Consider the following 121,896-nt stretch of genomic DNA (forward strand, 5'->3'; position numbering starts at 1 on the left):
CATTTTGGAATTGGTTTTAGCTCCCTTAGCAATGTTCATTTCTATTTCTCTCTTGGCCTTTCTAACTTCCTTTTTGACTTGCGTTTGCAGTTCTGTGTACTCTTTCTGCGTACTTTCTTTTTGGTCCTTTTTTAATGCTCTGTAAAGTGCTTTTTTTCGCTGAATATTTTTTTTTAATTGATCTATTAAAACCATTTTGGCAATTTAGTTTTACATTTAGATTTGTCTACTTTAGGGATATAATTGTTTTGCGCCTCTAGTACTACATTTTTGAAGAACAACCATCCTTCTTCTGTGGGTGTTTTCTCTATTTTACTCCAATCTACTTCTGTTAGTCTCTGTTTCATACCTTCATAGTTTGCTTTTCTAAAATTGTAAACCTTAGCTTTAGTCTTTACTTTTGGGGATTTAAAAAACACTTCAAATGAGACCATGTTGTGGTCTGAGTTTGCCAGTGGTTCTCTGACCTCTGTTTTAGTTATTCTATCTTCGTTATTTGAAAAGACTAAATCAAGGCATGCCTCCCCTCTAGTGGGTGCCTTGACAAATTGTGTTAGGAAGCAGTCATTTGTCATTTCCACCATTTCTATTTCATCCTTCGCGCTACCCACCGGGTTTTCCCATTTTATTTGGGGGAAGTTGAAATCCCCCATTAGTATGGCTTCTCCTTTGCTACACACATTTCTAATGTCATTGTATAACAGATTATTGTGCTCACCGTCTGAATCTGGCGGTCTATAGCATGCTCCTATTATTATGCCTTTTGAATTTTTGTCTGTTATTCTGACCCATATTGATTCGGTTTTATTTTCTTTGTCCAGGTTTAACACCTGGGCTTCAAGACTGTTTCTTATGTATAGCGCTACCCCTCCTCCTCGTCTGTCCTGCCTGTCTTTCCTATACTGTGTATACCCACAAATATTATATTCGTCCCCATCACTCTCAGATAACCACGTTTCTGTAACACCTATCACATCATAGTTACCTGTTAGTGCAGTAGCTTCAAGTTCTAGAATTTTGTTTCTGATACTTCTAGCATTTAGATAAATACATTTAATGGTTGTCTTACCTGAGTTGTTGTTCTTGTTTTGATGCGGTCTCCCTTCTGTTTTTTTGTTGATTTCTCCCCCCTTCCTTTCTATTTTAAATGCTTCCGAACCTGCTCGAGGATCTTTTCTCCAAGTAGGTCATTGCCATTGGTCAGTCCAGTTGTGAGGGGGGTTTGTGGGAGCCGGAGCCCCTCAGGGGAGGTCTCCCTTGAACTTGGGAGGGTGTGGGTCTGTCTTATGCCCTGGCCTTGGTCTCCAGCCAGAGAGCAGGTTACCTCTGGCCGGCGGTGGTCCCTTGCCACCAGCTCTGCCTCTACCTGCTTGTGTGTTTTAGGGTGGCGGGCATTGTGCAGGCCCTGTTGCCCCAGCAGACTGTGAATGCCACCTTGGGTGCTGGTGGTAGACAAGGCGGCGCGAGAACTTCGAAGCAAACTTTGTGGCATTTTAGGACCTTTCAGGGCTCACATCGAAGGTCGCTGGAACGTCTGCCCCGGTGTAATGGGGGCATCTAGTAGTGCTACCTTCTCCATTCGGCCCATCTTGCTCATTTGGTTGTTAGTAGCTTATTGATCCCAGAATCTCATCAAGCAGCTTCTTGAAGGATCCCAGGGTGTCAGCTTCAACAACATTACTGGGGAGTTGATTCCAGACCCTCACGATTCTCTGTGTAAAAAAGTGCCTCCTACTTTCTGTTCTGAATGCCCCTTTGTCTAATCTCCATTTGTGACCCCTGGTCCTTGTTTCTTTTTTCAGATCGAAAAAGTCCCTTGCGTCGACATTGTCAATACCTTTTAGAATTTTGAATGCTTGAATTAGGTCGCCGCGTAGTCTTCTTTGTTCAAGACTGAGCAGATTAAATTCTTTTAGCCTGTCTGCATATGACATGCCTTTTAAGCCCGGAATAATTCTGGTCGCTCTTCTTTGCACTCTTTCTAGAGCAGCAATATCTTTTTTATAGCGAGATGACCAGAACTGAACACAGTATTCAAGATGAGGTCTTACTAATGCATTGTACAGTTTTAACATGACTTCCCTTGATTTAAATTCAACACTTTTCACAATGTATCCGAATATCTTGTTAGACTTTTTTATAGCTTCCCCACATTGTCTAGATGAAGACATTTCTGAGTCAACAAAAACTCCTAGGTCTTTTTCGTAGATTCCTTCTCCAATTTCAGAATCTCCCATATGATATTTATAATGCACATTATTTCCTGCGTGCAGTACCTTACACTTTTCTCTATTAAATGTCATTTGCCATGTGTCTGCCCAATTCTGAATCTTGTCTAGATCATTTTGAATGACCTTTGCTGCTGCAACAGTGTTTGCCACTCCTCCTACTTTTATGTCGTCTGTAAATTTAACAAGTTTGCTTACTATACCAGAATCTAAATCATTAATGTAGATTAGGAATAGCAGAGGACCTAATACTGATCCCTGTGGTACAACACTGGTTACCACACTCCATTCTGAGGTTTCTCCTCTAATCAGTACTTTCTGTTTTCTACATGTTAACCACTCCCTAATCCATGTACATGTGTTTCCTTGAATCCCTACTGCGTTCAGTTTGAGAATTAATCTTTTGTGTGGGACTTTGTCAAAAGCTTTCTGGAAATCTAAATAAACCATGTCATATGCTTTGCAATTATCCATTATGGATGTTGCATCCTCAAAAAAATCAAGCAAGTTAGTTAGGCACGATCTCCCTTTCCTAAAACCATGTTGACTGTCTCCCAGGACCCTGTTACCATATAGGTAATTTTCCATTTTGGATCTTATTATAGTTTCCATAAGTTTGCATATAATAGAAGTCAGGCTTACTGGTCTGTAGTTACCTGGTTCAGTTTTGTTTCCCTTTTTGTGGATCGGTATTACATTTGCAATTTTTCAGTCTATTGGTACAACCCCTGTATCAAGAGACTGTTGCATGATCTTGGTTAGCGGTTTGTTAATAACTTCTTTCATTTCTTTGAGTACTAATGGGAGGATCTCATCCGGCCCAGGGGATTTGTTTATTTTAAGAGTCTCACCCACTCCTTTACCAGCCTCAGTACACACATTTGGGATTTTAAAATGCAAAAAAGAATGAGATCTGAGGCTATGGTTACTATGGGAAGCTATAAGGTATTCATTTAAATAAGTATATTCATTTAATTTACGTTGAATAGCCTTATATACCAGCATATACCAGTGCTTCAACCTGCGTAAAGCCAAAGAATTCCAGGCTACCAAATCGTATAATATATGATGATGAGTATTAAATCTTGTATTTGTATTGTACCTCAATGCTGCTTGATATAGCGAGTCCAGTTTACCTAAAGTTGATGGTGATGCAAACCTATATACTGCATCACCATAGTCAATTTACGACAAAAACAAACAAGCAATAAGCCTGTTTTTTTTGTTTCCATAACATATATAACATGTGTATATCATAGTGACGTTTATAACGTATTCCCATGCCCAAGAGACGAGTGTGGAAACATGCACACACCTCTGTCCTGCACACTGCCTTCCTTCTGTAAAGCTGTTGAAGCTGACACCCTGGGATCCTTCAAGAAGCTGCTTGATGAGATTCTGGGATCAATAAGCTACTAACAACCAAACAAACAAGATGGGCTGAATGGCCTCCTCTCGTTTGTAAACTTTCTTATGTTCTTATGTTCATTTAATACAGTCCTTTTAGCATATGGTAATGCATCGGTAATTAGAAACGTGATGCAAATGTATTCTAGGTGGACATTCAATATGCACATAGCGCAATCGAATATGAATTGGGCAAAAGCCCTAATTCGTCTGAATATACCAATATCTGCGCAATAATTGCGATGTGCTAGTTCCAATAACTGTGCACCGCTGGCTCAAATAGTGTCAGAGTAACAGTCCACTCTGGAGTTGGGTAGAATAGTACAAACGTACAATAGTACAGAACCACCCCCCCATCCGCACACACCGGATGGGAGGATTAGTTATGTGTTTTATCACTGTATTGATATGATGGCCAGCGGTAGTGTGTTTACATATACAGTTATATGTGTTCTCCACTGCTCAGCAGGCATATTAGCATTCAATGTGTACCATCAAAGTATGGAAATGAAGATTGAGAGAAGGATGAAGAGGGGAGGGGAGTGTTGCCTGTCTTTGCTGTGTGTTGTCACACATCTGTAAATTAATTGTATAAATATGTCATACATCCATCTTGTGGCCCAAAACTTTATTTGGCTATTCCTTAGGTTGCTGTGCATTACGGGTGAGGGGTGGGCAGCTGCAGTTCGGGGAGCCAAACACTGACAGGGCACTCTTGCTGTGAGAGGCATGATAACATTTTGCTAAAGCCAGACCGGTGATACAATCAACCAATCAAAGACCTGTATTTTCTCTGCAGCAGTCCAATTATAAGTTAGCTGAAGCGGGACAAACAGTTCTGTTAACTGTAATTTCTGGCCGTTTTTATGCAGCTGTCCAGTCTGCTGAATATTGATGTTGCTTTGTACAGAGACTGTTCATTTATTGAGAAATCGTAGTAGGCTACAATTAACATTTTAGGAGCTTATTTACAATTTTTGTTCCTGGGTAATAAGTGTTATTTCCTAATTGCTTATGCCTCAAAAGTATAGAAAATGACTATTATTCCCCACAAACTTTGCTTTTGTGACCAGGACAGTGATATTTTGAAATTTACCTATTTCCAATGAGAAAACTGTCTTTTTGTTCACATAAAGTAAAAAAACAACAACATATGAGTCCAAATTAACATGTATTTATACTAAAGTAATACAAAAATGACTACAAAAGATTTAGAAGTGAGTAGTTTTTCGGGATTACGATTATACTGTAAATCACTTTCACGAATCAGCCCCCAAATGTAGTCTCCCATCATGTTCTCGTTATACTGTCTTTGGTAGCGGCGTTCAAAGTCCAGTATATCCTGGTGGAAGCGCTCGCCTTGCTCCTCTGAGTACGCTCCCATGTTCTGAATTTATCAAGATGAGCATCAAGGATATGGACTTTGAGGGACATCCTACAGCCCATTGTGCCGTAGTTCTTCACCAGAGTCTCAACCAGCTCCACATAGTTTTCGGCCTTGTGATTGCCCAGAAAGCACCGAACCACTGCGACAAAGCTGTTCCAAGCCGCTTTCTCCTTACTAGTGAGCTTCTTGGGGAATTCATTGTACTCCAAGATCTTCTTTATCTGTGGTCCGACGAAGACACCGGCTTTGACCTTTGCCTCAAACAGCTTAGGGCAGAAGTCTTGAAGGTACTTGAAGACTGCCGACTCCTTATCTAGAGCTCTGACAAATTGTTTCATAAGGCCCAATTTGATGTGCAGTGGTGGCATCAGCACCTTGGGGGTCCACCAGTGGCTCCCACTTGACGTTGTTCCTCCCCACAGAGAACTCGGTCCGCTGTGGCCAGTCCCACCTGTGATAGTGCGCCAAAGGCAAAGATAGCAAGGAAACTTGGTAAAACCGCCTTGGAGACCCACCAGGAATGCCACCATTGCAGCCTTTTGATGCCATCTCAGAAAAATGCAGATATTTATCCACTTAGGCAGCTGGAACTAAACTGAACTGGTGGGTTTAAGGCTTATATTACTGGAAAGTTCTAGAAAGTTCTAGAAGTTACTCCAAGTTTACTCAGCACTGAATCTGTAATGTTCTGGAAAATAGGTAAATTTCAAAATATCACTGTCCTGGTCACAAAAGCAAAGTTTGTGGGGAATAATAGCCATTTTCTATACTTTTGAGGCATAAGCAATTAGGAAATCCAGGAACCAAAAAAAAAAAAAATTTGTTACACGGTGTTATTCTTTCAAAAAAAATGGCATAACGAAAAAAATCCATTCTGGTGACACTCAAAACCTTACAAATTGGGTTTAATCATGATGTTCAAATGGGTGAGTAGAATGAATACCATAACGCATTTCTGTATATTGTGTATATAAAAATGCTTGATTGATGTTTACTTTACAGGTGAATGAACTTGTTACATTTACAAATCAGAGAGTACTACCACAGTAGGCTTTGTTATATATAAAAAAAAAATCAGAAAAAAAGACAGTATCCAAAGCCTTTTTTTAATTTTACTTCAAAAACATACAGCTATGTCAGATCAGCTGTCCTTTAAAGAAACCTATATAGTATTTCCTTGTGATACAATACTGTCCGTATTCAACAAAACAGTGGTGTTATCAGTTCATTCATTTGAAAACGCCTAGCTATGGAGCCAATTGTGTGTTGAATGGTCCGTATGTATGTGTGCACGATATATTGTGTGGTCTCGTCTGCTGTCATATCGGTACATACTGTGGCAACACCAATGATAGCAGCTTGTCGGGGTAATTCCATTACTAATGGTGACTGTCCATCATTCTGCATGCTCGCTTAGCTGTTGTGTGCAGTTGCTATATTGGTAGTGAATGGGCAGACGGTTTTGCAAGGCACAAACAGATTTGCGAATTGCTCAAAAAACTGCTATATTCCAATGCCTCGCAACTGCTTTGTGCCGTTTTGGAATTTCTCTCATTTTGTGCCAAAGCACTACTTTTTTGCTAGGCACAAATTTATCAAGAGGAATGCGCGAAGATCGATCAGGCCCTAGAACCACCAGCGGGTCATTGTTATCAATTTTGCACTTAAAATGTTCATTTCTCTTCCATTGTAAATCATATGTGTATGTATATTTTTGACTTTTCCTAAATATATTAATTAAATATCCTGACGGCGTTTGATAGCCAGAATCCCAAAAATTATAAAGTTATAAACAGTTCTACCTAGGACTGTTATGTGGTTCAACGTGACCCATGCATTACAATACATGCCTTTTTTTAATATAACGTAAGAGTATTATTTTTGTAAATGCAACAAACAAGACATGCCCCCTCCTGCTAGCACACAAGTTTTTTTTTTATTTCAAGCCTTTGTTTGTAGACTGACTACAAGACAGAGATTGCTGTGATAGTGGATTTCTCAAGATGCCAACTCAGTGAAAGTCCAGTTCCTTATTTTTCAATGTACCTGAGAGACAACAATCCTTTGTTTTGTTCCACAAATGCAACTGGGAATATATCAGAAGGAAATATTGTATCTTGAAAGTAGTCATTTTGATTGGAATATGGCTTGCTGCACTCAGATGCATACAGCAAACCAAAATGACAGGTAGGATAACAACCTATGTGCCTAATATGAAATGTATTTTATACCATTTTGGTTTTGCAGATTCGTATATACCAGTTTACACGTGTTTACATAATAGTGCTCAATGGAACTGCGTCTGTGTTTACAACACAGCTCCTGGATGCAGGCACAGTCAGCTGGCAGACGCGTACACTCCTCCATAGAGTACAATGCAGCCGTCAACTGGAAGGAGTGTTATATTTTATTTTTATCTAGTATTAGAAGCAATGATTTTGGTTTTATAGTTTTGTGTTTACATACCCGTTTACACCTGTACACAGGTATATGTACATACCTGTTTCTTTTGAAATGTGTATTTTATTATATTTTTTCTCTGTTCGTATTTGTACTGTATATGCACTCATTATAAAAACAAAGCATTTTATGTTTAATTTTCCATTTGTATACAGTGTTTCTGCGATGCAAATGTTAGATACAATGTTCATGAATACAACTTTTCAGTTGTATCCAATAGTATGTCTTTCATTTCTAGGTGGTTCGAAAATCCGGCGGTTCTAATGTTAATAAATTTATGGGATAAATTTATTTTCATTATCAGGCTGTCTAATTTCATAATTCACCTTTCCTATAGCCTGAATCACTTCACATGTCCCCTACCTTTTAGCACATACTTTTGATTCTGAGGAGGAAAGCAGCAGCATTATTTTGTCTCCTGGTGGAAAGGTTTGTAATGCTGCTGTTGCCGCTACTGAGCCGATTTGAGATTGTCATAGGCCAAACGACCAACATTTTTGGACGAGCCTTTGTGCTCCTCTCACCAGATCAAGGATGTCGCAAGGCTGTCGGCCATACAAGAGCTCAAAGGGGGAGAACCTTGTCAAACTCTGAACCACCCCTTTTGCTCTTGATTCACAAATCGTCTCAGCATCTGCTTCAAAGTCTGATTAAAGCCCTCCACCAAACCATCTGTCTGTGGATGATAAACGGATGTCCTGATGGGAAGTATTTTTAGTATTTTGTAAACTTGCTGTAATGTATTAGACAGGAAGTTAGTTCTGTGATCAGTCAGGATTTCCTTGGGGATCCCTACTTTAGCCATAATCTGCAATAATTATTTGACTATCGCTAACAATTGACTACACCGTGTAACAAATTTTTTTTTTTTTTTTTGGTTCCTGGATAGTAAGTGTTATTTCCTAATTGCTTATGCCTCAAAAGTATAGAAAATGGCTATTATTCCCCACAAACTTTGCTTTTGTGACCAGGACAGTGATATTTTGAAATTTACCTATTTTCCAGAACATTACAGATTCAGTGCTGAGTAAACTTGAAGTAACTTCTAGAACTTTCCAGTAATATAAGCCTTAAACCCACCAGTTCAGTTTAGTTCCAGCTGCCTAAGTGGATAAATATCTGCATTTTTCTGAGATGGCATCAAAAGGCTGCAATGATGGCATTCCTGGTGGGTCTCCAAGGCGGTTTTACCAAGTTTTCCTGCTATCTTTGCCTTTGGGACACAAGGCGCACTACCACAGGCGGGACTGGCCACAGCAGACCGAGTTATCTGTGGGGAGGAACAACGTCAAGTGGGAGCCACTGGTGGACCCCCGAAGGTGCTGATGCCACCACTGCACATCAAATTGGGCCTTATGAAACAATTTGTCAGAGCTCTAGATAAGGAGTCGGCAGTCTTCAAGTACCTTCAAGACTTCTGCCCTAAGCTGTTTGAGGCAAAGGTCAAAGCCGGTGTCTTCGTCGGACCACAGATAAAGAATATCTTGGAGTACAATGAATTCCCCAAGAAGCTCACTAGTAAGGAGAAAGCGGCTTGGAACAGCTTTGTCTCAGTGGTTCGGTGCTTCCTGGGCAATCACAAGGCCGAAAACTATGTGGAGCTGGTTGAGACTCTGGTGAAGAACTACGGCACAATGGGCTGTAGGATGTCCCTCAAAGTCCATATCCTTGATGCTCATCTTGATAAATTCAAGGAGAACATGGGAGCGTACTCGGAGGAGCAAGGCAAGTGCTTCCATCAGGATATACTGGACTTTGAACGCCGCTACCACGTTTGGGGGCTGATTCGTGAAAGTGATTTACAGTATAATCGTAAATCTCAAAAAACTACTCACTTCTAAATCTTTTGTAGTCATTTTTGTAATACTTTAGTATAAATACATTTTAATTTGGAATCATATTTTGTTTTTATCTGACTTTATGTGAACGAAAAGACCATTTTCTCATTGGAAATAGGTAAATTTCAAAATATCACTGTCCTGGTCACAAAAGCAAAGTTTGTGGGGAATAATAGTCATTTTCTATACTTTTGAGGCATAAGCAATTAGGAAATAACACTTACTACCCAGGAACAAAAATTGTGTTACATAGTGCTATTGTTATCTGATGTCAATATTGTTATCTGATGTCCATGGAGGGGAGGCAAGGTTGCCCATTGGGACCGGTGGTCTAGGAGATCATTGACCTGGACCCACTGGTGGTGATGGAGCAGAGAAAGAAGGTGGCGCTTGGTTGCTCCACTGTACTGGAGCGATGAGTAGACCGGTCTGGGATGATACCAGTGAGTCCTCGAAGTCCTCGGCGAGCTTCACTGCCTGGTCCAGGGTGTCAGGGTGGGGCACCATATCCATGCTTTGGTTTCGGTGCCGACCACATGGCAAAACTTCTCAATTACTATAGCCTCTCCCATCTGTATGCTGGTTTTCTGAGCAGAGTTGAGCCAATATACCATGTGGTCACATACTTTTTGCCCAAGCAGCCTGGGACGTGTATCTGGGGACCTATTATACTCCCGGAACCTTACGCAGTGATGTTAAGACGGCAGAGAATGGCTAGCGACTAACCACTAAGTCACTCAAACCACATACAGCTGCATTTCGACACCAGATAAAAATGTGATTTTTGTTTTAGATTTTTAACAGGTATTCTGAGAGCACAGAAACCACATACTGGTTCAGAAAAATTAGAGGTGCATTTTGACAAGTTTTGACAACCAATCAAATATATATGATATATATATCTATATATATATATATATATATATTATATATATAATATTTTATGGATATATTTTTTTTTTCCATATATTTTACAGTACTTATCTAATGTCACAGAAACCGCGTACTGGTTCAGAAATATTAGAGCTGCATTTTTACACCAGAAAAAAAAATATATATTTTTTGAAATTTTCAACAGGTACACTAATGTCACAGAAACCATATACTCTTTCAGAAAGATTAGAGCTGCATTTTGACACCAGAATTTTATTTTAGATTTTCAACAGGCATATTAATGTCACCCAAACCACATGCTGGTTCAGAAAGATTAGAGCTGCACTTTGACATCAGATAGCAATATGATTTTTTGAGATTTTTAACAGGTACACTAAGATCACTCAAACCACATACTGGTTCAGAAAAATTAAAGCTGCATTTTGACACCAGAAAAAAATATGATTTTTTAAAATATATTTTACAGGAATACTAACATCACATGAACCACAAACTGGGTCAGAAAGATTAGAGCTGCATTTTGACATTAGTAAAAAATATATAATATTTTATCAGATTTTAACAGGTATATAACATTACTCAAACCACATACTTGTTCAGAAAGATTGAGATGCATTTCGCAAAATGTTTTAAAACATTTTCAACAAGTATACTAACGTCACTCAAACCACTTACTGGTTCACAAAGATCAGAGATGCGTTTTGACACCAGATTTTTTAAAATTTTTTAACAGGTATACTAATTTCAATGGAACAACATACTGGTTGAGAAAGATTAGAGATACGTATTGACACTAGAAAAAAACATGATATTTTATCAGATTTTTAACAGGTATATAACATCACTCAAACCATATACTAGTTCAAAAGATTAGAGCTGCATTTTGACACCAGAAAAAAAAAAACATTTTTTTTTTTTTATAATTTTAACAGGTTTACTAACATCAGTCAAACCACATACTGGTTCAGAAAGATTAGAACAGCTTTTTTGACAGCAGATTTTTTTATATTTTAATTTTTTAACAGGTATACTAAAATCAATCAAACCATGTACTGATTCAGAAAAATTAGAGCTGCATTTTGACACCAGAAAAAAGGTATGATATTTTATCAGATTTATAACAGGTATATAACATCACTCAAACCAGTTACTGGTTCAGAAAGATTAAAGCTGCATTTGGACAACAGAAAACATTTTATTTTAACAGGCATACTAGCATCACTCAAACCACATACTGGTTCAGAAGGATTAGAGCTGCAGTTTGACATCAGATAACAATATACTTTTTTGAGATTTTTTAAAAGGTACACTAATGTCACAGAAAACACATACTCTTTCAGAAAGTTTAGACTGCATTTTGACACTAGAATTTTATTTTAGATTTTAAACAGGCATATTAATGTCACCCAAACCACATACTGGTTCAGGAAGATTAGAGCTGCATTTTGACATCAGATAACAATATGTTCCCTTTCAATGGAAGGACAACCATTACTGAATGGGAAGAGCCTACTGGGAAGAGCCTACTAGTAGAACTAGTCGAACTAGTACCAACTGCTCGGCACTGATTGCGATTCCTCTCTGTACCGAGTGCAGCAGCCCTGCCTATGCATGCGCCATGTCAGTGTGTTCCACAGGGTCCTCCTCTGGTTTTCACCAGTGTGACCAGTGCGTGGTGAAGCTGCCTAGACATGATGAGCACTTGTCCTGCGCCAGATGCTTGGGGCCAGACCATGCAGCCAAAGCACTGGCAGGCGAGATGGACTGCTCTCCATGCAGAAAGTTCTCCAAAAGAACTAAGCTCAAGAGAGCAGCCCTATCCCCAATGGAGTCTCCTTCCTCGAGCCAGGGAAAAATGAGGTCCGTGCTTCAAGGTCCTCCACAGAGGGCCGTTTCCTCTAACCCCCGCCCCCACCCCCAGCCGCCACAGTCTCTAACACCAGTGTAGAGGCGTGCAGGCACCTCTCAAGGGAAGCGAGATGGTCACCACCGAGGCGTTACTGCTTGAGGGGGCGTTCACCAGGGGACAGGCAGTCATTGCAGGGGTACCTTCCCCGCGCAGACGCTCCCCGTTGGAGTGGCCTCAAAGACACCCAACCTCGGTTGAGCTGCGTTTTCAGGAGCTGGCAGAGACTGTGAGAGCTCAGCATACAATGCTGGAGACCCTGCTTAAATCTCAGGTCAGATTGGCCCTTTCCACTGGGCAGCCCCAACTTCCCCACTCGCTCCCTATCCCCAATGCATAGACCTCCTAGCCCAGGTGAGTTGTCTTTTACAGTGTCGAGGTCAGACATGTCTGACCCAGCCACATCCATCGGGCAAGCCACAGTGGGGGGCTCCTTACTGCCCCTGCCGCATGTGTCGCAAAGGGAAGCATTCCGGGCACTCATGCAGCGTGCAGCTGCAGCCACAGATGTTCCCTGGCCGACAGAACAAGAGGGAAAGGGGAACCCACAGCATGCCCTCCCCTTGTGCCAGGATTTTCTCGAGCTGGTTCTCTCATCCTGGAGCAACCCAGCGTCCGTCCCCTCAGCCTCTAGAACACCAGAGGTCCTGCTGCTCACTGCAGGAGCCCAAAAAGTGAGCCTAGGCATGTTCCCCACCATCAGGGACATGGTCACAGTACTGGTGCAGGGATCTACTTTCACCAGAGGGGACAAAGACCTGATCCACCCATTTAAGCTGTGCAGAACGAATGATGCCATGCTGAAAAAAGTGTATGCATCAGCGGCACTATCAGCCACAGAGGCCAATGCAATGGCTTTACTGGTCCTGTACCAGACATAGCTGGCTGAGAGGCTGCAGGAGTGGGCAACGGAGGCAGACACAGGGGAGTTACTGGTGGTAACAAGAGCGATGACCTACCTAATGGGAGAGTTAGGTTAGGCATCAGGCAGGTCTCTAGCGGCGCTGGTAGTCACATGCACACCTCTGGCTAACTCAGGCCAAGGTCGTCGAGACCGAGAAGGTAGCACTATTAAATGCCTCCATTACACACAGGCAGACGTGCAGAGCGACCATTGATGTGAGCCTTGAGAGGTCCCACAAGGCCAAGGAGGTCGCTTCGAAGTTCTCACGCCTTCCTGCCTACCGCCAGTGCCCAAGGTGCCCATCACAGCCTACAGGGGCAACAGGGCCTGAACACCGCCCGCCACCCCAAAACAGACAAGCAGGCAGAGGAAGAGCCGGCGGCAAGGGACCACTGCCGGCCAGGGGTAACCGGTTCTCTGGCTGGAGACAGAGGCCAGGGCCTAAGAAAGACCCGCCCCCGCCCAAGCCCAAGGGAGACCGTCATTTAGGTTCCCCAGCTGCCACCAACCCCCCTCACAACCGGACTGACCCAAGGCCCAAGGCACCCAGGACTCCTGGGTGCTATCGACAATGAGACACGGATACACTCTACAATTCCGCTTAGGTCCGCCACCCTTCAAGGCACCCAGATGGCAGAGGCGCCCCTGGTTTGTTCTCCTCTCTGACATGTTGTCAGGTCAACCGTGGCATCTCCCGCTGTGCAAGGACCTCCTGAGCCAATCGGAGGGGCTACTATGGCACCCGAACCCAGCCCAGCAACTCTGGGTCTGGCCGTTGAACGGAGCCGTCTATTCAGATGAGGTTTGCCAAATGCAGTGGTAGAAACACTACAGTCTGCTAGGACGCCGAGCACTAGAGCCCAGTACTCGTATAAATGGAAAGTTTTCCAAGACTGGTGCATTGCTGAAGGTCATGATCCTGTGACCTGCTCTGTTGAGATGATATTAACCTTCTTACAACACTTGTTTACAACAAGCAGGAAAATCAGCGTCCACTTTGAAGGTATACCTGGCAGCAATATCAGTGTGCCATGATAAAAGTTTCTTAAACTTTTCTTAAAAGTTTCTGGCAGTGCAGTTTCTTAAAGGGGCTCGGAGGCTTCATCCTCCCTTGAAAAGTATGGTCCCCAAGTGGGATCTAGAACTGATACTGCAGGTCCTTAAGGGTCCCCCATTCGAACCCATGGCGTCAGCAGAACTGTGCCCTGTTTCCTTGGAGCTTCATACACTGTCCATCGAAGACACATGTATGGCTTTCACTGGAAAGGACTCGCAGGTAACGTTAAGAACAAATCCAGCCTTTTTGCCAAAGGTGGTATCTTCATTCCATATTAACTAACCAGTGGTTTTGGAAACTTTCAGACCTCCCCTGCACGAGTCAGAGGAGGACCGTAGACAGCACACCCTTTGCCCAGTTCGGGCTCTGCCCTGTTACCTGGATAGAACGGTGTCCCGGAGACAGTCCAACTAGTTGTTTGTCTGCTATGGGTCCCGCTCTAGAGGTCAGGCCCTATCGAAGCAATGTCTAGCGCACTGAATGGTAGATGCTATATGCTTGGCGTATGAACAGACAAACTCCCCCTTACCAGGGGACATTACGGCCCATTGTACCAGGGGCCAGGAAACTTTGTGGGCTTTCCTTCATGGCGCCTCCTTAGATGAACTATGCAATGCTGCTACATGGACAGATAGTGAGACTTTTGCACGTTTTTACCGCTTTTGCAGGAGGCTCTAGGGTGTGGAAGCAACAGCGTGGGAGAAGTACAAGCGTGGAAAAGTGCAGAGCAGTTTAGAAGCAGTTTGAAAGCAGGTTGATGGCTGCAGAAGAAACTAAACTTCAAAAAAAAAAAAAAAAAAAACATCAACATGGTCTTCAAGCCAGTAATCTGTGACACCTGCATGATGTGGGAAATCCGAGAAAATCCAGCAGCTAAACCAAGTATGCACAAAGTGCTGCGATATCCAGGACTTGCATAAACTAGTAAGTATGCTAGAAATGAAGCTGGAATAAATGAGACATTAACAGGATCTTGAGGAGCTGGCACACCCACAATTCATGGAAGTCTGCACCACTCCTAACAGACTGAAATCCAACAGGGAGATAGAAGGTCAGAACAGCTGGGTTAAGGTAGGCAGAAGCAGGGAAACAAAGAAACTTCGTCAAACACAACCACCAGAAATCAAAACAACCAGCAAATTTGAGTCACTTCAAAATTTTGATGAGCAAAACCAACAACAAGAGAACGAAAGGAACAACATCCAGGACCCTATTGACAGTGGTGACCAGACAGCAAAAGGAAGGGAGGTCATGATTGTTGGGGACTCCATATTGAGAAACACAGTAAGTTCAATTCACAGCTTGGACCCCCTTACTACAACAGTGTGCTGCCTTCCGGGAGACTCTGTCAAGCACGTCACTGAGAACGTGGACAGCCTCCTAGAACGAACAGGTGACGACCCGGTATTAGTCGTCCACATCAGTACAAACAACATTGGAAGAGACAGACCAAAATCCCTGCAAAACAAATTCAGAGAGCTAGTAATGAAATTAAAAAACAAGACCAAAACTCTGGTATTTTCTGGTATACTACCAGACAGCTATATGGACAGCTGGAAATAATTAATCTAAATGCATGGCTGAAGACGTCGTGCACAAGGGAAGGCTTCACCTATCTTGATCATTGGACCACATTCTACAACGAGGACTATCTGTATAGACGGGACGGACTGCACTTAAATAACAAGGGAACCAGTCTACTTGGAGAAAAGATCCTCGAGCAGGTTCAGAAGCATTTAAACTAGAAAGGAAGGGGGAAGAAATCAACAAAAAAACAGAAGGGAGACCGCGTCAAAACAAGAAAAACTCAGATAAGACAACCATTAGATGTATTTGTCTAACGCTAGAAGTATCAGAAACAAATTTTTAAGCTACTGGCACTAGCAAGTAACTATGATGTGATAGGTGTTACAGAAACTTGGTTGTCTGAGAGTGATGGGGACGAATATAATATTTGTGGGTATACACTGTATAGGAAAGACAGGCAGGACAGAAGAGGAGGAGGGGTAGCGCTATACATAAGAAACAGTCTTGAAGCCCAGGTGTTAAACCTGGACAAAGAAAATAAAACCGAATCAATATGGGTCAGAATAACGGACAAAAATTGAAAGGGCATAATAATAGGAGCATGCTATAGACCGCCAGATTCAGACAGTGAGCAAAAAAGAATCTGTTATACAATGACATTAGAAATGCGTGTAGCAAAGGAGAAGCCATACTAATGGGGGGTTTCAACTTCCCCCAAATAAAATGGGAAAACCTGGTGGGGTAGCACGAAGGACGAAATAGAAATGGTGGAAATGACAAATGACTGCTTCCTAACAATTTGTGAAGGCACCCACTAGAGGGGAGGCATGCCTTGATTTAGTCTTTTCAAATAACGAAGATAGAATAACTAAAACAGAGGTCAGAGAACCACTGGCAAACTCAGACCACAACATGGTCTCATTTGAAGTGCTTTTTAAAACCCCAAAAGTAATGATAAAGCTAAGGTTTACAATTTTAGAAAAGCAATCTATGAAGGTATGAAACAGACTAACAGAAGTAGATTGGAGTAAAATAGAGAAAACACCCACAGAAGAAGGATGGTTGTTCTTCAAAAATGTAGTACTAGAGGCGCAAAACAATTACATACCTAAAGTAGACAAATCTAAATGTAAAACTAAATTGCCAAAATGGTTTAATAGATCAATTAAACAAAATATTCTGCGAAAAAAGGCACTTTACAGAGCATTAAAAAAGGACCAAAAAGAAAGTACGCAGAAAGAGTACACAGAACTGAAAAAGCAAGTCAAAAAGGAAGTTAGAAAGGCCAAGAGAGAAATAGAAATGAACATTGTTAAGGGAGCTAAAACCAATTCCAAAATGTTTTTCCAATATTACAACAGCAAGAGAACATTCAAAGAGGAAGTTAAATGTCTAAGAGATACAAATGGCAAAATCATAGATGAAGAAAATAATATATTAAATGATTACTTTTCACAAGTTTTTATACCACCACACTGTCATCCCCAGGTTTCCTATCCCATTTAAAATAACACTTTAGCATAAACCGAAGCAGCAGAAGAGGGAGGGGTGAGGGACATCCTCCTCACAGCTTTCCTCCTCACAGCAGGGCCATAGGGCAGCTTTTTTTAAATATGCTCAGTGATTGGCGGTCAGAGGGGGCTCTTCCCATTCAGTAATGGTTGTCATTCTTTTTCAGGGAACCAGGGTTATGGTAATAACCTAACGATTTTTTAAAATATATTTTACAGGTATACTAAGGTCACATGAACCACAGACTGATTCAGAAAGATTAGAGCTGCATTTTGACACCAGATAAAAGTAAGATTTTTCTTTTATATTTTTAACAGGTATGCTAATGTCACAGAAACCAGAAACTGGTTCAGAAAGATTAGAGCTGCATTTTGACACCAGAAAAAAAGATGTGATATTTTATCAGATTTTTAACAGGCATATAATATCACTCAAACCCGTTACTGGTTCAGAAAGATTAAAGCTGCATTTGGACAACAGAAAAAAAAAATTTTAACAGGCATACTAGCATCACTCAAACCATATACTGGTTCAGAAGGATTAGAGCTCCATTTTGACACCAATTTTTTTTTGTGATATTCAACAGGTATACTAATGTAACTCAAACCTCATACTAGGTATTTTTCAATAGAGCATATATGGATTCCAAGATTCACATCCTACCATAAGCGGCTTTGGAGAAGATTTTTTTAAAATTGTGAAAATTCGTGAAAAATCCAATATGGCTGCCAAACCATGTGACCTATTGTGGCTGCCAAACCATGTGACCTTTGACCTTTGTTTTTGCTCTGCCAGAACTTCCCATAGGCCTCTACCACCATAACAAGATTCATGGCTTTTCGTGGAATGGGGTTGATTTTACAGACATTAAATATTAAAAATAATAATAATAATCCTAACAATTACAATAGGGTTCCAGCAACTTCTTTGCTTGGACCCCTAAATATAGCTGCAAGCAGCAATGACCAGGATCCAAGCACAAGACCATGTGACCTATGACCGTATTTCACATGTGGCATAGTAGCTCGTTGGCCTCTACTAATCTTTGTAGTGTACTGTACAATAGCAGCATATATTGGTTACTATGTGTTCCATAGTAACCATTATCCTATCAGCGCTCTCTAAGGAGTGTGACAGAGATCAAATGACGTTTGATGTTAGATCTCTCTCCCGACCTGAGAGGGTACTAGATCAAGGGAGCAGAATACCCTGGACTAAAAGACATGACACTTTATTTCCATGGGTAGGTGGAAGTTGGCCGGCTAGAAAAGGGAGTGAGCTACGGTACCCGAATGGGAAACAATGTGGCACCGCGGATTGGAGAAGGGGATGCGCTCATCAACCAAGGGGTCATGAGTGATGTATGAAACAGGGGTGTAGCAAAGTAATCTTTTCCTTTGTAAGTGGTTTCAAAAACAACCTAAAGGAGTCCCTGCATTTAAAAGAAACCATAATTGTTCTGTTAGTCTGTCTTGTAAACGTTGTTTCTTTGTTTTGTCTGTTTTCAAGATTACTAGCATGATCTGGAGCTGCAGCTGCAGGCCAGCATTAAACCCGAACACGAGCACTTCACTTTCCACTAGGAACTGTCTTTTCACCACAAGCACTAAATTCATGCACCGTATGAACTGTGTCTGTGTCTTTGTGTTTTGTGTGGGTGATAAAACTGGACTTTTGGTTCTGGGTCAAACCGTTGGGATTATACAAATTGAAGTATACATGCCGCTGTATCGCTTCCATTATTATTATTTACAGGTATTTGCCATAAGGCTCTGGACATTGTAAACCATTTCAATAAACACCCTTGCACCTGTTCGTAAGTGTCTGTGATTTGTACTTGCACTGCACTCATCTGTATTTACTCAACACTTTGCAACAGGAGTTAAGCTGGTTTTGCATTTGACCTTAAGGAGAGGTCAAAGGTCACGGTCAAGGCAAATTTTGAATAGGGCATATATGGGTTGTTATATGTGTTCCATAGTAACCATTACCCTATTTGCACTCTGTAAAGTGGGGACATCTCCACAATGCCATTTTTGCAGGAGTTATCTTTGCAGGGACATTTTCTGAAATTTTGTCCACACATTGCTAGTAATACCTGCCCCCCCCCCCCCACACACACACATTTACATTAATCAATATTATTCAGTGGCTTATAGGAATGCTTCATTTTATTTTCCTCTAGTAATTAAAAGTAAAGTGTTGCTAATGGAGATTTCAATGCAGGCGAGAAAATGGGCTTTATACAAGCCTGGTTTAGAACTTATTTTTAACTTAATAAGTCTTGTGTTTTAAAGAAATCTTGCCCTGTAAAGTGATGTCAAGTATGTATCCTTGATTGTTCAAGTAAAATACAAATTAATACAACCATCTTTTAACTGCTGTTTCATGATCTTCCAGATGTGCTGCTGTTCATTCCATTGACTCCTAGCCTGATTCTATACTGAGAGGGGGGGGGGTCGGAATAATTATGACGCTCCACACTCTCTACACCCCTGTTGACTGTCTGTGCATCTGCCTGAGAGGAAATAAAACAGCCACTTGGATGTCTACAGCTCATTGTGTTCATGCAGTCCATTCTCTTTCTCCCTTCTCACTTTTTCTCTCTCCTCTCCTCCACCTGTTTTCTGCTCTTCCTCTCCTCCATTCTTTCTCCTCCACTCTTTCACTTCCTCACCTCTCCTCTCCTCTCTTTCTACCCTCCTCCACTCATCCAGTTTATTATGAGTTTAATTTGTCTAAATAGACAGATCAGATTTTCCATTTCTGAGATTTTTCCTACTTAATTAGTTCTGAACCTAGAAAAGTCATTAGTGTTAATGAACTGTCTCCCTCCCTCCTCAGCTCTAACCACTAGAGCCACATTGCCTCCCTCCCAGTCCCTCCTCAGCTCTAACCACTAGAGCCACACTGCCTCCCTCCCTCCTAGTCCCTTCTCAGCTCTAACCACTAGAGCCACACTGCCTCCATCCCAGTCCCTCTTCAGCTCTAACCACTAGAGCCACACTGCCTCCCTCCCAGTCCCTGCTCAGCTCTAACCACTAGAGCCACACTGCCTCCCTCCCCCCCAGTCCCTCCCCCCCAGTCCCTCCTCAGTGGTTAATTTATATCTTATTTTGGAATTTTTTAAGATTTGAATGGTAACATATCAATATTTATATAATAAAACTTTTTTTTTTGGACATTTTACTAAAACCAACACCTTTATTTTATTTTATTTCTTTACAAAATTAATTTAAAAATGAAATGCTGTTCTGACAGCGTGGAGATTTCTGTGAAAGCTCCTGACTGCCGAAGGTCATGTTGAAGAGTGAAGAGATGAAGCTGTGAGGATTGAGGTTCCACTCCCTCCTACTTTCTATATTTCAGTGAAACTGGAAACAGTTCCCTGACCACCCCCCAACACCCATGGGCCACACATCCACTCTGACCTGTCAATCACAGAAAGAGTGCTGTTCGAGTTTCGTCAAGAATCAGGAGCAGTGGGACAACGAAACTCAGCTCTGCGAGCCTGAGGAGAGAACGAACCAGGAAAGAATCAAACCCTTGGTTTATATATCTAATATTATATATATATATATATATATATATATATATATATATATATATAATATATATATATATATATATATATGATATATGTATATTATATATATATATATATATATATATATATATATATATATATATATTCAAACTACTACATTCCCATAAGGGGTACAAAATTGATACAAAAAAACTAATATAAGCGAAAGGGATTATGCAAATTGTCGTTTTTGATTCAGGGTTGTTCAATTACCAGGAAAATACAGCATTTGTATTCACTATAGCTCCTGGGTGCAGCTGTACAGTAATCCCGGGTGCAGTGGCTCTTTAGGCTTGAGATTCAGTGAATTAGAGCAATAGTTTCCTGTGCTGAGACAGAAATGAACTAGGTCCAGAAACTAGGCGAGGTTACAGGGAAGATATTCCACCTCCAAGACAAACACAAAACATCCACAAAAACGACATCCCCCAGACCTCGTGGGAGTGTAGTGTAGTGTAGTTTTATTTTGCTGCTAGTTTTGAGTCAGACTCACCTGCTGTAGCTGGGCTGTGGGAGACAAGGAGGACAGGGATGGGGTGGGTTCAAGGGGGGCTGGCGAGGGATGGGGGTGGGTTCTCCCCGACCGCTCCCTCCCCCACCCCAAGTTCAAGAGGGAGGGGGAGAGAGTTTGGGGTAGTCCTGCAGTAGAGGTCAGAGCATGATGACTCTCTTCTGAAACGATGGAACGCGAAAGAGAGAGCGAGAGAGAGCCAGGAGCAGCTACAGAGCGATGTAAGAGAGGAGGAGGAGATCTACTGTGATCATAACTGAAAGAGAAGAGAGAAGAGAGCGTGAGGGGAGAGATGAGAGGGGACAAAGGAGATAAGAGGAGGGAGTGAGAGGGAGAGAGAAGAGAGAGATTATGTAACCAAATTATAAAACACCTCCAACTCTCCTATGTGGACCATTGGGATAAAAACACTTCAAACACAAAAAAGCTGGAGTGCTATCGGGCCCCAAACAGAAAGTACACCCTGGTAGAATACCTGGTCAGGGTGAGAGACACGAAGCAGGTCCTGACCAAATACAGACTCAGTGACCACCAATTGGGCATAGAAACAGGATGGCAGAGACAGTCCTGGCTGCCCAGACAGAAGGCTATGTATCACTGTGAACTGGGAGTAATAGCAAGTGACATTTTCTTCCCTAAATACAGAGTCAGTCCTGCTGGGGGAGGACATACACACAGGCATAGTGGTTGGCCAGTACGTAAGACCTGTCACTGCCTGAGGGACACACAGTGAATAAATACATCACACCACAAACCCATCACAGGGCTACAACTGAGAGTGAGGGAGAGAGGGAGAAAGGAAGGTGAAAGAGGGAAGGAGAGGGAAAGAGAAAAGGAAAGGAGAGAAAAAGGGAAGAGGGTGAGGGAAGAAGAGAGGGAGAATGGAAGGTGAAAGAAGTTAGAGATGGAAATGTTTTAATAATGTTTAGTAATGGTTAATGTTTGTGAAGTTATACATTGTTTTGGCAAAATTTGTTTTTTTTCTCATAAAAACTTATTGAATTGAATTGAGAGGGGAGAGGGGAGAGAGAGGGGGAGAGTTGAGGGGAGAGATGAGAGAGTGGGGGACAGAGGAGAGAGGGGAGAGGGAAAGGGGAGAGGAAGCGAGAGGGAGAGAGGAATAAGGAGTAGAGAGAGAGGGAGAGAACACGTTGCTTATATTGAACAAATACACACACACACACACGCACTCACTGCACACAGGGAGACACACTCGGGGGGGTTTGTTTGTGACACACCTGTGTGAGTGACTTTGGATATGTGTGAACACTACGTGACACAAGGCAAAAAAAAATCACACACACACACACACATACACACACAATCTGTTCTCACCACAGTTTGGCTGTGATTGCAGCTGCGATGAGGATCAGCAGTGTTGAGATTGTCACAGTGACATAGAACTGGGGATCCACAGCTGGAAGAGAAAGAGACAGTGCTGAGCACAGCCCTGAGAGCCACATCACAGCTCTGAGAGCCACAGTACAGCCCTGAGGGCCACAGCACAGCCCTGAGAGCCACAGTACAGCCCTAAGAGCCACAGCACAGCCCTGAGAGCCACAGTACAGCCCTGAGGGCCACAGCACAGCACTGAGAGCCACAGTACAGCCCTGAGGGCCACAGCACAGCACTGAGAGACACAGCACAGCCCTGAGAGCCACAGCACAGCACTAAGGCCAAAGCACAGCCCTAAGAGCCACAGTACAGCCCTGAGGGCCACAGCATAGCCCTGAGGCCACAACACAGCCATGAGAGCCACAATACAGCCCTGAGGGCCACAGCACAGCCCTGAGAGCCACAGAACAGCACTGAGAGCCACACTGCAGCCTGTTCACAGCCAGCTCTGCTGAGCAAGTGCTCTGTAATAGACCGGGATGCATAGGCAAGTCATGTAGAACTATAACAAACTCGCTTGACCAATCGGGCTCCAGTTCCAGAGCCTTCTCAGATAGAGGTCACTGTCAGGAAACTTGTTTCTGTTCTCACAAGTTTCTCAAGCCATTTTTTACTTAGTCTTAGGAAACTATAGCTCTGTGACAGCCATCTTGGCTTTAAATGTTCTCTTATTTATATAGGGGGCTGATCCTGTGGTGGAGCCACAATGGTGCCAGTTTCAAACATGCTCTAGTGTTCTATATCAATATAACTTGAAATTACCTTCCGGCTCCGTCTCATATAGATCAGTCTCCAGAGTGGCCACGTCTCCCTCTCTCTGTCTCTCACTCCCTTGCTCCTCTCCTCTCTCACTCTCTACCAGCCGCTGGGTGGGAGTGGCCTGCTCGGGTCTCTGGCGATGTCGCTGCTGCTGGCTGTGGCCCTCTTCCGGTGTGGACAGGAAGTCATTTGTCTCTTCAGGAATTAGGGTGGGACCCCAGTCGATGGCCCAAGGGTATGTGGGTGGGGCCTGTGAGGTCAGTGGGGGGAGCTGGACTGCCTGGCGACGCCCCCTCACTCGCAGCATCTGTTTCTGAGATGCAGGAATCAGAGAACCTCTATAACTCAGTCTCTCCTCCGCCACCCTCCTCTCTCCCGTTCTGTCCATTACCCCCTGCCGCCGTTGCGGATTGTAGGTAGCGAGCCCAGCCGCAGAGTCACGTGACTGGACGGTCCTTGTTACCACAGCGATCAGCAGCAGGAGTCCAAAGAGGGAAAAGATAAAAAAGAGACAGCGTATTGCCATCCCTCTCACATGGAAAGAGAGAGAGGGAGAGGTGGAGGGGAGGGGAGGAGAGAGGGAAATATTAGAATCTAAAAATGCTTGTCAATTTATTATATACAGGCAGTAGAGAAAAAGACAGGAAGTGTGAGAGATGGGGCTAGAGAAGAACGGAGAGTGAGGAGAGAAGGAGACAGACTGGGTAGTATCATGAAGCTTTAGCAATACTTGATTCGTTGTCATGACGATACAGCATTACTGAACCGAGAAAGAGGAGAAGAGAGCGAGAGGCGAGAGAGGTAGGGGGAGAGGGGGAGTGAAAGAGAGAAAGGAAGTGAGAGAGATCATTTCCAACACAATGGTTTTTTATAGAAACAATTAGAAAATAAAGTGAGTCAGAGGCCAGCAGCTGCCAGTGATCTAAGCACCTGCATATCACACAGTGCAGTCCCACCCCCTTCCCCCTCCTTCACATTCATCCCTTCTCCATCCATCTCTCTCGCTCTCTCCTTCCAACTCTCAATTAAAATTCAATACAATGTTATATTGGCATGACAAAGTTAACATACACCAACAGACACAGACACTCACAGACATACACACAAACAGACAGACACAGACACAAACACACACATACACACAAACAGACAGGCACTCACACACACAGACACAGACAGACAGATGCACAGATATTGGTTTGAATATCTGATGAGTCTCTCACTATCATCCATTTAAATTTAATTTTTCAACAGGGCAAAATACTGCTTTCTGCTCTCTCTCTCCTCTCTCTCTCTCTCTCTCTCTCTCTCTCTCTCTAACCCTTGCCTCTGTAGTCAGATAGACAGACACATAGATACAGATGGAGAAACCAATACATACATACAGACAGATATACTGACAGGTATAGAACCTGTACAGAAACAGATGAGATGAGCAGCCAGCAGTTGTGCGGATTGATAGATGGATAGTTCAACACTGACACACGTACAGACAGCATTCCCCAGGAAACAGCTGACATTCAGGTTGTGATTCACCTCAGAGCTGCACGATCTGGAAACAGCAAGAAACCCACAGACTCAGAGGAAAAAGAAATAGAACTGAGAATTAATTGCAATGCGAGATCTGAGCTGGTTCCACTGTGAGGGAGAGGGAGGAGAGAGGGGAGGGGGGAGAAGGAGGGAGATAGAAAGTGAGAGAGGGGGAGAGGAGAGGGGGAGCAGTAGTAGAGAGAAAGAGGGAGAAAGAAGAGAGATGGAGAGGGAGGAGAGAGGGAGGGAGAGAGTGGGAGAGAGAAGGTGTGAGTAAGGAGAGAGAAAGCAAGGGGGAGAGGAAAGGGTGAGCAGAGAGAGAGGGAGAGGAGAGAGGGGTGAATGAGAAAGATTATAAGTCCAGAATGAGTCCAGATTATAAAGATTATAAATAGGGGTTTAAAACCTTAACAAGTTAATAAGAAATAAAACATGATTTACTAAACAAAAACTAATTGTTTTTCTCTTTATGTGTATGTCATATTTGTTTTTTTATTTAAAAAAATGTTTGGGACTATTTTCTTACACTCAGCAGAAAGGTACCCAACAAATCAATACAAGGTAAAGCTAGGTTTTAAGGTGTTTTTTTTTTTTAAATAACGATAGTGCCCTCTCGATGATGGCTCTACCATGTGATACTTGCATAACTCATGTCGCGATCAACTATAACACAGTAGAGCCATCATCGACAGGCACTATTGCAAATACATCAATTTAAATTGTATAATCAGCTTTGGCTAAATGAATGGTTTATATGACTAAAGCTAAGGTTTACAAATTTAAAAAAGCAAACTATGAAGGTATGAAACAGAGACTAACAGAAGTAGATTGGAGTAAAATAGAGAAAACATCCACAGAAAAAGGATGGCTGTTCTTCAGAAATGTAGTACTAGAGGTGCAAAACAATTACATCCCTAAAGTAGACAAATCTAAATGTAAAACTAAATTGCCAAAATGGTTTAATAGATCAATTAAAAAATATATTCAGCAAAAAAGGCACTTTACAGAGCGTTAAAAGGGGACCAAAAACAAAGTACACAGAAAGAGTACACAGAACTACAAAGGCAAGTCAAAATGGAAGTTAGAAAAGCCAAGAGAGAAATAGAAATAAACATTGCTAAGGGGACTAAAACCAATACCAAAATGTTTTTCCAATATTACAACAGCAAGAGAACATTCAAAGAGGAGGTCAAGTGTCTAAGAGATACAAATGGTAAAATCATAGATGAAGAAAAAAAAAATAGCAAATATATTAAATGATTACTTTTCACAAGTTTTTACAAAGGAAGATACAGACAACATGCCCTACATGTCAACATGTTCCTATCCAGTTTTAAATAACTTTAGCATAACCGATGCAGAAGTGTTAAAGGGACTAGGAGCTCTTAAAATAAACAAATCCCCTAGGCTGAATGAGATTCTCCCAATAGTACTCAAAGAAATGAAAAAAGTTATTTACAAACCGCTAACCGAGATCATGCAACGTTCTCTTGACACATGGGTTGTACTGACAGACTGGAAAATTGCAAACGTAATACCGATCCACAAAAAGGGAAACAAAACTGAACCAGGTAACTACAGACCAGTAAGCCTGACTTCGATTATATGCAAACTTATGGAAACTATAATAAGATCCAAAATGGAAAATTATCTATATGGTAACAGTATCCTGGGAGACAGTCAACATGGTTTTAGGAAAGGGAGATCGTGTCTAACTAACTTGCTTGATTTTTTTGAGGGTGCAACATCGACAATGGATAATTCCAAAGTATATGACATGGTTTGTTTAGATTTCCAGAAGACTTTTGACAAAGTCTCGCATAAAAGATTAATTCTCAAACTGAACGCAGTAGGGATTCTGGGAAACACATGTACATGGATTAAAGAGTGGTTAACATGTAGAAAACAGAAAGTACTGATTAGAGGAGAAACCTCACAATGGAGTGTGGTAACCAGTGGTGTACCACAGGGATCAGTATTAGGTCCTCTGCTATTCCTAATCTACATTAATGATTTAGATTCTGGTATAATAAGCAAACTTGTTAAATCTGCAGACGACACAAAAATAGGAGGAGTGGCAAACACTGTTGCAGCAGCAAAGGTCATTCAAAACGATCTAGACAAGATTCAGAACTGGGCAGACACATGGCAAATGGCATTTAATAGAGAAAAGTGTAAGGTACTGCACGCAGGAAATAAAAATGAGCATTATAAATATCATATGGGAGATACTGAAATTGGAGAAGGAATCTATGAAAAAGACCTAGGAGTTTTTGTTGACTCAGAAATGTCTTCATCTAGACAATGTGGGGAAGCTATAAAAAAATGGCAACAAGATGGATATATTGTGAAAAAAATGTTGAATTTAAATCAAGGGAAGTAATGTTAAAACTGTACAATGCATTAGTAAGACCTCATCTTGAATATTGTGTTCAGTTGTGGTCACCTCACTACAAAAACAACATTGCTGCTCTAGAAAGAGTGTAAAGAACTTCGACCAGAATTATTCTGGGTTTAGAAAGCATGTCATATGCAGACAGGCTAAAAGAATTGAATCTATTCAGTCTTGAACAAAGAAGACTACGTGGTGACCTAATTCAAACATTCCAAATTCTAAAAGGTATTGACAATGTCGACCCAAGGAACTTTTTCGACCTGAAAAAAGAAACAAGGACCAGGGTCACAAATGGAGATTAGACAAAGGGGCATTCAGTACAGAGAAGAAAATAGGAGGCACTTTTTTATACAGAGAATCATGAGAATCTGGAATCAACTCCCCAGTAATGTTGTTGAAGCTTACACTCTGGGATCCTTAAGAACATAAGAAAGTTTACAAACGAGAGGAGGCCATTCGGCCCATCTTGCTCGTTTGGTTGTTAGTAGCTATTGATCCCAGAATCTCACCAAGCAGCTTCTTGAAGGATCCCAGGGTGTCAGCTTCAACAACATTACTGGGGAGTTGGTTCCAGACACTCACAATTCTCTGTGTAAAAAAGTGCCTCCTATTTTCTGTTCTGAATGCCCCTTTGTCTAATCTCCATTTGTGACCCCTGGTCCTTGCTTCTTTTTTCAGGTCAAAAAAGTCCCTTGGGTCAACACTGTCAATACCTTTTAAAATTCTGAATGCTTGAATTTGGTCGCCATGTAGTCTTCTTTGTTCAAGGCCGAATAGATTCAATGTTTTTAGCCTGTCTGCATATGACATGCCTTTTAAACACGGAATAATTCTGGTCCCTCTTCTTTGCACTCTTTCTAGAGCAGCAATATCTTTTTTATAGCGAGTTGACCAGAACTGCACACAATATTCAAGATGCGGTCTTACTAGTGCATTGCACAGTTTTAATGTTACTTCCCTTGATTTAAATTCAACACTTTTCACAATGTATCCGAGCATCTTGTTAGCCTTTTTTATAGCTTCCCCACATTGTCTAGATGAAGACATTTCTGAGTCAACAAAAACTCCTAGGTCTTTTTCATAGATTCCTTCTCCAATTTCAATATCTCCCATATGATATTTATAATGTACATTTTTATTTCCTGCGTGCAGTACCTTACACTTTTCTCTATTAAATGTCATTTGCCATGTGTCTGCCCAGTTCTGAATCTTGTCTAGATCATTTGGAATGACCTTTGCTGCTGCAACAGTGTTTGCCACTCCTCCTACTTTTGTGTCGTCTGCAAATTTAACAAGTTTGCTTACTATACCAGAATCTAAATCATTAATGTAGATTAGGAATAGCAGAGGACCTAACACTGATCCCTGTGGTACACCGCTGGTTACCACACTCCATTCTGAGGTTTTTCCTCTAATCAGTACTTTCTGTTTTCTACATGTTAACCACTCCCTAATCCATGTACATGTGTTTCCTTGAATCCCAACTGCGTTCAGTTTGAGAATTAATCTTTTGTGCGGGACTTTGTCAAAAGCTTTCTGGAAATCTAAATAAACCATGTCATATGCTTTGCAATTATCCATTATCAATGTTGCATCCTCAAAAAAATCAAGCAAGTTAGTCAGACAAGATTTCCCTTTCCTTAAACCATGTTGACTGTCTCCCAGGATACTGTTACCATATAGGTAATTTTCCATTTTGGGCCTTATTATAGTTTCCATAAGTTTGCATATAATAGAAGTCAGGCTTACTGGTCTGTAGTTACCTGGTTCAGTTTTGTTTCCCTTTTTGTGGATCGGTATTACGTTTGCAATTTTCCAGTCTGTTGGTACCACCCCTGTGTCAAGAGACTGCTGCATGATCTTGGTTAGAGGTTTGTAAATTACTTCTTTCATTTCTTTGAATACTACTGGGAGGATCTCATCCGGCCCAGGGGATTTGTTTATTTTAAGAGCTCCTAGTCCCTTTAACACTTCTGCCTCAGTTATGCTAAAGTTATTTAAAACTGGATAGGAACTGGATGACATGTGGGGCATGTTGTCAGTATCTTCCTTTGTAAAAACTTGTGAAAAGCAATCATTTAATATATTTGCTATTTTTTTTTCTTCATCTATGATTTTGCCATTTGTATCTCTTAAACATTTAATCTCCTCTTTGAATGTTCTCTTGCTGTTGTAATATTGGAAAAACATTTTGGAATTGGTTTTAGCTCCCTTAACAATGTTCATTTCTATTTCTCTCTTGGCCTTTCTAACTTCCTTTTTGACTTGCTTTTTCAGTTCTGTGTACTCTTTCTGTGTACTTTCTTTTTGGTCCTTTTTTAATGCTCTGTAAAGTGCCTTTTTTCGCAGAATATTTTGTTTAATTGATCTATTAAACCATTTTGGCAATTTAGTTTTACATTTAGATTTGTCTACTTTAGGGATGTAATTGTTTTGCGCCTCTAGTACTACATTTTTGAAGAACAACCATCCTTCTTCTGTGGGTGTTTTCTCTATTTTACTCCAGTCTACTTCTGTTAGTCTCTGTTTCATACCTTCATAGTTTGCTTTTCTAAAATTGTAAACCTTAGCTTTAGTCTTTACTTTTGGGGATTTAAAAAACACTTCAAAAGAGACCATGTTGTGGTCTGAGTTTGCCAGTGGTTCTCTGACCTCTGTTTTAGTTATTCTATCTTCGTTATTTGAAAAGACTAAATCGAGGCATGCCTCCCCTCTAGTCGGTGCCTTGACAAATTGTGTTAGGAAGCAGTCATTTGTCATTTCCACCATTTCTATTTCATCCTTCGTGCTACCCACCGGGTTTTCCCATTTTATTTGGGGGAATTTGAAATCCCCCATTAGTATGGCTTCTCCTTTGCTACACGCATTTCTAATGTCATTGTATAACAGATTATTGTGCTCACTGTCTGAATCTGGCATTCTCCCATTATTATGCACTTTGAATTTTTGTCCGACCCATATTGATTTGGTTTTATTTTCTTTGTCCAGGTTTAACACCTGTGCTTCAAGATTGTTTCTTATGTATAGCGCTACCCCTCCTCTTCTTCTGTCCTGCCTGTCTTTCCTATACAGTGTATACCCACAAATATTATATTCGTCCCCATCACTCTCAGACAACCACGTCTCTGTAACACCTATCACATCATAGTTACCTGTTAGTGCAGTAGCTTCAAGTTCTAGAATTTTGTTTCTGATACTTCTAGCATTTAGATAAATACATTTAATGGTTGTCTTACCTGAGTTGTTGTTCTTGTTTTGATGCAGTCTCCCTTCTGTTTTTTTGTTGATTTCTCCCCCCTTCCTTTCTAGTTTAAATGCTTCTGAACCTGCTCGAGGATCTTTTCTCCAAGTAGATTGGTTCCCTTGTTATTTAAGTGCAGTCCATCCCATCTATACAGATAGTCCTCGTCAGTAGCAGACAGACAGTCAGTAGCTTAAAAACAAATAAGCTACATGCTCCATGTCTATCTGTGCAGTTTGAAATTTGAATGTGCCACCTGATTGCTCTGCGACGGCACTCAGCCAATAGACAGGGTAGGGCTAGCATAAGATTGTTTAATCTAGCACAAATTGTTTAATTTAGTCCATGCTTTTTTATTAGCCAACCGTTATAAGTTTGACTTTACAGGGACGGCGGGGCCCTGGGCTTCACCCCATGTAGCCCATTGGCTTAACACGGCCCTGATTACATGCACCAGCTTCCAAGTTGCTAAGTACGCATGTACAATGTTCCAGCATCTATTGTAGTTGAATAGACGCACATTACATATTGTGACGATATCAATATGACGGCTTCAGTTCTGTTACTTGTAAAAAGAGTGTGAATCCACAGCATCCAGAGAGAAGAGCAGAGAGAGTGAAAATCCTTGAGTTTAAATAACACGATGTATAGACGTTCCCTTGTACTGTAAACAAATCCTTGTCGGTCCTTCCATTGGTTCACAGTATTTGATAGACAGTTGTGTGTCACACAAAAAGGGTGTGTTAGAAATCCACCTATTTCGTTATCAAAGGATTTTACATTTATCATTTAAACCCCGTATTCAATATAACTTTAGTTACATTCATTGGAGAAGCATACGAATTTCAGTTTCATTCTCTATACAAAATTATGAATAAAAGCATATAAAACCTATCATAATACAATCAAAGGATAATATGTAAAAATAGTTATAATAGTCATTTAGACAGAGAAGGAGATGTGATACCTTTTATTGGACTAACGAAATCATTATTTACAAGCTTTCAAGACCTCAAAGGTCCTTCAGGTGAAAGTAGGAAAGAGAGATTGATGTTTATATTCAAAAGTTGCATCAGAACTTTAACAAAAAGAACCCATTTTCAATCACTACAATGCTAATGTAAGGAAAAAAGCTGCATGTCATACACACACATATACACTATATATATATATATATATATATATATATATATATATATATATATATATATATATATACACACACACACAGTATACACTATATACAGAAGAATTGATGCTATTTTGAAGGCAAAGGGTGGTCACACCAAATATAGATTTGATTTAGATTTTTCTTCTGTTCACTCACTTTGCATTTAGTTAATTGATAAATATAATCTATTAACATGTCTATTTTTGAAAGCATTCTTACTTTACAGCATTTTTTCACACCTGCCTAAAACTTTTGCACAGTAGTATACACACACAAACACCTACATACACATTTATGCTACGTATATAAAAAGTAGAAAACCAGCATCCCGATTGAGTCCTTTGTTTTTTGAGTCCAGGAATTGTATAAATCTAAGTTTCTAAGTTCTCCTGTCTTGTGTGTTTTTGAAATTGCCATTTAAAACAAGAACCGTCAGATCATGCAAAGAATGGTTAGGCATGTTAGAATGGTTACTGTGGCAAAGTGCCCACCCCTGTGTGTATTTTGTGTTGTGTGTTAATGTTGGTGTATAGTCAATGGTACACGGGATATAAACAGGTCTGTGTAACACAAGTGTTTAAAATGTATATTTGTATTTAGGCACGATGATTGCACAGCACTTCACGTGCAAGTAAAAATGTAATAATATGTCAGCACGGGGAATTGCACTTTATTAATTCACGTGCAGTTGTACCGCGACTCCAACTTCATGATTGATTAGCAGTCGAGTCACGGTACAGCTGCATAAAAGCTGCATGTTTTCACCCACTCGGTATTGTGTGTTCAGTGAGTACAGAACGGGATTGGAGACGGAGGTAATAAATAATAAAATAATAACGTAAAGTTAAAATATCTGCTCACCTTGTTTTGTGTAGTGTTAGTCCGTTTTGTTTGTCTTTTGTTTTGGCGAATGTGCCGTGTCCTGTGTTTTTGTGTTTGTTACAACCGTTTATTTTCTGGCTGTCTGTTCATATATTTAATGCTGAGCGAAACCATTCGCTCAACTCCACCAAACTCCACCTCTCTCTGTCATTTATTTCCTGTTTCTAGTCTGAAGTCACCCACTGCAGCCGGCTTTGTGACAGTTCCCAGTAGGCGTGCTGGTAATTTTGTTGCGGATGGTGCGTCAGAACAGATTTATCCTTGTCCGAAGATGTTGTTTGGTTTCTCCTATGTAAGTACCATCGGAACATTTGCTACATTTAATCATGTAGATTACATTTTTGGATCTGCAGGTAAATGATCCTTTTATATGTAATGTTGTTTTGTTTTTTATACTTGTGTTTGAAGGTGAGTTTCAAAGAGTTTAAAACAGTTTGTGGTCTGTGCCTTATCAACAACCTTTGTATTCGTTCTGGAATCGGTGTTAACAACAAAATCCCCACAGCATGACAATGGACAACAAAATTAAATATCTGAGAAATGCTTATATTAAAATTAATTTAACCTTGAATTTCCTTGACAGTACCATATGTAAAAATGTTGGTTAAATGTTCATATGGCTAGTTAAAACAAGGTGTAAATGTTGTACTTATTTGTATTGCTCATTTCCCCCTTTACTTATAAAATACATCGTTATCCCTGAATAGATAATTCTCTTTCTTAAAAATATGAAAAAGGTTAACGAGCCAGATAGTTCCTGCACCCATTATTTTGTCCGGTAGTTAAGCGGGTGCAGCGCTTCAGTGATGGATTAAGTTTGCCGCCAGAACTGTAAATGCACTCTATTAATGCAATGTATTATTAATATTAGAAACAGAACTGTCATCTAACCTGGCTTCATGTTTTAATTGTTTCCTAATTTATGTAAATTAACACCATTATATTATGGATAAATCATTGTATCTCTGTTTATTATTATGGTTACTAAAACCACTGTGGTAGCAAGGTACACAACCGTGGTTGAAACATGGTAGCACAGTAACCAACACCATGGTAGTACCATGGTAATGTTATGATATGTGACCATAGTAGAATCACAGCATTAAAAAGGTTGTACCATGGTAGTAGCATGGTAACACGACTGTGGGAGTACCATTCTAGTATACCAAAGTAGTGTCAGAAATACCACAGATTATGTATCATGGTTTTACCACTGTAATTTTCCCTAAGGGTCTTTACCCTGTAGTGTAATAGTACTCAGGCTTTCCCCTGCAGTTTAATAGTCTCTGTCTTTACTGAGTACTATTAAACTGTCTTCAGTCCCATGTTGGATCTGACAACAAGGATTCAATTTTTGATAAAATCAACAAACAGCTGCAACAAAGTCTCCAGTCTTCGGTACAGGATCCACAACAGCGCATGTCCACTCTGTCCTCTTCGCTGAATCTTAGCTATGCAGGTAGCAGAGCACAGTTTCTTTTGGATACTGTGGTTTTAGGTGTACAGCAGACCTAGACTGGTTTGTCTGATAAGTTTTACGGCAGTCTTCTCTTTGAGCCTCACTCTCGTTGCTTGTAGCAGTTGACTCGCTTGTAGCTTTCTTCCTCGTCTTGGGTCCGTTTATAGGCAGAGTCACAGAGTTGCAGCTTTATTTAGCAGAGTGACAGCACATTGTTCAACATTCTATGTGGAGCGCAAAATGTTCAATTCCGCTTTGATTTTTGTAGTCTTTTTTGTGAGGTCAGTTGTGTACCTTGCCTCTTTAAACTCCAAGTAGTTTCTTTTAATGTCCTTTTCTACCGGGACATCGCTAGTAAACGATTTTTGTTGCACGTATGAATTCTTTACATAATTCAGCTGTCCTCTCAGCCTAATCCAGTTCAAGCGCCAGTCCTCTAATCGTAGGTCATAGTTCAGTATGTCTGCAAACCAGAGGCCCCTTTCAAGACGCAGCAATTTGCCTTGTTTCTTAAGAAACACAGTTTCATTAATGAATCCAGTTACATTTCTAATACACGTTCACGAATTATTATATTCAGGGAATATGTTCTACAGGATACAAGCTTCTGTTCCCAGTCTTAACCACAGCATAACTGTGTCTGCCGTTGAGGCGAATCATTCAAGTAAAGAAGGAAACACACAGAACGTGTGGGGAAACCCCCACTTGGGTTTTGAAAATAAAGGTACACACAGGATATGTGTAAAACCCTGTGGCAAAGTGGCTGCTGATTGTAAACAGGTATAGAGGTGATGCAGTGCAATAACAAACACGGACAGGAGACTGCAATTCATTTGGAAGAGTTTTTTTTTTTTTTTTTTTATTTATACTCCAATAAATCTCTGTCAATACACATCAATGTGTAATGGACAGAGGGTAAAAGACAAGGGATTGCAGCCAAAATAATAAATACGCTCTATCCGCCCCACAATAATACCTGACACGGTCACCAGTCTGGGTGCGTGCAGTAGTGCTCCTGGTGGATGATAACAATTTATTTCAGTGTCTATAGTGTAGTGCTGTTCCGGCTTTGTGCTGGCCCAGGGCGACGGCTCTGGAAATAGCCGTCTGGTAATTCACAACAAACACAATGACTAACAAGCACAAACAAAACACTCACAAATATGCTGCTCTCTATTAACAGTGGTTACTGCATCTCTCACTGTCCTTCAAATGTAAAGCAAGTGAAAGAATGATTGCGCACGACCCCTTGGTAAACGAGTAAAGCTGCAGCTGCTACATCGTTTCCCCTAGATTAGCGCTTCGGACTGATATAGTTTATGAATTTTTATTGTCAGTGTTAAGGAAAGAAACTCTCAACGTCCCTGATCCTAGTAACATAATAAGGAACCCAAGTGACAGTAGTCTAGCCCAAGAAAATAACTTACAGTAAGCTCAAAATAAAACTATTAAATCCATGAGTGCAGTTGCCATGATAGAATGCATGTATGTTAGACGGTTGGATTGTATTTATTATGAGAACGACAAGCTTAATCAGGAATACTACAAAGTAATGGAGTTAAGCGAAACTAGGGAAGCTGTACACACAGTAAATTTCTAAATGGCGGGATACATTTGTTGTATTTTACTCTGCAGGTGCGAGAGTTCGCATGCACGAAATTGTTACAGTGTATATCTGCACGTGTTGGCTAGCGTGCATCTCAACGCGTGCAATGCCACGAGTTAGCTAGGGCATAAAAGCAAAGGCGCATGTGCGTTTCTGTGTTCTTAGTGTTCTGTGTGTAACGGTAACTGAATAAAGTTAAAATTAGACCTCTCCCAAACTTACCAGTAGGTGGAGCAGAATAAAAACTCAAAGAAATACTTAACAATAAACACACCACTGGGATTGTTCAAGTATAACCTACTACCATATGGAGTAGCTAGCGCACCCACTGTTTTTCAGGACCAGATCTTCCATGGACTGGAAGGGGTCATCTGTTATTTGGATGACATACTGGTAACAGGAAAAAATGACAAGGAACACCTGGTAAACCTGGAAATGGTGCTATCTAGGTTAGAAAGTCACGGCATACAGCTTAAAGAAGCCAAATGTAGTTTCTTCCAGGATTTAGTAAAATATCTTGGGCACAAAATAAATGTGCAGAGAATTAGTCCCATCACTGAGAAAACACAAGCTATTGTTGGAGCACCTGTTCCCAAGAATGTGCCAGAACTTAGATCGTTGGGCCTTCTAAGTTACTACGAGAAGTGTATTCTGAATTTGTCCACACTGATTAGCCCTGTGACTGAGCTGCTGCAGAAAAATGTAAAATAGAAATTGTCTGAGGGTTGTGATTGGGCATTCTGTGAAGCTAAAACCAAACTAACTTCTTCTAAAGTGTTAGTGCAGTATGATCTGAAGCTGTCACTAGTGCTAGTATGCGATGCATCTCCTGTAGGAACTGGAGCAGTTACTTCACGTGTGGGGATGGCTCAGGTTATGTGTTCAGGGCGAAAGAACAGGAGAGAGTAAGGAGATTAAGCTTTAAAATGATAATAAGCGATTGCTACATAGTGCTTGTTTGTTTAAGCTTCGTACCCTGTTTGTTAGTGTCTGTTTGTTTTGTTTGTCTATTTTTGGCTCGAGTGCCGTGTTCTGTTTTGTTCAGCATCTTTATTTTCTGTTTGTTCATTTATTAAATGCTGAGTGCAAGTAAGCGCTCGGCTTCACCAAAACTCCAAGTCTCTGTCCTGTGTGTTATTGTTCTGGGTCTGACTCACCACTCAGCCAGCCATGTGACAGGGGGTTTTCTGCTAAGGGGGGAGGAGATGTTGTGTTTTACTCTGCAGGTACAGAGCATTGTTCACGTGCACAGCACGCACGAAATTGTTAGTGTATATAAGAACATAAAGTTTACAAACGGAGGCCATTCGGCCCATCTTACATGTATAAGGCCGAGTGGTAGCTACTGTGCATCTCAACATGTGCAAGGCCGCATGTTAGCAAGGGTATAAAAATAAAGGCGTGTGTGAGCTTCTGTGTTATTGGTGTTCTGTGTGTAACGGTGACTGAATAAACAATGTTGATTTTGTACAGTTCTCCTTGTCTGGACTCACTTATTTCCTTACCCACAAAACATGACAACCTTGAAAATAATGGAAACGGTCAGGAAGAAATAAGGATACCCAAGGAAATAAAAGGATTTGCGACAATAAGCTAGAGATGCAGCCGAAGACGGGGACAAAGAATTGAGGAGACTAAAAGAGCTAAACTGGGAGTTGTTAGTACAGGCGACAGATGCTGCCAGGGAAGTTTTAGCCAGAGATCAAAGAAAGGAGGCACAGTGCAGCAAGCGCAAATCTGAATTGATAGCAGACCTGGCAAAACAAGCGGCAAGTGTCCAGCAGAGGTTTAATGAACTAGAGAATGAACAAATGATAACATGGAATAAAACCAATGAAAGGGAGGCAGACTCAGCCAGCCTGTCAGCTACTGGAACATGACGAGCACACCCAGGGCTCAGAATATGGGTATCAAAAGTATATAGCCTGAGAAGTAGGGAGAAAAAGGATCCAAATGATTTTTACACCAATTGTACAGAGCAGGAATGCCAGGACAAGATCCTGATCATCTCAAATGTTTAAATAAATAATATGCAGCCAGATATCCAGAGAATAATTTGCATGATGGTTTCCTCTGCATCACCAATTGCCCGGATATTTGAGAAAGCTCATATAGCCTGGGAGAATGATTCTCATAGAAAAGGGTTCAGTGACACAAATCAAGTGCATGCAGTCAGGGTAGACTTCCAGCCTCTGTTGTAGAAGGCAGTGAACTGCTAGAGGGTAAGCAGAGCAGGAAGGGGCATCAGGAACCATTGAATGAAGCAGACCCCGTGCAAAACTATGGGAATTATGATAATAGGAGAAATAATCATAGGGGTAGATATCACGGTAGACGGAATCACCACTTTCATCAACAAGAGCAGGACAGGTCCTTCCAAGAGCAAGACCGTGACTTCCAGGAGGAAATGAAACAAATGAAGGAGCAAGTGAAGAGGCTAGAAGCCAGGTAGCATCTAGCACAGCCAATAATCCAACCCCCAATCTAAATGAGGAACCGAAACAGCTGAAGGAGGTTAAGCTGCTAGAAAATCAGGCTGCAACCAGCCTAGCTAGTAGCCTTGACCAGAATCCAAGTTGGTCTGATACCTCTTCCCAAAATAACACTGCATGACTAAGTCAGGAAGGTAACACTTCATTCCAGGTATATGCAGTAAAACCAGCTGAGACTGCCATCCCAGAGATGGTACAGGTGATGGAGAGTACGGAAGTGCAGGAGCCAGAAAGTGTTACATTAACAGGAATCGAACTAGGGGATATCACAAAGTGAAAATGGACGTACTTTTCAGTAGTAGTGCAAGGGGTGATTACTTGTGAGGCTCTGTTAGATTGGGGTTCAGACACGACATTCAGGACTAAAGATGTTTTTGAAGAGTTAAATTGGACCCTGGGTCGTTCGAGCCAGCAGCTAAAACTTTCACCCAGTGGGAGGGAAATTAGCAGCTACACTGACAATTAGTTGGATAAGTTTTGATTTTGGTACAATTAAGATTAGTCACCCATTGCACCCTTTGATTGATTTAGTGGAAAACAGTTATGGGCAGGTGTAAAAGAACCAATTTCCTATAGAAACAGAGTTCAGCAAATAATGCAGGAAGTTTGAAACAGAGCCGCAAGTTGGAGCTTATATGTAAACTTATGGAAACTATAATAAGATCAAAAATGGAACATTACCTATATGGTAACAGGGTCCTGTGAAAGGGAGATCTTGTCTAACTAACCTTATCAATTTTTTTGAGGATGCAACATTGATAATGGATCACTGCAAAGCAAACGACAGGTTTTATTTAGATTTCCAGAAATATTTTGATAAAGCCCCGCATAAAATTCTCAGCTGAAAGCGATTGGTATTCAAGGAAATACATGTACATCGATTAGGGAGTGGTTAATATGTAGAAAACAGAAAGTACTGATTAGAGGAGAAACCTCAATTGCACTACATTAATTATTTAGATTCTGGTATAGTAAGCAAACTTGTTAAATTTGCAGACGACACAAAAACAGGAGGAGTAGCAAACACTGTTGCAGCAGCAAAGGTCATTCAAAATGACTAGACAAGATTCAGAACTGGGCAGGAAAATGGCATTTAATAGAGAAGTGTAAGATACTGCAAGCAGGAAATAAAAACTGTGCATTATAAATATCATATGGGAGATACTGAAATTGAAGAAGGAATTTATGAAAAAGACCTAGGAGATTTTGTCAGAAATTTCTTCATCTAGACAATGTGGGGAAGTTATAAAAAAGAGCAACAAGATGCTTGGATATATTGTGAAAAAAGTGTTGAATTTAAATCAAGGGAAGTAATGTTAAAACTGTACAATGCACTAGTAAGACCTCATCTTGAATATTGTGTTCAGTTCTGGTCATTGCTGCTCTAGAAAGAGTGCAAAGAAGAGGGACGAGAATTATTCCAGGTTTAAAAGGCATGTCATACGCAGACAGGCTAAAAACATTGAATCCGGTCTTGAACAAAGAAGACTACACGGTGACCAAATTCAAGCATTCAAAATTCTAAAAGGTATTGACAGTGTCGACCCAATGGACTTTTTTGACCTGAAAAAAGAAACAAGGACCAGGGGTCACAAATGGAGATTAGATAAAGGGGCATTCAGAACAGAAAATAGGAGGCACATTTTTTACACAGAGAATTGTGAGGGTCTGGAATCAACTCCCCAGTAATGTTGTTGAAGCTGACACCCTGGGATCCTTCAAGAAGCTGCTTGATGAGATTCTGGGATCAATAAGCTACTAACAACCAAACGAGCAAGATGGGCCGAATGGTCTCTTATCGTTTGTAAACTTTATGTTCTTATGATCTTGTGTTAGAATGAAATGCTGACCCTATACTGAATGTTAGGAAAGCAATAGGATTCTACGTGTACTGCAGTTTAATTGCATTATTAAGAAACAACATATATAGAAACATATTATTCAAGGAATAAGGGTTGACTTGTGCTACATTGATATGTATGTGAATTGTTACCTCATGATGATGTTCTAAGTGTTTTCTTTCTGTACCATTAGTATTATTATCTAATAAACTGCTATGATATTTTAACCTACCTTGTTGTGGTTGAAGGTGTTTTGTATGTTTTTTATACTTCTTTGATCTTATATACATCATTAAATTAAATTATTATGATGAGGTCTTAATTAACCTGAATGAACTTTCAGATTATTTAACAGATAATTAATAAATTGTCAATGTTTAGTCTATGATCTGATATGGTAATGGTCATATAGTATTCATTCAAGTTGATTAACACACATTCATTTGAACTATTGTAATTATTCAAATTAATTAATTGTACTCAGTCTTTACCCTTGTGTGTAAGAGTTGTACTCAATATTTACCCTGGAGTGTAATGGTATTCAGTTTTTCCCTGGAGAGTAAGAATAGTACTCAGCCATTATCCTGGATTGTAATAGTACCCAGCTTTACCATGGAGTGCAATTGTACTTAGTCTTTACCCTGGAGTGTAAGAACAGTACTCAGTATTTACACTGGAGTGTAAGAATAGTACTCAGCTGTTATGCTGGAGTGCAGCTGTACTCAGTATTTACCCTACAGTGTGAGAATAGTACTCAATATTTACCCTGGAGTGTAATAGTAATTAGTATTTACCCTGGAGTGTAAGAATAGTACTCAGTATTTACTCTAGAGTGTAAGAATAGTACTCAGTCTTCACACTGGAGTGTAACAGTACTCCATCTTTACCCTGGAGAGTAAGAATACCACTCAGTTTTTTCCCTGCATTATAACAGTAATCAGTATCTACCCTGGAGTGTAATAGTAATCAGTCTTTGCCCTGGAGTGTAAGAATAGTACTCAGTCTTCACACTGGAGTGTAACAGTACTCCATCTTTACCCTGGAGAGTAAGAATACCACTCAGTTTTTTCCCTGCATTATAACAGTAATCAGTATCTACCCTGGAGTGTAATAGTAATCAGTCTTTGCCCTGGAGTGTAAGAATAGTACTCAGTATTTACCCTGGAGTAAGAATAGTACTCATTATTTACCCTGGAGTGTAATAGTACTCAGGCTTTACACTGGAGTGTAAGAATAGTTACTGATTGCTTTTCACAAGTTTTTACATAGGAAGATACTGACAACATGCCCCACATGTCATCCAGTTCCTATCCAGTTTTAAATAACTTTAGTATAACTGAGGCAGAAGTGTTAAAGGGACTAGGAGCTCTTAAAATAAACAAATCCCCTGGGCCGGATGAGATCCTCCCAGTAGTACTCAAAGAAATGAAAGAAGTAATTTACAAACCGCTAACCAAGATCATGCAGCAGTCTCTTGACACAGGGGTGGTACCGACAGACTGGAAAATTGCAAACGTAATACCGATCCACAAAAAGGGAAACAAAACTGAACCAGGTAACTACAGACCAGTAAGCCTGACTTCTATTATATGCAAACTTATGGAAACTATAATAAGATCCAAAATGGAAAATTACCTATATGGTAACAGGGTCCTGGGAGACAGTCAACATTGTTTTAGGAAAGGGAGATCGTGCCTAACTAACTTGCTTGATTTTTTTGAGGATGCAACATCCATAATGGATAATTGCAAAGCATATGACATGGTTTATTTAGATTTCCAGAAAGCTTTTGACAAAGTCCCGCACAAAAGATTAATTCTCAAACTGAACGCAGTTGGGATTCAAGGAAACACATGTACATGGATTAGGGAGTGGTTAACATGTAGAAAACAGAAAGTACTGATTAGAGGAAAAACCTCAGAATGGAGTGTGGTAACCAGCGGTGTACCACAGGGATCAGTATTAGGTCCTCTGCTATTCCTAATCTACATTAATGATTTAGATTCTGATATAGTAAGAAAACTTGTTAAATTTGCAGACGACACAAAAGTAGGAGGAGTGGCAAACACTGTTGCAGCAGCAAAGGTCATTCAAAATGATCTAGACAAGATTCAGAACTGGGCAGACACATGGCAAATGACATTTAATAGAGAAAAGTGTAAGGTACTGCATGCAGGAAATAAAAATGTACATTATAAATATCATATGGGAGATATTGAAATTGGAGAAGGAATCTATGAAAAAGACCTAGGAGTTTTTGTTGACTCAGAAATGTCTTCATCTAGACAATGTGGGGAAGCTATAAAAAAGGCTAACAAGATGCTCAGATACATTGTGAAAAGTGTTGAATTTAAATCAAGGGAAGTAATGTTAAAACTGTACAATCCACTAGTAAGACCTCATCTTGAATATTGTGTTCAGTTCTGGTCACCTCGCTATAAAAAAGATATTGCTGCTCTAGAAAGAGTGCAAAGAAGAGCGACCAGAATTATTCCGGGCTTAAAAGGCATGTCATATGCAGACAGGCTAAAAGAATTGAATCTGTTCAGTCTTGAACAAAGAAGACTACGTGGCGACCTAATTCAAGCATTCAAAATTCTAAAAGGTATTGACAGGGTCGACCCAAGGGACTTTTTCAGCCTGAAAAAAGAAGCAAGGACCAGGGGTCACAAATGGAGATTAGAAAAAGGGGCATTCAGAACAGAAAATAGGAGACATTTTTTTACACAGAGAATTGTGAGGGTCTGGAATCAACTCCCCAGTAATGTTGTTGAAGCTGACACCCTGGGATCCTTCAAGAAGCTGCTTGATGAGATTTTGGGATCAATAAGCTGCTAACAACCAAACGAGCAAGATGGGCCGAATGGCCTCCTCTCGTTTGTAAACTTTCTTATGTTCTAATAGTACTCTGCATTACACTGTAGTGTAATAGTACCCAGGCTTTACCCTGTAGTGCAATGGTACTATATATTACTAAATATTTACCCTGCAGGGTAAGAGTAGTATTCAGTCTTTACCCTGGCATGCAAGAATAGTACTCAATATTTACTCTGGGGTGTAATAGTACTCAGTTTTTTCCCTGCAGTATAATAGTACTCAGTCTTTACCCTACGGGGTAATAGTAATCTGCCTTTACCCTGGAGTGTAAGAATAGTACTCAGACCTTACTCTCGAGTGTAATACTACTCAATATTTACCCTAGAGGGTAAGATTAGTACTCAATCTATATCCTGGAGTGTAGTAGTATTCAGTATTTACCCTGGAGTGTAATAGTACTCTGACATTATGCGACAGTCTAATAGTACTCAGTCTTTACCCTGAAGTTTATGAATAGTACTCAGTCTTTATTCTATAGTATAGCAGTACTTAATATTTACCCTGGAGTAAGAAATGTACTCAGTCTTTACCCTGGAGTAAGGATAGTACTCACTACTTACCATGGAGTAAATAGTACTCAATCTTTACATTGGATTGTAATAGTATTCAGTAGTTACCCTGGCATGTAAGACTCATTTTCAGTCTCTACTGTGCAGTGTAATAGTACTCAGTCTTTATTCTGGGGTTCAATAGTACTCAGTCTTTACCCTGGAGTGTGAGAATAACACTCAGTCTTTACCCTAGAGTGCAATAGTAATCAGTCTTTTACCTGGAGTGAAATAGTACTGAGTATTTACCCTGTAGTAAGAATAGTGCTCAGTCTTTACTCTGGAGTGTAATAGTACTCAGTCCTTACTCGAGTTTAATAGTACTCAGTCTTTTCCTTGCAGTGTATTAGTACTCTATTTACACCGGAGTGTAAGAATAGTACAGTCTTTACCAAGGGATATAAGAATAGTATTCAGTTTTTACCCTGGTGTCTAAGAATAGTACCCAGACTCTGCCCTGGAGTGTAATACTACCCAGTCTTTACCCTGCAGTGCAATGGTACTCACTCCATACCCTGGACTGTAAGAATAGTATTCAGTATTTACCCTGGAGTGTAAATGTATTCAGTCATTACCCTGGAGCATAAGAATAGTACTCAGTCTTTACACTAGACTGTAATAATACTGTATTTACCACAGAATGTAATAATATTTACCATGGAGTGTAATAGTACTCAATATTTACCATGGAGTGTAATAGTAAGTCTTTACCTTGAAGTGTAATAGTACTATGTCTTCATCCTGGAGTCTAAAGTTAATACTCAGCTGTTATCCTGGAGTGTAAGCATAGTACTCAGTCTTTCCCTTGGAGTGTAATAGTAATCAGTTGTTACCATGGACTGTAATAATATTCAGTTGTTACCCTGGAGTGTAGTAGAACTCAACATTTGCCCTCAAGTGTAAGAGTACTCTCTATTTGTCCTGTTGTGTAATAGTAAGTCTTTACCAGGACATGTAATTGTACTCAGTCTTTACCCTGTAGTGTAAGAATAGTCATCAGTACATATCCTGGAGATTCAGAATAGTAGTTAATCTCTACCCTGGAGTATAATTATACTCGGCATTTACCCTGGCATGTAAGAATATGACTCAATCTTTACCCTGGAGTGTAATAATACTCAGTTTTTTATCCTGGAGCGTAATAATACTCAGTCTTTACCCTGCAGTGTAATAGTACTAAAATATTTACTGTAAAGTTTAAGAACAGCATTCAGCCTTTACTATGCAGTGTAATAATAGTTCTAACTCTTTACCCTCCATCTTTACCCTGCAGTGTAATAGTACTCCATTTTTACCCTAGAGTGTAAGAACAGCATTCAGTATTTACCATGAAGTGTAAGAATAGTACCCAGTCTTTACTCTACAGTGTAATGTTACTCAGTAATGTAAGAATAGTACTTAGTACATACCCTGGAGTTTGATAATAGTACTCAGGCTTTACCCTGCAGTGTAATAGTACTCAGTCTTTACCGTGGAGTGTAAGAATAGTATGCATTATATACCCTGGAGTGTAACAGTACTCAGCCTTTACCCTGGAGTGTAATAGTAGATCTTTACCCTGAAGTGTACGAATAGTACTCAGTCTTTACCCTGTAGTGTAAGAATAGTAGTTAATGTCTACCTGTGACAAACCCAATCCTTAAGCAATGTCCAATAACTAGTATTTTGTGATGGAAATACAAATAAACTACCCTGAACAATATAACTCTTCAAAGCAGTAGGATTGCACGACAGAACCAAGAAAAATTGCTGGGCAAGTCAGGATTGTTTATAACAAATAGAAAATAGGAAGACAATTAAACCAGAAGGCAACACCAGAATTCAAATAGCAGATGTTATTGAATATGCATGGAATATTATACTTGTAGACAGATGTATCAAACATTTGGTGTACATGAGTTTTAATCAGACAGCATTTGAACCATTAAAAATGGTTTACCAGAACATGCATTAATACAAGTCATTTAGGACAGATCAAAGCTTTCTGTAATGTACAGCCTAACATAGCCAATGTTGAGTAAAGTGTTTACCACTGAGACCATCAGGCAGTCCTTATAGCAAAAAAAAAATGTCCACGAGACAACCACAACCACCAATACTTTAAAAGTCCGAAGATGTTCTATCCGAAAAATGAAACTTCTGTGCTGGGTGCTCATTAATCCCCAATAAATAAACAAAAATAATAATAATCCACAACAGTCAGAACAGCCCAGATAATCCCGCAGCAAAAATTAAGATTCCTCCCCCTTAGGGGATCTCACCCAGTTCTTCCTTGGTCCTATAGAGCTTGGAATTTCCAACCAGGTAAGAAAACAAAAGGTGATGATTTGGATAATAAATGGATGATTCACTGTTATTGTTCTTAGGATCCAAATAAACAATTTGAATGATGTGGATAGTTTCAATTTGGCAGGAGATTAGATAACTGGTTACTTTAAACTGGAAAAATGGCAGATTAGAGAAAATACACTGTTTCTAACAAGCAAAAGATTATTGCTTCCTGATTTCTCCTTTACAGACCAGCAAACTCCCTCTTCAAACACTCTGCATCCACAAAAAACACACCCAAAAAAAGGAACCACCCCCTTCACCAGGAAGTAATAGTCCTATTTAAAGAGCCACCAATTAAGAAACTTAGACTTAATAATAAATCAAGCCCAATAAGACTTTTGCCAAGGCAATTAGCAAAACACCTGAATCTAATTAGAATTTCCATGTGGAAATTAAGGAAAAGATCATTCAGTTAAAACAAGAGAGAAAGTCCAGTGCAGAGATAAACCCCTTACCAAAATTTAACAGTAAATTGAAATAGCTTCACCTAATTTTACCTTATGGAATCTGAAAGGCCCACTTTAAAATGAGAATAAAAATGTAGCAATTGAACAAAGAATTAAAATAACCTGGCCAGGTATTCTGATACTCAATTAAGACCTTTGTCTAGTCTCCATTTGTGACCCTTTTCAGGTCTAGTCTCCATTTGTGACCCTTTTCAGGTCGAAAAAGTCCCTTGGATCGACAATGTCAATACCTTTTGGAATTTTGAATTTTGAATGTTCGCTGCGTAGTCTTCTTTGTTCAATACTGAATAAATTCAATTTGTTTCGTCTGTCTGCATATGACATGCCTTTTAAACACAGAATAATTCTGGTCGCTCTTCTTTGCACTCTTTCTAGAGCAGCAATGTCATTTTTGTAGCGAGGTGACCACAACCGAACACAATATTCAAGATGAGGTCTTACAATGCATTGTACAGTTTTAACATTACTTCCTTTGATTTAAGTTCAATGGCCTTGTTTGCCTTTTTATAGATTCCCCAAATTGTCTAGATGAAGACATTTCTGAGTCAACATAAACTCCTAGGTCTTTTAAATAGATTCCAGCTTCTTCAACTTACTGATTGTTAACTGAAAAAAAAAAATATATATATATATATACACACACACACACACACACACACACACAGTGGCTTGCAAAAGTATTCAGACCCCTGACCAATTCTCTCATATTACTGAATTACAAATGGTACATTGAAATCTTGTTCTGTTTGATATTTTATTTTTAAACACTGAAACTCAGAATCAATTATTGTAAGGTGACATTGGTTTTATGTTGGGAAATATTTTTAAGAAAAATAAAAAACTGAAATATCTTGCTTGCGTAAGTATTCAACCCCTTTGCTGTGGAAGCTCCCAGTTTGCACCGATGAAAGAAATTGCCCAAACGAGGACACAATTACCTTACCATTGGCCTCCACCTGTGAACCATTAAAGTTGCTGTCACATTTTCTGGATATAAACCCCACTGTTGAAGGATCATTGGTAAAGCTGTGAATCTGAAGGAAAATGAAGACCAAAGAGCATTCTACAGAAATTACAGATAAAGTAATGCAAATGCATAGATTAGGGAAAGGGTACAAAATAATATCCAAGTGTTTGGATATCCCAGTGAGCACAGCTGGATCAATAATCAGGAAATGGAAGCTGCATCACACCACCCAGACACTGCCAAGAAAAGGCTGTCCCTCAAAACTCAGCGCTCAAACAAAAAGCAGACTTGTGAGAGAAGCCACAGAGAGGCCAACAATCACTTTGAAGGAGCTATAGAGTTCAGTGGCTGGGAGTGGAGTAATGGTGCACCAGTCAACCATATCAAGAGCTCTGCATAACACTGGCCTGTATGGGAGGGTGGCAAGAAAGAAGCCGTTACTCAAAAAGTACCATCTGAAAGCACGTCTGGAGTTTGCCAGAAAGCATGAGAGTGACCCAGCTGCGATGTGGGAAAAGGTTTTGTGGTCAGATAAGACCAAGATAGAGCTTTTTGGCCAAAACTCAAAGCGCTATGTGTGATGCAAACCTAACACTGCCTATGCCTCAAGACACACCATCCCTACAGTGAAATATGGTGGTGGCAGCATCATGCTGTGGGGATGCGTCTCATCAGCAGGGACTGGGCATCTTGTTGCAATTGAAGGAAGAATGGATGGAGCAAAACACAAGAAAATACTGCAAGAGAATCTGCTTCAGTCTGCTAAAAAACTTAAGCTTGGGGGGAAATTCACCTTTCAGCAGGACAATGATCCCAAGCACAAGGCCAAAACAACATTGGAGTGGCTCAAGAACAAAAAGGTGAATGTCATACAGTGACCAGTCAAAGTCCTGTATGACTCCCATTGAGAATCTGTGGCACTATTTGAAAATTGCGGTCCACAAGCGTCGTCCAACCAACCTGAACAACCTGGAGCAAATCTGCCAAGAAGAATGGGTCAAAATCACTCCGACACTGTGTGCAAAGCTGGTACATACTTACCCCAAAAGACTTAAAGCTTTTATTGCAGCGAAAGGTGACTCTACCAAATATTAATGTGTGGGGGTTGAATACTTATGCAAGCAAGATATTTCATTTTTTTTTAATTATTTCCCAACGTAAATTTCAATGTACCATTTGTAATTCAGTAATATGAGAGAATTGGTCAGCGGTCTGAATACTTTTGCAAGCCACTATATATGCTTACCTACCAATGTGATGGATGTGTCTGCTTTTTATCACAGATTTTAGTAAAACTAGACCCTGAACAATGCAGCCCCTAGACAAGGGTATGCGTCACAAAGACCAGAAGAAACACACAGTACAGAGAGGAAATGATAAATGGATGCGCTGCTGCGCAGTTTATTATTACAAAATAAAACAGGACAAAAACAGGACAAGGCACTGGCAGCCAAAAACAGAGACAAACAAAACGGACTAATACTAAACAAAAACACAGTGAGCAGATATTTTACTTCTGTTATTATGATCACAATTATTACCTCCGTCTCCTATCCCATTCTCCACTCACCGAACACCCAACCCCGAGTGGGTGAAAACATGCAGCTTTTATGCGGCTGTACCGTGACTCAATTGCTAATCAATCATTCAATTGGAGTCGCAGTACAACTGCACATGAATTAATAAAGTGCAATTCCCCGTGCTCACGTAGTATTACTTTTTACTTGCACCAGAAGTGCTGTGCAATCCTCGACCCTAAATACAAATATATATTTTTGAACACACGTCAGACACAGACCCGTTTATATCCCGTGTACCAATGCCTATACATCAGCATTTCACACACCACACGCAACATATACAGAAAATACACTCAGGGGCGGGCACTTTGTCACAGTATGATATTCTGTATTTTAAAATGAACGAATAGGACTTCAAGTTACAAAAAATTTAAGTGAGTCATTAATTAAAAAAATAAACTGACCTGATTTGCTGTATCAGAAGGCACAGGGAAGGAGGAGGGGCTGGAGTCCAACCAATTACTGTTCATGGAAAACTGCAGTTAAACTAATTTAAATAAAATACAATTAAAATTAAAAATGCTATGTAAAATTGTTTCAAAATCAAGACCAATAAGTGGCCAAACAAGTCCAAAAACAGGTTATGCTTTTGAAAACAAAACTAGGGTTCTAATTTCAAACAAAATCAGAAAGTAATTCTCAACAAAAGTAGTGCATTTCTTCCAACAAATGGCAAAGTGTAGAGAGAAAACAGGTGGGGCATTTTTGCATAAAAACTATTTAAAATTTACAAATACAGGCATATTCAGAAAATCTGGTACATTAAATATGTGTGTTTTTTTACATTTTTTAAATTGAACTCGAGTGTTAAAATGGTTTAACACTTGAGCTGGACATTTAAAATGCTGTGTGTGTCTTGTGCAGTATCGAATCCAGCCAGAATAAGCACATTGTTTTGACGTGAATAGTTCCAAAAACTAAATTTGATTAGAGTAGAAAGGTGACATTTATATCATTCAGTTAAAAATGATTAGTGTTTAGTGCAGTCGTCTGTTCATGTTAATCAGCAGCCAGACATTTTGTTGATGGGCACTCGCTATATTATATGAACACGCTCAATAGGTCTGGAGTAGGGAATCCAATTTCAGACACTTCCCAATCCAGGAGTTATTCCAGAATATATATATATATATAATATTATATATATATATATATATATATATATATAGTAAGGTAGCAGGGAGAGAAACAGATTCCTCCCTGCCTAAAAGCAAGTGCAAATGCATGTTTTGTTTGAGGTTAGGTCTATTCATTTCTTAATTGTTTAAATGGTAATTGTTTAATTGTTAATTATCCCCTGCACCTGGCTATCATTGTAAATTAGAACCAGGTGAAGGGTATTTAAAGAAAGCAGCCAGTCTGTTCAGGGCTGCTGCAGAGTAAAGAGCCTGGTTGATGGTGCTTTCAACCGTAAGAAAAGGTATCGTGTAAAGCCTTGTTGGTGTGGTTTGTTTTTGTTAATTTGGGTTACAGGTAAACAGCTTAGCTGTCCTGTTCTATAGTTTAGGTTCCTGTTTATGTTTAGTTAGGGAGTAAAGAGCGAGGTGTTTATTTTGTGTTTTGTTTATTTTGTTATTAAAATAGCACGCCAGTGCTTAAACTGCAACTCTGTGTCATGGGGCTACATCTTAAAGGGGCAACAAACCGTGTGAGTTGCAGAATCTTTCACTCTATCTATCTATCTATATCTATATATATATATATATATATATATATATATATATATAAATAAAATCTGCGATTCAATCTTTGTAATAATAATACCGTGCTTTTGCTTTTATTAGCCTATTAATTAGCGGCCTACATGTGTAGGCTAATACAATTATTTGACAAAGGTGTTATTCAACAAATTAGTCAAAAAACATATAAAGATAAGTGGTGTACGCTCCAGCACTGTGATTTCGTGTCTAAATAGGGTGGCACCGCTGCCTGCTAAACACAATAATACTGTTATCTAAAAACATAAACTTAGATAAAAACACACTGAATGGATTAAACTACAAACACTGAATATTTAAACTCCATAAAGCAAATGTGCCTAGTAAATATTACACATTTTTAAGAGATGCAACATTGTACAATGATTTTTTTTTTCTTCTTTTTAGCATACAGACTGCAGACCACCGCCATGCTATTTAAATATGTAATTTAGCCATGTGTGTGCAACACTCACTCACTGTCAGCAGCTGGTTGGGTGTTTATAGTTAACCTCACCCAACAGAAAGAAAACATACCCCAGTTTGAAAACTGCTGCTGGTGTGTAATAGTGATCTGCCTTTACCGTGGCATGTATGATTTAGTACTCTGGCTTTATCCTGGAGTCTAAAGCTAGTAATCAGCCTTTACCCTGGAATATAAGAATAGTACTAGGTGGTTAACCTGGAGTCTAAGAACAGTATTCAGTCTTTACCACGGAGTGTAAAAATAGTACTTAGTCTTTACTCTGCAGTGCAGTAGTATCCAGTATTTAACAGTACACAGTAGATACCCTGGCATTTAAGAATAGTACTCCGTATTTCCATTGGCGTATAAGCATAGTACTCCAGTATTTACCATGGAGTGTAAGAATAGTACTCAATACATGCCCTGGAGTTTACAAGTAGTAGTCTTTACCCTGGATTATAATAGTACTCAGTATTTACCCTGAAGTGTAAGAATACTACTCAGTATATACCCTGGAGTGTAACGGTATTCAATCTTCACCCTGGAGTGTAAGAACATTACTCAGTATTTACCTTGCGGTGTAATAGTACTCAGTCGTTACCATGGAGTGTAAGAATAGTACTCGGTAGTGTAATAGTACTCAGTATTTACACTGGAGTGTAAGAATAATAGTCTCTACCCTGGAGTATAATAGTGTTCACTATTTAGTGGTGTGTAATAATACTACTCAGTCTTTACCCTGGAGTTTAATGGTACTGTCTTTATCCTACAGTGTAATAGATAGTGCTCAGTATTCACCCTGAACTGTAATAGTACTTGGTATTTACTCTGGTATGTAAGGTGGGCAAGAAGCAATGTGGGTGGAATAAAATAAATGTCATTCTTGCTATTTAAATGATGAATGACAAATGACATCTCCCAGAATGCAACAGCTATCCAGAGCAGGGACTGACTGGCAATCAATCAAACTAATACACCAGTTCATAATTTAACAAGCCAGGCAGGTATAAAAGGACAGCTTTCAAAGACAGCAGCTGTCAGTTGGAAAGTATCTCTGTATATATGTGAATGGGATGTGCATTAAAACAAAGTACTCAATCTGGGGTTCATTTGTTTTGTATTGTTTGTAAAAAAAGCCGTGTTCTCTCTGAAAAAGGGACATCACAGAAAAATACACACATGTACCACCCTCTTTAAACACATCCTTTGTTGTCGAGAGTGCTTTATCCACCAAAGAACTGTTGTTAAAGTTATGCTGTAAATAAAGACTTTTGTCACAAGTTGTATTTATGAAAACATTTAGCAAACGATGTGAAATTGCTGTGGATTCGTTAATCAACAATATATCTGCCCCAATTCGTAGAATGAACGAAATCATGAGATCAAAGGGTTGATGGCACAGAAGTGTTTTTAGTTTGTCCAATTATTATTTGACACCCCTGACATTCATTCCCCCCCCCCTGCCCCTTTTAACTTCTAGCGAGGAGACCATAAGAGACAGGGAAAGGGGGTCAACTAGACAGGTTCACTTCTATTAGTTTATATTAGTGAGGAGACAGATAGTAGTCTTGTATAACAGACAGGGAAAGGACGTCAACTGGACAGATTCTGATCTCTCGATTTCAATTCAAAAATATTATTTTATCTCATTTATTGTGTTATAAACCACATCATTTTTTTTATTTTTTCACAATGTTTAAATGGACACATTGCATTACAAAACATTGAAATAGGTTGAAGAGTGTTAACACCTTAAAATGGATTTGCACTACAGTAGCATTAATACTGTCTGCTTTAAAAGGAGCACAAACCAAGAATGTCAAACCATCTTTAACCTCTTATTAGCACTCCCCACCCCATCTGAAAATACTGTTTAAAAAAAAAAAATAGAATGAATTATACATAAAAAACAGGCACTTTGCTTGGTCAACCTCCCTCAGGTGGGGTCCTTCAAAGCAGAATGCAGTGAATCCATGAGATTCCAGAACCTCTGGGTCCCTCTGAATCCTGGGAAATATCTGAACAGAACAAAAAAGAAATGAACAGGCCCACGATGCAGACTGAACAGAAGCACAGTAGTTATTGATAATGCCACGATCGACAGACAGCTTTCCCTATATGGCAAAATAATGTCATGGATTAAAATGATCCCTCTCAGTTGTGAAAACTCAATGATATCTTTTAGAAGGCAGGTGTTTGTATGGCTATCTAATCCTGATAATGCACCGAATGCTGCCTGGCGTTTTTAATGTAAAGAATTATTTTGTCTTTGCAAGCAGAGACACAATGAACTCTGGACAAGTGGTCACCGTAGCGACAGGGAGTGGGGGTTGCTCGGAGACACAAGCTTCTGCCCGACAGCGAGACCACAGCTGAACCAGAGCCTGCAGCATCAGGAAGTGAACCGACCAGGAGGGAACATTTAGGCAGTCATAAAGACACATTCCTGCTATGTACCGTACCGTACAGTGCTTTGTGATACTTTTGTACATAAAGTCCTATATAAATACAATAAATACATTAATTCACAAATAACAGAACAGCGGCTGAAGAAGTGAAGGTCACTGCTGCTGGCCCGCGGGCAGGGAGGGGTTGATTCGGGGACCTGTGCTGGTCTCTCAGGGAGACATGTCTGTGTAGGAGGAGAGGGAGACATGTCTGTGTATGAAGAGGACGTCTTTTAAGAGGAGAGGGGGACATGTCTGTATACGAGGGGCACATGTCTGAGTATGAGGGGGGGTGGCGAGGAAGACGGGCAATACTCTGATATCTCGCAGCTCTCTGTCATCCCAGATCAGTCAAAAAAAAAAAACGTTACACTGTTCAGGAGATCAGTAAGTTTCTTGAAGAAACTAAAGGTAAGAGGCAGGTAAATATTACATAACATTTCGCAGAACAGAAACTGTTCCTATACTCTACAATGTAGCCGGGTTTATCAAAAGAAAAGATTCAGACTAAGACAATATGAGAGTTCTGTGAGGAAAGTGTTTGTCACATCCAAACATGTTTAATGGATAATTGTAAATTAATGTTTTTATTTTAGTTTAAAAAACATAAGAAAGTTTACAAAAATAGAAGAGGCCACTTGGCCCGTCTTGCTTGTTTGGTTGTTAGCAGCTTATTCATCCCAGAATCTCATCAAGTTGCTTTTTGAAGTATCTCAGGGTGTCAGCTTCAACAACATTGCTGGGGAGTTGGTTCCAGACTATCACGATTCGCTGTGTAAAATGCTGCCTCCCATTTTCTGTTCAGATTGCCCCTTTATCTAATCTCCATGTGACCCCTGGTCCTTGTTTCTTTTTACAGGTTTAAAAAAGTCCCCTGGGTCGACATTGTCAATACCTTTTAGAATTTTGAATGCTTGAATCGGGTCACCGCATAGTCTTCTTTGTTCAAGAAATAGACTCAATTCTTTTAGCCTGTCTGCATATGACATGCCTTTTAAACCTGGAATAATTCTGGTCGCTCTTCTTTGCACTCTTTCTAGAGCAGCAATATCCTTTTTGTAGCAAGGTCACCAGAACTGGACACGATATTCAAGATGAGGTCTTACTAATGCACTGTACAGTTTTAACATCACTTCCCTTGATTTAAATTCAACACTTTTCACTATATAGCTGAGCATTGTTTGGCATGTTTGATAGCTTCCCCACATTGTCTAGATGAAGACATTTCTGAGTCAAAATAAACTCCTAGGTCTTTTTCATAGATTCATTCTTCAATTTCAGTATGCATTATCCTTGTATTTTTGTGTTGTCTGCAAATTTAACAAGTTTGCTTACTATACCAGAATCTAAATCATTAATGTAGATTAGGAATAGCAGATGACCTAATACTGGTCCCTGTGGTACTCCACTGGTTACCTCACTCCATTTGGAGGTTTCACCTGCAATAAGTACTTTCTGTTTTCTACATGTTAACCACTCCCTAATCCATGTGCATGTGTTTCCTTTAATCCCTACTGCATTCAGTTTTTGAATTAATCTTTTATGCTGGACTTTGTCAAAAACTTTCTAGAAATCTAAATAAACCATGTCATATGCTTTGCAATTATCCATTGTCGATGCTGCATCCTCAAAAAAATCAAGCATGTTAGACACAATCTCCCTTTCCTAAAACCATGCTGACTGACTCCTAGGATACTGTTACCATATAGGTCATTTTCCATTTTGGATCTTATTATAGTTTCCATAAGTTTACATATAATAGAAGTCAGGCTTATTGGTCTGTAGTTACCTGATTTGGTTTCGTCTCCCTTTTTGTGGACCAGTACTATGGTTTGCAATTCTCCAGTCTGTCGGTACAAACAGTGTCAAGAGCCTGTTCCATGATCTTGGTTGGCCGCTTGTAAATAACATCTTTCATTTCTTTGAGTACTACTTGTTTATTTTAAGAGCTCCTAGTCAATTTAACAATTCTGCCTGTTATGCTAAAGTTATTTAAGACTGGAAAGTAACAGGTCCACATGTGAAAAATAATTTAGTGTATTTGCTATTTTCTTCTCTTTGTCTATGACTTTGCCATTTGTATCTCTTAGCGCTTTGCGGTCCTATGTCAGACCAGGTCCGACACTACAATTTTTCCTTTCCAGTCCAATGTCGGACTCTGTCCAACATCATCAAAAAGGTGTCACACAGGTCCCTAGTAGTTTCTCCAGAAAAAGCCAAGAAAAGCCTTCAATGACCGAGTGAGGCCAATAGAAGCCAAAAAAACAACAGAGGTAGATCTGAGCAATAGTCCCTTCACCACAGACATAACACAGGCATGAACAAACAAGATAGCTGCTTCCACATCCAGCACTCAAAGAAAATCACTGACATTTGCCAAGCTTTTTGAGATGTTATAGTATAAAATAATGACATGGATAGCTTATTGAAGAGTTTGGCGATTAACAGTATGCACTACTATGAAGAGAAGTGATAAATACAGCAAACAAGGAGTGAGGCAGGGCTGGAGGTGCAATACTGAATGTCCTTTTGATATACAGTGCCTTTTAAACCTGTTTTACTTGAATAAAATTACTTTTAAACAGTGCATGTAAAATAAACAACTTGTGTGAAAATAAATTAGACCTGACGCAACTGACAGATGCTGAATAAATGGACCGCAAAGGGTTAAACATTTTACCTCCTCTTTGAATGTTCTCTTGCTGTCCTAATATTGTAAAACTTTTTGGAATTGGTTTTAGTCCCCTTAGCAAAGCTCATTTCTATCTCTCTCTTGGCTTTTACAACTTCCTTTTTGGTTTGAGTTTGCAGTTCCAAGTACGCTTTCTGTGTACTTTGTTCTTGGTCCCTTTAAACACTGTAACCTTTTTTTTTAAATTGATTTATTAAACCATTTTGATTTGCCTACTTTTGGGATTTAATTGTTTTGCGCCTCTAGTACTACATTTTTGAAAAAGAGCCATCCTTTTTCTGTGGATGTTTTCTCTATTTTATTCCAATCTACTTATGTTAGTCTCTGCGTCATTCCTTCATAGTTTGTCTTTTTAAAATTGTAAGTCTTAGATTTGGTCATTACTTTTTGGGTTTTAAAAATCACTTCAAATGAGACCATGTTGTGACCCGAGTTTGCCAATGGTTCTCTGACCACTGTTGTTGTTACTCTGTCTTTGTTATTTGAAAAGTTACTTGTCGGTGCCTTGACAAATTGCGATAGGAAGCAGTCATTTGTCTTTTCTACCACTTCAATTTTGTCTGTCGTGCTCCCTACTGGGTTTTCCCCATTTCTTATGGGGGAAGTTGAAATCCCCCATTCATATGGCTTCTCCTTTGCTGCACACGTTTCTAATGTCATTGTATAACAGATTATTTTGCTCAGTGTCTGAATTTGGTGGTCTATAGCATGCCCCTATTATTATGCCCTTTGAATTTGTGTTCATTATTGTGGCTCACATTGATTCTTCATTGTTTATTTCTTCTAGATTTAACACCTGGGCTTCAAGACTATTTTTGCTGTATAGCGCTACCCTTCCATCCTGCATGTCTTTTCTATACAGTGTGTACCCACTAATATTATATTTGTCTCCATCACTCTCAGATAGCCAAGTTTCTATAACACCTAAAACATTGTAGTTACTTCAAGTACTAACATTTTCTTTTTGAGACTTCTAGCATTTAAATAAATACATTTAATGGCTGTCTTACCCGAGTTGTTGCCCTTGTTTTGATGTCGTCTCCCTTCTGTTTTTTTTGTTGATTCTCTTGTTGTTGAGCAATCTCTTTTTACTAATGAATAAAACCCGTTTAGGCTCCTTTAACGTGAACGGGTGCAGGGATTTCAATAAGAAAGAGCAGCGAGTGAATGTAATTGTATTACAGGAGACTCAGACTGCAATAACCAGCCTCACCGGCAATCTGAGAAGAGGAAGCTGGGAGAGTGTGATTCAAGGGATTAAATTTGCATATCTCCCTTTAAATCAAGGGAAGAAATGTTAAAACTGTACAAGGCATCAGTAAGACCTCATCTTGAATATTGTGTTTAGTTCTGGTCACCACGCTACAAAAAAGATATTGCTGCTCTAGAAAGAGTGCAAAGAAGAGCGACCAGAATTATTCTGGGCTTAAAAGGCATGTCATATGCAGACAGGCTAAAAGAATTGAATCTGTTCAGTCTTGAACAAAGAAGACTACGTGGCGACCTAATTCAAGCATTCAAAATTCTAAAAGGTATTGACAATGTCGACCCAAGGGACTTTTTCAACCTGAAAAAAGAAACAAGGACCAGGGGTCACAAATGGAGATTAGACAAAGGGGCATTCAGAACAGAAAATAGGAGGCACTTTTTTACACAGAGAATCGTGAGGGTCTGGAATCAACTCCCCAGTAATGTTGTTGAAGCTGACACCCTGGGATCCTTCAAGAAGCTGCTTGATGAGATTCTGGGATCAATAAGCTACTAACAACCAAATGAGCAAGATGGGCCGAATGGCCTTGTCTCGTTTGTAAACTTTCTTATGTTCTTATGTGTGTGTGTGAGGAGGGGGAGTTGTTGTGTATTCGGGAGGGTGTGTGTGTGTGAGTGAGGAGGGGAAGTGGTGGTGTATTGGGGAGGGTGTGTGTGTGAGTGAGGAGGGGGAGTCGTGGTGTATTGGGGAGGGTGTGTGTGTGCGTGAGGAGGGGGAGTCGTGGTGTACTGGGGAGGATGTGTGTGTGTGTGAGTGAAGAGGGAGTCGTGGTGTACTGGGGAGGATGTGTGTGTGTGTGAGTGAAGAGGGAGTCGTGGTGTATTGGGGAGGATGTGTGTGTTTGTGTGAGGGGGAGGAGTCGTGGTGTATTGGGGAGGATGTGTGTGTGAGTGATGAGGGGGGGTCATGGTGTATTCGTGTGAGTGAGGAGGGGGGTTCATGGTGTATTCGTGTGTGTGTGAGTGAGGAGGGGGGAGTCGTGGTGTATTGGGGAGGGGGAGGGTGTGTGTGTGTGTGTTATATGAAAGGTTTATATGCACTGTGTTTCTATGAAAGTTATGGGACCTGAATGAACCGATAAAATGCTGATTTTATAGTGGGGTTGTTTCAATTGCTCCATAATGGTTTTGTTTTTGTTCCTGTATATTTAATTGTTAGTCTTAAAATATTTATTGTGGCTCAATTTTATTCATAAACATTTTATATTAGAGATGTTAAATCTCAAAACTATTTCTCCTCCCTTCTCTCTCTCACCTTCATCCTCCTCCTCCTGCTTTTCCTCACTCTCCTCCTCAGACCCCGACTCTGTTGGCCCGCTCTCCAGACTGGTGATGCGTCTGATGGTGATTTCACTCCTGAGTGGCGAAGACACACATTGTGAAACCGACGTCCTTGTGGCTCCAGCATAGAGCCGTGTCCCTGTAAAGCTGGAGTCAAGATGGCAGACACAGGGCGTGGTGTCCCGTTCTCTCACCTCTCTCTGCTATTGGCTGGCAGCTGCTCCCATACGGTCAGGCTCCGCCCCCCTGTGACCCAGCGGTGACCCCCACTGCCCGTGAGCCAGGAGGAGAGGCAGAGAAATCTGGGAGCATCAGGCCAGGATAGCGTTGCTAGGTAACCATCGTCAGGGAGACTGCGTACTGGGGAGAGGGGGAGAGATTTGTTTTTATTTCTTATTGTACTCAGGGGTGTAACAGACGAGATCTGTACTGGCTAGCTAATGATCTATGAAAACTGTGCTTTGTTATTCCTCAGCCCTGTCTATCTAGGAAGAACAACTGTGACAGCCCTGGTCATGACGGACTGGAGAAACAAACAGGGCCAGGCAAAGGAAGACAGTCGAAACAGAGAAAAGAAACAAAAAAAGAACTGTAATTACTTCCCTGAATCGGGACATGTAGCTAGTGGGGAAACGCCATAGAGTATAGAGGGGAATAGCAAAGCACAATCTGAAGACCTGAGCTGTGCAGGCAGCGACGGTGGGGGAACGCTGCAAGAGCAGAAACTTTTTTGTAGTTTTGTTATTGTGTTTTATTTTACTTTTTACTTTTGCCCTTTTGTTTGTAGCATTATTTGACGCACCTGTGTGTGCAAGAAGTCTACTGCTCCCCATTTACCAATGAGACCAGAGACCACCTCACACAGAGATTCCCTCACAGATACACCCTCACACAGCGACTCCCTCACACAGAAAGGCAATGATTCTTTGTGGTAAATCTCCCTCCTGACCTGTGAGGGCGCTAAGTAATGGGAACAGAGTACTCTGGACTACTTGGCCAGATCCTTTTAACCCTCGGAATGAAGTAAGTTGGTCATGTAGAAAAGAGACAGAGCTTGGGTACACAAACTCATTGATAAGGAATGGGACAGCCACGGCTCTCCCCACACAGCCTCACCCTCACACCCCACTCACCCTCAAACCCCCTCACAGTTCAGGCTGCTCTCTCCCCACACCCTCACACCCCTAACACAGAGACTCCATTCCTCTGACACCCCCCTCAGAGTTCACACACCCCCCTCACCAACCCCTCACAGTTCTGGCTGCTCTCTCCCCTCACACCCCTCACTGTGGGTTACGTCAACATCTAAGTTAGACTTCTCTAAGAGGTTGGGTGCCTCTCTCTGTCGTCTGCTTCAGCTTCCCCTTTTTTCACAGTTTGGGAGTTAGGCTCTCTCCCCTCCCCACCCCTCCACACAACCCTACGGTAGTGCCCTGCCCCACAACCCCCCCCCCCCTCACAGTTCAGGCTGCTCTCTCCCCTCACCCTCACCCTCACACCCCCCTCACAGTTTTGGCTGCTCTCTCCCCTCACCCTCATACCCCACTCACAGTTCAGGCTGCTCTCTCCAGTGTCCAGGTCGAAGGAGCTCGTCAGCAGCAGCCCATCACCCGTCTGCCACACACAGTCTGTGACTCCTGACCCCGAGCTGTGATTGGCCAACTTCGATACTGCACCTGAGAGAGAAAGGGGTGGGGGAGGAGTTTAAGGGGCTCAGGTCGGTGTAGTACAGTGACTGGACTCCCTGTGATTCTGCTCAGAGACAGACAGGCAGGCAGGTACATGCACTCACCAGTCTTCCAGTCCAGTTTGTGTATGTTGGAGTGGTCTGTTCCAATATAGACCACCTTTCCCCTGGGAGTGAGGCTGCGAATGAGAGCGAGGCTGGATGGATTGGAGTCACATGATTTAAGGAGGCGGATGGGAGAGAAGCCTCGGGGCACACAGTCTCCTCCCCCTGCCTTCCTCTCTCTCTCCACCTCCCACACCTTCACTGAACCATCCGCAGAGCCAGAGAACAGCAGGGGGCCATGGGGCTGAAAGCAAAGAGAAAACAAGAGAGAGAGAATTGTAGTCCTGCTTATAGTTATTTAAGGGGGCAATGATAATATTAATAAAGCTAATAAGAGATCAGAGAATGGGTTTAAAAGGGGTTTCTCTGGGGTAGCGCTCCTTCCTCTGGGGTTTTGGATATTTTTTTTACCTGCAGTGATGTCACAGCGTCCTCATGAGCACGAACAGACTGGCAGTTCTGTCCCGTCAGAGGATCCCATAACTCCACCTTCCCCCCCTCTGAGAGAGAGACAGAGTGAGAGAGGAGGATACAGGGCGTGAAACGAGGAGGGGGGGGGGGAGAGGGAGAGAGAGGCTTTAACATTGAGGTCATAGAGAAAACAGCCTGGCTTTAACATTGGGGTCTATGGAAGGGGAAATAGCCTGCTGTGGAGATGAAGTGGAGTGCTGTCACCAATTTTAACAGACCCCCCTGTGTTACCCCAGACTCACCTGATCCAGTGACGATGCGCCCCCCACCTCTCGCTGTGGAGATGAAGTGGAGTGCAGTCACCGAGCTGTAGGTGTAAATGTTCCTGACGGAGCAGCCTGGAATCAGATTCACAATCATGTTGTTGGGTTATATGTGAACCAAGAAAGGGATCTTATTATTGATGGAAACTGAATTTACCAGAATAAGCTGTCAAATAGAAAAGGAGAGTTGCGCTTTGACATGCAAGGTGAATGTGAAATCAGAGAGGGGCACTTTGGGTAAACTCAAGAACGTGTGCCCTGTTTACTAATGGGAATACTGCTGATCACTACGATTAACAAGTTCATAAAAACCAGCTGGCAACATGTCAAGCTTCGAGCACTCAGCTTCATGAAGGCATGTTAATGAGGCACAGGAGAGACATCGAGACGCGCTCCAAGTCCTCCTGGTGAGGTCATTGAGCTCTGCCTTTACTGCTGAATAACTATAGTGCTGCACTACTATGCATATAATGTTTACTATGTCTATATGTTTAATAATCTGTGTGTAACTCCCGACAGCATTTCAGCTGGGAAAAGGTGCAACAGTGACTGGTCACTAAATGTTTTACCCGTCACTCAAAGCGTCACTATTACATTAAGAACATAAGGAAGTTTACAAACGAGAGGCGGCCATTCGACCCATCTTGCTCGTTTGGTTGTTAGCAGCTTATTGATCCCAGAATCTCATCAAGCAGCTTCTTGAAGGATCCCAGGGTGTCAGCTTCAACAACATTACTGGGGAGTTGATTCCAGACCCTCACGATTCTCTATGTAAAAAAGTGCCTCCTATTTTCTGTTCTGAATGCCCCTTTGTCTAATCTCCATTTGTGACCCCTGGTCCTTGTTTCTTTTTTCAGGTCGAAAAAGTCCCTTGGGTCGACATTGTCAATACCTTTTAGAATTCTGAATGCTTGAATTCGTCTTTGTTCAAGACTGAACAGATTCAATTCTTTTAGCCTGTCTGCATAGGACATGCCTTTTAAACACGGAATAATTCTGGTCGTTCTTCTTTGTACTCTTTCTGAGCAGCAATGTCATTTTTATAGCGAGGTGACCAGAACTGAACACAATATTCAAGATTAGGTCTTACTAATGCATTGTACAGTTTTAACATTACTTCCCTTGATTTAACAACACTTTTCACAAGTAGCCGAGCATCTTGTTGGCCTTTTTATAGCTTCCCCACATTGTCTAGATGAAGATATTTCTGAGTCAACAAAAACTCGTAGGTCTTTTTCAAAAATACCTTCTCCAATTTCAGTATCTCCCATATGATATTTATAATGTACATTTTTATTTCCTGCGTGCAGTACCTTACACTTTTCTCTATTAAATGTCATTTGCCATGTGTCTGCCCAGTTCTGAATCTTGTCTAGATCATTTTGAATGACCTTTTTGTGTCGTCCGCAAATTTAACAAGTTTGCTTACTATACCAGAATCTAAATCATTAATGTAGATTAGGAATAGCAGAGGACCTAATACTGATCCCTGTGGTACTCCACTGGTTACCACACTCCATTCTGAGGTTTCTCCTCTAATCAGTACTTTCTGTTTTCTACATGTTAACCACTCCCTAATCCATGTACATGTGTTTCCTTGAATCCCTACTGTGTTCAGTTTGAGAATTAATCTTTTATGCAGGACTTTGTCCAAAGCTTTCTGGAATTCTAAATAAACCATGTCATATGCTTTGCAATTATCTATTACCGAAGTTACCTCAAAAAAATCAAGCAAATTAGTTAGACACGATCTCCCTTTCCTAAAACCATGTTGACTGTCTCCCAGGATCCTGTTACCATATAGGTAATGTTCCATTTTTGATCTTATTATAGTTTCCATAAGTTTGCATATAATAGAAGTCAGGCTTACTGGTCTGTAGTTACCTGGTTCAGTTTTGTTGAACTTTTTGTGGATCGGTATTACGTTTGCATTTTTTTTTTTCTTCATCTACGATTTTGCCATTTGTATCTCTTACACATTTAACCTCCTCTTTGAATGTTCTCTTGCTGTTGTAATATTGGAAAAACATTTTGGAATTGGTTTTAGCCCCCTTAGCAATGTTCATTTCTATTTCTTGCTTGGCCTTTCTAACTTCCTTTTTGACTTGTGCTTGCAGTTCCGTGTACTCCTTCTGTGTACTTTCTTTTTGGTCCTTTTTTAATGCTCTGTAAAGTGCCTTTTTTCGCTGAATATTTTTTTTAATTGATCTATTAAACCATTTTGCCAATTTAGTTTTACATTTAGATTTGTCTACTTTAGGGATGTAATTGTTTTGCACCTCTAGTACTACAGTTTTGAAGAACAACCATCCTTTTTCTGTGGATATTTTTTACTCCAATCTACTTCTGTTAGTCTCTGTTTCATACCTTCATAGTTTGCTTTTCTAAAATTGTAAACCTTAGCTTTAGTCATTACTTTTGGGGTTTTAAAAAGCACTTCAAATGAGACTATGTTGTGGTCTGAGTTTGCTAGTGGTTCTCTGACCTCTGTTTTAGTTATTCTGTCTTCGTTATTTGAAAAGACTAAATCAAGGCATGCCTCCCCTCTAGTCAGTGCCTTGACAAATTCTGTTAGGAAGCAGTCATTTGTCATTTCCACCATTTCAATTTCATCCGTCGTGCTCCCCACCAGGTTTTACCATTTTATATGGGGGAAGTTGGAAACGCAGTTGGGATTCAAGGAACGCAGTTGGGATTCAAGGAAACGCATGTACATGGATTAGGGAGTGGTTAACATGTAGAAAACAGAAAGTACTGATTAGAGGAAAAACCTCAGAATGGAGTGTGGTAACCAGCGGTGTACCACAGGGATAAGTATTAGGTCCTCTGCTATTCCTAATCTACATTAATGATTTAGATTCTGGTATAGTAAGCAAACTTGTTAAATTTGCAGACGACACAAAAGTAGGAGGAGTGGCAAACATTGTTGCAGCAGCAAAGGTCATTCAAAATGATCTAGACAAGATTCAGAACTGGGCAGACACATGGCAAATGACATCTAATAGAGAAAAGTGTACTGCACGCAGGCAATAAAAATGTGCATTATAAATATCATATGGGTGATACTTATGTTCTTATGGGCAGGTTCAGTCTCTGCTAGTCACACTGATGGGCAGGTTCAGTCTCTGATGGAATTTACCAGTTAACGGAAACAACGTCTTGAATAATGGAATCAAATAAAGGACATCTATTAACCCTAACTCCCTGTTACATTCTTAATTATTGTTCGGTTATGAATCATTATCAATTCTATTTTTTTAACTTTTTTTTACCCTGGTTCTCTCCAATTTAGTATGCCCAATTATTATCTGTATCCCCGGCTCACAGCTCGCAACCCCCCTGTCGACTCGGGAGCACGTGTCCTCCGAAACCTGCTCCTGTCAATCCGAAATTTTTTGCACTGCAGATCCACAGCGATGCCACCAGACCTATAGTGCCGGTGAACAACACAGATCTGGCAGCTCCACTGCAGAACCACAGGCCCCTTATCAACCACCCAGTGCACCACCCCCTAGGAACTCCTGGTCACGATCGGCAGTGACATAGCCTCGGACTTGCGATGCGATCTCCAGGCTATAGGGCACATCCTGCACTCCACGCGGAGTGCCTTAACTGGATGCGCCACTCGGAAGCCCCTAATCATTATCAATTGTAAGGAAAAACAAATCTATTGTTTCTATTTAGAACGATCACAATAACTCAATTCCAGGTATTCATTCACATGCCGTGTGAAAGTCCGGTCCCCATGTCCCTGTCCTGGTCCCCATGTCCCACTCACCTCGATTTAGAGCCCAGATGATGATGGCACTGTCAACTGATCCACTCAGAACAAAACGCTCAGCCCCGTCCAAACTGACAGACTCAGCTGAGAAGAAAGAGGAGAGAGAGAGAGAGATGCTCTATAACATAAGAGAATGTGATTGGGATTAACCCTTTTGGGAGAAGACATTAGTTTGACGGAGGGAGAGGAGCCTCCCTGTGACCGCGAGTTCGACAAACCTGGTGCAACCGTGTGGGGAAGAGACAAACACCCAAGAACTGCTTGTTTGTGTTCTTGACGGCCCCCCTTCTATATATTTTATATATAGATATATATATACTATATATATATTAATATATATATAATATATATATAGATAAATATATTTGAAAATTTTTTTTATTTGAAACAATAAAATTCAGTGTCTAGAGATCTCATAAGGTCAAGAGTTCTCAAACTAGAATTTTGACAAAAAAAAAAAAAAAAAAAAAAAATTGATTGAATTTTAATTTAAAAAAAAAATCTATTTATTTATAAAACACTTTGTGTGTCCACATGCTCTCCACATAAAATCTCATAAACCACATCCGAAGATGAATGTTTATCTTTTTTGAAAAATATTTGTGCTAAACTTATGAGTACCACTTGGCACACTGCTGTAGTGCATAACAAACACCCAATGACAAAATGAAACTGAAATATTAAAGGAATATTGACATATAGTAGATGCTTGTTGGTAGCAACACCTGGTAAGAGCAACCGCCGCTTACGAGCAAAATCTCCCTGGGAACACTTTCCTTACCATTAAAAACCCACTCGGTGACAGCAACACAGCCGCCGCTTAACAGCAACATGTATGTCGTTATGACATCACATCCTCAGCAGTCGCTCTTATCCAGAAACTTCCATGAATCCTCCACGAAAGCAGCCACAAGTCTGTACAGTGCGCTTATCAGTTTGTTTTACAAAGCAGATTCGTTCTGTACTTGATCATTCCAGCGTTTATTTCCCACAATGTGTAAAAAAAATGTTAAAAAAAAAAACCTGTTTGCTTTGACATGATCACAACTAGAAGAAAATATGTCTGTATAAGGATCATACAAAAGAAAAGAACAGACATAAAAAAGAGCAAGGGAAGTGAATGTAAGTACTGTACAAAGCTTGTTGATTGTATGCTATTATATAGTGTCTATTTGTGTAGTTGGGCATTATTTCCTTCATAATGACAATAATATTTTATCGATAAACATGTAACCTACATTTAAAAAAGTAAAGCAAATAAATGTACCTGTAGAGGACGAGTTTGTTTATTTTTTTTTTAGAAATGTTTTAGAAAGTGTCTCAGCTAGAAATATATACTTGAAAAGAATGCAGCAAGTACTGGAGCTGAATATCAGAAAAAGCAGACTGCCTTTGTTCACACGTCACTCCCCATAACAGCAGCCGTCACTTAAGAGCAACACAGCAAAGGGCACCTAACAAGCTTCTACTGTATGTAACAAAGAATGAACTTGATTCTCGCTGCTAATTTAGTTTGTCAAGAACAAAAATGGCTGCCATGTTTGTTAAAATGGACAAAAAACTGGAATTTCTCATAAACGACACCTAGCGATTTCTCTCATAACCGACATTTCAGCAAACAGAAAATAGGCTGGTTATGAGAATTTGGTGTTTGATGATTTTTTAATGATTTTATTGTTTAAATTATTTTATTTATTTCAATCCTTAGTTCAATTGTTTGGCATGCAATGTTTTATTTTGATTGTGGTTTCTAAAACCAATTTTAATGTTAATTACATTATTGAATCAAAGTGAAATTTAGTAATAAAATCTGATCATTTGTATTATAGAATGGTAGAGGCTAGGGGTAATTCAAAAGGCTGAATGTTGTTATTGGGTAGATACATAGGTACAACCCATTTTTCCTATTTTACATGTCATGAAAACTAAAGCTAGTAATGCAGAGAAGTGTAGAAGATACAGAGAGAAACACAGTGCATACTTAGCAAAAGAAAGAGATAGAAGTAAAAGGAAGTATGTGCCAGTGAGTGAAGTGTCAGATAGAGACGTCAAAGAAAGAACTGGAAAAAGGCTTCTGCCAAAAAACAAAAGAAAGATCAGCTAAAGAAATCGGCAACAGTCATCACCACCAGAGCCTGCAAGACAGAATTATGGTAGTGTAGAAAGGCCATCGGTATCTAAAAAAAGAAAAAAGTCTTAATATCTGCAAAATAAACAGAATTGCTAAAAGAAAAGAAAGGGAGGTATCTTCATACAAAAAAGATTATACAGGATAAATGCAAAAACAAACAAACACAAATTCCCCTGGCAAATCTACGGAGAAACTCCTGAAAAAGAGCAGTTAGCAAAAATGTGAGGAAGACACTTTCAACAAAGCACAAAAGCAAAAAAATTGGGAAATTTAAATCATGCCATTTTCAAGAAATACAAACTGCTATATTATGCAGTGTATTACTTTCAGAAAGTTCACAGGTCTCTCACTAGTCCCAACACAAAAAAACAGAAGTTATCTGCTAGCTCAAAACAGAAATTGGTCATCAGATTTCTTTCCTTTTTTCAGGTGTTGCCTGGCAAGATAAGAAAGAACATAAGAACATAAGAACATAAGAAAGTTTACAAACGAGAGGAGGCCATTCGGCCCATCTTGCTCGTTTGGTTGTTAGTAGCTTATTAATCCCAAAATCTCATCAAGCAGCTTCTTGAAGGATCCCAGGGTGTCAGCTTCAACAACATTACTGGGGAGTTGATTCCAGACCCTCACAATTCTCTGTGTAAAAAAGTGTCTCCTATTTTCTGTTCTGAATGCCCCTTTTTCTAAACTCCATTTGTGACCCCTGGTCCTTGTTTCTTTTTTCAGGCTGAAAAAGTCCCTTGCGTCCACACTGTCAATACCTTTTAGAATTTTGAATGCTTGAATTAGGTCGCCACGTAGTCTTCTTTGTTCAAGACTGAACAGATTCAATTCTTTTAGCCTGTCTGCATATGACATGCCTTTTAAGCCCGGAATAATTCTGGTCGCTCTTCTTTGCACTCTTTCTAGAGCAGCAATATCTTTTTTATAGCGAGGTGACCAGAACTGCACACAATATTCAAGATGAGGTCTTACAAGTGCATTGTACAGTTTTAACATTACTTCCCTTGATTTAAATTCAACACTTTTCACAATGTATCCGAGTATCTTGTTAGCCTTTTTTATAGCTTCCCCACATTGCCTAGATGAAGACATTTCTGAGTCAACAAAAACTCCTAGGTCTTTTTCATAGATTCCTTCTCCAATTTCAATATCTCCCATATGATATTTATAATGTACATTTTTATTTCCTGCGTGCAGTACCTTACACTTTTCTCTATTAAATGTCATTTGCCATGTATCTGCCCAGTTCTGAATCTTGTCTAGATCATTTTGAATGACCTTTGCTGCTGCAACAGTGTTTGCCACTCCTCCTACTTTTGTGTCGTCTGCAAATTTAACAAGTTTGCTTACTATACCAGAATCTAAATCATTAATGTAGATTAGGAATAGCAGAGGACCTAATACTGATCCCTGTGGTACACCGCTGGTTACCACACTCCATTCTGAGGTTTTTCCTCTAATCAGTACTTTCTGTTTTCTACATGTTAACCACTCCCTAATCCATGTACATGTGTTTCCTTGAATCCCAACTGTGTTCAGTTTGAGAATTAATCTTTTGTGCGGGACTTTGTCAAAAGCTTTCTGGAAATCTAAATAAACCATATCATATGCTTTGCAATTATCCATTATCGATGTTGCATCCTCAAAAAAATCAAGCAAGTTAGTTAGGCACGATCTCCCTTTCCTAAAACCATGTTGACTGTCTCCCAGTACTCTGTTACCATATAGGTAATTTTCCATTTTGGCTCTTATTATAGTTTCCATAAGTTTGCATATAATAGAAGTCAGGCTTACTGGTCTGTAGTTACCTGGTTCAGTTTTGTTTCCCTTTTTGTGGATCGGTATTACGTTTGCAATTTTCCAGTCTGTCGGTACCACCCCTGTGTCAAGAGACTGCTGCATGATCTTGGTTAGCGGTTTGTAAATTACTTCTTTCATTTCTTTGAGTACTACTGGGAGGATCTCATCCGGCCCAGGGGATTTGTTTATTTTAAGAGCTCCTAGTCCCTTTAACACTTCTGCCTCAGTTATGCTAAAGTTATTTAAAACTGGATAGGAACTGGATGACATGTGGGGCATGTTGTCAGTATCTTCCTTTGTAAAAACTTGTGAAAAGTAATCATTTAACATATTTGCTATTTTTTTTTCTTCCTCTACGATTTTGCCATTTGTATCTCTTAAACATTTAATCTCCTCTTTGAATGTTCTCTTGCTGTTGTAATATTGGAAAAACATTTTGGAATTGGTTTTAGCTCCCTTAGCAATGTTCATTTCTATTTCTCTCTTGGCCTTTCTAGAGAGAAATAGAAATGAACATTGCTAAGGGAGCTAAAACCAATTCCAAAATGTTTTTCCAATATTACAACAGCAAGAGAACATTCAAAGAGGAGATTAAATGTTTAAGAGATACAAATGGCAAAATCGTAGAGGAAGAAAAAAAAATAGCAAATATGTTAAATGATTACTTTTCACAAGTTTTTACAAAGGAAGATACTGACAAAATGCCCCACATGTCATCCAGTTCCTATCCAGTTTTAAATAACTTTAGCTAGATAGATAGATACTATCACCTTGCGCAAAGTAAAAAGGAGAAACAAACTTATTTCTGCTCCACTGAAAAAGTTGTTCCTGCAGTTCAAATGTGAAAATTCCAGTGTCAGAATGTCACATAAGAACATAAGAAAGAACATAAGAACATAAGAAAGTTTACAAACGAGAGGAGGCCATTCGGCCCATCTTGCTCGTTTGGTTGTTAGTAGCTTATTGATCCCAAAATCTCATCAAGCAGCTTCTTGAAGGATCCCAGGGTGTCAGCTTCAACAACATTACTGGGGAGTTGATTCCAGACCCTCACAATTCTCTGTGTAAAAAAGTGTCTCCTATTTTCTGTTCTGAATGCCCCTTTTTCTAAACTCCATTTGTGACCCCTGGTCCTTGTTTCTTTTTTCAGGCTGAAAAAGTCCCCTGGGTCGACACTGTCAATACCTTTTAGAATTTTGAATGCTTGAATTAGGTCGCCACGTAGTCTTCTTTGTTCAAGACTGAACAGATTCAATTCTTTTAGCCTGTCTGCATATGACATGCCTTTTAAGCCCGGAATAATTCTGGTCGCTCTTCTTTGCACTCTTTCTAGAGCAGCAATATCTTTTTTATAGCGAGGTGACCAGAACTGAACACAATATTCAAGATGAGGTCTTACTAGTGCATTGTACAGTTTTAACATTACTTCCCTTGATTTAAATTCAACACTTTTCACAATGTATCCGAGCATCTTGTTAGCCTTTTTTATAGCTTCCCCACATTGTCTAGATGAAGACATTTCTGAGTCAACAAAAACTCCTAGGTCTTTTTCATAGATTCCTTCTCCAATTTCAATATCTCCCATATGATATTTATAATGTACATTTTTATTTCCTGCGTGCAGTACCTTACACTTTTCTCTATTAAATGTCATTTGCCATGTGTCTGTGTCATGCTCAGTTCACGCATTATAGACCATTCTGGATTGTTCCTGAGACTGGCAGACAGGCAGACCTGCCAGTGTGTAAGCATGAGAGTCTTCAAATGAAAGTGGATACTCTCGCCTATATGAAGATCATAAAGATCAGTGATGCTTAAGAACTTAAAAATTTGGTTTGTTCATCTGGAAATAAGCAGTGCTGTTACAGACAGTGTGAACAATGTGGGGACAAGAAAACTGAAACAAACCCTAGTAATTAAGACCTCGCAATGACAGAAATCAACTGGAAAGAATGGGACTGCAAGCTCACAATGAAGAAATCAACTAGAAAGAATGGACTGCACAAAAGGAGCTCAAAGAAACTAAGAATAGAGAAAGCAAATCTGCGACTACAAAATTCAAGCATACAGCACTGGGAAAGCTGGAAAAACTAATATCCGCTACAAATAAGGAAGCAGCAAATGTATACTCGCATATTAAATATTCACAATCTATTCAAAATGAGGAAACAACTGGAAGAAACCCTCATAGAACACCGTCACAAAGACGGCCGAAGTGGGCGGTGTCAGAACCAGGAAAGGAATACACACAGACAGGACGAATAAAATGAAACAATGATGGTGCCTGCTTGCGCCAGTTTATTGCAAAATAAAAGGGTTGAACAAACAGAAACAGTACAAGGCACTCTACGCCAAAATAAAAGAGACAAACAAAAACAGACTATACTTAACAAAACGGTGCACGGACAGACACACTGACAAACACGGTGAGTTTTGAATACACAAGTATCGTGCTGGTCCCACCAGCACGCAATAGCAATTGTTGTAAACGATTTCTACTCCTCCTCTCCCGTTCTCCACTCACTGAACACCCAACCCCGAGTGGGTGAAAACATGCTGCTTTTACGCAGCTGTACCAAGACTCGATTGCTAATCAATCAATCAATTGGAGTCTCGGTACAACTGCACGTGAATTAATAAAGTGAAATTCCCCATGCTCACATATTATTTTTTATTTGCATGTGAAGTGCTGTGCAATCCTCGTGCCTAAATACAATTATACATTTCTAAACACACATGAAACACAGACCCGTTTATATCCCGTGTACCAATGCCTATACACCAACATTTAAAATCACCACACGCAACATATAACAGAAAAATACACACAGGGGCGGGCACTTTGTGACATATACCCCCCCCCCCCCCCCCCGTGCAAAGCACACATGGCCTCAACGGCCACCTCCCCCCTCAGTCTCAATGTCCTGGAAGAGGTGTCTGGAGTAATCCATGGGGGTGGCCATGGAGGGATATCCTCCTCCCCCCATGTCTTCCTGGCTGGTAGCTCCCTCTTCCGGGGCTTCAGCCACTGTTTCTCCTGCTGCGAAAGTGCGGCTGGGGGAGCTGGTCTCCTGACCTCCCTCCCTTTCTTTGTTGGCCCCGGTGCTTCCTGCAGTCCTGCAGGACTAGTACCGGCTCCAGGCAGCGCAAGCCATACAGTGGCCCCAGGTGAAGCAGAGGAGAGACAAGCAACCCCAGGCGAAGCGGGACCCTCGGCGACCCTAGGGGATAAAAGACAGAGAAAAGCAGCCCCAGGCGATGGGAGTGGCTGGCAACCCCAGGCAAAGCAGTTCCAGCAACCCCGGGCGATGTGGAGCGGTCGGCGACCCCGGGCGAAGCGAGGCCGGCATCCTTGGGCGAAGCGAGGCAGGGAGTCAGGACAAGCTGATGTGCTGGCCCTCTTTGTAGCCGTGCGGCCGGGCCGTTTTTCCCCTCATGCTCCCCTTAGCAGACTATGTAGTGACTGCTGAGGAATGCCAGCATCAAGTCCTGGTTATCTTGTACAGGGAGAGGCAGCTCCTGCTCCTCTCCCCCTGATGGTGATGGAGGCAGAGGCAGCTCCAGCTCCTCTCCTCGTGAGGGTGGGGGAAGTGATACCAGCAGGCATTCATCCTCTGCTGGTGGGGAATGTGATACCAGCAGGCATTCATCCTCTGCTGGTGGAAAGGGACCCAGCAGGCATTCACCCTCTGCTGGTGGGGGAAGTGATACCAGCAGGCATTCACCCTCTGCTGGTGGACAGGGACCCAGCAGGCATTCACCCTCTGCTGGTGGACGGGGACCCAGCAGGCATTCACCCTCTGCTGGTGGACTGGTGGAGGAGGTAGAGGCAGCTCCTGCTGCTCTGCTCCTGGCGGTGGAGGTGGCGGAGGCATGTAGTCTCCTGGCGGCGGAGGTGGGAACGGTGTGCAGTCTACCCTTATTACAGGGGACTGGTGTGGCTCTGCCTCTCTTGCAGGGGACTGGTGTGGCTCTGCCTCTGCCACGGAAGGGGAAACTAGCAGGCATTCTTCCTCTACTGGTTGTGTTGGTGGAGGCAGAGGCAGCTCCTGCTGCTCTGGAGACAGCGGTGGGACCTCTCCCCCTGGCACTGGAGACGGCTCCTCTCCCTCTGGAGGCAACAACAGCAGGCATTTTTCCCAGCTGGTGGAGACTTGGGCGGCGGACGCTCTGCCTTCCTCTTCCCCTTTCCCCTTCTCTGCCTCCTCCTCACCTTCCTCTCCTGGGCCAGTTCCATCTCCTGCCATGGAGGGGGGTCGGTCGGGTGCTTTATGCCCAACCTCGCCGACAGCAAAGCACCACTCCTCTCCTTTGAGGCAGGTTTCCTGACCCACCTGCGGCAATGGTACGGCCTTCAGGTGGATCCACTCCTCCGTGGTCTCTACCTCACCCCGATCGAAGGCCTGCACAAAAAGAAGGTCTTCATATGGGCACACGTCATGTAGGTGCCCATACTCCAGACAGGCGAGGCACCATGTAGCCCCTCCTTCTTTCAATTCCCTCTGGTGCTCATGTCACCTCTTCATGTGTTCCTCCACTATCCTTTTTTTTTTTTTTTAAATAAATCCTCAAAAAAAAAAAAAAAAAAAAAAAAAAAACCTCTCCTGGTCTGACGCTTGGAGGCGCTGTTAATCCCACGCAGGACACCACATGTCACAAAGATGGCCGAAGTGGGCGGCATCAGAACCAGGAAAGGAATACACACAGACAGGACGAATAAAATGAAACAATGATGGTGCCTGCTTGCACCAGTTTATTGCAAAATAAAAGGGTTGAACAAACAGAAACAGGACACGGCATTCTACGCCAAAATAAAAGAGACAAACAAAAACAGACTATGCTTAACAAAACGGTGCACGGACAGACACACTGACAAACACAGTGAGTTTTGAATACACAAGTATCGTGCTGGTCCCACCAGCACGCAATAGCAATTGTTGTAAACGATTTCTACTCCTCTCTCTCCCGTTCTCCACTCACCAAATACCCAACCCGAGTGGGTGAAAACATGCTGTTTTTATGCAGCTGTACCAAGACTCGATTGCTAATCAGTCATTCAATTGGAGTCTCGGTACAACTGCACGTGAATTAATAAAGTGCAATTCCCTGTGCTCACATATTATTACTTTTTACTTGCATGTGAAGTGCTGTGCAATCCTCGTGCCTAAATAAAATTATACATTTCTAAACACAAGTGAAACACAGGCCCATGTACCAATGCCTATACACCAACATTTAACACACCACACGCAACATATAACAGAAAAATACACACAGGGGCGGGCACTTTGTTACAAATACTAAGCTGTAATTCTTGGTGATTGCTCAGAAAATTACAATTGCAAATCTAATAGTCAGAATCAAGGTGCTCATTTTGGCGCATCCCATAAACTGGTGTCATGCCCTACAGCAGTGGTTATCAAACTTTATAACCCCATACCCCTTTCCAAACAATCTAGTCTACCGCGTACCCCCATCTCAGATAGGGTCATAATATACCTGTGAAAACAGAAAAAAAAAAAAAGTATTTTCTAATCACTACGCTTAAGTACTTACTCATGTTAACTGAATATATATATATATATATATATATATATATATATATATACACATACACACACACACACACAGAGTGTACAAAACATTAGGAACACCTGCTCTTTCCATGAAATAGACTGACGAGGTGAATCCAGGTGAAAACTATGATCTCTTATTGATGTAACCTGTTAATTCGCTTCAGTCAGTGTAGATGAAGGGCTGGTTAAAGAAGGTTAAAGAAGCATTTTTAAGCCTTGACACAATTGAGACATGGATTGTGTACGTGTGCCATTCAGAGGGTAAATGGGCAAGACAAAAGCCTTTGAACGGGGTATGGTAGTAGGTGCCAGGCATGCCGGTTTTTGTGTCAAGAACTGCAACACTGCTGGGTTTTTCACACTCAGCAGTTTCCCGTGTGTATCAAGGATGGTCCACCACCCAAAGGACATCCAGCCAACGCCAGGCCAGTGGTCGAAAATGGCTCATTGATGAAAGAGGCCAAAGGAGGCTGACACGAATTGTGCACAGCAACAGACGGGCTACAGTTAGAGAACTGACAGTCCAGTACATTGGTGCCGAAAGACCCATAAAAGAATGCACAACTCGTCGTACCTTGACACGAATCTGGTATGGCAGCCGACGACCTAACAGAATTCCACCTTTTTCAGCAAAACACAAGAAACTGCGGTTGCAGTGGGCTAAGGAACGAAAACACTGGACGACTGGAAAAACATTGCCTGGTCTGATGAATCCTGGTTCCTGCTGTTTCACACTGATGGGAGGACCAGGGTATGGAAAAAATCACATGAGTACATGCATCCACCATGCTGGGGGTCAACATTGCAGGCTGGTGGTGGTGGTGTGATGGTGTTTCATGGCACACATTGGGCCCCTTAATAAAAGTGGAGCAATGTTTGAATGCCACAGGATATCTGAACATCATTGCCTATAAGGTGCAGCCCTTCATGGCAGCAGTGCGTCCATCTGCTAATGGATTTTTTTTAGCAGGATAATGCCCCATGCCACAAGGCTAGGATTGTCCAGGAATGGTTCCACGAATATGACAGTGAATACAGCTTACTGCAGTGGCCTGCCCAGTCACCAGATCTCAATCCAATTGAGCATCTGTGGGATGAGATGGAACGAGCTATTCGGAGTAAAGATCCACTACCAGCCAACTTGACACAACTGTGGGAAGCATTGGAGTCAACATGGGCCAGCATCCCTGTGGAACGCTTTCGATACCTTGTAGAGGCCATGCCCCAACGAATTGAAGCTATTCTGAGGACAAAAGGGGGTGCAACTCAATACTAGGAAGGTGTTCCTAATGTTTTGTACACCGTGTGTGTGTGTGTGTGTGTGTGTGTGTGTGTGTGTGTCATATATATATATATATATATATATATATATATAAAAATGCATACCTACCAATGTGATGGATGTGTCTGCTTTTAATCACAGATTTCAGTAAAACTACACCCTGATTAGTAAACAATGCATCCTCTAGACAAGGGTATGTTATTCTGCATTTTAAAATGAACAAATTGGACTTCAAGTTACAAAATAATTTAAGCGAGTCATTAAAAAAATCAAAATAACCAAAATAAAGTCCTCTTAAATCTGGGAAGGGTACAATGAAAACGCACTAGATTTTCACATGTGAAACGGGTTATAAACTACAGAGTTTTGTCGTGCTATTGCATAAAACACAAAATACGTACAGGGGCGGAGCATCACGCCACAAGGGTGCATACAGTTATAAATCCTATATTCCAATTTCTATAGAATTTCTCTCTCAAGTGATCCTTGCTGTCAATCAGCTTACAGACTCAAAAAACATAACTGGACAATTTAATGGGCTCACTCTTTGTGGATGTCGCTTTACCTCAAGTCACCATGAGAAAAAACTTTATTCCACCCCTTTTTTTTTTTTTTTTAAAGAAATTAGCTTGTCTTCTGCACAAAACTATAAGCTAATTCTGAGCTGCTCAGCAATTGACAATTTAACTTAGGTCAGCAAAACTTCAGCATGAACCTACATGCAACATTTTGTTATTTCAAGAATTAAAAAAAATGAATGTTTGGTTTCAGAAGTAATGACTTATCTTGTTTTTCTGATATATTGTTTTTCATTGAAAGCAAAAAATCGTTATCATATTATCTCGCACAGAATGATAATGGTCAACATGTATGTCCTTCCCTATTCCCAGTTCTTTTCTGAAACAATTTGATAGCATAATCAGCAGGCTGGTTTGTGACATCTTAGACTTCCCTTTCCAACTTTGGTTATGCCCTACATGTAATCAAATAGGGAAACATATAAGACTCCCATTCCATAGCAGTTTGATCCATTTTCAAGTTTTATGTCTGTGTATGCAAATGGCTTACATAAGAGCTTGCAGCTGGTAAACCTGAAATTGTAGTGCAATTAGTACTATGTAAAGAAAGTCTTAATTGTTTCTCTGCATTACATGAATGACCTATTTACTATTATCTGGTACAATAAGCTTTATTTAATTTAACTTGTCTATTTTATTTGCAAGACATATCACCTAAAAAAACATCATTATTATAACCAACACCAAGGTACCATAACCGATACCAGGCATTCATATGAAAAAGACAATTTATGTAAAATAGAATAGGAAAATTATGCTATATATTCGATCTTCGCGCAAACCCCTCACAAAAAAATAGTGCTTTGGCACAAAATGAGATATTCTAAAATGGCAGTTGTGAGACATTGGAATATAGCAATTTTATGTGCAATTCGCAAATCTGTTTGTGCCTCGCAAAACCGTCTGCGCATTCACTACCAATATAGCAACTGCACACAACAGCCAAGCGAGAATGCAGAATGATGGACAGTCACCATTAGTAATGGCATTACCCCGACAAGCTGCTATCAATGGTGTTGTCACAGTATGTACCGATATGACAGCAGACGAGACCACACAATATATCGTGCACACATACATACGGACCATTCAAATACACAATTGGCTCCATAGCTAGGCGCTGAGTTTTCAAATTAATGTACTGATAAGCCACTGTTTTATTGAATACGGACAGTACTGTATCAAGAAACCTATATAGGTTTCTTTAAAGACCAGCTGATCCAACATAACTGTTATGTTTTTGTATTAAAACAAAAAAAGGCATTGGATACTGTCTTTTTCTGAATTATTATTATTTTTTTTTTTATATAAGTCATGCCGTGACAGTCTACTGTGGTAGCGCACTCTCTGATTTGTAAATATAACAAGTTCATTCCTCTGCAAAGTAAACAATCAGGCATTTTTATATACACAATACACACCCACTCTACTCACCCAGTTGAACATCATGATTAAGCCCAGTTTGTAAGGTTCTGAGTGTCGCCAGAATGCATTTGTTATAATAATTAATAATAATTAATTCTAAATACACTCCTAAAATGTTAATTGTAGCCTACTATGACTTCTTAATTAACAGTCTCTGCACAATTAGCAACATCAACATTCAGCAGACTGGACAGCTGCATAAAAATGTCCAGAAATTACAGTTAACAGAACTGTTTGTCCCACCTCAGCTAACTTATGATTGGACTGCTGCAGAGAAAATACAGGTCTTTGATTGGTTGATCGTATCACTCGTCTGGCTTTAGGAAAGCGTTAGCATGCCTTTCACAGCAAGAGTGCCCTGTCGATGTTTGGCTCTCGGAACAAGGTCATCATGCAGCATGTGACATAGATAAGTCAGCATGTCTCGGTCGAGACGATACCTGGACACGACTTGGTCATTACTGATATCCTCATATGTGTGCCAAGACCGGTATACACTTTCAGCATATCTTCGCCTATGTCAGGGTTGCTGTTGCTGGGTGTGCCTTGCATCATTCACATCCACACGTCGACGGACACGCTGCATGCTTCCCACGTTTCCTATTGTTGCCTGTTTGTAGTCAGTGCTGGAATGGTAGTGTGCGCGGAGTTAACGCAATCCTTTTACAATCCTTATTCTGCACGTCATAAACCTGGTTTTGTGCTTGGCGCATACCTTCGAACATACCAGGCTCAAGCATATTGTCGGCCACTCCCCCCATATTGTGCAATGCATACATTTTATTTCTGCACAGCGCAGAATGGATTATGATGCGCAAAAGGACATTTCGAATATGGCAACTTGGCACAACGGCCATTTGCGACGCGCACACCCCTCTGTGTGGTGCGCAAACCGTTCGAATATCGGGCCCAATATGTATGTATGTATTGTTAATGGTACATGATTGATGTTTTCACAAAAAAAGCAATTAAGTTAATATAATTTATAATGGGTGTCAGTTATTATATAAAGCCTGAAATAAAAAAAAGTGTATATTAAAAATTATTTTGTACTTTAGCAGAGTCGGGCAGACCAGCGTTTTTACTGCCCCTGTGATACCACTGTACTTAGGAGGAGTCTTTTCTGTGCTGTACCACACTTTATTTTACTGTGCTTCAATGACATTTACTATACTTTTATCCCAGGTTTCAACCCAAGTTTGAGTAATTTGGTTTTATTTACCCAGCGCGATGCTGTGTTCTTGGGGCACCAAGCCCAGACAGGTAACCCCTCCAGTGTGACCCCCCAGATTCCTCTCCTCCGAGGCTGTGGGAACGTGCCAGACCTTTACTGTGGTGTCCCGGCTGAGAGAGAGGAAACAAACAAATAAGCAAAAACAAAGAGACACCAAAAGACACCCAAACACACACAGGCGACACCCAAATACAGAGAGACACCCAGAGACCCCTAAATACACCCAAACATACAGACACCCAGATACACCCAAATATACACAGGAGACACCCAAACACAAAGACACCCAAAGATAAACACAGACCCCTAAACACACATACAAACACACAGACACCCAGAGACCCCTAAACACACAGAGACACACAAACAGACACCCAATCACACAGACACCCAAACACACAGACACACCCAGAGACATCCAAACACACACGAGCCACAGAAACACCCAAACACACACACAGAGACACACAAGCACACAAAGACACACCCAAACACAGACACCCAAAACAGACCCAAATAGAGACCCAGTGACATCGGAACACACAAACACACACAGAGAAACCCAGACACGCAGAGACCCCTAAACACACCCACACACACCCAGAAACACCCAAATACACAGAGACCCCTAAATACACCAACACACACCCAGAGACACTCAAACAGACACAAGGAGACTCCTAAACACACCCAGAGACATACAGACACGCAGACATACAGAGACACACAAACACACCCAGAGACCCCTAAACACACCCACACAAGAGACCCCTAAACACACCCAAAGACACGTGGACACCCAAACACAGACACACAAAGACACACCCAAACATACAGACACCCAAAACACACCAAACACAGAGACACCCAAAACACACCCAAACACACACACAAACAAACACAGACACCCAAACACACACAGGAACACCCAGAGACATGCAGACACACACAGACACGTAAACACACATAGAGACACACTGGTTCTCTGTTCTCAAAATAAGATAGCAATGCCTAGTAACCAACTCCATTAAAGGAATCTCAGGAAAATAGATGCAAAATAGAGAAGCAAGGTCATGTGGTGTAGGGATATCAGAAGTGAGTTAGGAATAGGACAGCGAGCAGTGATAGAACTGTTCCAGTGTCCTCTGTGTGCCTCACACAAGCATGCAACCACACACTCACACACACGCGTGTGCGCAATCACACAGATACATTGACACAGAGACAAAGTAACAGACACAAACATGCGCATGCAATCACACAGACAGAGACAAAGTCACACACACACGCAATCGGAGAGATACACTGACACTGAGACAGAGTCAAACATACGCACAAACATGCAATCACACAGACACACACGCGCAATCACAGGTGACACACTGACACCAAGATAGTCACACACACACACACACACAGTACCATACAGTACCGGAGAGTCTCACAGTGACAATGTTTCCTCACTGCACAAATTTCTGAATTTAAAAGAAATTCAATGAAGACTACAGACCGAAAACGGCATTAAATTATTTTTCAGATAAAAAATAAGTTTCTTTTTTTTTTGTTTAGAAATGTGATATTTATCATCTTGTGATTATTTGTATCTTCAGGAGATCAATGGCACCGTTCAATGTTTCTTTTTTTTTTCACTAACAAATGGTTGTAGATGAATATTTAATTAAATGTGTTTTTAGCAAAAATAAACATATAGCATTTTAAAAACAACATTTGAAGTTCTAATTTATATTTATGTGGCTGAAATCAGTCCTTGACAAACGCTTACTTTTTGCTTTAAAAATGTTGTTCCTATCATACTGTAACTGTAAGCAAGTATTTAATGTTTTTGTACTAAAAGTCACTACTGTAAATTTACAGTGATTTTGCTGTCAATAGTTATACTGTGCATTGACCATGTGTTTAATATGATGTTCCACACCTCACTGCTTCAACACACAGCATTCCTTTTCAATGCATTTTCTATGAGAAATGTTTAGAAGAGCTGTGGCGGGTATACCAGCCATGTGCAGATTTTGTACTTGTCTTATTATTATTGAAATGTATGTTATGCATTGTGCACCAATGTTTTAGGTCCGCAGAGAAGGGTTAATTGTCTCCCCTGCCAAATCACTTCACGTGCATAATGTGGCTGAACCGATCGAGTGATTACCAAGCAACGGGGTCCTGGCACAGCTGTATATAAAGCGAACCAGCCGCTCATCAGGGCTGAGTGTTCAGGGAGTAAGAGCAAATATGTGAGTAAATATAACAAACAACTGCTACTCGTGCTGCTAGAAACCGTCATGATACTTGCTTTGGTTCAGTGTTTTGTATGTGTCTTTGTGACAAAGCGGCTGCGTGGATACAGGTGCAGGAGTGCATGACTGAAGCAGACAGAGATAATTGTAATCCAGTTTGGAAAGGGTTTTATTTAGAATTTCCAGGTCTGGCGACCAAACAATAATCCTCCGGCAATACACAACAATGTGTACTGCATGGGGTAAAATAGCAACAGGATTGCAGTCCCAAATAATAAACAATAATATCCAGCCCACAATAATACGTACACGGTCACCAGTCCTGGGTGTGTGCAGTAGTGCTCGTGGTGGGTGATACAAGTTTATTTTGCGACAGTGGTGAAGTGTTGTTCCGGCTTTGTGCTGGCCCAAGGTGACAGCTCTGGAAATGTGTTAGCCTTCTGGCAATTTATAAACATGACAAATTACTAACAGACAAAAAAAACAAAACACTCACGATACTGTTAGTCACTGGGGTCTCTCACACTCCTCCTAGGTTCTAACAAACAAAAGGGAAGGAACAGATTACGATTCTCCGTCCCCTTTTATGCGGATGTACATGACCACTTGGTAAACGATTGCAACCGCCTCTCCAAATTGTGGCTACCAGTTCGTTCCCTTCCAGGTCAATGCGTTATTGCAACGGAGTCTCGCCTCCTTCCTGGCTGGCCAACTTCCCTTGAACCCTGGGAAAGAACTGTCAGGCCAGCCCGTCCAAGGAACTCTGTTCTCACTGCTTAGCACCCTCACAGGTCGGGAGGGAGATTTACAACCAAGAATCATTGTATTTCTGTCACAGTCTTTACTTGGTTTGGTTAAGTGTTTTGTGTATGTGTCTGTTGCTTGGCTTGGTTCAGTGTTTTTGTATCTATCTGTCTGCTTGTTTAGGCCATTGTGCCTTTTTGTTTTGAAGTGTTTTATTAACTATTTTTTTGGTAATAAATCCCTGCATCGGCGCTTCACATCGCAGACTTTTGTGTGCCCTCTTGTTCACAGAGCTGTACTCGCTGTCATTGTGATCAAGTTCAGTAAATAATAATGCAGCTGGGTGAGGAGCGCTACAGACGAAACAGGATTTTATTTATTTTATATGTTCATTTTAAATCCACGATAACAAGAAGTGTATTTGACTATCATACACTAAGTGTAATACATATACTACATTAACGTAAATAATAATATGGTTTCAATATTAATATATAGACAATTACAAAAAAAAATGAGAAGTGGGTCATTAAAATTCCTGTTCAATTTTTTTTATATAAAAAGATAACACATTTTAACAAATATAATGGCTCAAAAATAAACTGCACAATAAATGCATGGATTAGTCACAAAGTCACATTAATTTTATTATTTCTATCACAAAAAATTATAAGTTTAGAAATGTACCTTTACTTTCCCTCCCTTTGTAGGCGGGGCAGTGAGCTAACATTAACCACTGTGATTACATGATAATCGTTCATAACAAAAAATAGTTTATTATATTAAATTAAACGGTACTAAAACTATGTGCTCATGAATGAAGTGCACACACAGGAAATGCCAACAAGTGTGAACCCTCCCTTTAATGTCTGAAATCCACGCTGCGCAGTAAAGGCGATATGAACCCTCCCTTTAAAGTTGTAAGCTACTTTTTTTTGGTCACCAACTTCCGTAACACACCCGGTATCTTTGCTTTGAAAGTATATACAAAGTGAACTTGCTGGCCACTATACGACAAAATATGATGTGACATGAACAAGAAAGAAAGAAAGAAAGAATATGCTTGCTAGGTTACAGCACCTGCCAGAGATGACATAATCATCCACCACGATGATGCACGTGATGATGTCACTGTGACCTTCCAACGACCTCAGACGAAAGCGGGCACCTTCCCATGATCCTTTGAGGGTCTTGAACCCAGATTCTAAACAAACAAACATACATGATACAACATTATACATTCCTAAATCCCATGGAAAGTATTAGTTCTAATGTAGTGCATTGGCATTGCCTGCTGTGTGCTGGGCAGAGCCTCGCTGTGCTGTACTGTACACAGGGCAATGCTGACAGGACCACACTATATACCACTATAAAATCCAGCTGATCAATTATAATTTTAAATGTTGATGTGATTTTATTTATTTTTCTCTCTCTGACCCGTTGTGGGTTCTTCAGACTTCCTCTTCTTGTCAGCAGGGCTATCCTTGCTCTTTGCCTGAACCAATCCTGATGGCCTATCAGGCAGATCCTGTGGCAGCACCCTCGTTATGTCCTCACTGTGCCTGAAAACAAACAAAGGTACAGAGGATGCATAGTCAATCATTGATTTTGCAACTAGGCAGACAAGCATTTGGGCTTCGTCAGTGTTATTGAGGTTCCTTTCCCTCCCCACTCTCCCCCGCTCTCTCACCCTCGTTTCATTGGTCCCTCTCTCTCTTTTTCTTCAGATGGTTCATCCACAATGCACTGCTCCACCTCCTCTTGTAGGTATCCCACAACACACTGCTTCTCCTGCTGATTTCCCACAAGGCTTTGCTGTTTTAGGAGATCAGCCAGTCGTTTGCGGAGCGCAGCTCTCCTGGCAAGCTGGGGGGACGGGAAGAGAGGTTGAGGGAAGTGCAGTGCAGGGAGATCAGGACCCGAGGACACAGTTAGGTGTAAATGAGCTTCTTTACACACAAGACAATCACTTTAATTGAAAAGATTCGAAGAGAAAGAAGGTGATACTGCTAGATAACCTTCTACAAGCCTTCATTCACCCTGTTTTCAGTGTCAGAGTCCGTCTTTTAGTATCAGTGCATTTGTGTTACTGTCAGTCAGTGTTTCAGAGTCGTGTGTCAGTGTTTCAGCATTTCAGTGTGTTTAGGTGTCAATGTCAGCGTCAGCATTTCCGTGTCAGTGTTTCAGTGTGTTTCAGTATCAGCGTTTCAGTGCCAGTGTGTTTCAGTATCAGCGTTTCAGTGTCAGTGTGTTAGCAATTCAGTGTCAGTCTCAGTGTTTCAGTGTCCGCGTTTCAGTGTCAGTCTCAGTTTGTCAGCGTATCAGTGTCAGTCTCAGTGTTTTAGTGTCAGCGTTTCAGTGTGTCAGTCTCAGTGTTTCAGCGTTTCAGTGTCAGTCTCAGTGTTTCAGTGTCAGCATTTCTCAGTGTGTCAGTATATCCGTGTCAGCGATTCAGTGTCAGTGTTTTAGCGTTTCAGTGTCAGTGTGTTAGCTATTCAGTATCAGTGTTTCAGCGTCAGTGTTTCAGTGATTCGGTGTCAGTGTATCAGTGTCAGCGTTTCAGTGTGCCAGTGTTTGTGTCAGCGTTTCAGTGTGCCAGTGTTTGCGTCAGCGTTTCAGTGTGCCAGTGTTTGCGTCAGCGTTTCAGTGTGCCAGTGTTTGCGTCAGCGTTTCAGTGTGTCAGTGTTGTGTGTCAGCATTTCAGTGTGTCAGTGTTGTGTGTCCCGAGAGAGAGCTCTGTATATACATATTTATTACACAACAGGCGCCTTTATTTACCTCAATACAGATTGTTATTAACGTCTCCAAGCACAGTGGTTTGAATCAAAATAGCTTTATTGCATTATCTTGACGTACAGTAATTTGTTGTAGTTGAATCACATTAGTAATAGTAGTAGTCGTAGTAGTACTATTTAAACGACCGTGAGGGGACTACTTCAGCCCTAACAGCCACGGAATTGTAATGAATTGAATTGGTGTCCATTTCATGTTAACCCGTGAAAGAGACAGGGGTTGCCAAATATTACGACGACCTATACTATCTAGCATCCACTCAGAAAAAAAAAGTGGGGAAGCCTAAGAAAGGGTTAAGCAGCACAGCAAACTCTGAAGAACGTATTGCCCCAAGGTAACTTCACATTTTATATCACACAAACTGCTGTATAAAAGTCTTAGACATGTTGCATTTTTCTACTCTGATGCATTATGAGCACCAACAATTTACTCAAAGTCTCCACTAGTGTTTTCTACTATTATAACAACCTTGACTTGCATAAAGAAGTAAAAACACTGAGTGAAAAAGTTTGCAATCACTTAATTAATTTTCAAGGTGTGGTATCCGAAGCATAACATGTTCAGAGAAACATCATCTGCAATTGACAAACCCAGGACTGGAAGACTCAAAAAGCTGTCTAAAAAGGATGAGCAATACATGAAGATAATATCCTTAAGGAATAGAAAAAAGACAAGCATTGAATTGGACAACAGAACTGGCAGAAGGCACAGGTGTCAAGGTCAATCATATCAACAGTACGAAGGTCATTATTGAAATCAGGACGGTAAAAAAAAAGAAAAAAAAAACACAGAATTTGACCTTAGAGGTCATAGGTCACAGGTAAGGTGATTTTTGAATAGAGAATAAGTGTTCCATAGTAACCATTACCCCATCTGCACTCAGTAAGGAGTTACAAGCTAGTTTTGCATTTGACTGAAGATTTTGAAAGTTTTTTTTAAAGAAATGCATCACATGGCCATATTGGTTTACGCAAACATCATTTAAAAAAAAAAAAAAAACGTCAATTGTATTGACACAGGGATGATACTTGTCAACTTGGAGTTAATCAAATAAACCACTTTTCAACCGAAGCTGTTTTAAATTTAAGAAAATGTAGGTCTGGTGTCCATCTTGATGATGCCTACCAAGTTAAGATTTAGTTGGCTAAACAGTTTGCGAACAGAATCAGTTTGATGTTTGTGGCATGCTTTGGCAAATTTGCAGTCATTTTGGTAGTAAAACTGATCACAGCAACTTCTGCTTCATAAACTTGAAGCGGGTTTGGTAGCTGATGACATATGCAAAGGTTTCAGATCAATCAGTTTCCCAGTTCCCACGAAGATTTTGAAAGGTTTTTCCAAAAAAATACGCCAGGCTGCCATTGAGACAGGAGACAGGAGCGCATTTTATTTTTGCATCTGAACTGTAATCTACACAGGATGATACCTGCCAAGTTTCATGTTGATTGGTTACACCATGTGTGAACTGGAGCAGTTTAAAGTTTTGGGTGGAAAAATGACAATAGAAAATATAGAAGTTGCAGACATTCACAGCAGAACAGGATATGGTTTCAAAATGGAAATCATACAAACATTTTGTAGGATAACGGTTAGTATTTTATAAATGCTGACTTAGTATTAATTGCAATAACTACTTGTAATTAGTTGAGAGAGTGCATTGCATGCTGTGGAACTTTCAGATGAATATTTTAAATACCCCGACTGTCAAATTTTTGTACAGCCCGAGATCACAGTAATATTGTGAAAAATTGGCAAATAGTAATATAAAAAGTGTGTAACTCTTAAAAAAAAAAAAAAAAAAAAAAAAAAAAAAAAATGTGGGCACACTATTTTTACCATTTTATGATTTACTGTTTGATGTGACAATAGTATTAATAAGTATATGTTGCAGGGTAAGGAAATTTATTTATTTATTTATTTTTAATCGGGAATTGTGTTTTCATGGTCAGAATCAGCCTCTGTGGGGAGTCTTTTTTCACCAAAGACTGTATTCTAAATTTCACCACAAGAGGGCAAACTTTCACCACCCCCAGTTAAAGACCAAACATACATTTTCTTCCTGCTGGTTAATGCAAAATACAGCAATATTTCATTTTCTGTTCTAATATGTACAGTATGTGTGTGTGTGTGTGTGTGTGTGTGTGTGTGTGTGTACAGTTCTGTATATGCCTGCATTTCAACAAGGTTATTTTAAGTAGACAAACACTACGGCAGAAAAGCTGCTCATAAAGCTGTAACACTCCTCCCCCTGGTTAACCTCTCTATACCTATCAAGGTAGGATATATCTGGGAGGACATGCACTGGATCACTAACCAATAGCATACCGCTGTCACCACCCAGAACTCCGGGATACTACAGATAAAAAGATAAGGTGCAATAGGCATAAGATTATTGCTGAAACAGTGAGCTACTCAACACTTCAGAGAAAAAGGAAGGGACAGGACCATAAAAAGTTCAAAGTTTTAATTTAAGTTATTCAAAAAATCACATCTACAATAAGAGACATATAAATACTATAAATAAAGCACTTAACTATCAGTCACTGTATTCTTCAATTATTGAGACCAGAACTTAACCACACTATACATTCCACTATTAAACATTCCACTATTTGCATAGTGCTCATATAAAAACACACCAGTTTTTGAAAAACCACAAAAGTCAAATCTAATAAAATTATAAAACATACAAAATTTGTAATTACATTAAATCCACAACAAATCAAAACCAATTTGTATCAATACACATCCTACATTAAATAATAAAACATAAACACTTCATATTTAAAACTACACCATTTAAAACTACTATGTGTAAAAATCACACGCACAACACACTGCGCTACTTCAGTATAATGTTTAGTAGGGACAGTATTTAATACAGGGTTAAAAGTAGGTTTAAGAAAGAGCTAAAGTTAATATTCCAATATAAAAGTAGTATTTATGAATCCGTGCATACACAACACACAACTGCTTTTATATAACGTTTACCAGGAGCAGTATATAATAAGAACATAAGAAAGTTTACAAACGAGAGGAGGCCATTCAGCCCATCTTGCTCGTTTGGTTGTTAGTAGCTTATTGATCCCAAAATCTCATCAAGCAGCTTCTTGAAGGATCCCAGGGTGTCAGCTTCAACAACATTACTGGGGAGTTGATTCCAGACCCTCACAATTCTCTGTGTAAAAAAATGTCTCCTATTTTCTGTTCTGAATGCCCCTTTTTCTAAACTCCATTTGTGACCCCTGGTCCTTGTTTCTTTTTTCAGGCTGAAAAAGTCCCTTGGGTCGACACTGTCAATACCTTTTAGAATTTTGAATGCTTGAATTAGGTCGCCACGTAGTCTTCTTTGTTCAAGACTGAACAGATTCAATTCTTTTAGCCTGTCTGCATATGACATGCCTTTTAAGCCCGGAATAATTCTGGTCGCTCTTCTTTGCACTCTTTCTAGAGCAGCAATATCTTTTTTATAGCGAGGTGACCAGAACTGAACACAATATTCAAGATGAGGTCTTACTAGTGCATTGTACAGTTTTAACATTACTTCCCTTGATTTAAATTCGACACTTTTCACAATGTATCCGAGCATCTTGTTAGCCTTTTTTATAGCTTCCCCACATTGTCTAGATGAAGACATTTCTGAGTCAACAAAAACTCCTAGGTCTTTTTCATAGATTCCTTCTCCAATTTCAATATCTCCCATATGATATTTATAATGTACATTTTTATTTCCTGCGTGCAGTACCTTACACTTTTCTCTATTAAATGTCATTTGCCATGTGTCTGCCCAGTTCTGAATCTTGTCTAGATCATTTTGAATGACCTTTGCTGCTGCAACAGTGTTTGCCACTCCTCCTACTTGTGTGTCGTCTGCAAATTTAACAAGTTTGCTTATTATACCAGAATCTAAACCATTAATGTAGATTAGGAATAGCAGAGGACCTAATACTGATCCCTGTGGTACACCGCTGGTTACCACACTCCATTCTGAGGTTTTTCCTCTAATCAGTACTTTCTGTTTTCTACATGTTAACCACTCCCTAATCTATGTACATGCGTTTCCTTGAATCCCAACTAATACCAAATTAGTCGCGGGCTTTAAGAAATTACTTCACTTAAATGCTTTATAAAAGTCAGTCACCAGACATATAAAACAAAGAGCAGAGAGAGAGAAATGTGAGAGATTTGAGATGTCAAATTACATTACTTTCGCTAATACATTTTAACGGGTAGTACCAAATACAGTAAGTATTTGGGGTCTACTCACATCTACACAACGAACACGCACTGACATATGCATTTAAAAATAAAATAAAAAACACGATAGTTTGACGGTTTAACATGTAGGCTAGTTAAATATAAACAGTTGACAAATCAGGACCATTTTTATGGTACATACAATGCTTGTAAATTATTATGGATATTTTTCTTATTTGCTGTTTACTGCGCAACTGGGATACTGAATAGGGTCTAACCACGCATGGAATTCAGAGAAAACCACGTAGAATATTGAGGTAAACGTTTTTGGGGGGGGGGGGGGGGGGGGGGGGTGCTTAATAAATACTGCAAAACTAACACTATAACTAACTTATTTTGTATCTGACCTGCCCACTCCCACAGTCGTCAAGGCGAATGAAAATAAATATTTGATCGCCGAGACCAATTTTGGTTACGACTGGCGGCCCACAGCTCACAAACTTGAGTGTTTAGCACTGATCTGTACAGTCTACTGTGCCCCCAGCATTTGAATAATGCTTTACATTACATCGATCAGCATGTGATTAAATACATAACCTTTACAGTAAAACATGGGTTACTTAAGATATATAATGGTAATTAAACCACATATATGCGTGCTTGTATGTCTAAACATTGTATATTTAGCGGTAACCATTAGTAACATTGAAAAACCCAAATCAAACTTGAGTACATTGTGATTCATTATGTCTCTCTTTACTGACACACAAATCAATAGTGCCGTTGTTTTTAACATCTATTAATAACATTTGTTAATATTTAAAACATCCTTTTCAGGCTCAGAAATTATATGTAAAAAAAATAAAAAAAGACAACACGTAGACAAGATCGTCTCTTCAGAAATTGCATTAATTTACTACAGCGTTACTCCTCACCACAGATACTTGTCTCAGGTAAGATTAGCCTCTAGTCACTGTGATTACTGCTTGATTATTGATTTGTACTGAGATCTAGAGGTATTGTGTTAAACCGTATTACAGCTGCAGTTTTGACAGAGCTAGGCTGACAGAAATATGTCCGGGTTTGGTCTGTGGAAAAGGTGGCAACTCTACAACGTTATTTTAAGTAAAGAAACAATAAGCAGAAAAGCTTTTCATACAGCTCCAATTATACAAAAATGTCCACTTTTTGGTGAGATTCTGAATACCTGTGCGATGTTCACCGTTACAATTGTATTTTATAGAGCAAGCGATTGTAAAGAGTTCTGTCTATACTTTTCATTACCTAAAATAAATTAGATGAAAGATTCACTCGCAAAGTTGCATACCCGCCCCCACCCCCCCATTCTGATTTTTAAACAAACTGTATTTGTCTGACTTGTACAGCTCATGTATACATTTTATTGTTTCGACTGCTTTGTTTTTTTTTTTGTTTTTTGTTGTTTTGTTTTGTTTTTTTTTTGAGTGGCTTTGTTTAACTAATGGCGTTTCACACAGACAAAAAAATTCAAGTTTACAGTAAATTTCTGTACAGCCAGAGACCACGGTAATTTAACATGGCCTTCCAGCCAGTAATCTGTGACACGTGCATGATGTGGGAGATCTGAGAAAACCCAGCAGAGCTAAACCAGGTTTAAATGAGTAAGTATGCGAGAAATGGAGCTGCAGGGGCTGACCACCTGAAGTTCTTGGAAGTTTTCACCCCTAACAGACAGAAAGCCACCAGGGAGATAGAAGGGGATTGAAACAGCTGGATCCAGATAGGCAGAGGCAGGAAAGAAAAGAAATGTAGTCAAACAAAACCACCAGAAATCAAAACATAAAACAAATCTGACCTACTTCAAAATGTAGACGATTGAAGCCCAGGAGTTAAACCTGGAGGAAAAAAAAAAAAAACCCACAGACTCAATATGGGTCAGAATAAAAAAACTCAAAAGGGCATAATAAGGGTAAGTTATAGACCGCCTGCGACAGGCTGGCTTTGGTGACGTCAGGCCAGGAGCAGGAACGAAACAAAAGGCAAGTACTGCAGTGCAAAAGGCATTGCGGCGCCATGATACAGAGGGGAGCTGCGTATACTCAGGAGACAGTCCGCACTGCAGGAACGACAACTACGTAACCCTAAAACTGCAAGCGGTGCTTGTGAAGGCAATGCCCAGCCAACTACGTAACCCTAAAACTGCAAGCGGTGCTTGTGAAGGCAATGCCCAGCCAACTACGTAACCCTAAAACTGCAAGCGGTGCTTGTGAAGGCAATGCCCAGCCAAGGCCGTATGAAGCAGCAGGAGTAGTCGTATGAATACCGGCTCATCAGTAGGTTAGTTTAGGGGATAGTAATCCCAAGTAATATATAGTAAGGGTTATGTAGTGTAGCCGGTTCCTGGAGTGGAACGCTTCATTTATAAGGCTAACACTCTCCCTGCGTGGCACCTTTTGTTTGTGGTTTTTGTGCTGCATTTTGTTTTGCCTTTTGTGCAGTTTGCTGCGTGTGTCCTCTTTGCGTTGCCATCACTGGTAGCGTCACATGATCGGTTTACCTTGTTTTGTGTTGATGAATCCTGCGCGCCTGTGCTGGCGTTTCAAATCCACCTCCCATGTCTCTTTGTATTGCCTAAGCAGTGGTTACCCACAGACGTGACAAGAACCGTCACACACTGCCAAATTCAGACACAGTTCTCAAAAAGCTTAGTAAATGTCTGTGAGATTCTTTGAGTGCTGGATGCAGAAGCAGACATCTCCTTTGTTTAAGAACATAAGAAAGTTTACAAACGAGAGGCCATTCAGTCCATCTTGCTCATTTGGTTGTTAGTAGCTCATTGATCCCAGAAATCTCATCAAGCAGCTTTTTGCTTATGTTCGTTTTATCTCTGTGGTGCATCAGTCACGCCTTTTTTTTTTTTTTTTTTTTTTGGTCTCACTCAGCCATTGAAAGGTTTTCTCTGCTTTTTCCAGAGAAAAAACAACTAGAGCTTTGTCTTTTTGATGTTCTTGGACAGCGTCCGACATCAGACTGGAGAGGGAAAATTGTAATGTCAGACCTGATCTGACATAGGACCGCAAAGGGTTAACCCTTTATATTACATATACAGAAATAACACTTATTTTTATTTTTTTAACAATGAAAACAAAAACGCTGATATTACCAGTAATAAAAAGTAAACCGTAATTATCAAATAAAAATCAAACATCAAAATGTGTGCCATTATCGACTTGCTCTGTGCCACTTATTGAAACCACTGCACATTTTTCTTGTGTTCTTTCTTTTGTTTTTATTTTCATAGCAGACCCAGCACATTTTTTGCGGTCTCTGCTTCCCTTGTGTTGGAGGGATAGTCACAAATGTGTATACACAGCTACTTTGCGCAGGCATTGTGATGGATCTGGCTGCCGCAGATGCCTGCTTTATTGCCTGCATCCAGTGCTGTGTTTTGACAGTATTTTGTCGCTTGTATCAAAATCCTCCAAAGCAACTTCATTCCCTTTGCTTATTATAGAAAGACCACGTATGTTGCCATGTTTAGCTTTCGCTAAAAACTACAACTAAACAAGTAAAATAATAAATTAAAACATATATAATATATATATATATATATATATATATATATATATATATAATATATATATATATATATACACACACACACACACACACACACACACACACACACACACACACACACACACACACACTGCCTATAGAAATTCTACACACCCTTGAATTTTTTTCACATTTTGTTGTGTCAGTGCCTCAGAGTTTCATACATTTAAATGAGGAATTTTTTCCACTTATCTACACACCATAATCCACACTTAAGGGGAAAAACATTTGAGAAATTATATATTTTAAAAATGCAAATCTATGAAAAAGACCTAGGAGTTTTTGTTGACTCAGAAATGTCTTCATCTAGGCAATGTGGGGAAGCTATAAAAAAGGCTAACAAGATACTCGGATACATTGTGAAAAGTGTTGAATTTAAATCAAGGGAAGTAATGTTAAAACTGTACAATGCACTTGTAAGACCTCATCTTGAATATTGTGTTCAATTCTGGTCACCTCACTATAAAAAAGATATTGCTGCTCTAGAAAGAGTGCAAAGAAGAGCGACTAGAATTATTCCGGGTTTAAAAGGCATGTCATATGCAGACAGGCTAAAAGAATTGAATCTGTTCAGTCTTGAACAAAGAAGACTACGCGGCGACCTAATTCAAGCATTCAAAATACTAAAAGGTATTGATAATGCCGACCCAAGGGACTTTTTCAGCCTGAAAAAAGAAACAAGGACCAGGGGTCACAAATGGAGATTAGACAAAGGGGCATTCAGAACAGAAAATAGGAGGCACTTTTTTACACAGAGAATTGTGAGGGTCTGGAATCAACTCCCCAGTAATGTTGTTGAAGCTGACACCCTGGGATCCTTCAAGAAGCTGCTTGATGAGATTCTGGGATCAATAAGCTACTAACAACCAAACGAGCAAGATGGGCCGAATGGCCTCCTCTCCTCTCCTTTCTTATATTCTTAACACAGCGCATCACCCAAAGAACACCATCCCTACTGTGAAGCATGGTGGTAGCACCATCATGTTATGGGGATTTTTCTCATCTGCAGGGACTGGTGCACTTGTCAGGATAGAAGGAAAAATGAATGGAGCAAAAGTACAGAGAAGTCCCTGAGGAAAACCTGCTGCCCTCTGCAAGAAAGCTGAAACTGGGATGGAAATTCACCTTTCAGCATGACAACAACCCAAAGCACACAGCCAAAGCTACACTGGAGTTGCTAAGGAACAAAAAGGTAAATGTGCTTGAGTGGCCCAGTCAGAGCCCTGACCTAAATCCAATCTAAAAATGTGTGGCATGACTTGAAGATTACTGTCAATCAATGCTCCCGAAAAAACTTGACAGAGCTTGAACAGTTTTGAGAGAGACATACACACACACATACACACACACTTAAGAACATAAAAAAAGTTTACACACGAGGAGGCCATTCGACCCATCTTGCTCGTTTGGTTGTTAGTAGCTTATTTCTATTTCTCTCTTGGCCTTTCTAACTTCCTTTTTGACTTGCGTTTGCAGTTCCGTGTACTCTTTCTGTGTACTTTATTTTTGGTTCCTTTTTAAACGCTCTGTAAAGTGCCTTTTTTCGCTGAATTTTTTTTTTTTTTTTTTTTTTTTTTTTTTAATTGATCTAATAAACCATTTTGGCAATTTAGTTTTATATTTAGATTTGTCTACTTTAGGGATGTAATTGTTTTGCGCCTCTAATACTACCTTTTTTTAAGAACAGCCATCCTTTTTCTGTGGATGTTTTCTCTATTTTACTCCAAACTACTTCTGTTAGTCTCTGTTTCATACCTTCATAGTTTGCTTTTCTAAAATTGTAAACCTTAGCTTTAGTCATTACTTTTGGGGTTTTAAAAAGCACTTCAAAATGAGACCATGTTGTGGTCTGAGTTAGCCAGTGGTTTTCTGACCTCTGTTTTAGTTATTCTGTCTTCGTTATTTGAAAAGACTAAATTCATTAATTCAATTTTATACAAAAGTAGCATAGAAAGTAAGAGACACATGAGGAGAATATTTTAGCAATCAGAACTGATCAATAATGCAATGTCATTAACCCGTTCCGGCCAGAACCCTCTTTTTATCACCAAAAAACTCCCGGAACACTGGGTTCCGAAGGTGCAAAGATGATGAAAATAACACGCAATACAACGAAGTAGGAAAAGTCACAGAATCAACCTTTTATTTCCCATTCCGTGCAATAAACAGCTTGATTAATAAAAGCTGCCCAGAAGTTTACACTCGTGAAAAAGTTATTCTAAGAAACCGTATTTCAGGGGTTCCAAATAGTATACAATGAACTTTTTTTAAACAGTAGGCTAAACAAACATAAACAAACGTTGAAATCTCGAAGGATTAATAAGGAATCCTAAAACTCCCAAAGAACCCCCATGGGTTCTAATCTATATAGCCTTCTATATAGGTTTTCTACATGGCTACATATTTGAAAGCCATATATTCAAGTAAATACCTCGTTGGTGACTAAACATCCCACTACTTATTAGCAATGAAGGTCATACTGTAGCGAGGGCTAAACTGGGTTTACAATATAATTTATGGTAGCCGGCTACGCCTCTGAAGGCACTACCTACAGATTTAGTTAAAGATTTTAGGTTGTTCGCACCAGGTTCTTCTATTTGGGCCAGAGGATAAGATCTTGACAAAGCACAACACAAACACACAATAAAAATGCCAGGGATGTAAAATAATCACATTTATTTAAAACATAATTAGTTTCAATTCTCCTATTGCATAAGCCAGTGCTGTCTGTTCGTTAGTGTTTCAGCCAAATACTCCAATTCGATACATTATTTCAAGGATTCAGTTTAATATAGCAGCATCTCATTTATAGCAAAATACATTATTGCATTTCTCTCTCCTATTCAGACACATACAGTACACACAGCACTAGACAAGACAGGAGTTTCCCAAATTAAACACAGACATAAAAACTAAACAGTCTGTTTGTTTAGTCTGTTTATTTAATTATGCATATGACACAATGTAATTTTTTTTTTTTTTTTTTTTTTTTTTTTTTTTTTTTTAGGAAAATGGGAAAATCAAGGTTTCTGTATTGGAAGCCATCCTGCGTAATATTAAAATATAAATTGTTTTGCTTTGTTTGCTCATTTTTCATTATGTTATAAACTACATAATTGTAAGGTAGTGTGTTTGCTTGCCTTTGCACTGTAATTGCATTGTATCAAATATGTACATTTATGAATATGTTAAATACATTTAAAAATATTTGTTTCTCATTGTAAGAAGAACCAAAATGTTGTGCAACAAATAAATGTTGTGAAACTGTTGCAGTTATATACATATGTTATTATTTTTTTTAATCACATACAACTGTCACAGTTAGGGGCTACCAGCAATTCCAGACCTTTGCAATTGTTCTACTTGTGAAAATACTGTTACTTTATCACCTCCTTCCCTGCAAAGTAGAAAGAAGGACTCACTGTATTACACTATAAAGAAAAGAAAAAAACAATAAAATATTAAGGCTGCAACAGTTTAAATGGTAAACGTGGATAAAACATTTGTTTAAAAAAATTAGTATACGTTTAAACCTCAAGTGATAAAAACTTACAGTAGTTTTGCCTTTTTACATTTGCATCAACCCCCAAACCCCCTCCTCTCCTATCCTAGCGTGGTGTTCTCTCATGTGATCGGTCCTCAACCATCAAAGTGATGTGCATTAATCAACTATTTCCTCTTATTGCGGTTGTAAAGACTGTAATAACGTGTCTGAACAACATTTCTAAATCTAAAAAGAAATGTCCCATTTGGGATTTTTCTGTAAAACTTGACAAAAGTACTGTCAGGTTTACAGTTTGTTCAAGCAGTTTAGTTTATCGGGAAGGCTCCACTCGTACAATGCTGAACCACCTTCTTCTGAGGCATCCACAGAGCATCAGTGAAGGATCAGTCCCTGCAAGCCAGGCACGGATTACACAATTTACCACCCGCGGACTTGTAACCCAGTAAAAGCTGAAAGATATCAGAACTAATTGCAGAAATGATTGCACGAGATTGATTTCGCCAGTTGCTGTCTTTCATTGAGCCCGATTACAAGGTACCATCATACCCATCTGTATTAAATCGAATACAGTTTGTATGACACTGAAAACTAAATTGCAAGAAACCCTAGATAAAGCTACACATGCAATTTTGTTCAAAACATAGCAGAATCTCAGAATCTTCACTGCAAAGTTGTAGCTGTTGTTCATGGTAATGTTTCAAACAGCAGAGGCTTGGTGAAATGAGCTGCGATGCTCAGGATCTTGGTTGCACTGCACACTGGCTACAGCTTGCCATTCAGGCTGGTCTTAAAACTGACTGCATCTCTCGCCTGCTTGGAGAAGCAGGACATCTTGTGGGTCACTTTAAGCACAGCACTTGTGCTTGGAACGCGCTTCAAGAACAGCAACACGTAATGAATCTTCCTCAGCATCCGCGTGTTCAGTATGTTAAAACAAGCTGGAACATCGACTTTCTCATGCTGGAGTTTCTCTTGGAGCAAAGGTGGGCAGTTTGTGCTGTCTTACGTGATAGGATTTGAAACTCATAGTTTTTCACAATTATGAGAGTCTCACGGCCACGCAATGGTTTCTCACGTTTGTGGGAACATGAGTCGAAAAATATCATGTTCTTTATGATGCCCGCGTTACAACGACAATACAAACAAAGTCGTCATATGGTAAGAAATAGCAGAACAATTGGAAATTGATGATATGTCTCTCTCTTTATTTCACCTTAATTTTTGGTCAAAGTTACCGGGAGCGCCACACACTGGTTTCCTAGTTCTGTAAAATGACGCTTTGTGTAATAATGTTTACCAGTAATAATATTAATAATAATAATATTAATTACATTCACAAACTAACTGAAGATTTATTAAAACTGAAAATCAATTTTAAAAAGTATATTAAAACTGACTCTCAGTATTTAGAAGTAAATGTGTATGTATTATTTTTCAATGATTTACGTTAAACCTAATCACTTATAAACATTCACTTTTAGTGTGTGATGTACCCAAACTATTTCTTTGTTTTATTTCGTCTCCACAAAAGAAGCAAAAGGAGACAGTCTTTTCTTTTCATGACTAGCTTACATATATATATATATATATATATATATATATATAATATATATATATATATATATATATGTCTAGGACTAGGTTAAGGTTTTTCAGCAATCCCAAGGTTTTTCAGCAGGTGTTTCACTGGTATGAACACTTAGGGGTTGACATTTACATGTTGCTAACTACACCCTGGTTATTCAAAACACAGTACACGCGCTATAGACTGGAGTGCAGATGTATTGCACAAACGCCATTTACTATTTGAACCTTTTCATAATTCTAGATAGGATGTATTTTTTTACGAATTCGACAAAGTACAGTGATTTATCCTGATCGGTTAAGTATACAGCACAATATCTTACCTTATCAGCTTCCTCGCAAGTCAATCCCCGTGGCAAAACCTCCAGATTCTCAATCTGACGTAGTTTCTTCCGTAATTTTCTAATTTCGGGTGAAAGGATAAGCGATCCCGACATGGCAGTGCCTTTACCGGCCAGCGAAGAAGCGAATCAGCAGAGAGCACAGTGAACCAGCAGCTCTACAGTGTTTAGTTACACTTACAATCGATGGGACTGAGCAGTGACGTGTCCGTTTTGTGCGCTGTTTTGACCTTACTGACAGGATGTGCATCACACAATCGACCTCACATACCGGGTAATTAACCCACTGTCGCGTCTGGAATTTATTTTTTATTTTTTTGTTCTTCCTCCTTGGTTTAGGTCAAGTTATTCATTATATAAACAACGAAATGCAATTCTCTGGCCAATTGTAACAAACTGAAAGGAGCGTACTAACTGGGGATGATTAGTACAGAGGACGATCTATATATAATATATATATATATATATATATATATATATATATATATATATATATATATATATATATATATATATATATATATAGCGCAGTATATCGCGTCATAATCAGATATTAATCCTACATCAAAGATCGTCTTCCAGTTCCATGTTTTCACTGCAGCCACTATTGTTTACTGCAGGGGTCGACAACCTTTCAAAAGTGGGGTGCCAGATCTTATTGAGTATACGTTTTAACATTCAAAAGGTATATATTTTTTTAAAAGCCTACATATTGTTATTTACAAATGAAATGATATATAAAGTAAATACATGCTTTTAAAATGCATTTAAGGTACACTTTAACATTAAATTAAAAGTCAGACTTACCAGTTTAGTGTGATCCTTGCCGATGTTTTTCCTTGTGGAGTTTTCCAATGTCTGGCACGTATTTGCATACTTTGAGCTGCACATTAGCTGAGATTAGACAGAGGGGCATTTAGAATGATGAGATGGGCCGAATGGCTTCCTCCCGTTTGTAAACTTTCTTATGTACATTCGAATCTCATCGACACTGACAGTACAACATGTCGATAGCTCTTTTAGATGTTGTAAGTAGCGGAAAGTCAAAGTTCAAATATCCAGAGAAAAAACTTCTAGTTTCGCAACAAATGCCTTCCAGGTTTCATAAAGAACCTACATTGTAACTGTTTTGGCAAAACTTGTTTATTCATGTCATGCCAATAAAGCTAATTGAATTGAATTGAATTGAACCAGAACCAGTTGCTCTGCACCCTGGAGACAGAGGTTGAGTTTGTTTAGGTGAGCGGTGATGTCAGTTAGGAACATGAGCTTCCACAGCCATTTGTCATCATCCAGTTCGGGGTAGTTTTGTCTTTTTTCCGTTAAAAAGAGCTTGTTTGCATCAAAACAGTTCACGAACCGCACCAAAACCTTGAAACAACTTAGCCACCAGACGTTGCTGTGTAGTGGAATGTCGTTAAAAGCACTGTCCATCTCCTTTAACAGTGTTCGAAACTGACTGTGAGTCAAAGCAGATGGAGCAACAAGGAAATCGTTAGGTTACCTACCGTAACCCTGGTTCCCTGAAAGAGAAGACAACCACCACCAGATAGGTATAGGATATTCCAGCCCTTCAGTTAGGTATTGCTGAGCTCTCTATACCAGAGCTGCCGAAAGGCCCATTTCCGGGATGATGCACTCGGTCCCACCCACCAAGGGAATAAAACCGTCACTCACGCGAAGATCCTCCTCTTTTTCTATCGAAACCATGAGGGCGTCCGAAGCGACCTCGCGGGTGGTGGTCGTCTTCTCTGTCAGGGAACCAGAGTTACGGTAGGTAACCTAAAGTTCCCTTTCAATTCGAAGACGACCACCACCAGATAGGTACGGGATAACCTATACCAAAGCCACCGCAAGGGAGAAGGAACGGCAGCAATTGAGGGACGCAAAACATTGTCTAACCCAAGGGTTAGCAGTGTGAACTTACACCCTCAAGTTACCACCTTTGCGCCTACAGAAGGCAATGCAAGTCCACGGTGCTGAACCAGTCACCTGGTCGGACAGACTGGAGGTTGTGACGGTGCGTCAGCATTTAGAACCTCCTTTCTTTTAAGAACTCGTTCAGGAGCCTCAAGTCTAAGATGGGGCGAAAGCCGCCATCTTTCTTGGGTACCAGAAAGTACTTCGAGTAGTATCCCTCTCAGTGGGAGATGGGGTCTACGAGACGAATGGCATTTTTGTACAGCAAGGCAGCCACTTCTTTTTGAAGTAGCGAGGCTTGTAGAGGGTCTGTCACTAAAGTATTTGTGACACCTCAAAAGGGAGGAGGTCCCAAGTGGAACTGCAGCCCAGGAGTCTGAGGTGCAAGCGCTCCAGTAATGCAGCTGTTGTGCCAAAAAGGGGGTCTGAGGCCGCCAGCCTTCAGGGGCCCTGGCTGGGCTGCTGAGGCTGGAGCTGGGCAGTTTGGAGTGAGTGTTTAGGGCGCTGGCCCTGACAACTTCTCCTCTGATGCTGGTTTGTGGACTGACCACAACCTGCATTCCCTCTGTCTGCCAGGGGGGCTCGGTTACCCACTCACGTGCCCTGAAGGCGATGCCTTAGGTCACCTAGCGGACCTGTGGGGACTTGGACTGATATAGTGACAGTTCGAGTCTGGGCAGCTTGCCAGAGGCTCAACCTACCCCACGCAGACGCACAGGGAGGGAGTAAGGCGGCCACCTGTCGGAAAGCTTTACGTTCCCGGAGTGATCTTTGTAATGTCAATTCCACAGCTGGCCCAAAAGTGTCCTGGGATATTGGTGCCTCAAGCAGCTGGCCTTATCCATTTCAGGGACCCTGGCTTGTGTCAGCCACAGCTGAGACATAACCAAGCTGGATAGGCTCCGACCATGGGCTCGCCCTTGGAGACTGGAGACCTACAGCAGCGTACTGGACAGGAGACAACTCATAAGAACATAAGAAAGTTTACAAACGAGAGGAGGCCGTTTGGCCCATCTTGCTCGTTTGGTTGTTAGTAGCTTATTGATCCCAGAATCTCATCAAGCAGCTTCTTGAAGGATCCCAGGGTGTCAGCTTCAACAACATTACTGAGGAGTTGATTCCAGACCCTCACAATTCTCTGTGTAAAATGTGTCTCCTATTTTCTGTTCTGAATGCCCCTTTTTCTAAACTCCATTTGTGACCCCTGGTCCTTGTTTCTTTTTTCAGGCTGAAAAAGTCCCTTGGGTCGACACTGTCAATACCTTTTAGAATTTTGAATGCTTGAATTAGGTCGCCACGTAGTCTTCTTTGTTCAAGATTGAACAGATTCAGTTCTTTTAGCCTGTCTGCATATGATATGCCTTTTAAACCTGGAATAATTCTGGTCGCTCTTCTTTGCACTAGAGCAGCAATATCTTTTTTATAGTGAGGTGACCAGAACTGCACACAATATTCAAGATGTGGTCTTACTAGTGCATTGTACAGTTTTAACATTACTTATCTTGATTTAAATTCAACACTTTTCACAATGTATCCGAGCATCTTGTTGGCCTTTTTTATAGCTTCCCCACATTGTCTAGATGAAGCCTTTTTTATAGCTTCCCCACATTGTCCAGAAGTGTTAAAGGGACTAGGAGCTCTTAAAATAAACAAATCCCCTGGGCCGGATGAGATCCTCCCAGTAGTACTCAAAGAAATGAAAGAAGTAATTTACAAACCGCTAACCAAGATCATGCAGCAGTCTCTTGACACAGGGGTGGTACCGACAGACTGGAAAATTGCAAACGTAATACCGATCCACAAAAAGGGAAACAAAACTGAACCAGGTAACTACAGACCAGTAAGCCTGACTTCTATTATATGCAAACTTATGGAAACTATAATAAGAGCCAAAATGGAAAATTACCTATATGGTAACAGGGTACTGGGAGACAGTCAACATGGTTTTAGGAAAAGGAGATCGTGCCTAACTAACTTGCTTGATTTTTTTGAGGATGCAACATCGATAATGGATAATTGCAAAGCATATGACGTGGTTTATTTAGATTTCCAGAAAGCTTTTGACAAAGTCCCGCACAAAAGATTAATTCTCAAACTGAACGCAGTTGGGATTCAAGGAAGCACATGTACATGGATTAGGGAGTGGTTAACATGTAGAAAACAGAAAGTACTGATTAGAGGAAAAACCTCAGAATGGAGTGTGGTAACCAGCGGTGTACCACAGGGATCAGTATTAGGTCCTCTGCTATTCCTAATCTACATTAATGATTTAGATTCTGGTATAGTAAGCAAACTTGTTAAATTTGCAGATGACACAAAAGTAGGAGGAGTGGCAAACACTGTTGCAGCAGCAAAGGTCATTCAAAATGATCTAGACAAGATTCAGAACTGGGCAGACACATGGCAAATGACATTTAATAGAGAAAAGTGTAAGGTACTGCACGCAGGAAATAAAAATGTACATTATAAATATCATATGGGAGATATTGAAATTGGAGAAGGAATCTATGAAAAAGACCTAGGAGTTTTTGTTGACTCAGAAATGTCTTCATCTAGGCAATGTGGGGAAGCTATAAAAAAGGCTAACAAGATACTCGGATACATTGTGAAAAGTGTTGAATTTAAATCAAGGGAAGTAATGTTAAAACTGTACAATGCACTTGTAAGACCTCATCTTGAATATTGTGTGCAGTTCTGGTCACCTCGCTATAAAAAAGATATTGCTGCTCTAGAAAGAGTGCAAAGAAGAGCGACCAGAATTATTCCGGGCTTAAAAGGCATGTCATATGCAGACAGGCTAAAAGAATTGAATCTGTTCAGTCTTGAACAAAGAAGACTACGTGGCGACCTAATTCAAGCATTCAAAATTCTAAAAGGTATTGACAGTGTCGACGCAAGGGGCTTTTTCAGCCTGAAAAAAGAAACAAGGACCAGGGGTCACAAATGGAGTTTAGAAAAAGGGGCATTCAGAACAGAAAATAGGAGACACTTTTTTACACAGAGAATTGTGAGGGTCTGGAATCAACTCCCCAGTAATGTTGTTGAAGCTGACACCCTGGGATCCTTCAAGAAGCTGCTTGATGAGATTTTGGGATCAATAAGCTACTAACAACCAAACGAGCAAGATGGGCCGAATGGCCTCCTCTCGTTTGTAAACTTTCTTTCTTATGTTCTTATGTTCTTAAGACATTTCTGAGTCAACAAAAACTCCTAGGTCTTTTTCATAGATTCCTTCTCCAATTTCAGTATCTCCCATATGATATTTATAATGTACATTTTTATTTCCTGCGTGCAGTACCTTACACTTTTCTCTATTAAATGTAATTTGTCATGTGTCTGCCCAGTTCTGAATCTTGTCTAGATCATTTTGAATGACCTTTGCTGCTGCAACAGTGTTTGCCACTCCTCCTACTTTTGTGTCGTCTGCAAATTTAACAAGTTTGCTTACTATACCAGAATCTAAATCATTAATGTAGATTAGGAATAGCAGAGGACCTAATACTGATCCCTGTGGTACACCACTGGTTACCACACTCCATTCTGAGGTTTTTCCTCTAATCAGTACTTTCTGTTTTCTACATGTTAACCACTCCCCAATCCATGTACATGTGTTTCCTTGAATCCCAACTGCGTTCAGTTTGAGAATTAATCTTTTGTGCAGGACTTTGTCAAAAGCTTTCTGGAAATCTAAATAAACCATGTCATATGCTTTGCAATTATCCATTATCGATGTTGCATCCTCAAAAAAATCGAGCAAGTTAGGTAGACACGATCTCCCTTTCCTAAAACCATGTTGACTGTCTCCCAGGACCTTGTTACCATATAGGTAATTTTCCATTTTGGATCTTATTATAGTTTCCATAAGTTTGCATATAATAGAAGTCAGGCTTACTGGTCTGTAGTTACCTGGTTCAGTTTTGTTTCCCTTTTTGTGGATCGGTATTACATTTGCAATTTTCCAGTCGTCGGTACCACCCCTGTGTCAAGAGACTGCTGCATGATCTTGGTTAGCGGTTTGTAAATAACTTCTTTCATTTCTTTGAGTACTATTGGGAGGATCACATCCGGCCCAGGGGATTTGTTTATTTTAAGAGCTCCTAGTCCCTTTAACACTTCTGCCACGGTTATGCTAAAGTTATTGAAAACTGGATAGGAACGGGTTGACATGTGATGCATGTTGTCCGTATCCTCCTTTGTAAAAACTTGTGAAAAGTAATCATTTAATATTATTTTTTTCGTCGTCTATGATTTTGCCATTTAATCTGTTAGACATTTAACCTTCTCTTTGAATGTTCTCTTGCTGTTGTAATATTGGAAAAACATTTTGGAATTGGTTTTAGCCCCCTTAGCAATGTTCATTTCTATTTCTCTCTTGGCCTTTCAAACTTCCTTTTTGACTTGCGTTTGCAGTTCCGTGTACTCTTTCTGTGTACTTTCTTTTTGGTCCCTTTTTAACGCTCTGTAAATTGCCTTTTTTCGCTGAATTTTTTTTTAATTGATCTATTAAACCATTTTTGCAATTTAGTTTTACATCTAGATTTGTCTACTTTCGGGATGGAATTGTTTTGCGCCTCTAGTACTACATTTTTGAAGAACAGCCATCCTTTTTCTGTGGATGTTTTCTCTATTTTACTCCAATCTACTTCTGTTAGTCTCTGTTTCATACCTTCATAGTTTGCTTTTCTAAAACTGTAAACCTTAGCTTTAGTCATTACTTTTGTTTTCCCATTTTATATGGGAAAGTTGAAATCCCCCATTAGTATGGCTTCTCCTTCACTTCACGCATTTCTAATGTCATTGTACAACAAATTATTTTGCTCACCGTCTGAATCTGGCGGTCTATAGCATGCTCTTATTATTATGCCCTTTGAATTTTTGTCCGTTATTCTGACCCATATTGATTCGGTTTTATTGTCTTTGTCCAGGTTTAACACCTGGGCTTCAAGACTGTTTCTTATGTCTAGCACTACCCCTCCACCTCTTCTGTCCTGCCTGTCTTTCCTATACAGTGTATACCCACAAATATTATATTCGTCCCCATCACTCTCAGGCAACCAAGTTTTTGTAACACCTATCACATCAGTTACTTGTTAGTTTCATAGTTAATTTTGTTTCTGATACCTCTAGCATTTAGATAAATACATTTAATGGTTGTCTTACCTGAGTTGTTGTCCTTCTTTCGATGCGGTCTCCCTTCTGTTTTTTTGTGATTTCTCCCCCCTTCCTTTCTAGTTTAAATGCTTCTGTATGCTGCAGAAGTGGCTGCCGTCTGGATTGAGCTAAGTAGGGTAAATCTCTGGGGTCTTCTAGTGGGTACCTTCCATCCTCTGTGTTTCATTGACTGGCCCACGACACCTCAAGAGGGCTCAACAGTGATTCTGGCATCCCAGCATCACCCCCCTCCATCCCCCACTCAGCTCAGCCCAGCTTACTTACCTGTACATCAGCGTTGCTTTCTTTATAATGTGCTTGAGATCCCCATCCAGAATCTTTCCGTCTCAACCACAGCCAGTTGCTGCTCCTTTCTGCTGCTACAGATAAGTACTTCACTGTGCAACGCAACTCTTGGCCACTGAACCCGACATCTCTGAGAAACCGGGTTGTAGAGTGTGCCACAAATCCTCGACCACCCACCTCCACTGGGTAAACTCAGACTCTCCATCCTCACTGTTCCACTTCAGCAGATAGTTGAGCATACCAAAGTTTCTTCCTCTCATACACCTCATCCACAGCATCTTCCTATGGCACTATTAACTCTACCAGATGAACAAGGCATGCTGATCCAGACCACAAGACAATGTCTGGTCGAAGGTTAGTGGTGGCAATCTCAGGTGGAAAAATAAGCCATTGACCAAATCTGCTAGCATCTTCCAGTCTCTTGCAGCTTCAGGTTGTCCTGAGCAAGGCTTAATTTTAACACCTTTTCTTGGTGGTTGCTCTCCTGGACGGAGGAATGTTGTCTTTTGTGTGTAATGCTTTGATGGAACTGGTGGCAACTTATTGGTCAGGTTACGCTTGTCTTCCAATGCTAAAGCCAAACATCGTAGCATCTGGTCATGGTGCCAAGTAAACCTTCCTTGGCTAAGACCCACCTTACATCTTGTCAAAATATGCCTTAATGTTGCAGGTCAAATTATTATATCTTTTTTTTAAAACTGAGCGCACAGACGTTGATGTAACAATCTGCTTTTGACATCCTGATGAATAGGACAAAGTGATTTCCAGGGAGTGAGGTCAGAGTGCCCCAGGCCGATGGCCGGGAAACCGGAGATTAATGGGACTGAAAACTCGGAGCAGTGCAGTAACCCAAAGAAAGCAACTAGGCACAGAGCTTCCATGACAATGCATTCGAAATGGTGAAGCAGCCGCGATGGAGGGAGATGAGGCGAAGGAGGCTATCCAATGAGATTGGTTGTCTTGATGGAGAGGCGGGAGGGAGGCTCTCAGGCAGATCTCTGGGATTGAAAGGAGCATGGGGGGGACTGGAGGCGGAACTGGTGCTGGATACGTGAGAGGTAATTCCCTATGGAGGAAGGGGCCAGGTTAAGGGATAGCCTGAGGTATGTGATAAAGGCAAGGAGTTGCTGAAGGTTATAGGTGGTGAGAGAGATCAGATTCTGGGCACAGAATGTGGTGAAGGAAGACCAGATGGTATAAAAGGAAGAGTGAGTGGGAGAGGCTAAGGCATTCTCCCTGAAGTTGTGGGCCTACTGGAGGAGGCCAGAGAGTGTGGAGTTTAGTGCAACACCAGTTGATTATTGAAAGGAGGAACTTGCCGTGGGTTGGGGACTGCTGGGACCAGGCTGTAAAACTTGTGGACCATCACACAACCTCCACCATGGTTAACTTTTTTTTTTTTTTTTTACTGCAAGGTGTAGTATTAGGTGGTAAATTTACTTCAGCTGGCCAAAGTCCAGTATCTGGGTGCACGGAATGGTTCATAAGACCTCATGGTTGATATAGCTTTACGCTCCAAGTCTATCCATTGTAGTCCCCTTGATGTCCTGGTAACTTGCTTTTTTTACCCTTTTTTCTTCACCGGTAAAATCGACTGGTGCTGTCACGGTAAGTTTGCAGGATGGACTCTGTTCCTTCAGGAGTCCTGCAGAGGAAGTGCTTCACAAGAGCAGTTAGACATAGTACTTCCATGGTCATCTCATTGAATGGACAGGAGCAGCCTTTTCTGAGGGTAGAGATTAAAGAGTGAAGGATATCTATTGAAATAGGGAGCTGGGAAGGAGCAGCAGGGGGGGGTTCTTGAGGATCTCTCTGAGTGTCAGGTGAACTGATGGGATGAACAGGAGTGTTGGGAAAGGGACGGAGTTGAGGCGTTAGAAAAACTGAATTCCGAAGATGTAGGCTTTAATGACAGTAGGGGCTAAATGATGAGAATCCAGTTATTCAAGACAGATTCCTTGTACCACGTCTCTCATGTATTAATGTTGTAGTATCTGAGAGGATGAGCGGACATATGACTAATTTGCTGAGTAAGTCAAGCGCCCCTTATTTATTTATTTTTTTTATTTTTTAAATCTGAGTATTGAAGGAAAGCTGGAGTGTTGCAAGCTCTGGAGAAGAGCAGTTGCAGATTTAAATAGTAAACTAAAGCAACTTTTGCATGCTGCAGTAGTGATCAGATCTGAAGAGGGAGACGAGATTTGCTGTAGTGAGGAGTGATTAACAGTAGAGGTGAGATCTGTTGAACAGGTAGAGATCTGAGGGAGTAAACGATGGAGTGGTGTCTGTAGTGTGCAATGGCTTGCTATAGAGAGCAGAGAGCTGCTGAATGCGGTGGAAATTGGTATTTGAGAGTTAAGGTGGTTTTAGATGATGTCAGAGATGGGGCTGTGTGACAAAGACGGCTGTAGCGGGGACGTCAGACCAGAAGAAACATACAGTACTGTGAGATGAAATGATAAATGGATGCGCTGGTGCACGGTTTATTATTATTAGAAAATAAAACGGTTGTACAAAAATCAGGACATGGCACTTGACGCCAAAATTAATAGACAAACAAGATGGACTAACACTTAAACTGTGGACTAACAGACAAACACGGTGAGTCAAAACTACAGTAATATATTTACTTTGTTTAGTTTTCTCGTTTTGAATTCTCTCCTCTCCACATCCATTCTCCACTCACCAAACACACAATCCCAACTGAGTGAAAACATGCTGCTTTATGCAACTGTACCAAGACTCGACTGTTAATCAATTATTCAATTGGAGCCTCGGTACAACTGCACGTGAATTAATGAAGTGCAATTTCCCGTGCTCACATATTATTACAAATATCCATTTTAAACACTTGTGTGCATAACCCATATTATATCCCCATGTACCAACTACAATAAACCAACATTAACACACTACACGCAACATACAACACAGAAATATACACAGGGGCAGGGCAACCACAGGCTGCGTTTGGGCAGAGATGAAGAATGCATAGATCTGAGGCCGCTGCAGAACATGAGAGGATGAGAATCCGTTGCTGTGAGGCTGCTGCAAAACCTATTGATTTGATCAGAAGCAGTCTATTGCGGTGTAGGAGGACGCTTTGACTGAAATGTTGATAATCGGAGGACATGGTTTCGTACCTGACCGGCAGCTCATACTGAATGAAGTAGCTTTGAAAGTTGTATTAAGTGCCTTGATGAAGTTGGGGGCAAATGAGGAAGTGCAAATCCAGGAAAGAAGTAGGTTGCAGGAATGGTCTGATGCTTAATGTGACAGTGGATTCTTAGCATCTCAGAAAGCTAATGGCTTCATGGCTTTAAAGCTTGGCTTCATGACCAGGTCCTGAAGGGAGGGGTTTGGATATGAAAAATACAAGTTAATATATGTAGCAAAAAAAGGTTAAGACAGGAGGGGAGTGAGAATCACTCGGAGTGACAACGAACTGCAGGAATTGATAGAAAGTTTGGAGTGTGCGAGATTCACAGCGATAGCAAACCAGCGTAAATTATGTAGAGCTTGTGGTGTTATGCTGCTGTCTAGAGGTTGTGATTGGAATTGCAACTACTGGCTTCAGTGAAGCAGGGCAGCATATATTTGGTTATTGCGATTAAAATCCTTGTCTGTGTATAAAACATTTGCTTTAGATCAGTTCTGTGATGTATATAAATAAGTTAAAGTGGTCTACAAGCGGAGCCTGTAGTATTTAGATGACACAATTCGGCGAGTTGAACTCACTCTCAAGTTGCAAAAGCGGAGTAGCAGGAGCCAGAAGATGGCAGTAGTGAGGCACAGGGTCGCAGTGCCTGTTAAAGCTGCCTGGTCGCCATGGCAACTTACCACTCACAACAGTCACTCAATGAGGCATTGCTTTGGTAACCATGGTCTGTGAGGCGCCGGTGGAAAAGAGTTGCAGTTCCCTTTCAATTCGAAGATGACCACCACTTACAGTGGCTCTCAAAAGTATTCACCCCCTTTGCTATGACACACCTACGCTGAACAAAAATATAAACGCAACATGTAAAGTTTTGGTCCCATGTTTCATGTCGTGAAATAAAAGATCCCAGAAATTTTCCATACACACAAAAAGCTTATTTCTCTCAAATTTTGTGCACAGATTTGTTTACATCCCTGTTAGTGAACATTTCTCCTTTGCCAAGATAATCCATCCACCTGACAGGTGTGGCATATCAAGAAGCTGATTCAACAGCATGATCATTACACAGGTGCACATTGTGCTGGGGACAATAAAAGGCCACTCTAAAATGTGCAGTTTTGTCACACAACACAATGCCACAGATGTCTCAAGTTTTGAGGAAGCCTGCAATTGGCATGCTGACTGCAGGAATGTCCACCAGAGCTGTTGCCAGAGAATTGAATGTTCATTTCTCTACCATACGCTGCCTCCAACGTCGTTTTAGAGAATTTGGCAGTACGTCCAACCAGCCTCACAACCGCAGACCACGGGTAACCACGCCAGCCCAGGAGCTCCACATCTGGCTTCTTCACCTCCGGGATCGTCTGAGACCTGCCACCCGGACAGCTGATAAAACTGTGGGTTTGGACAACCGAAGAATTTTTGCACAAACTGTCAGAAACCGTCTCAGGGAAGCTCATCTGCGTGCTCGTCGTCCTCACCAGGGCCTTGACCTGACTGCAGTTCGGCGTTGTAACCAACTTCAGTGGGCAAATGCTCACCTTCGATGGCCACTGGCACGCTGGAGAAGTGTGCTCTTCACGGATGAATCCCGGTTTCAACTGTACCGGGCAGATGCCAGACAGCATGTATGGCATTGTGTGGGCGAGCGGTTTGCTGATGTCAACATTGTGAAAAGAGTGCCCCAATGGTGGCAGTGGGGTTATGGTATGGGCAGGCATAAGCTACGGACAACAAACACAATTGCATTTTATCGATGGCAATTTGAATGCACAGAGATACCGTGACGAGATCCTGAGGCCCATTGTCGTGGCATTCATCCGCCGCCATTACCTCATGTTTCAGTATGATAATGCACGGCCCCATGTTGCAAGGAGCTGTACACAATTCCTGGAAGCTGAAAATGTCCCAGTTCTTCCATGGCCTGCATACTCACTAGACATGTCACCCATTGAGCATGTTTGGGATGCTCTAGATCGACGTGTAGGATAGCATGTTCCAGTTCCCGCCAATATCCAGCAACTTCGCACAGTCATTGAAGAGGAGTGGGGGAGGGGGGGGGATGCAGGTGAGCAATGATTAGTTGTAGTGATTGTGAGATTAAAATGTTTAGAAATGGAACCAGCATCAAACATTTTTGAGCTACTTTTTCCTTTAAGTCTGTATTTCAAATAGGTTTATTTGTAGCTTTTATTGCTGTGGACTATTGGTTGTCACTATAGCTGCTGTTCTGTCTCGATGGCAACATGCTGTGTTATTCATTTTCAAAAAGGGAAACTCAGGAAAGAACACTTTACAGCATGTTGATGCAGAGTCGTTATCGGCATTAAATGAGATGAGATGTTGGTGTGGTTAGATGTGCATACCACGTGAAAGATTTCTGGGAACACGGCTGGATAAAAATCTTGTATACAATAGTATTATTGCCATCATGGTAGCATACCTTGAAACTGAAGATGTCACTTCATGGAGATGAAGAAAAGCATTCCGTTGCCTCTTCTGCAGCTGTAGAAATATTGTACTTATGCTTTAGCTAACTATGATATCGGATGGTAAACTTTAAATTTTTTTAAAAGTTTTTTTTTTTAAAGATTAAAAAAAAAAAAAAAAAAAAAAAAAAAACGCCACATTTAAAACAATCGAGAATTAAAAATATTTAACTATGTCATATATGTTATATTAGGCGGGCCTATATAATAAACAAGTGATAACTTGATATTTGTTTTCGTAGTAGTGCCGACAGCTGAGAGACTACAAACTCCGGGTGAGATTTTGTGCAAACAGCAGATCCCACAAGAAGATAGTCTGAACACGAAGTAAGCTATAATAATAATAATAATATGGGGGTTTATTTCATTCATACTTCTCTCATGCAGTGGTTTCATTTGAATGGTAGTTTTATTTTAATTTGTAAATTCTGTTACGTGAATACATTTTAATTAAGATGCGTATTTGTCCCAGTGCTATAAAGAAAACAATTGCGTTGTGTTCGGTTTTGCCAAGATCGTAATATTGTTACTGCATCATATAGCTCAGCTGCATCAGGACCTTTCTACCACAGAATAGAATATGTTAAAAAAAATGCATGAGGTAAGTAGCTTATGAACAGCAAGTGCAATTTTTTTTATTATTATATTAAATTATATTGTATTAACTTAACGCTGCCAAATGTTAAATTCATATGTTTTTACATATCATGTATCAAACTGTACTGAGTTTTGTTTTATTTGCTATTTATTAGTTACTAGCTGTTTTTTTTTTTTTTTTGTTCTCAGTACAATTGCAGATGTGAAAGGGAAGTGTTCTCGGTACACTTGAACAGATGGAAGTGAACTCAGTACATTTCCAGGTGTACTCCACAGAAGAGAAACGATCCGAGGAAGTTTCCGCTGAAAAGCGCCGAACACACTTGGTAAGTGCACCATACTCGGTACCAGTGTGAAGGGGGTTGAGAACGTTCAGTAGCACAGTTCGTTCTAAAAAAAAAAAAGAAAATCAATAGCAGTTCTGTTGTAAGGGGGAAAAATGAATAAAAAAATAGTTTGCAGAAAATATATGCTCTTCAAGAAAGTACGTGAGTCCCGTTTCAAAAACAGTTCAAGACCATATAGTATACATTCAGTCCCTTCTTTGTTTTCAAATAAATATATACTTCACTTAAGAGTTCACCTTTTAACATGGTGTGAGGCGAGAGTGTATTAAATGGAATGTCCAGACAGTAATTTATGTGTACAGAAATAAAATAATTTATTTTTATTATCTATACACAACAAAATAATTAAATAACAAAAGAAAACAAAATGGTGTGAGGGAAGGAGTGCAGGGGTGAAATCCAAAACAGACCGTGAGAACTCGTCTTTAATCGTTTTCGTGGCGACCCATACATAAACAAAAAAAGACAAAAGAAATGATAGTGTTTTCAAAAAATCCCGCTGCACCAAACTAGTCTCTCCCTCCACCCGTTACTCTGCCTATTTTACTTTCGGACCAACCCCGAACACAGTAGTACGTTCCCTTTAGTATGTAATGTCCCGCCTCTGTAGTCAGTGGAACACCAACTGACAAGTGTCCTTATCCTTCACTTGACTCCAGTGGTAGGAATTTACATACTCGTACTTCTGCCCCTCACCAAGGTGCCGCCCCTCAAAAAGATGACTTTTGCCATGGTCACAAGATCTTGGTAAGGGAAGTCCCGAGTTGGTTTGATGCCATCTACTGTCGGGAGGCTGAATCACAGACTGAAATCCCTTTGACTCATCACATATCCCACCCCTCAGAGTGGAGCCGAAGGAACACTCGGAAACCTCTAACCCTTCCCTTTTCCCTCCTTCCTGGGAAAAAAAATCAGCGTAATCTTTCCTTCATCGTGTCTAACCACTTTAAAGAAGTGTGATCTGTGATGAGTACAAAAGGTCATCCCAGAAGATAGTATTTTAAAGATTCCACTGCCCATTTCACTGCCAGGCATTCTTTCTCCACTACCGAATACCTCTGTTCTCTGGGCAGTAACTTCCGACTGATGTATAGTATCGGGTGTTCTATACCATCTCTCTCCTGGGACAGAACCGCCCCCAGACCAGTCTGCGATGCATCTGTCTGCAGGACGAACTCTCGGCTGAAATTCGGGCTTATTAATGCTGGGGCCTGACTCAAATTAGTTTTAATAGATTCAAAGGCTGTTTGACACTCTGCACTCCACTTAATTTTATTTGGAGTGTTCTTTTTAGTGAGATCAGTGAGAGGGGCGGCTATAGTGGAAAAGTGTGGAATAAAGCGGCGGTAATAACCAGCCAACCCTAACAGTGATCTCACCTGGGTTTTCGTGGTAGGTACTGGTGAATCCAACAAAGCCTGGGCTTTTGAGACCAACGGTTTCACTCTACCCTTACCCATTATGAAACCTAAATATTTAGTTTCTTCTTTTCCAATAGCGCACTTTGCCATGTTCGCTGTGAGCCCCGCCCTCCTCAGAGACTGTAAGACAGCTTCTAATCTAGTCAAATGTTCTCTCCAGGAAGAACTATAAATGACTACATCATCGATATACGCAGCTGCATACTCTCGATGAGGTTGTAAAACCTTGTCCATTAGTCTCTGGAAAGTAGCAGGCACTCCATGAAGTCCGAACGGCATAGTACAAAATTGAAAAAGACTCTCTGGGGTTGAAAATGCCGTTTTCTCACGAGAGGCTTTCATTAATGGAATTTGCCAATATCCTTTCGTCAGATCCAGAGTTGAAATAAACCGAGCTCGCCCCAGCTTGTCTAAGAGTTCATCTACTCGAGGCATGGGATATGCATCAAACTTGGAGATAGCATTCACCCTCCTAAAATCGATACATAATCGTAGTGACCCATCTGGCTTGTCTATTGGTACTATTGGGCTACACCACTCACTTCGGGAAGGTTCAATTACCCCAAGTTTCAACATACACTCCACCTCCCTTCGAACAGAATCTCTCCCGACTTTCTGGAATGTGATACGGTCTCTGTCTAACTCTCAGACCTGGGGGAGTGATAATAGCATGTTCAATCAAATGCATTCTTCCAGGCACGTTAGAAAACACATCACTGAACATATTAATTAGATTGCTTACCTCTTCACGCTGATCAGGAGTTAATTGTTCCCCCATCGGGACCTCAATTGCTGACTCTGGCTCAATTGAGGGTCCAAAATCCTCTCCCTCCTGTACAGGAGATATAAAATGGACTTCCCGTTCTTTCCACGGTTTCAGGAGATTAACATGATAAATTTGACTTTCTTTCCGACGCCCAGGCTGTCGGATCTCATAATTGACTTTACCAATTGCTCGAATAACCTGAAAGGGACCCTGCCATTTAGCAAACAACTTAGATTCCGATGAGGGCAACAATAACAACACTTTATCTCCAGGTCGAAAGTTCCGAATTCTTGCATTTTTATTGTAGCTTTGTTGCTGCTTCTGCTGTGCCGCTTTGAGATTGTCATGTGCCAATCGACCGACTAATTCTAAGCGATCGCGTAACTGCAACACATATTTTACTACATTTTTAGACTCCTTTGACTGTTCTTCCCAGCCTTCTCTTATGAGATCCAAGATACCCCGCGGCTGCCGACCATACAAGAGCTCAAACGGGGAAAACCCCGTTGAGCATTGTGGTACCTCGCGAACTGCAAAGAGCAAGTAGGGAAGCAGTTTAGCCCAATTGCGTTTTTCTTGATCTACAAAGCGGCGCAACATATTTTTCAAAGTCTGATTAAATCGTTCAACAAGCCCATCCGTTTGAGGATGAAAAACTGAGGTTCTAATTGAACGGATTTTCAATAATTTATATAGTTGCTGAATACAGTCTGACATAAAATTAGTGCCCTGATCAGTGAGAATTTCTTTCGGGATTCCCACCCTAGAGAATATTTTTACCAATTCATTCGCTACAGCTACTGCATTCATAGAGCGTAAGGGAACAGCTTCTGGATATCTCGTTGCGTAGTCCACTACTACTAAAATATACCGATATCCTGACTCTGTTCCCTCCAGAGGGCCTACTAAATCTACACCAATCCTTTCAAACGGTACCCCAATAATTGGAAGTGGAACCAGAGGTGCGGGGCGAACTGACTTAGGGGCAGCTAATTGACATTCAGGACACTCCGATACATACTTCCGCACAAGACCATAAACCCCAGGCCAAAAAAAACGGGCCAGAATTCGTTCCTGAGTCTTTTCAGTTCCCAAATGACCTGAAAATGGAATGTCATGCGCCAATCTCATGACTTCTGACTGAAAAGGCCTAGGAACCAATAACTGTTTTACGAGCTGTCCCGTCCCGGGAGCCCGGGTTATTCTATATAATAAGTGCCCAGATACAGAAAAATGCGGAAATACCACCGGTTGTCCTTCCTGCATATCCTTCCCCTCGATATATCTAACCTGTTTCCAAGCATACTGTAACGTGGGATCATTTTGTTGTTCATATCCCAAGTCAATATCTCGGTCCCAATGGTTAGGTACACAGAGAGGAGTGTCTTTTATTACATGACCTTCCACCTCAGTAACCTCGCAGCCCCGGTTACACTGAATACCTACTCCCTTTCCTTGCCGTTTAAGCGATTGGTTTACTTTTGTGTCAGACCCCTCCCCTTGTCGTCTCAGAGTTCCCTCATATTTTTCCACCCGACGCTCTCTTTTTGTTTTTCTTGGGCGGATTTTAGGGTTAAACAGATCGGATTGCAACGGAAAAATCTCGCCAATTGTTTTCTCCTGTTGCTTTAATTGTCCCCTGGTAGAAACTAAGACCATTTCCCGACCTAAAATACGATAAAAAAACGGCCAGTCTCTTCCCAGGAGAACAGGGTATGGTAAACATTGCGCTACAGCCACTTTAACGTAAGCTGAATAATCACCTACAATAAGTCTAACTTTAGTGGTGGGATAAACCCGAGTTTCTCCATGAATACAGGAGATAGCCACTTTACCCTGTGGCTCCCAGGCTACCCCATCCAAGAGAGCTTGCCGAATCAATGTTTGTGCACACCCAGAGTCCGCAAATGCGTAAGTACTCTTTCCCCCGACCTGTACTCTTAACTGATAAGGGCCCTCCCGACATTCCCCAGTGTTCCTACCTGTTACTGCTGACCAGGATCTTGTCGCCAGGTCCACCTTCATTACTGGACAATTCCTGGCAATGTGTCCAGGCTCATTACATCGGTAGCATACTTGGTTAGGAGGCATCAACGGAGTTAATCTGTCCTGCGATTCCGTGACCGGCAGGTTAGGGGGATTCTCTCTCGCCCAGGATGGGGCTAACCTCGACCTCCATGGTCTGAAGGTCTGGTTACCCCCTCTGGGCTTCATTGGTTGGTTGGTCCGAGTTAGTTTAGGGGCAGGAGTGGGGTCTGACCCGGCGCCTTCGTTTGCGTCTTCGTAGGCCTCCGCCAGGAGGATGGCATCCTCGAGAGTGGTAGGTCGATTCCTCTTAATCCACTCTCGATTCCCTGGCGGTAGTATAGACGCGAACTGTTCTATAACTATTTTCTGCACCAGTTCTTGGGGTGTATGTTCTTCTGGCCGCAGCCACCGGGTGCACTGATCTAAAAGATACTGTCCCGCAACCCGGGGCCGCATCCCCTTGGACAGCCGTCAGGGCTCGATACTTTGCCTGACTCAGTAAGCTTCCCCTGTCAGGCAGGGTGCCAATTTCATGGCCCAGTGTTCCCTAGGCCACTCTGCAGCCTCTGCCACTCTCAAAAGTAATCAAGAAAGCCTCGGGATCATCTTCCAAGGTCATCTTTTGAAGCTTTGGCTGAGCTGCAAACATCCGGGCAACCGCTCTCTCTGATGTTGATATTGATAGTTTTTCCACCAGCTGTCCAAAGAACTGGCCGAGCTGTTCCTGGCGCCGTGTCTCTCTCTCCTCTTGCTTCTCCTCCTGCTCCCTAAACATTGCCCAAACTGTAGCTGGATCCATTTTCACTTCTGACACCATGTGTGTGGCGAGAGTGTATTAAATGGAATGTCCAGACAGTAATTTATGTGTACAGAAATAAAATAATTTATTTTTATTATCTATACACAACAAAATAATTAAATAACAAAAGAAAACAAAATGGTGTGAGGGAAGGAGTGCAGGGGTGAAATCCAAAACAGACCGTGAGAACTCATCTTTAATCGTCTTCGTGGCGACCCATACATAAACAAAAAAAGACAAAAGAAATGTTAGTGTTTTCAAAAAATCCCACTGCACCAAACTAGTCTCTCCCTCCACCCTTTACTCCGCCTATTTTACTTTCGGACCAACCCCGAACACAGTAGTACGTTCCCTTTAGTATGTAATGTCCCGCCTCTGTAGTCAGTGGAACACCAATCCCCAACTGACAAGTGTCCTTATCCTTCACTTGACTCTAGTGGCTGGAATTCACATACTCGTACTTCCGCCCCTCAAAAAGATGACTTTTGCCATGGTCACGAGATCTTGGTAAGGGAAGTCCCGAGTTGGTTTGATGCCATCTACTGTCGGGAGGCTGAATCACAGACTGAAATCCCTTTGACTCATCACACACGGCAAGCTTCCCTTTTCAATTAAAAAAATAAAAACATATTTACTACAAAAAATATATTATTTGCAATGTCTGTCTAAAGTAACTACTACTGCTGCTTCACTGCATACAAAAAAAAAAAAAAAAACATCCAGCAGTCGGTATATTAGAATTTCAGTACTGTAGCAAGATAATTATATACAAATGTAGCAAAAATCATTTAACTGGCATTTTTCAAACCTCCGTGGAGATTTGATACCTGTTTCAATATTACTGAAGCAATACTGTCCCGATCTTTCAGTCCCTCTCTGCATAAGCGACAGAAGTGTTCCGTTCCAGCTCCAGCCACCTTCTGAAGTGCACGACTTGGTTACTCTGCACAGCTCCAGGTCGTCTTCTGGATTACTGTTGTTCAGTATACAACTGATTTTATTGTAACAAATTCACTGACTACCATTTTCTCGGCAAAACCTTCCATTTTCTTTTTCTTTTAAACTGTTATTTTTACTTTACTTGTACACTTGACTGCTAATCCTCCATCTTGCTTCAGACCAAGCTGCCTTGTCCCGCCCCTCATCCATGCTCATTGGATAGATACAATATCTTCCCGCCGAAACAAATTTTGTTTTTCTTCCTTCCTAAATTACTCCTTAGAATAATATCTTTCATTGGGTGAAATATTAATGTTTTGTGTGAATATCCACCCGAATATCCAATATCAACCTAACTTCACCGGGGTAGCAAACCCTGCGAGACCGCATACATCCTCTAGATCATTTTAGGACATCCTTTTAAATCTATTCTATTCTATTCTATATTCTATTGTAGCGTGCACGGGGGTAGGCAGCAACAGGGCTGGTAGGTGACGTAATCTCCCGAAGACATAAGCCCGATATAATACATTCCTTGCAAAGGAGCTGGCTCTTTTGTACAGAACAAAGTCCTACTTAATCAATCATTACCGCAACAGTGTCCACGACTGTCCAGAAAAGTACTTCTATGCCATCCTACTACTCTTCAAGCCATGGAGGCACACAGATGAGCTTCTCCCTGAAGGGTGCTCTTCCTATGGAGATGCCTTGCATGCCTTCAACAAGCAATAGCCTATCATGACCAACTACAACAAATTGCCACAGCTGAGGAGGAGGTAACCCAACTAGTAGAGCAAAGACACACCTTGTGTTTCTCTCTGAAAGAAAGAAAACAAAATGTTAGTACAAGTAATAAAATAATACAAGTAATAACAATAAACTCTCAAATAATAACAAGCGAGACAGACTCGAAGAGTCAGCAAGCTGAAAAGAGCGAGAACACTCGAATAAGTGACTCAGCCGAGTGCTTAAGAGGCAGTGCCAGCCGGCACTCCGAATACAAGAGCTAAAAGCGGGCGCCAAAACCAACTAAGCAAGGTGATTTTGCGGCCTGCGCTCAGCGAACGTAAAACTACAGATTCAGTGAAATAAACCTGGGGATAAGAACATAAGAAAGTTTACAAACGAGAGGAGGCCATTCAGCCCATCTTGCTCGTTTGGTTGTTAGTAGCTTATTGATCCCAAAATCTCATCAAGCAGCTTCTTGAAGGATCCCAGGGTGTCAGCTTCAACAACATTACTGGGGAGTTGATTCCAGACCCTCACAATTCTCTGTGTAAAAAAGTGTCTCCTATTTTCTGTTCTGAATGCCCCTTTTTCTAAACTCCATTTGTGACCCCTGGTCCTTGTTTCTTTTTTCAGGCTGAAAAAGTCCCTTGGGTCGACACTGTCAATACCTCTTAGAATTTTGAATGCTTGAATTAGGTCGCCACGTAGTCTTCTTTGTTCAAGACTGAACAGATTCAATTCTTTTAGCCTGTCTGCATATGACATGCCTTTTAAGCCCGGAATAATTCTGGTCGCTCTTCTTTGCACTCTTTCTAGAGCAGCAATATCTTTTTTGTAGCGAGGTGACCAGAACTGAACACAATATTCAAGATGAGGTCTTACTAGTGCATTGTACAGATGGAGCAGCCGCCAGCTTCCCGTGCACAATTAAGGCAATGGTGGTACAGACACTGAATTAAATAATAAAAGAGAGTTGTAAGAACAACCGTATAGGGTTACGTTCGATCCCGATAACGGCTGAAAGCAAAAGAGGCGGAGCTTCCTACGCTCTGCGCTGTCATTCAGCACCCGAGGGGCGGGGCGCTGACATCAGAGCTACGGAGGCCTAAAGGCAGCTTTTATATTAAGCTCAGCATAATCCTATCACCTGACGGCAATGCCCATTAGTTTATGGCTATTTTCGAATTGAAAGAGAACAGCAGACTATTTGCACTGGTGATCTGCACTTGTCTGTATATGCTCTGCTCTGTAGATTTTAGCAGCTAGAAAGGAAAATCATAGTTTGTGTTAAACTTAGTCACATAGGTTACTCACAATTAGTGAACATGACACAGCAAACTGTTCTACAAAACTTTTTTTTCTAAATATTTATTTTGTATAAATATCCTATGCTGATTTCTATTTTTGAAAAATGGAGTAAATACTAGAACTAAAATGCCTCTGAAGCACTCATCTCCTCTGCTTGATGGAAGGAAAGATGCATTACTGCAGCCATTCTTCCATCAACAAAATAAATTACAAAATACATTAATACACTATGAGCAAGCTATGGAAGTGTGACTTGTATTATTTACCCCTTCACATTTGTAGCAGGGCATTACTGTAGTTGTACTGTTTGTGGATTTAAAGATTCAGTATCTAATAACTGTTAAAGTTGGAAAAGCATTATGTGACATGAGTTTTTAATCAACTGCATGTTTTAACAGTGAAAAATCCTGAACAAGTTTAAAGAGATACAAAAAAGTGCTTTAAGCCTACATAAAAAAAGGAGTCTTGCCTCAGGCTTTTCACATCCTTGGTGTGGATTGCAACACTAACCCCCTTTTCACACTGGGAACACTTGTAAGTGTACTGAGTACAGTACACTTACCAAGTGTGCTCAGCACTTTTCAGTGGAAACCTCCTTGGATCGTTTCTCTTCTGCTGAGTACATTTGGAAAAGTACTGAGTTCACTTCCATCTTTTCAAGTGTACCAAGAACACTTCCCTTTCACATTACACATCTGCAACTGTACTGAGAACACACAAAAAAACAGCTAATAGCTAATAAATAGCAAATAAAACAAAACTCGGTACAGTTTGATACATGATACGTAAAAACATATGAATTTAACATTTGGCAGCCTTAATTTAATACAATATAATATAATATAATAATAAAACATTTTGCACTTACATAAGCCACTTACCTCATGCATTTTTTTTTTAACATATTCTGTTCTGTGGTAGAAAGGTCCTTATGCAGCTGATCTGTATGATGCAGTAGCAATATTATTATCTTGGCAAAACCAAACACAACACAATTGCTTTCTTTATAGCACTGGGACAAATATGCATCTTAATTAAAATGTATTCACGTCACAGAATTTACAAATTAAAGTAAAACTTTACAAATTTAAATAAAATTTACCCCAAAAATGATTTTCCCAGAGGTATGACTGCCAAGACTGGTACAATATTCATTTTATTGTTGTCCTTGGCAGTCCTTAACCTGTAACCTTTTTCTGAGTGTAAAGTGAAGAGAAAATATCATACCCAGTCAGTCTGCTTTGGGAGTAAGTGGATCATTTTTTGGGGTACCACAGCACTTGTGGGACACTGTTCATTAACATCTTTTGTATATTTTTAACGTGAGATCATTTTTATTTAGTTGTTACCAATACATTTAATGAGAAGGTCGTCAGAGTAAAGATATCTAGCAACAGACTCCCCATCTCCAGTTGAAATACTAACAAGAAAACTGAAAATATTTTGGAGTATTACCTAAATTGCTCTGTAACAGGGAGAGATCTGTGCTGACTCTGCTGGCGTGTTCACGGGCTGCAGGAAGAGGGCGGCAGTCGTCCAACAACCGCCTGTGAGTCATGGCAGTGACACGGGGAGGTGGGAAAGTGGGTGTGTGGACTTTCCCCCTCTCTGAATGGCTGAGAGGCGCGTCTTGGGAGATTGTTAGCCCTATAAATTAACGCTCTGTTGTATCCTCAGGTCTGCCCTGTTAAACGCTCCGAGAGTGCGGATGCGCTGGTCAACGACCGAGAACCAGTGGGAGAGAAAGGAACGGAGGTTCAGAGCGAGATATTGAGGGCGGGGAACCCTTGGGCAGACCCCTGATGAGTATATCAGAGCAGGCTAGTGAGCCGGCAGTGTAGGACGGTGATCCGGGTCGCACGGGCAGCGGCGACCGGGATATCGTTGCAAAGTGCAGCGCCTTTTCTTTGTAGTTTTTGTTACTGTTTTATTTTCCCTGTTTCTTTGTGCCTTCTGTTTTGAATTATTGTTTCGAAG

The 121,896-nt window shown here is 40.6% G+C and overlaps 2 protein-coding genes across 2 annotated transcripts; both read right to left on the reverse strand.

Moving 5' to 3' along the window:
• Positions 1-20,586: 20,586 nt before the first annotated feature.
• On the reverse strand, positions 20,587-24,098 carry LOC121325286 (PILR alpha associated neural protein). Its single transcript, XM_041267723.1, has 4 exons — positions 23,375-24,098; positions 22,553-22,634; positions 21,200-21,473; positions 20,587-20,631 (listed from the first exon to the last, which is right to left on the reverse strand). The coding sequence occupies exons 1-4, from the start codon at positions 23,895-23,897 to the stop codon at positions 20,587-20,589; spliced, it is 924 nt and encodes a 307-aa protein (XP_041123657.1). The 5' UTR covers positions 23,898-24,098.
• Positions 24,099-52,075: 27,977 nt separating this feature from the next.
• On the reverse strand, positions 52,076-98,174 carry si:ch211-154o6.3 (uncharacterized protein LOC563854 homolog). Its single transcript, XM_041268384.1, has 13 exons — positions 97,945-98,174; positions 83,636-83,811; positions 83,383-83,507; positions 83,026-83,149; positions 78,935-79,056; positions 64,915-65,001; positions 61,116-61,211; positions 60,814-60,902; positions 60,403-60,646; positions 60,161-60,286; positions 58,805-58,970; positions 58,585-58,685; positions 52,076-52,939 (listed from the first exon to the last, which is right to left on the reverse strand). The coding sequence occupies exons 1-13, from the start codon at positions 98,056-98,058 to the stop codon at positions 52,872-52,874; spliced, it is 1,638 nt and encodes a 545-aa protein (XP_041124318.1). The 5' UTR covers positions 98,059-98,174; the 3' UTR covers positions 52,076-52,871.
• Positions 98,175-121,896: the final 23,722 nt, after the last annotated feature.

This window comes from Polyodon spathula, chromosome 13, assembly GCF_017654505.1.
Source record: "Polyodon spathula isolate WHYD16114869_AA chromosome 13, ASM1765450v1, whole genome shotgun sequence".
NCBI classification, from domain to species: domain Eukaryota; kingdom Metazoa; phylum Chordata; class Actinopteri; order Acipenseriformes; family Polyodontidae; genus Polyodon; species Polyodon spathula.

Bases quoted from the DNA above. Each gene is read 5' to 3' on its own strand.
- si:ch211-154o6.3 (XM_041268384.1), bottom strand. From the start codon at position 98,058: ATGTCGGGATCGCTTATCCTTTCACCCGAAATTAGAAAATTACGGAAG. The intron at 83,508-83,635 runs GTGAGAGAGCGG...GTTTGTTTTCAG, and splicing joins GAGGGACCAATGAAACGAGG to GCACAGTGAGGACATAACGA. The intron at 58,971-60,160 runs GTGAGTGGGGTA...CCCTCTCCCCAG, and splicing joins TGGAGAGAGCAGCCTGAACT to TACGCAGTCTCCCTGACGAT.
- LOC121325286 (XM_041267723.1), bottom strand. From the start codon at position 23,897: ATGGCAATACGCTGTCTCTTTTTTATCTTTTCCCTCTTTGGACTCCTG. The intron at 21,474-22,552 runs GTGAGAACAGAT...CTTCTCTTTCAG, and splicing joins GCAATCACAGCCAAACTGTG to TTATGATCACAGTAGATCTC. The intron at 20,632-21,199 runs GTGAGTCTGACT...TTCTCTCCTCAG, and splicing joins CCACAGCCCAGCTACAGCAG to GCTCGCAGAGCTGAGTTTCG.